Consider the following 144179-nt stretch of genomic DNA (forward strand, 5'->3'; position numbering starts at 1 on the left):
GGAACATGGTGGGTCGTGAAGCGAAAGAGGTACCAAGTGCATTTTGCACCTCTACTACGGATTTCAACTGGCGTCCTCTAAAGTGATTGTTCAAGGAATTTAACAGGTGATAATCGGATGGTGCAAGGTTTGGGGAGTAAGGCGAAAGCAATAGGTTTTCCATCCAAGGCGTAGAATGGTGTCTCGGGTCATCCTAGCCACGTGGGGCTTAGTGTTATCCTATAACAGGAGGATCCCTTTGCGATTCAGAAATACTGTCTCCAGAGTTTTTAGTTGTTCTTGAACACGGCTCAACTACTGACAGTACACAGTTGCATTGATGCTCTGACCAGCTGGTAGCAGTTCCCGATGCACGATGCCGCAAGCAGTCCACTAAACACACATGAGGACCTTATTCCTGTGCAGTGCTGGTTTCGGCTGTTTTGGAACCGGTTCATGGGATGCTAACCAATGATGACGGCGGCGTGAAGCTTCGTGCAGGACCCACTTCTCATCACATGTCAACACCCTCTCCAGAAATGGTTCCTTCCTCAGACGAGAGAGCATAGAACACAGGTGTCTGCTTGCGTTGCCTTGTGACCAGGAGTCAAATCATGGTGCAGAGTACAGACCCAAGTCGATGGAGGTGCTGCCGAATGGTATCTCCACTCACATTGAATTGTAGTCCCAGTTCCTCACATGACTGGCCACTGTTCGCCTCAATTGCTGCTTGAAGATATTCATTTTCTACATGTGTTGGTCTTCGAGTGTTTCGTAACTGTCCTTAAACTTGTTAAACCACCGCTGCACTGTCCGCGTAGTCATGATAACCTCACCAAAAACCTGGCATATCTTCCGTCCCGCTGCAGCGCCGTTTGTTCCCAGTTTTAACTCGTACAGCATACACGCCCTTATGACGCTCTGTAGAGGTCCCATATTCTCTGTCCTTACGCAAGTTCACAGTGTAACTGAACTGCCATAACCAGGTAGTATGTTGGATATAAACACACCAACGACTGACTTTCGCCCTATCTCCATTCGCATTCAACTCACGGTGTGAGGGCCAATGGAACATAGACCTCCACAAAAAGCGACAGAACTTTCTTGGTTACCTTTATATAAGCTAAGCGTCGACAATTTTAAGTCGATTTTTAAAACGCCCGAGCTTGAAAATTATCTCAAGCAGGTCAAGAAATGCTACAGGAACTAATACGTCATCCACCTCAATATCCATATTTCCAAATTCCCCGGTACTTGTGTAACACACTTTGGGCGACACTTTGAAGTACCAATTAGTCACTAACGGCAATGCTACTTCAAAGTGCCGCGTAGGGTATGTTACGCAATTACTACTAAAAGAGAATTTCCTCTATCTGTTGTTTTTAACAAACGAGTGACATGACTTTTTACTTCGCGGTAGCACCAAATTTGTTACTGACAACCACGTTTCTTCGGTGTTTTAATACTGTTGTGTGTGGTTGCATAAATTCTACTAGGAACAATATATTTTATAGGAAACTAAGACGTCATGCGACTCATTTGTTACAAACAACAGATAAAAGAGAGGATCTTCCAATATAATCTACTGACACGTTCCATTTGTGGCTAATTAGTTTTTAAATCGATAACTGGCCGCTTTATGTCCCTACTAGTTACATAAAGTATGTTACACGAGTACAGAACAAAAGAATATGTAGTTTCCTCTGGCGTATTTTAAAGTAATTTAACGTCATACAGGAAGTTCTGCAGAGTATGAAACAAACGATAGTCTGACTGCGAAATTCAGGCTATACGATAAATACATTAAAACCTCTTAGCCAAGTTCTCTCAATTTCTGATGGTTCGATAAAAATATATCCGGACAGGCTTTTCCAGCGTGGTATAAGACACACTTTCTGTTTCCATTTTTAACAGTTTCTTTTGAATTGCTACACGCCTTCGCGCCAATTATCGACAGTACAGACCCGAGTCTATTGGTCTGCTCGGCGGGAACAGCTCGTGATACACGATGTCCTTCCAATCCTACCAAACTTTGCTGGGCGTGAGTTCGGGCTTTACTTCTATCTTGCAACAAAGATTTTTGTTACATTGTTCTTGTAGTTACCTAGCTTTAATCACTCGTGATCAACCCCTTCAGGAACGGCTTCAGTTTGTTTCAATAGAGATTCGATTGAGTAAATGTTTTTGAGTCAGATCATATGGCACTCAAACTTCAAGTTTCTTGTTTCTAGCCAACTTTCTATAAACGATTTATCACTCACTAAAGTTTTGTAGAACCCTGTGTCTATATTTCTGCTCCCCTTAAACTCCGACATTGAGTAATCTCCACCATTCACTGTGCATCTACACTCACTAAGTGTTCTTCCCTATCACTGCTCCGAACACGTACGTCTTGCACTAAAAACTGCTCCAGCTCTGATCTATCACTAATTCCAAATGAGTGTTGAAAAGGGTTTTTATCATTTTGGTTGTGTCGAGACAGAGTAGTAGCCTCATGCGTGGTAGTCTTCTCTATCGTCTGAAGATAGCCACAGCAGTTCTTCCGGAGTGTCTTGAACTACACCCTCTATTCCAAAAGAAACCGAACGTTTTAAAAAAACAAAAAAGCAATGTACATTTTGGAACAAATCATTTTTATTAATCAATGTATTCCCCTTCTGCATCGATACACATATTTGCACGCTCCAACACCTTTCTCAGTCCCTAGACAACAACATGGAAAGAAAAATAAGAAAATGTATTATTCGAGAAAATGAAATGAAATCTTTAAGTTTTACGTCCCACGGTTATGCCGGTTAGGCTAAAGGAGACGGTGATGATGAGAGATGAGTGAAATGGTGGAATGAAGAAAGTGAGAGGAAACAGAACCCCGAGGAAAACCGAGCACGATGTTTGTCCACCACAAAGTCCACACGGCGCGAGCTGGGATCGAACCAGGGACCCCAAGCACCAGAGGTGAACGCTCTACTACTGAGCCACCGCGCCCCCTGTGTTATTAAAGAATACGACACTAGTTAGAGAGGGTCGTCCCCAGCAGTGGAGAGAAACAAAGCAGGGCCTCCTCGGTCGTTATCAAACGAAACCCCTGCATGATAGGAACCTGGAATGTGCGATCGCTGTTACAGTGTGGAAAACTGGAAAACCTGAAGAAAGAAATTGAACGCAAGAAGATTGATATCTAAAGAATCAGCGAAGTTAGGTGGCCTGATGGAGGGGACATGTGGAGCAGGGACTTCAGAATGATTAACTCAGGAGCTGTAAACGGTACAGCAAGAGTCGGTTTCGTCTTGAATAAGAAGATACGACAGAAAGTTATAGGCAGCTGGAGATATAATGAAAGGATAGTAATGTTGAAAATGGCAACAGAACAAAGGAATATGGCGATAATCCAAGTGTATATGTCTACATCAAACTACACAGATAAGGAAGTAGAAGAAACTTATGAGCAAATAGAAGAAGTACTGATGAAAGTTCAAGACCAAGACAATTTAATCATCGTGGGTGACTGGAACGCAGTAGTCGGCGAAAGCAAAGAAGAGAATGTAACTGGGAATTTCGGTCTAGGAGAAAGAAATGCAAGAGGCGCACGCCTAGTTGAATTCTGCAAAGGCCATAATTTGACTGTAACAAACACTCTCTTTGATCAACCACTAAGAAGATACACATGGGCAGGACCAGTAGACAAAGGAAGATACCAAATAGACTATATACTGGTCCGTCAAGCATTTAGAAATCAAGTGAAGAACAGTAAAAGTTACCCAGGTGCAGACATTGACTCAGATCATAACTTAGTTTTCATGAAGAGCGAACTCCGACTAAAGAAGAAAAGAGTGGTAGCACCAAACAAAAGATGGAACGCAATCAAGCTAAGAAGAGAGAAAAACACGAAAAGGGAATTTGTAACTGCAACAGACAAAGAGACGTCTAAGGCAGCTTTGGCGGGTGATGACATCAACTCAAAATGGGAAGCCATGAAAGCAGGGATAACAAAAGCAGCCGACAAGCACATAAGAAGAGAAACGAGAACCCAATATAAACCTAGATAACAGCAGAAATATTGGAAATGATGGAGAAAAGAAGACAGTTCAAAATAACAAAGAGGAATATAGAAGGTTCAAAAATCACATCAATAGAGAAGTAAAGAAGGCCAAAGAAAACTGGATAAACAGCTTTGTGCAAGGAAACTGAGGAAAATATAGTCAAAGGCAATACAGAAACGGCATATACAAAGGTTAAAAAAAAAAAAACAGTTCGATGAGAAAAAGAAACGCACAGACATTATCACAGACAAGGACGGGACAGCGATAATAGAAGAGGAGCAGATAACAAGAAGGTGGAATGAATACATTGAAGAGCTCTACAAAGGAGACAGACTAAATGAAGAAGAAATAGAGAAGGAAGAAGACGTCGATGAAAATGAATTAGGACCATCAATTTTACAGTGCGAATTTGACAATGCTTTAAAGAAAATGCAACATAATAAAGCTCCAGGAATAGACCAAATACCAACGAAAGTGATTAAGAATCTCGGAATAGCAACAAAGAAGAAGCCATTTAATCTTATTAATGAATGTATATCTCGGGAATAATACCAAAAGACTTCGAGAAAAGCACATTGGTCTCTATCCCGAAGAGAAAAGGCGCACGGAAATGCGAAGAACACAGAATGTTAAGTTTGCTTTCCCATCCATCAAAAATATTGTGCAAAATTATCGCACAACTAATAGAAGGGAAAATCGAAGAACGGCTATCGGAGGACCATTTTGGATTCACGATAAAAAGGGGAACAATAGTGAGTCTATGGTTGATCATGGAACAGCATATCAGAATAAACAAACCAACTGTGATAGCATTTGTAGATATAGAAAAAAACTTTTGACTACGTATATTGGTGTATCATTTTCAGAGCGTTGAAGAATCTGAAAGTGGATTACAGAGAGAATAATAATGTACCAACTTTATAGCAACCAGACAGTTGTTATTGGAAGAGATCAGAAGGAAGCAAGAATAAGTAAAGGAGTAAGGCAAGGATGTGGACTTTCACCTCCCCTGTTCAACGTCTATATAGAAGAGGCTATGAAAGAATTCTTTGATAAAAACAAGAAAGGCGTAAAAGTAAATGGCCAGGTTTTCACCACAATAAGGTTTGCTGATGACATAGCAGTGATAGCGGAGAACGAAAAGGACTTGCAGGAAGCACTTCCAAACTTGAACGACCAACTGGAAATAAAAAAAAAAAAATCCAAATGATGATAAATAAGAAGAAAACCAAAGTGATGAAGTCCACAAGAACAGGACAGGAAGTGGCAAACGTATGGCTAGGTAGACGAGAAAAAATCGAAGACGTTAAGACATCCCCTATTTAGGAAGTCTAATATCCTCGGACGGAAGAAGTGAAAAAGACGTAAGTTCCAGAATAGTGCAGGCTAAACAAGCATTCAACAGGAAAAAAGGATTACTAACACCAAGAAATGTGTCGCTGGATGTTCATAAACGATTTATTAAGACCCTAGTATGGAGCGTGGCTTTATGGAGCAGACACGTGGACATTGAGAAAAGCTTAAATATCCAAGCTGGAAGCATTTAAAATATGGTGTTGGCGCAGAATGCTACGCATATCATGAACCGAAAGGAAAAGGGATGAAGACATACTAAAGGAAGCTAATGAAGGGCAACAGATCATGAAGATAATAGGAAAAAAAGAAATAGCATGCTTGGCCATCTTATTCGGCACTCCGATTTAGTGTTGTAAATAGAAAAAAAAACCGTTCGTATTTTTTCAGAAATGTACGTTTTTTTTTTAAGAAAAAAAACATTGCCTCTCGTTTTTTTTCAAATAGTCATTTGTAATGCATCTTACGTCTATTTAAGTATTAAATATTTTTATGTAGGTATAATCACCGTAAAATGCAACATAAATTAAACGCTAGATACTAATACGCTACAAATATTTTACAATTTACATAAATACCATACCTATTAACATTCCGGGTTTCAGCAGTTTTCATCAATATCAACTAAGAAATAAAAGTAGAAATGAAATTTTGTTTTTTCGTGAAAGCAGGCCTTTAATAAGTGCGAAAATAATCTCACGAACAGTATAAAATTCAAATAGCTTGTCTAAAGCTAAAAACTAATACTAATTTGCCTAATAGTATTTTAGTAAATGTCATATATAAATAATTTGTCGACTAGATATATGTGATATGCAGAGCCGGCTCTACCATATATGCAACACGTGCATTTGCATGGAGCGTCAAGTTTGGATGGTCCGGCAAAATCTGTCATAAGTATATTATTTAAATTAAATATTTCTTGTTGGAAACAGACTTCATGATGATGGTAGTTACATTTACTAAGCTGACCTATTTGAATACTACATTCAGAAATTATGTTTAGGTTGCATTAGTTTAAGGCCACATGGACAATGCTAAAGCAAATGGTCGAATAAATCCGAGCACAAATTGCTTGATTGTTGCCAAATGCAAGAATTTGGTTCTCGAATAGTAGTGAATATCTGTTCCATTTAGTAAGTTATCACAGTTTTGATAGGACAACTAGTCTTGTTTTTGTCAGAAACAAATTCCTTATCATTGAAGATAGAAACAAGTTTTTTTTAAAAAAAAATGTTAAAAGATATAGAAGAGAAATCAAGAAATAAAGATAAAAGAGCTAGTTGCACTGGAATTGCAAACTGATACATTGAGATTGAAGCTCGATAGTGAATTCTATAAAAAGGATTACCATCTTTCCTCTGCAGATGTGTTTGCTTTATCTTTCACAAACATAATAGATTAATATATTTAAAAAAAAAAAAAAACAGACACAACGGGATTGCATTTTTAGTAAATATTTAAGCCTTTCTGAGTGCAACTGCACTTACCCTCACCTTTGTTGTTCATACTGGAGTAGCATACTTAAAATCATGACTTTTAAGATTTGTTCTGTCTGGAGATACGGGGAGGCGGTAAATTATGCCATTGCATGGGGCGACAAATCGACTAGGACCGGCCCTGATTATATGTATATAAAAGACATGAATATAAGTAATGCAGAGTGTTTCAAAATTAATATTAGGATTTTGAAACTTTGTAGTATCTATTACAATTAACTTACAATTATAAATATTATATCAAATGAAAGAGCAACTCAGTTTTGTACGTACGCATGTACATGCATTGTTTCTTCTGTCTGCCGTTAGAAAGAGCAAGCAGCAAAGATGGAGACTAGAGAGCAGAAAGTTTTTTGTGTTTTAATAAAGACTGAATCTGTACAGTGCAACGGTCTGTGTGAAGAATGTTAAGAAGACGCTTGCAACTACGTCCTTATCGTTTGCAGTTGCTACAGGTCTAAAGCCTACAGACTACGGTTTACGTGCCAATTTCGCAAGTGAAATATTGCTGCATAACAATGAAGATTTTCTGGATCGTGTCGTCTTCAGTGATAAATCGACAGTTCACCTAAGAGCTAATGTGAACACTCATAATGTTTGTATCTGGCCGTCAGCAAATCCTCAGGAGATGGTACACTTGAAACGAGACTCCCCTAAATTGAATGTGTTTTGTGCCATATGGCGGAAAGTTTATGGGCCTTTCTCGCCTATCGACTAGATGTGTGCCATGTGACGAATGAATCTCACTTGAACACTTGTAGCAAAGACTGTTTGAGGTGCTCTTTTACTTGATGCATTGCTTATAATTGTACGTAAAATCTAATAAGCCCCAAAATTCATTTTGAAACACCCATCAACAGTGTTGGAACTAAGATGTAAAAAGAAGAGAAAATTTTCCTTATAAAGTTATTGTTTACAACAACGATATTATTATTAATCGAGACTATAACAACAACAACAACAACACGAGTTAGTAGTCAAAAAAATGTAATCAAATGTATACTCGGTGGCCCAGATGGCCAAAGTGGCAAACACGGTTGTGTCATTTGTTTAATCCGCTTCTGTGTGGACACTAATTAAGATATCGGGATATTATTCTTGCAAAATATGGTTGGACTATAGTTTATCATAATATTTTTTTCTTTTGGTGTCGAATTTCCTTCTCAAATTTCACCCCAGTCAAAAATTCGAGAATTTTCGAATTTCGAAATTCCTTTACTTCTTTTTTCCCTGTAGCTTCCTTTGTTGTAGAAAGACCTCCTTAAGACTTGCCAGGTAGATATCTCGGATGGATACCTAACTGTTGACATCAATTGGACGGGCCTGCGCGCAGTGTTGCCAATTAGGGAAATTAAAATTTTCCTAAATTTGGGCAAAAAATTAGAAATTTTTGTTTATAAATCCGTACCTATACGTCCGAGTGGAAGTCAACTTACGCCAATCGAACATTTGTCCTTACTTAACAAACGCAAGTACAGATCGTTACAATGGGGTCATTAGGGAACGCAGGAAAAATTCGTATTTAGGTTCTAACCCTTGATTTTTCTAGTTTTTTCTTACTTTTCTGTTTACCGTAATATATTTTTAGTAATTAGAAGTTTTGTTCCTTAAATATCGTCATAATACTTGTAGGATATATTAGTGGTGTACCACTGTTTAATTTACGATAGTTTGCGTCTGTCTGGTAGCAGTGTTACCAGCTACAGAAAATTTTAATTCCAGATTTTAGAGGGAAATTTTGGAAAAATTATTTGTTTTGTCTCTATTATTTCCCTCTTGTTGGCTATATCGGACCAAACGTACCAGTATCTGGAAGTCCTGTCTTCGCTCTACGCAACACACTATAGAAAGTTTCAATAGGATAATTAGGGGAAGTACAGTTGAGGTTTACAGTAGACCTTGTTCTCTAATTGGGAAGATAACTGTGATTTTTTAAAAGGTATAATGAGATATTTTTTATTGACATGCTTACTTTATTAGATATCGTCACAATACTTGTAGGATATATTAGAGGGATACCAAAGCTTATTTTAAGATAGTTTGTGTGTGTCTGATAGTAATGTTACCAGCTACAGAAAATTTTAATTCCAGATTTTAGGGGCACATTTTGGAAAAATTTCCCTTTTTTATTTCTATTATTTTCTTCTTGTTAGCTACATTCAAACAAACGTACCAATGTCTAACAGCCTCATCCTTAGCCTACACAGCGCACCATAAAAAGTTTCACTAGAATAATTAGGGAAAGTACAGTTGAGGTTTATAATAAACCATGTTCTGTAAATGTTAAGAAAATTGTGAATTTCTGAGATATTTTTTTTAAATTTCATGCTTACTTTGTTATATATTGCCATGATATTTCTAGGATATATTCTTGGAGTACTGAGGTTTATTTTCAGATAGATTTCGTCTGTCTGATGGCAGTGTTTCCAGCCAAAACAATTAATTCCCGCTTTTAGGTGAAAAATTCGGAAAATTTCCCTTTTCCCCTCTATTATTACCCTCTTATTGGCTACATTGAAACAAACGTAGCACTACCTAAAAGCTTCGTCTTTGCCCTACAGAACGCACCATAAAAAGTTTCAATAGGATAATTAGAGAAGCTGTAGCCCCGGCATATTTGATTTTTGCTTGTGGGGCGTAAAAAGTGTCAAAATTTCATGTGTATGACAGAATTTTTTCTTTCCCTCTTTGGATAAAAGCAAGCGACTTCAGGATTTCACTGTATCTTGTCAACATACCAAAGATTCTTTTAGGTGACTTGAACCCATATAGCAGCAGTGGTACTAGATAAAAAAAAAAATGAAATTCGGTTAGGGAATTTTTTGTAAATTTTCACCCCTACATTTCCCTCAATAATTTTCCACCCGTTGGCAACACTGCAATGCAACTTACACCAAAAAATAGCCACATCCATTTTCTAAAAAACAAGGCCTTAACCATATCAATCGAATGAATGGTTTTTGAGCAATAAGTCACTAACTGGAAATGTAGGAAAACGCCAAAAATGACCTGGGGCCGAAAGGAATAATCACACAATTTTGCTACTGTATAGGTACAAAGAAACAAAAGATTTGTAAGTTACGAGGGCTTCGACTCAAGTTCTTTGATTATTTCAATAATCTGCAACGTAAATCAATAAATAATAGTTGCCAGAAAAAAAACAGACATTTGAAAAAAAACATGAAAAAGAACGATGTTTTTTATTGAAAAAAAAACTTCACAGAAAAAAAAAACCGTTTTTTTACAACACTACTCCGATTGGATCACTGTGCTGATAGAGGAAAGGTAGGAGGAAAACCAGGAAGAGGAAGAATATCTCGACGCAGTTACGAAGAAGAGACCTTATCGAAGTATAAAACAGCTCTCCCAAGGGAGAGAAAATTTTCAAAATTTTCATTTTACCCATCAACCTAAGTTGAGGTGAACAAGAAAAATATTCAACTCTTGAAGGCCTGCAGGTCCTACCATTCTGGTCCATAGCACCTTAAATTTTGCTCATTTTCATTTCTCATGATGCTCTATCAGATATGTTATGTGGTAATCAAATTTGAGCGACAACTTCTGGAACCTTCCCTTGTAAGAACTCCACGCACCAGAGGAATGTGCTGTAGCTCTGAACCACCGTGCCCCCTTGCTTCTTCATAACGTTTATCCACAATCGATATTCTTAACGACGATAACGTTCCTACATCTGGTTTCAGATACTCACTTACGTCACTTCTCAAACTTTTTGCTATGAAATTTTCCTATTACAATGTTACAAAAAAAAAAAAAAAAAAAAAATCATGATGAGTGTAAGAAGTGAACGATTTGATAACTTAGTTTAAAGATATACTATGAATATCATCGAAGGAAATATTTCAAATTATATACATTAATAAACAGAGCAGCGGAGTGATATGGTTAGTATATACATCTTAGGTGCAGAAAACCTGGGTTCGATTACCGCAGGAGCTCATGCTATTCTAATCCCATGTTACACTGTGCGTCCATGTCTCTTATAGCCTAGGTGCTGAAAATATATGTTAAACTCCGAATCAACAATAATTTTAACTAAGTGATCAATACTTGCATTCAACGCAACAACGGAATACTTGAAACAATTTTCGCATCTAATCAGTTAATAAAATATTACTACACATATTTTCAATTTTCAGATTACAGTCATCATTGGAAATATCATAATAATAAGAAGAACTATAATAATAATAATAAATAAAGTACTTTAATACAAAATTCATGTACATAGTCCTTATGATACTTCAAAAAATAGCTTTTTTTAAGTTTCTGACTTAGTTTTTTTGAACTATCACTGATAAATATTAATTTTCCTTGTTCTTGTACTTGTGCTAATGCCTCAACAATCTGAAAAGGATAGGAAATAAGTAATAAGTTAAACTGCATATAATATAGAACATTAAAATTCTACAATTAAAAAAAAAAAAAAAAAAAAAAAATTATATGTCACTGTGCGAATATGAAGAATGCCCCTCCCCCTTCCACTTTTTGAGTGACAAAAATAATTTAAGCTATTATTTATAAACTTTTGGAAGTTTAACTCATGATATACCTATCATAGTCTGGGTTCTGGCTTCCCCTCCCCCTCCCCCCAGTTTTTACCGTCTAGATCCATAAAAGCGCAACTTTGCTACGGAGAAGAAGTCGTCTATCAAGGACTGTTTCAAAAACTAAAACTTTAAGTTTTGATTCTTTTAACTTAGGCCTACTTTTCACATTTGTGTGATCAATGAACGGTACAATTGGCTTAAAACATTTCTTTACACAGGTTTAACAAAGTTTTATGTTGATGTTTTGTTTATTTTAAAACTGTATATCCATACTGAACAGTGTACATTTTATGTTTCCTGCAATTAAGTTAGACATAAAATTTAACATAAAATGTGTACAATATTTTTATTCTTGGACTCCCTTTTTCTGTACTTTTTTTAATTACACATTACAGTAAACATACATTTATAAAGTATTGACCTGTACTAAGATTTCATAAAACATGAACAATAGCAGATTTAGGTATAGAAAATGTGCTTTTAATTGTACAAGTGCGGCAGGAAGTGAGTAATCATAACATTCCAGCCTTTCCAGGCTGCCCATCTATTACTGCGCCGGATAGTCGGGAGGCTTCTACGAGGGCGGTGAAAGTTTGTAAGATACTCTCTGAAAAATCTATTTACATAAAACCTTTTACAATGTCTCTAAATAGTCCCCGCAACCATCAATACACTTGCATTCTTACGAACCACGAGTAAAATATTTTTAAAAATTCATTTTTTGGACTATCAGAAATTTCATTATTATACGTTGCGACAGCCTTTTCACTTGTTTTGACGGCGGCATCCTCGAAGCTATTTCTTGAGTTTTAGGAAGAAGACAAAGTCACACGGAAGATACTACATCTGGAGAATAAACTGGGTGCGGTAGAATACGGACTCCACTTTCCTGTAGAAACTCCAGTTTTTGCTGCTGTATGTGGCTGTGCATTGTCGTAATGAAGAAGAAAATGAGACCGTGAAGACTTCCGGTGGGCAAATCTCCAAGCTTCAAAGACACTTGGAAGGCAATAAGTAACGTACCACTATGCTGTCATTCTACTTTAATTATCTAATTGTATAATTGCTGCATGGCCAGTCTTAGAGAAAAAAAAGATTCCATTATATATTTACCCACGGTCCGTGCTCGTTTAACTTTCGAAGTCTCATTTTGAAAACATCATACTGTCGACTGTTGTTTTGTTTTGGGGTCTTAGTTGTAAATCCCTGTTTCATCACCTGTGACGATATTATAAACGTCTTTACTTTGCCTCTGCGAAAATCTTTTAAGCATATAGCGGCACTATTTCACGCGGCCATCTTTTTGCTCAGGCGTAAGCACATGTGGGACCCAGCGCTCGGAAAGACCGACATAATTTTTATTAAGGACTGGACTGCAGTTGATCCAATCTTCAAGATTGACTGAATTTCTTCGTGTGTGATATGACAATCCTCTTTCACAAGATTTCTTACTGCTGCGACATATTTATCCACAACTGCGGTGCTAGGGAGCTCAGAGCGGGGCTCATGTGTCAGATTTGTCGACCGTATTTAAATTCCGCAAACCAATTAAAAACGGTTGACAGTGAAAGGTCAAAGATCCCGAAACACTTTTCTAAATGATCAAAGCAGGGCTCTTGCATTAAGCCGTACTTAAGATTGTAAAAGATCATTGCACGAAATTCACGTCGCTCGAGCTCCATTGTTACCAACTGATAGGCCTAAGCTTCCAGCCCTCTAATATTCAAACAAACAAACCTGCAGCCTTGCAGTTATATCTTTCACCAACAGAGGGCACATGCTTTTAAACGTAATATGTTTCAGTAAGTCAACGCTAACTGAATTTTAGTATCTAAAATCTTTCAGCATACTCCTCGTATATTTTTAAGATTTTTACTAGGTACATAGTCATCACAGTGAGAAAAAAGGAAGATATGTTTTCTTCAACAAGGTAGTTGTTATAAACGTTTAAAGTATTTGAATTGCTGGATGATGCGAGTAACAAAATAGAAATACTTAATTTTTGTTTATTTAGTTGATGCTGTAAATTTTGCTCACAACTAGTTTTGTATTTACGATTAATGAATGCCCAGTATGTAATTAGAATATAAGAGTTATAAATATGTTCTAGTCGAACAATTAAGGATATTATCATAAGATGTATTTAAATATATAAAATATGTTATCCTTATGTCTATAATATGTTATGCGAAAAGTATCTAGGTATTAGTTATGTAAACACCGATGTTGCTTTGCAATTTAATTTGTTACTAAGTGTTTTGGCGACAACTCTTAATTAGAATTTTTCCACTTCTTAATTAAATTGTTTCAATGAAGAATCACAAGACACAGTGTCATATTTAGAAACTCAAGGACATTTTTGCGTTACGAATAACATCAAGGACACTTTATATGTGTAATCTTATTAACTTGCACCAAATTCTAGATTTGTCCGTGAATAAGATGGTATCCGATCTAACTTATGAGAAATCCGTAAGTTAACTCAACATCATCTTTGGCGTATCAATTATCGAGTTAAACTCACAAATTTTATTTCCTGAGACAGTACCCAGGACAAACGTTCAACAATATTTTGTCCATATTTAAGCGCAATGCTAATAAATAAATGTTACTTTGATACGAACTTAAATGAGGCGCATCTTAACAAATTATTTGTGCTTATCGTTCATGACAGTGCATGCTCTCCTCTGTTAACTGAACCCATTCTTGGCCCCAAAAGAGTTGTGAAAATTATTACCAAGAATAAAATGCCGAACAAGACCGTCAGAGAGAGAGAGAGAGAGAGATCATATTATGAAGATATATAAAATCACATTTACATTCGGTATCTATGTCCTTTTACGCCGTCATGTATACGGATGACATGCCTTGGCAATCACATTACCCGGGGAAGTGGCCTGGGATCTTCATGTGATGTACCATCCCGGTATTTGCCTGGTGTAACTGAGAAAAAACCCAGGAAAAACCTCCGACAAGATGGCTGGCCTAAAAAGGTCGGCCTTTCTGACCGAGAGTATCCTCCGGAACCGTTTGCACCATAGAAATTTCTCTACTTTCACGGCAAACTTGTCATTTTCCCTATAGAAACACAAAAATTAAAACTGTTACTCAAACATTCTTATCTACATAATTATCCTAAAAATTTTCTTCCAGTTCTTCCAGTTTAGAACTGCGGACTGTTTCTTCTTACGAGTCCGTAAGTAAGATAAAAACAAAGAAATGTATAAAGAAAAAAACGCAACATAAAACGGCCTGCAGCGAAATATTTATCGCTAGCAGCGACTATGTGTACCACTAATGTTCCGGTTTTGAAGCCAGCTTAGCTGGAATGTCCTTAAATACACGCACTTAAATATCCACAATACGTTTAGCCATCCCTCCATAATACTGTATATGTAGGCAATAAATAGGAATAAAAATGCATGTTTCACTCATATATTCCTTCGTTTTTATTCTGATGGTTTCCGTCCTTGGCCTTAACTATAGATCTAAAGTAGGGTCGCAGAACGTGGTCAAAATGCTAAACTATACAAGAAACTTTTACAGAATACAACAAGAATAAAACTGTTTTTTGATTTTGTACCCTCAGTGAACTGCAGGGTACGTGTGATATTATTATTATTATTTTATTTTTGTATTATAAGTGATAACTAGGGTTAATCGAATTTCGATAGTTAGTCAAAATTTTCTTCTTGTCAATTGTACTTTTGTTTCCCCTAAAACAGGGATGCAAATAAGCAACACCATTTTACTCGTCCAAGAAAAAAGCTATTAGCCCACATCCTACAATACAAATGATTTACTTACCTTCGGTATGATACGTATCAAATACTCGCCCGCACCGATGAACCACTCGCCCCGAGCGAGTGGGTGAGTGCTTATTTGCATCCCTGCCCTAAATCAAAATCATCTTTTTAACGCTTAGTTAGGTGCACAACTTACATTCAAAATTCAGTGAAATACTGCACCAGAAGTTTAGCATTGTACTTCATACGTAACTTCTTCTCTACTTACCAATCGTCTATCCCTTCCCTCACTTTCAGCATTCGTTCTCTTGCTTTTTTAAATGCTACAAGAACAGCATTCACGCTACTCAACAGCGTAGAGGCACTTAGTCTTTCAAGCATCTGAAACTGCTTTTCTTTCCTTTTTGTTGGGCCAACAAATGCTTGCGATTGTTGAATAGCATTCAGACGAACATTCACAACGCCACTAGATATTGTCTGAAAGCCGTATTTACTTAACATCTTTCCCTGAAACGTTAAAGAACAAAATCATACATTAATATTGGGTTATTACGATACACACAGGACAAGAACATAACACCATTAATCTCTAATAAATGTAACAGAGGTTACTAACAGGATGTAAATTATCATAAGGAGCTGCCTACACTTTATTATTGCTTCTACTCCTTTCTTCCCTCATCAATTTTCATCACACCAAGCTTTCCAACATCAGGTACGAGATGGAGGGTACACGGAGGTGTATAGAGTGTGCTTATCCCAAAAAAGTAAAAATATAACCATGTTACATTAATGACAGGCGCTGATACACGGTAAGTATACTGTGTGAACCAATTGGTTTGAAAGATACTAGAATAAGTTTTGCTGTATATTGTCATCTGTAGAAATGTTGAAGAAAATAACACATTTATTAACAAGTGTTTTTGTTACACAGACATTATCTTGTTGCTCAAAATATTAAATAAAAACTATTCGTATCTAATTCTGTTAAACAAAATCAAAAGTTTCTGGATCAATCAGGAAGAATTTTGTACAAGAGGAAACAGTGTGTACGTATTAATAGTTATAAGCTATTGGGTTCGACATCATATTCGAATCTAGAATCACGTGATACTGTTGCTAGTTTCAAAGTGGACAGAATTTAGTTAAGAAAGATACAAACTTACGCGTCTGTTTGATCAGTTACTGGAGGGAAAGGAACAATAGATCAAGATACAAACTATGTAAAATAATGGCAGAGGGACAGTAATTTAAAAAAAATGAAAAATATAAATTAGCAGAAAATATTTTTTAAAAATAAGTTATAAATAATAATAATAATAATAATAATAATAATAATAATAATAATAATAATAATAATAATAATAATAATAATAATAAAAGAAATATAAAGATAGATATTTTGAGCCGGAATGAGTATAGTAAGATGGAATATTTTACAAAGCGAGGGGAACGATTCGCGCACTAGATGGGGCAGGAATCTTATCATTTCTTTCTGCATAATGTGGACAAGTTTGAGCATCGAATGCTCAAAGTGTATAGTTGAATGTGCCGTTGTCATGAGTTGTGCATTCTGGGACAGACAAATGGCAAATTTACGCGCTGCAACGATAATTAGAGTTTCTCCGCCATAGACAGTTGGACAGTGGACGCATTTCGCAACGCAAGTAAGATTCCTCCAAACTCTTCCACGACCCTCAGAAAGGAATAGAAAGACATTTACATTATAATCCTATCCGGGAACCGCTTCCTGATCTTAACAGTCTGTAGCGAGAAAAAATAGTAAATATGGCTCATTATTTATTTATTTATTTATTTACAGGGTGAGTCAAAAGTTCTTGGACACCTGCATAAGTTTGAAAATCGACGGAAAAAGTAAAAAGTGATGATGGGAACAGAGCTTTGATGAAGGGCCGCAACTTTTGGAGTGTATGTCATTCATGGCTGCCATCTTGAAATCCGCCATTTTGGATTCAAGTCAATTGTTTTAAATAGGAAGGGGGTGTATGACACATCAATAACACTAGCTTGAGCTCAGGAATTTAGTGTTGTAATTTTTTTTTTCTATCTTGTACAGTTTAGAAATTATTAATGTTCAAAGGTGGGAAATTACCTTGATACTGAATGCTACAACACATGTTCTACGTGTTGTCTATCCTGTGCAATGCACAACTGTAGTCGCCGCAATCACTCTGACTGCACACGGAGGAGAATGTCTCCTGAAATTTGATCACAGGCTTGTTGGATGCGTTCCTCCAGGTGTCTCAAATCACGGATTGTCTCAGCATACACTATCTGCTTAAGATGTCCCCACAGATAAAAATCAAGGGGCGTTAAGTCAGGGGATCTGGGCGGCCACTCCACGGAACCACGGCGACCAATCCACTTCCCTGGCAGTTGTTCATCCAACCATTCACGGACACCAAGTCCATAGTGTGGAGGGCTCCATCGTGCTGAAAATAAGATGGGAAAATGCCGTCAGCGTTCAGTGTGGCAGGGAACACAAGGTCCTGCAGCAGCATCAGATACTGTGGTGCAGTTAAGGTGTTGTAAATGAAAAATGGCCCAATGATGCGGGTGTCCCATACGCCACACCACACCATCACCTTCGCTGGACTATGTTCTCGACTCGGGTCAACCCAGTTCGGATTTGCGTCACACCAGTATCGACAATTATGTCGATTAACCTCCCCGTTCAAAGTGAAATACGCCTCGTCGCTGAACAGTATGCCCTTGGCAAACGCAGGATCCAGTTCGTGTTGTTCAGTAGCCCACATGCAGAACTCCAACCGGCGATCAGGGTCATCCTCGTTCAGTTTATGTTGCATATGCAGCTTGTAAGGATGCCGCGGATTGGCGTGCAATATCCGGACAACGGAGGATTGGCTTATTGCACATGCTAGGGACACACGACGGGTACTTCGTTTGAGACTTTTCACAAACGACGCAACAACCGCTGTTGCAGTTTCCTCATTGGTGGCAGTCTTTGGTCGCCCACTACGTGTCCTAACTTGAACAGAGCCCATCTCCCGGAATTTGGTGATCACGTGAGCCACCGTGATGTGCGATACCGGTTCTCTGTCTGGGTGCCGTTTGTTGTAGTCAGCTGCTATTGATCGGTAGCTGAGTTCCCCTGATATAAGGATGATTTCGATCTTCTGTTCACGTGTCAGACCCACTTTAGATCACCTGGAACAAAGAGAGAACTGGGTCAGTTCAAGGTAATTTTCCACCTTTGAACAATTATAACTTCTAAACTGTACAAGATAGAAAAAACAAATTACACCACTAAATTCCTGAGCTCAATCTAGTGTTATTTGATGTGTCGTACCCCCTCCCCTTCCCATTTAAAAAAATGGCTTGAATCCAAAATGGCGGATTTCAAGATGGCGGCTATGAATGACATACACTCCAAAAGTTGCGGCCCCTCATCAAACCTCTGTTCCCATCATCACTTTTTACTTTTTCCGTCGATTTTCAAACTTATGCAGGTGTCCAAGGACTTTTGACTCACCCTGTATTATTATTATTATTATTATTATTATTATTATTATTATTATTATTATTATTATTAACTTCTCTTTTGAACCAAATTAACATTAAGATATTTGACTGCGATTTTTTTAAATATGAAAAATAACTGATCACTAAAGAGTATATAGAATGTGATACAAATGATACACAACGTTATAATTAAATCAAGGTAATAATAATAATAATTTAAAAATGCGTTTTGTGTAATCTACAGGTTCAGCTTTATATTTATTATCAGATTCGTACAAATTAATCCTATGAACCCGATTTTACTTGGAAGATTTTGTAAATCAAAGGAAATTAAATCATAATTTAAAATAAGTAAATAAATTCTCTGCATTTTGTTCAAGCAAATACTCACATAATACTACATTTCATTCAATTTCTATTAAACATTTTATATTATGTTCTCCGTATTTTAGAAGAAAAAAGAAAATTTCTTAGCAAGAAAACAGCTAATTAATTAGCACAGATTGTTGTTTCCAGTTTTCGCTACAAGTAACTACTGCTTAAATCGATTCATTTTTCAAATATTTTCCATTCATATAATTAATAATATTGATTTCTTCTAAAGTTGTAAAGCTATAAATAGAGGATATTTTAAGCCATTTCTATTATGCTACGTAACTTCTCTTTTCATTTCTTACTAGCATCGATTACCCCCTTCGCTGAGTTAAAATAAATAAATAAATAAATAAATAAATAAATAAATAAATAAAATTAAATGCACAATTCCTTATCTCATGTATCTGGTATCCGTGAAATATACTGTTTTTGTTTTCAGTGGCATGGATTTAAACGGCATCGGAAGTATCACTGTTCATCTCAGCAACCCCGAAAACTATGGATTCGACAATAATATCGGTTATTTTCAGTCACTTTATATATATATCCCTTTCCTCAAGATGTGTAGCTAAATTTTATTTTATAATATTTTAATGGTATCGGAAGTGTCGATGTTCATCTCAGCGACCCCGTAAGCTATGAATTCGACACTAATATCGGTCATTTTCAATCATTTATAAATGTTCCTCCTCCTCCTTCCTCCCCTAAGTTGCACCGTCAAAGTGATATGACAAAAAGCATCCCAGGTTGTACCTCATCTATGTTGAAAACTTGATCGAGATCGGACGAATGGTTCAAGAGTTATGAGGTTTTATTTATTTTTTATATCTCCCCTCCTTTCCATCCCCTAAGTTCTACCGTCAAAGTGAATAATAGATAAAATCATCCCAGGCCCGTACCTCATCTATGTTGAAAATTGATCTAAATCGGTCGGGTGGTTCACGGGATTAAGAGTCACAAACATAATCAGTTTTAATTTTATAATACAGATTTCTCCTTCCTTCTATACCCATACCAACTAACTTGTCTCATTAAATTTATCTTTCTAATTAAACTCTGTCCAATTTAAAGCTGGTAACATTATCATCTCACTCTTGTGTTCTGCTTCACAACGAATTTTTAATTCTTCAATTTTACTTTACTTCCTACTTGCTCTCATCCTAAATCTAATGAAGCATTTAGCGAAAGTGCTTAAGGTGTAATTTTTTTTTTTTTTTTCGTATTATATGATAATGTTTCTAGTATTTTCTGATAAGTAATATATAAATACTTATTAAAAACAAGAAGTTAGAACATTGCCTCTAACCAGAAGTTGAAATTTTATCATAATTATAAAGCGAAAAAAAATCACTTTAGCCCTAATTCGTTTATGTATCTTTAAATCACCAAGTTATAACATTAAACATATCTACTAATGATTACTGACCATAAACTTGTATATCCTGTCGATAATAATGTTTACCATGACAACATGTCAATAATAATGTTTTCTCTTTTAACTATATATATATATATGTTTGATTATTGCGCCTCTGATCATGTATTGACAAAATAGGTACAGATTGATTATAATAAGAATATATCGTTGTAATTACTGTCTGCATAGCTTGTACGGTGTAGAACCTAGAACTGACTACAGTACAGAGAATTTCAATAATTTTAGAAATGTACGGCATATTAAATAAATGTAAGTGGATAGTGTCTATATTTGAAGAAGTCATATGTGATACTGTGGCTGATACCGTCATCTTCAGTGCATAAGTTTCCGGTAGGACTCAGAATTCCTGGAGTTGTCAGATGCTATATCAATAAAACAATATCACATCTGCATTGGTTTGATTTGAGTTTAGCATCCCTTTTAGCAGAGAGACTACATGAGACGTGAATCTATAGCTTAACGTGGAATCCGAATCACATGAGCTCCCACTGGAAATCGAACCCAGATCTCCCGCGCAAAAAGCGCGTACGTTCATCATATAGCTACGAGAAAGCTCAATATCACATTTGAAAATCACGATACCTAAATATACTGACAACATAATGCCGATCCACAATTAATCATGGAGAAATTTGTTCTTGTTTACTAGGGAGACGGACTGAAATGGGACTCAATTTGGTTAATTAGTTAATAATTATCTAAATCTCCGAAATATAAAGTAATATCAATGTCGTAAATAGAGGAAACTCCTCCCCCCGCCTCCGGATTACTTCGTACTTCTAAGATTTCCCCCACTGGTTCATGGTGGTATTTTAAGATAGTAAATCTTGTTTACCTACCGGAAATCATACCTGTACTATAAGCATTAATGGCGAGCTCGTTAGTTATTCGAATAAATGGAAATGCGTGAAAAAAGTACAACAAAAGATCTAATTATTGGTCGTTTTGACCAATTATGCTCGATTGTCAGCCTTGCATTTAACCTAATTTGCAGCAATCATCTCATTCAACAACCGAATTATAGTATTAACGAAATAAAATAGGAAATATGTCCATTGTACTATACCATACAAACAGAAATACGACCATTGTACTATACCGTACAAACTAAGTCACCACAAGAAAAAGTAAAAATTAAAGAGAAAGATAGTCAGATGCGTGGATAATTAGTACCATTTTTTGCAAACTAATAAAAAAATCACATGTACTCTCAGAATCAAAAATAATCGCTTACCTTTATACTGTCATGTCCAAAATGAGTATCTCAAATCTATAATTGTCTTGTTGTGGGAATATAATTTGATAATGATTTTGCAAGGTACTCTTAATACTGTTAATCGGAAAATGTATATTTGTGGTACATTTCATAGGAAAAGAATTATAAATACGAAAATTAGAATGAGTTGTTTAGAAACCAAATAATGCTAAATGGACAAGAAAGGTTTTTCGTTATATTGTTCTTATTTACTGCTCTTTGGACATGAAATTTACCACATACACGCCTTTGCCGATTATACACATACTAAACAACATATTTATAGACATGCGACAATCATTTTGAACATGATTGTACTTATAGACGTTTTGTCCAATTACACAATTCAACATATTTCAACTCTGTCACTCTGAAATGTTTATTATAAGCTATTATCTATATGACATCTGTTGACTAGGCTCCCTTAATTAAACAAACTACGGTTAACCCCGTTACAAAATAGCAAAACCTTAAACTGTGAGCATGATGTTACAATGTAATTGTACATGATATCTAGTAAAAGTCAATTACACGTAACATTCATTTTATCACACTACCTCAAATGTAGACGGTAATCCTACAAATGTTGGGTCCTCCAACTCTGGAGATCCTCCAAGAAAAAATCGTCTCATATCTCCAACTGGCCACGGAGATATAGGTCTCCATGTATTAATACTTATCTGATGACTACCAGGGAAAGTTGGTAAGTACGTGTATCCATATCCTTCAGTCCTGTACCTTTGCCAGTTATCAACTGACAGAACCACTACAATAAACTGCGGCCAAGGGGGCACGGAATCTGTTAAATAACAAACAGAAAATGACATTAGGCAGATTTTAAACTAAATTTAAGAACCAAATGTTTACCTTAATATGTTGTTATCCCTATTTTATGCCAAGACGGTTTCGACGATCGTTACTAAAAATTCTCAAACGAAGAATTTTCCATAGTAGTTAGTGGTTTCATAAAAACGCTTTTCTTTTTTTTTTTCTTTCTTTCTTTTTTTCCAAAATCAACATTTTAACAATTGATCAGCATACTTTTTGACACATGAATCTGTGGTAGTGACAATACAAAACATGTAAGTACTATCGTGTGAAATTTAATAGTTTCCTTGTTTATTTTACAATGTTTAATATTTAAAATTTAGTAGAATAAGTATTCATGTTATCAACAAAAATTTACAATACAAAATAGATATTCAATACATAAATTAGAAAGATATGTATAGTTCATTAAATACATTGTGTTCAACATACAGTGATATAATTCTGCACAGTTAGCAGGGTAATAGTAGAAGAATCTTCAGTCGAAATGAAAAGAAAGAAAAAAATAATACAAGGATGTGAATAATATTTGTATCAAGATTCGGTGATTGGGGAGGTAAAGTGAATGCGGACTTTTGGGTTTATTTAGGGCAAATTACGTTTGGTTCGTTAATAGCTCAACCTATAAGTCTTCTTCATAAAGAAACAGCACACCCTTAACGTTCAGATAACAACATACAATATTTCATTCTAGTGCGTTAAGGATTGTGCTTTCAAGTAAATGTACAATTACGTTACCTTTAAAATGATATTACAGATTTTCAAAGAAAAGTCCTTTTTTTGGAGAAACATGTTGATCACGAAAGAAAGAAACAAAAAGTTACACCTGTAGAACATTCTAATAATTACACTGGTCTATAAATTTTTTCAAGTTTCTGCACATGTTGATTTTTCAGTGTCTTTTTAATGATTTGCACCTGCTGATCATGAATTTCACATTAGTTTTGCCATAGTGTCAACGATTCATATGATTTGAAGCATTTTCTTTTATATTGAAGCAGTAATAATTTATAAGCAGATCATAAAGGAATATTTAACTACAATGCAAGCAAATAGTTCACTCATCAAGTAATCCATACATAAAACAATACATGAATACGATTTAAAAACATATTGAATACATAAATATTTCACTTTCTTTGTTTAATACCTAATGCTAGAATAGATATGCAACGAGATTGAACGCAGTGTTTCTGTAGTGGACGAATTTCGTAATCAAAAATGAAGTTAACGGGTTGCTCTTCTTTTGTGAGTAACATTCACTTCGTCGCGGACTAATTCTCAAATATAATCTCCCATCATTACACAGTCCCATCTTCCCTGGTATCTACTTTCCATTATTTGAATGACTTTATGAAAACGTTTTCCGTGCCCCTCGCTAATGTGTCCTAAGTTCTGCCTAAAAGAAATCCAGGTGTGAATGAAACATGCGTAATTTTAGAGACATTGTACAGCCCAGTGCTCAATATCGACCTAAATTGTGAAAAGCGACCCAAGCATTTTTTTTTTTTTTTTCAACTCAATCATTATTTGTTTAAGTTCTATTCACTATTTAGCATCAAACGAATATGTGGCATTGTGAAAATACTACCCAGATCTTTCGCGTCTGACAAAATAAGAAACATTTCTTTTACATACTGAAGAGCAGCTGATTCACGACCCAAAGATTTTACAAATTGTTTTGTTAATCCCAAATTCATGTGTAGTGTCATAGAAGAAGAATCTTCTCTCTAGGCATTTATCACATTTTATGTTCCAGGAATTAGCTCTTTTCTTTCAGGCCATACGGTTTAATTATAATGCTGGCTATTTGCCCTACTGTCCCAAATACATAGAAAACAAGAGTGTTTTGCATATCCACTCTGCAATACAAGAATAAATCAATTATTTTGAAATTACCACATACGTTTCATTGGTGTTTTTCATATTGGATTTTCTCCAGCATGAGCACACTTGAATAAAGAGGGAATATGCGGCTGGTATTGAAGGATATTGGTTATTATAATGCAAAAGAACTGCCTTCAGACTACTTTTCGAACTGTCCATGAATAGATGTCACTCTTCAGTTCATATTTGAATCCGATTGTACTAAAAAGAGCACTTATATCAGAAGAGTAGAACAGTGAATCTTCCACAGTAAAATAGCCTGAAAATAGTTGGTGTCTGCTTCTGTACTTAGATATTTTACAGGAACGTAGTAGCAAGTTCCACTCCTTTAGTCGCAATACTAAAAGTTCACATCGAATTTTAAGGTAATTGTAGATCTCTAATAAGACGATCTAGTTCTTTTTGATTCAGTAAATGTGGTTGCTTAATATTTTCCTCAAACAAAGATTTGTTAGAACTGACGGAATCAGTTTTCTCTTAATCGAATTCCGTTTGAATTGGGGGTGATGGAATAGAGAATCCTCGCTGTGCCGAACAGGACAATATGCCAGGGTATTGAAGCTGTCATCTGTTCTTGTCCTTCTTGAAGTATGACAAATCGGCCATGCAAAAGCAACAAACATCGTGGTGATTGACAGATTTTCTACAAACTCGAGGAATGGCAAATGGCATACTTTTCTACTTCCACGCAACCAATGTTGCAGCGTTGACTGGCAGCTACCGCAAGATATATGTGTGGTACTTGGCGGCGTAAGTCTGCCTTAATTCTGGTACCTGAATTTGCTGTAATTGGATTACTACTCAGGCTACATTTAAGCTATTTACACATTTGATGTACATTTTCAGAAGCTGTGTTTTCTAAATATTGTAGTGCAAGAAAAATAAAACGTGCCGATATCACTGAAAATCTTGACATTAGGACAAAACCGATGCCGGATTCGTGTTCAGAGGTTTAAAATTATATTAATATTCGTCAAAAAATAATAATAAGCAAAATCTTGTATACCAGTGTTATTTGTAAGCCATTTTAAAAGGTGTCTTATCAAGAAACTCAAAAATACTTACAATCCTTGAATAAATCCGTAACAATATACAGAATTCAAAGTGAGTACCTTTTGAATTTATGAACATACTAATTACTTTAATTAATATCTCAACTCATATGAACTTCAACTTGTAGAAAACAGTCGTGACATATTCAAAGATTAATTTGAAAGGAAAAGAGTGATAGATTACCTACTGTATCTGTTGAAGCCAGTTTAATGTTGTTCACTTTGACTTATTTTCAAATTTGTTATTTCACTTTAAAACTATTTCTGACCAGTATGAAAAGTGGGTTGCTATTTTGCTAGATTATAAGCAGATTACGCTTCACTTGCACTTACATTTCTTCTTCTACTTTTATACATCGTGACCCAGGCTCCGAAGAGATTCAAAAGCTAGGTAATCTAAGAATTCTACACGAATCAAAAATAAATTCTAAGATGGATGTCTTACATTACGACCAAAACTTCCCAAGTTACGTTGTTTTAAGTAGAATTTCTTGTAGACTTCGTAAAGATTAAAAATTATCTTAATATCATAATTATATTCAGAGCATTTACTAATAATGTTTACATCTTTCTGAAAATCTGTGCATCTTTAAATTGTGATAATTTCTAAATCAGCAAATTATTAATTTTATTTTCAACTTCTCAGTTAATACAAACCTACCTGATTCTTCTTGAAAACGATTCAAATTGAAGGATAATTGAACACTAAACGGATGACAGAAATACGCTACATCTTTTTGGTCTCTAACAGATGTTAATGACCGCTGTGTTACTCCCGAAAGTTCATCGGAAGAACTTACACACCAACCTGAAAAAAAAAAAAAAAGAGTCTAAATAGAAATAGAACACGGGTAAATGTAGTGTTGTCACTTTTTTAAAGATTATTTTAATACATTATTCTCCACTTTCTTTGTTACTTAGTAAGTCATGGTATCCCTTCTTCTCCCCATACTGTCAACGTTACATTAAAGCTTACACAAATTATTGATACTCATAGACTTAATTGTACTATGTATTGTGTTTATTCAGTTCATTCAATATCAGAATAATTTAATAATCATTCAAAAATTATTAAGGGAGGATAAGGTGGCTCAGTGGTAGAGCGCTTATCTCTGGTACATGAGGTTTCTGGTTCGATACCCGGCCAAGTAAATTTGTGGTGAATAACATCGTGTCCGTGAGTTTTCTCGGGTACTTCCGTTTCCTCTTACTTTCTCATTATATTAATTCTTTCATCATCATTCACTTGCTTTAATCATAGTCTCCCTTAGCCTAAAAAGGCATAACCGTGGGACGTTAAACTGAAAACCGTGGGACGTTAAACTGAAAACCGTGGGACGTTAAACTGAAAACCGTGGGACGTTAAACTGAAAGATTTCAGATTACAAAATTATTTAAGACGATTTCAAAGAGATAACACATACAAAAAATGATTACAAATAATGCACAAATTATTAAAAACATGAACTTAGCATAGTCTTCTTTCTACGGACGCTTTCAAACTAACAACATTCAAAAATTCAACAACATTCTTTATCATTATTATTCTTTATCTTAATTACTTTGGTTGGACTGGATTTTTAGCATTTTTTTCAGCACCAAAGCTATGTGAAACGTAGACCTACAACTTAACGAGAGATCCAAACCGCATCCGTCGAGAATCGAACTCGAGCTTCCCATGCCGAAGACGTGTATGCTAACAATGTAGCCACGAAGGAGCTCTCATATCATGAAATTCTTTGCACGATATATTGTTGGTGGTTGAATGAGAAATTCACTTTTAATAATTAAATTTTAACGTCTGTTTTTCAATTATTTTTTATTAAAAATAAAAACGAATGTTCCTTCTAATCTGGCTTTAGTGTTAATTCGTGGAACTCTTATCATGAAACCTTACCTCAAATGTAATATGAATGGTAGCACTATGTAAATGATTTTACGATAAATTTTTACTATTGTACTCTTTTCAACTTGTCAATTGTTAGATCAAAATACAGAATTCCAACTTATTCACGATACTTGTAGATATATTACTTTCATTATAAAAAGAAGAAATGTGTTTATCGATTGTCGTTCTTCAAAATTTTAGTTACAGAATTAATTCGTACAGCTTACTCCTCTTGAATAACTCTTCCCAGTTCACATAAAATCTGACTTAACTTTTCTCGGTCTTCACCTTCCGTTATAGGTAGTATGTGCTTCACTGTCAGGATTATGTCGGCATTACGTCAGGATCAGCACAACACCAGAGTATGCAGTGAACTGAGCAAATAATGGTACTGTAAAGAGGGCTATCTCTTTAATTTTCAAAGAGGGTAAATTGTTGCTGCTCGGTTATGTGATACGAGCGTAACGAAAGAGGCAAGTGTGTTAGGTGTGTCGGCCTACATCACGGCACTCACAGCAAAACCACAATGGCAAAAAGGAATAGTGGTCAGAAGAAAACCCTCAGTGATACGTTCGGCCGACCATTAAAGCAGATTGTCACTCACAACTGATGCAAATGGCGGAAGAACTCAAGCAGCACTTCTCACAGCGTGTGTCGACTATCACAGTCTGCCGGCATGGTATGGACAACAGAGTTGGATTGCATAGGAGAAACAACTGCTAAGAAATCGGCACGACCCCGATGGTGCCGATAGTCGGATGAGTCATCGTTTACCTTATTTAATACTACGGACCGTGTTTCTGTGTGACGGACACAATGAAGCGTATTATCCGCAATGTCTCCGCTCAACTGTGACACATAGCCGCGTCTCTATAATGCGGTGGAACGCAATATTCTGGTTTTCAGTGGGTACTGCACTGACACTTACCGACTGCGTCACTGTTCGTGATTATGTCATAATTTTACGGGACAATGTGAATCATATGGCCCAGATATTGTTTCTGGACAATGACGCCATATTTCGGGATGAGAATGCGGAATGCAGAATGCGTCACAGCTAAATCTATTGTGACGTAATTTGAGAAACATCGGAATGAAGTTGAACACTTCCTCTGGTCCGCCCAATCCCCAGACCTCAACATAATTGATCATCTGTAGTCCGTTTTGGAGACATGATTCCGGCGTAGATTTCGGCTTCCAGTCTCTCTCACGGAACTAAGTGATGCACTGAATACGGAATGATGTAAGTAGACTGATCAATAAAGACTGTTCAACAGTGTTTATGAGGTGAATACAACAACAAGCCACAGAAAATGGAACACGTCTTTGTAGTAGAAGAAGTGATGAATAGATCGAACAAATGTGAAGGCCATGACGCAAGGAATGTGACCTTGGCAGCTGTTCAGGCATACGTAGTTTCAGTTTCCCATAAGGCAACATCGAAGTAACACGTGAACAGTACACAAATTCTGTTGACTATCTTGCGAAGATCAACGTTCCGTGTGTACCCCATCCTCCATATAGCCCTGATTTAGCCCCTTTTGATTTCTTTCTTTTCCAAGTTTGAATCAACACCTCCGGGAACGGAGTTTCGCATCTTTAGGGGCAGTGGTGAAAGCTGCGGAGGCGATTTTGAAGGATCTGTCCAAAAATGGCATCCAACATGTCTTTGATGACTGCCAAAAACGCTGGGACAAGTGCATTGCATGTAATGGAGACTATTTTTTAAAAACACTATCAACATTTAGAGGATTAGTACAGGTATTTATGTTTTATTCATTTATGATCATTCTTTATTGGTCAGCCCTTGTAATAATCCACTCGCTACCATTCACGATCTCTATGACTCCATTCCACGTCGTGAATCAGAGCTATTCTAAGGTCGAAAGTTGGTCTAACCACATATTAATCTGGTAAGTTGCGTTTTTATTTATTTATTTATTTATTTATTTTTTTGGGGGGGGGTATAAGCATCTAATACTTATTTGTACTTCAGTATTAGTTTCACCTTAATAAATGGTGGCGTTATCGTTCAAAGACAACTTTTAAAATTGAAAAAAAAAATCGCGATTTTCTTCAAAAGTACACATAAGGATTAACCCGTTTCAATTTAATTATTTCAAAATAGGACAACGGCCGTAACCATACTCAGAAGTGAGCATTAAGGTTATTCATTACGTCCAAATAGTTTGTGTCTAAAACGGTAGATGGCGCCACCGTCACCAATGTTAACATATGCAACTAATAAAATTAAAACAATCAAAAATAAAATGATTAATTCAAAAATTAAGCAAAAACGGATATAATCTGGTTAATGGACGTTACAAAATCTAGGGATTGGCACGTGTCGATTTCACTTATTGTTATTAGTTTCATTGTTAGAGGCCACCATTGTTAAGTAAACAATCAACTTTATCTGCCGTACTTTCTACCAGAAACTGACCAAACTTTACACACTTATTTAAGATTGAAATATCAAGGGAATGGTACGTGTCGATTTCACATATTGTTGTTAGTTTCATTGTTGAGGACCACCATTGTTAAATAAACAATCAACTTTATGTGCCACACTTTCTAAAACAAACTGACCAAACTTGGCACACCCATCCGATTAGCACAGAGACATCTAGTGAATGGTACCTGTCGATTTCACATATTGTAGTTAGTTTCATTGTTCGAGGAAACCATTGTTAAACAAACAATTGCTGGATTTTTCCATTGTTAAATAAACAATTAATTTTATCTGCCATACTTTATACTACAAACTAACCAAACTTGGCATACTTATTTACAATTGAGACATCTATGGAACCGTACGTGTCTATTTCACTTATTGTTGTTAGTTTCATTGTTAGAGGACATCATTGTTAAATAAAGAATCAACTTTATCTGCCATACTTTCTACCAGAAACTGACAAAACCTTGCGCACTCATTTAAGATTGAAATATCTAGGGAAAGATATGTGTCGATTTCTCATATTGTTGTTAGTTTCATTGTTCAAGACCATCATTGTTAAATACACAAGCGTTGGATTTCTACATTGTTAAATAAACGATCATCTTCATCTGCCATACTTTCTAACACAAACTGACCAAACTTGTCGCACCCATCTGATTACCACAGGGATATATACTGAATGGTACCAATCAATTTCTCAGATTGTTGTTAGCTTCATTCTTCGAGGCCACCATTGTTAAACAATCGTTGGATTTCTCCATTATTAAATAAACAATCAACTTTATCTGCCATACTTTCTATCACAAACTGACCAAACTTGCACAATCATTTACGATTGAGATGTCGATGGAACGGTACGTGCCGGTTTCACTTATTGTTGTTAGTTTCATTCTTAGAGGCCACCATTGTTAAAAAAACAATCAACTTTATCTGCCACACTTTCTACCAGAAACTGACCAAACTTTGCACACGCATTTAAGATTGAAATATCTAGGGAATGGTACGTGTCGATTTCACATATTGTTGTTCTTTCATTGTTAGATGCCACCGTTGTTAAATAAACGATCAAGTTTTTCTGCCACACTTTCTACCACAAACTAACCAAAATTTGCAGAATCATTTAAGATTAAGATATCTATGGAATGGTATGGGTCGATTTCACATATTGTTGTTTGTTTCATTGTTAGAGGCCACCATTGTTAAACAAACAATCAACATTAATGGCCATACGTTCTACCAGAAACTGACCAAACTTTGCACACCCATTTAAAGTTGAAATATCTATGGAATGCTATGTGAGATGTCGATGGAACGATACGTGCCTATTTCACTTATTGTTGTTACTTTCATTCTTAGAGGCCAGCATTTAAAAAAAAAAAAACAATCAACTTTGTCTGCCACACGTTCTACCAGAAACTGACCAAACTATGCACACGCATTTAAGATTGAAATATTTAGGGATCAACTGATCAAACTTGGCACACCCATCGGATTACCACAGAGATATCTACTGAATGGTACCAATCGATTTCATATGTTGTTAGATTCACTGTTCGAGGCCACCATTTTAAAACAATCGTTGGATTTCTCCATTATTAAATAAACAATCAACTTTATCTGCCATACTTTATACTACAAACTAACCAAACGTGGCATACTTATTTACGATTAAGATATCTATGGAATGGTACGTGTCGATTTCATTTATTATTGTTAGTTTTATTGTTAGAGACCACCATTTTTAAATAAACAATCAACTATATCTGCCATACTTTCTACCAGAAACTGACCAAATTTTGCATACCCCTTGAAAGTTGAAATATCTACGGAATGCTATGTGTCGATTTCACATGTTGTTGTTAGTTTCATTATTGATGGCCACCATTGTTAAATACAGAATCGTTGGATTTCTCCAGTGTTAAGTACACAGTCAACTTTTGTCTGCCATATTTTCTACCACAAACTAACCAAACGTGGCGCACTCATTTACGATTGAGATATCAATGGAATAGTTCGTGCCGATTTCACATATTGTTGTTAGTTTCATTGTTAGAGGCCACAGTTGTTAAGTAAACAATCAACTTTATCTTTCGTACTTTCTAGCAGAAACTGACCAAACCTTACACACCCATTTAAGATTGCAGTATCTAGGGAATGGTACGTGTGGATTCCACATATTGTAGTTAGTTTCATTGTTGAAGGCCACTATTCTTAAATAAACAATCAACTTTATCTGCCATACTTTCTAAAACAAACTGACCAAATTTGGCACACCCATCGGATTTGCACAGAGATATCTACTTAATGGTACAAGTCGATTTCACATATTGTTTTTAGTTTAATTGTTCGAGGCCACCAATATTAAATAAACAATCGTTGGATTTCTCCATGGTTAAATAAACAATCACCTTTATCTGCCATACTTTCAACCACAAACTAACCAAACTTTGCACACTCATGAACGATTGAGATATCTATGGAATGGTATGTGTCGATTTCACATATTGTTGTTCTTTCATTGTTGAAGGCCACCATTGTTAAATAAACAATCGTTGAATTTCTAAATTGTTACTTAACAATCAACTTTATCTTACACTCTTTCTACCACAACTAACCAAATTTGGCGCACTCATTTACAATTGAGACATCTATGGAACGGTACGTGTCGATTTCACTTATTGTTGTTAATTTCATTGTTAGAGGCCATTATTATTAAATAAAGAATCAACTTTATCTGCCATACTTTCTAGCAGAAACTGACCAAACCTTACACACTCATTTAAGATTGAAATATCTAGGGAAAGATATGTGTCGATTTCTCATATTGTTGTTAGTTTCATTGTTGAAGACCACCATTGTTAAATACACAAGCGTTGGATTTCTACATTGTGAAATAAACGATCAACTTTATCTGCCATACTTTCTACCACAGACTAACCAAACTTTGCACACCCATTTAAGATTGAAATATGTAGGAAATAGTACGTGTTGATTTCACATATTGTTCTTAGTTTCATTGTTGGAGGCCACCATTGTTAAATAAAGAATCAACTTTATTTGCTATATTTTGTACCAGAAACTGACCAAACTTGGCACACCAATCGGATTACCACTGAGATATCTAGGGAATGGTACTTGTCGATTTCACATATTATTGTTAGTTTTATCGTTTTAAGCCACCATTGTTCAATAAATAATTGTTGAATTTCTCCATTGTTAAATAAACAATCAACTTTATCTGCCATACTTTTTACCACAGATTAACCCAACTTAGCACACTCCTTTACGATTTAGATATCTATGAAATTGTACTTGTCGATTTCACTTGTTGTTGTTAGTTTCATTGTTAGAGGCCACCATTGTTAAATAAACAATAAACTTTATCTGTCATACTTTCTACCAGAAACTGACCAAACATTGCGTACCTGTGATTGAAATATCTATCCTATGGTTCATGTCGATTTCACATATTGTTTTAGTTACGTTGTTGGAGACTAACATTGTTAAATAAACGATTCACTTTATTTTCCATACTTTTTACCAGAAGCTGACCAAACTTGACATATTTACGATTCAGAAATCTAGAGAATGGTACATGTCGATTTCTCATATTGTTGTTAGTTTCATTGTTGGAGGCCTCCATTTTTAAATAAACAGTAAACTATTTTCCATACTTGCTACTAGAAACTAAGCAAACTTTGCTTACCTATTTACGATTGAAATATCTATGGAATGATACATGTCGATTATCAAGGGCTAACAAGCCCTAGCCAAATTGTGTGTAATACATCAGTATGCGTTGGGATCAAACGATAATTATTCGTGATCATACGAGCTGGACAAATTCCGATTGAATTTGTTTTCATGGTGGCTGTGGTGGAGGGGCTAACAGGTCATCGGTAAATGTTATTGTTCGGAAAATGGAATAGTAAAAAAATAAATAAATAAATAAAATAAACATATTTCAGTCAGAACTTTGTTGCGCCTGTTTTGTAACCAGTGTGAACTAGTTGTGTGCCTCCAGATTTTTTTTTTTTTTTTTTTTTTTTTTTTTTTTTTTTTTTTTTGTCTCAGGTGGAGCGAGATGGCCCCCTACAGCGTTCCTAGAATTACACTCTAAAAGCCCACAGTGTTCCTAGAATTGCACTCTAAAAGCCCCTCCCATACAGCTGACCTGTGCTTCCCAGCGGACACCTCACATTTGAACTCTGTTGAGATTCTATGTAAGTATTCTATGTATTCTATGTAATAAACATGTATTAGGGAATGAGAAGTTCTCGAAATAAATTTGCAAGCTGAATATTTTTTCGCGACATAAGTGAAGAGTGATTATATACCCTTGAAGAGTACCCTGGAGAGTAAGAAAGCTCTAAGCAAAATAATCATTGAATAAATAGCAATGTAATCACAGTAATGTGTATACATGGCATGTTGTATTTCTACCAGATTGTCAGAGCACTAATTCTCTCATTTTTTGATGTGAGCGATCTCGCTATCGAATTTCCAGAAGAACATTTAAAAAAAAGTTGTATTTAGGTCTATTCCATTTTAAACAAACGAAAAACGTTGCGTAAAAGAACTTTCCATGTTAAAATATTTGATGGGTAGAGTAGTTTGTGTGGGATTTGATTGTTATTGCATGTATCTATTGCATGCTGAATTGTTCAACTGGGAAAGCAGCCAGGATATTCATTCTGACGGTTACAAGCCCGTGAAAATACAGAGCAACAGTTACTCCAAGGGAGTAGATAATAGATAAAAATCCTTAAAACTACCGTGGGAGAGAGAGCTGAAAGAAGGTATAGTGTGAAAGTTTGGGCCGGAACTAGGGAAGTTCCGCCAGGAACGCAGAATCACCTGTATACAGCTCTCATTGTTGAGACACTAAAATTTTTCAATTACTCGTATACGGAAGATAAACATTACGAAACTATTTTTATTTATTTATTTATTTACTTATTCCTCGGGGGGTAGTCTATCTCAAAAGATTACGATTAGCATAATTCTATGTTTCAGGAGTGCGCTTCGAACCCACCCCCCAGAGGCGGTTTTTTGGGCGGGCGAACTATACCTTGTCCGCAGGTCCACACATTAATTAAAGTATATGTAACACACATGTACGTGTGTGTGTGTGTGTGTATGTATATATATATGTGTGTGTGTGTATATGTATGCTAAATGTAAAATATTTTTGAGCCAATGTTTCCAATCTAAATAATAGAGCCCCACGGCTCCAACTCGCCAAGGGCTCCATAAGAACAAATTCCGCCTGTGTCACCTTCTACACATCAGTGGCTATGCCCATAGTATATTCTATTATAACAATTGACTGAATGTGCTGTTCAAGTTTCACTTTCTTGGAAAGAGAATGCGTAAGACTCTCTTAGTGTTCCAACGAGACGGGACTCGACTCTTTGAAGCGAGACACGATACCATACGAAACGTTTTGTGAAATGTCTCGTTTCGTGTCTCGAAAAATACAAACACAGTTTCTGAATTTGCTTAAAAATTTATTAACTCGGAATAAATTATTTGCCTTCGAAATGTATACCATCTTTTATTATTTCAAATGATCGAAATAATTCAATGTTTCAAATCCTACAAAGAACAGGGAATACCTAAAGAATTTTTTAAAAATGATTCTTACAAACAGTTTTCACTTCCATTTTTTAATCGATTCAAGTTTAATTATTTTGTGATAGTGCTCCAGATTCAAACACAAATGTAAAGCGTTCATTGAGATCAGTGTTTCAGAAGATTTTATTCCGGGGGCTGGTGAAGATATCTACGTATAAAAATCCTGTTATAGAAGTACAAGTAGAAGTGGTAATTTTATCAGTAACTATTGTTTCATGGTTTTTCTCGTTCCGAACCAAGACTAGGGATGCGCACGAGACAAGATTTGTGGCTGTCTCGTCTCGAAAATGTGCTGTAAAATTGATGTCTCGACTCGAAAAATGTATATTTTACTATTGGAAGAGCTGTGTCTCGACTCGAATTTTGTCAGGAAAATTCTGTCTCGACTCGTCTCGTGCGCCTCCCTAACCAAGACAGAAACGTGTCAGCCTTTCTCGATACTGAGTTTTGAAAAGATGCTGATTTGACAACAAAATTTATCTTTTTTATTGTTTTATGATGTTATTCGAAGCTAAACCATTTTTAAATGGGAAAGTTACATAGGCCTCCTTATTTGTTGAAGTGGCGCCAGGGGTTCTGAAAAAACTATATCAGAATAAATGGGGAAATCTTGCCTTTCGACTGTACTGACGGTATTGACAAATGTTCCTATCGAAGTAATTACTGGTTCAGTCGAATCTAAGCAGTCGTTGCTGAAAGATTGCAGTCGTGTTGTGTGTTGTGCTACCAAACAAAACTTGGTTAAAAGTTGTAATTTTAACCACTTGGTATAACAGCTCTTTTGTGGACCTCAGCCTTTCTGGTGTTGCCACGAGACGAGACAGAACCATTCGATACGAGACGAGACGGGCAGATCTTTTCTAGACGAGACGACACAGCCAGAATTCTCGTCTTGTCTCGTGGCAACACTAGACTCTCTAGATATATCAGTAAAAGGAATGACAACGTTCCTCACGGAGCACGTGTTAGCTCTCAGCCTCTTTCTTTCACTGATGTTTGTTTACATAGTAGATGAATATATAGAGAGTAACAAAAGGATGAGATATGCAGATTCTCCTGAAACCACATTAAAATTGTATCAGTATTTGGAGCTTGTTATAAATGGATTTAATGGGTAGCTAAAATAATTCTTGGAATTGATCATACAGTATTGATATAAAAAAAAAAAAAAAAAAAAAAAAAAAAAAAAAACATGGAAACAAGTAAAGACAAAGAACTGAAATCGTGAATTTGTTTTCAAAATACAGAAATCTCGAAGGAATATCTGTTTAGCCGACTTTAATTGTAAACGAATTTTGAATAAATTTGCATTCCTTGAATTCTTATACATAAAAAATAGAAATCTTTCTTTTAGCGTACGAATGAGAGGCTTTAGGAAATTAGGCCAAGATAATTAAAATGATACTGTCCTTTACAAAATTTAAGGGGAAGACCACGATCGAAAAAGTATCAGTCAAACTATAAAGGTCAATGGTAGCTTTTGTCATTTCTTACGACCACTATATGCACCTTATTGCGAAAAATTTATTCCTATTATAAAACCGCTATCGTTCAATAAATGTCAAATTTAATAGATCTTGAGAGATGAAATTGTCATTACATCTGTCGCATAATATATTCTAGCTTTGGGACCCATGTCATTATATGACTTTCACGATAAGTGACAAGAAGAATATAAATCCCAAGTTCAAAACGTAAGGAAAGAAACCGGTTGTTCGCCCTTCAAATTATGAAAAATGTACCAAAATGGTTGAAATTATGATTTTGTATTTCTTTACGAGAAAGAAGAATAAAAATAAAAATTGGAGCAATTATGTATGTATAAGGCCACTATCTTCTTCAAGTTACTAAACTAACTTCAAGTGTTTCAACCATTTTTGACACATATCTCGAAAGCTTTTAGTGAAATTAGAGGCAAGAATACGTGGTTGATAATGAGCTTTTTAATTATGTCACAATACTTTTGAACTTTACCTTATGAGAAATGGCATATTCCGAAAATAATTCAGTACCACCCTAACCTGAATTTTACCAAAAGATTAGCGAAAGTGATACGGTGTGCGTCGTCCAGGGTTTAATTCCCGGTGTGGCACTCAAACATTGCTGTGTTGACCAAACATCGAGAGAAAAGTTGGGAAACTAAAAGATAGCGGACTTCAATCTAGACAGCCGGCTACGTTAGGTGTAGTCGTGCTGACCACTAACATAAGCCCGCTGCAGACTCAGATCACAAGGGACTGTTGCGCCAGGAGTTTATATATATATTGGTGTTATTATTTTACCTTACCTCTCAGTAGCGTAAGTAAGGACGAATGGGCCTCCCCGCAAAAATGTTAAACGGACCCCCTCTATCCACATCCATGAGTCACGTAAAATTTACAGAGAACAGTTTTGACTTTCTATGTTCTATCTAGTGAGTCACAACTTGCTCATATGCAAAAAAATGCACATTATATTATTATTATTATTATTATTATTATTATTATTATTATTATTATTATTATTATTATTATTGTGCTATAGTTTTCGTCTATTCTGCTGTACCAACCTCGAGAGTCTACGACATCCGACATTTTTAATGAGGTGTAGTCGCCCCACTTTTTGTTGTTTGGTTCGATGCTGGTTTCACTGTCCTTTTCCCACCTTTGAAATACATAAGCACGGCAGATCGCGAAAACTCGACAAGTCGCGCTGTTTCCGAAATGAAGCTCCCAGCCATTTACTCACCCTGATATACCGTCGTCCTTCCCCATTCAAGGCACAAGCATCACACTGACTAATCGAGTGAGATTCTTGTCACGTTTGGCGCGCGGTTGTGTTATGCCTTGTAGCTCTTATGTCTGCACAATGATTTCGTTCAAAAAGTAGCGAGTGGTCATAATGTTTTCGCTGGTCAGTATAAGTTTTGTTGGCATTTAATTTACTAAATAATCGCTCAGGTGTTACCGTCTTCACAGGTAAAAATGAGATATAGTTGTAACATCACATAATTTTTAACATCCTAACATTATAAAGTTTAACTTCGAAACTGAAATGGGCTTCTCAATGTTGCGGGCTCTGCAGGCCCTTTAGTTGCGCCACAGCATTCTCTCTACTCAGAAGAACACCGTGTGCGTGGGTTTTCTCGGGGTTCTCCCGTTTCCTCCCACTTTCTTCATTCCACCATTTCATTCATCACTCATCATCACCGTCTCCTTTAGCCTAACCGGCATAACCGTGGGACGTAAAACTTAAAGATTTCATTTTCATTTTCTCTACTCAGAAGGATAGGGACAAATAGAAAAATCAAAATTCATTCTGTCCATTTTTCAAGCATCATACACTTCAGGAAAAAAAATCATATAATACTGATATGTAAGAAAATATTGGTATTGTTTGTTTTCTGTATACAAAGAACCATTTAGTTTTTTTATCTCATATTATGGTAATAATCGAAAAAAAAAAAAAAAGAAAGAAAAGAACTTCATGTGATAAACGGACGAAAACAAATTTGTCAACGCGATGCGAATGACGTTCTCTGCAACCTAATTCACGTTTTTCGTACAAAAACTCTATTCCTACCTGCGAAAAGAAAAGATTTCTGTTACCCGTCAATGGTTGAGATTTTGCCCTGCGGCTGAACAACACGGCTTGTAAAAATAGACTCTGACTGACTGCAGGTGCACGAAGGAAAAAAAAAAACTGTTGGATTCCTCTCCCCGCCCACTTCAAGTGTGGATATCATGGACACATTCAAACTGAGCGGTACGATCTTTCAGTTCTTTCCAGTAGAGGAGCCAGCAGTGATTGCTAAAAGAAAAAGTGAGCATCTGGTGGCGAAAAGGCGAAGTGCTCGGACAAGGGGGTGGGCACAGTAACCTTAATATTTGTGTATTTGTACAGTAATATATTGTTACGATTTAACTGCAACTTAAACTGTATTATTTCAATTTAATTACTTCAAAATGGGTAGTGATGCTGTTGAACAGGAATGCGCTTTAATGTTTATTATTACATTTGAACATTAATATTTGTGTAAACGCATTTTGATTGGTAGGCAAACTCAATAAATAAATAAATAAATAAATATGTATAAATAAATTTGTTAAATGTAACAATTAAAGCTTTTAATTAAACGTGATTTTAAGTGATAATGTTTAGCGGGCCGAAGGCTCGGGCGCAGCAACTAGTATAATTAATCAATAAAGGTCATCACATCCCATTAACCTCAAAAACTCGACCAATATAGACTAGAGTAATATATTTGTCTTGTACGAAAACTACATACCCTCTTCCCGGTATGTATGAAGTTAATTATTAGGAAAAAAATGTCAATCTTTTTATGTTTTATTTCTTTTCACTTCCAAACTTCTTTCGAAGAAAACACTACGTTTTTTAAAATATATACTTACTTTTTATAGTACTCTTACCTTTAGGCAAGTCAAAGAAGTAATGGACGAAAAGATTGTTGTATCCAAATTGCTCTACAGAAATAATTTCTCCCATAATGTGTAAATCCAACATACCATGAGGTGGTAGAGAGAACTCTGTTCCTATTTGAAACTGCAGTAGCTGTGTATGGTGACTAGAAATCTGAAAAAAAAATCGATTTTATCCCTCATAATTAGGGCTCGGATTTCTAAGAACTAGAAACTTTGAAAATGTGCATGCATATATATTTTTGGACAAGTTATTTTCAATGAGCAAGTTTTCTCCTTCTTCCTTGGGTTTACGGAGCTCCCAAAAGAGACAACAGTAAAAAATGTCGTTAGATCACGTAAGTGTCAACATTCAAAGGTGAATTTAACATTAATTGTATAAAGATAGTGTTACTTCAAGCGGCAGAGTTCAAAGCAAGACAAATGAACAACGAACAGAGGAATAAGTAATACAAATGTAATGGAAAAATGCAAGTTCCACGAAAGTGTGGTCAAGTTACACAGGTGGCCAACTTAGAAAGGTAGTCAAATGAACAAGTTCGATTGTAATAGTTTCAGCTGACAAATACACGAAACGTAATTATGTCACATGTCCAAAATCCTACCACTCTGTTTCTATATCCTAGGCATGTGATTCCTAATCTAGGGTACACATACATCTGGGGGCTGTTCATGAGTACAAATTCTTGCGATATATAATTATTTAGGCTTGATGATGTAATGGCGAATAAGAAAGTTGGATACAATCATAATTGAAACACAATTTCATACGCCGAAAGTTGTAAACTTTTATTCAGAGCTTTTTTTGAGAGGTACACGTAAGGATCATTGTTAAGTATCGAAATAACGGATACCATCTTTGAAACAGGTTTAACAACGGGTACATGAAATAGAAAGGGTTAGAAACCAATACTCTAAGACACTGCATTCTCCAGATAATAATAATATATTATCTTTTGTTTTACAGTTATTTTGAAAGAAAAGGAAAATGGCGATAATTTTAAAGACTGAAAAAGCAGAATGGCGATAATTAGGATGACCTGAAAATACAGCAAGCATCACTGCAGCGCATTCTACGTAGCTAAAACAGGAAATCTACATACATCTCCCGACACAAACAGGAAATATAGTATACCCTTAAATGATTTACCTTTTAGGTATTGAATACTTCATAAATGTCGTTTATTTTAGACGCACTGCAGTCATTCTTTATCAAAAGCATATAGATCAGATATTTTAAGCATTCTGAATCTCACATACTGAGACAAGCCAGGATGTTCTCCATTTATTTAAGTATACGTTTTTATCGCGATGAAAAATCACGCAAACTTGTATATATTCAATCATAGATTTCAATGAATTTGTTCTAAGAAACCGTTAGAATAACTTTCTGTTTTGAATACAACAGCAACACTAATCACATTATGTTACTAATCCTTTTACTGTCAAATATATTAGGGTCAATCCATGCCAAATGATCGAGAAAAAAGAAAAATTGTCGCTCGATCTTTTCAAAAAAATCTAATTTTCTCATGAATGTTTATACTATATCAGGGCACTTCAAAATCACAATTAATTATATTTTTTTAAAACATCTCGTAGCAACGCAGCTTCTGCCGCCATTTTGCGTTTTCTCGATTTCAGGCGTTTACGTTGTTTTCAATATCTCTCAGCATGTGTCTGCCCTAGCAAACTGAAAATTGGTGGACGTGTCTAACTTGTGTAGAGCTAAAACTCTGTCCTCTTAACAGTTTTGCCTAAAACCACTTGAAAGGGGTCAAATCAGGGCCTACAGTAGCAACAGTTTTGGACATTGAAGACATATTTGGGAAGAGGAAGCAACTAATATAAGAGGTCTGAATTTTTGTGTGCATGTAGTCCGGGTTCATACGTTTATATTCAAAAATTTGCAGACCTGTAGCTGCTCCCAAAGGCCTGAAAAAATATCGTAAAATTGGGAAATTATGTCAATTTGGCATATTTCATTGTCCAATATCTCCAATACTTTGACCCCCTTCTGCTCAAAAACACAAAACGCGGTTTGTTGTGTATTATGGGATGCTAAAGGACTAACTATTCTTAAAATTTCAGATTTTTTATCCAGGCCCATTGGATATATTGGACAGTGAAATATGCCAAATTGGTGTAATTCCCCAAATTTACGATATTTTTTCAGGCCTTTGGGAGCAGCTACAGGTCTGCAAATTTTTAAATATAAACATATGAACCCGGACTACATGCACACAAAAATTCAGACTACGTCAGTTGCTTCCTCTTCCCAAATATGTCTTCAATGTCCAAAAATGTTACTACTGTTGGCCCTGATTTCACCCCTTTCAAGTGGTGGTTTTAGGAAACAAATGTTAAGAGGACAAAGTTTTAGCTCTGCACAAGTTGTACACGCCCACCAATTTTCAATTTGCTAGGGCAAGCACATGCTGAGAAATATTCAAAATAACGTAAACGCCTGAAATCGAGAAAACGCAAAATGGCGGCAGAAGCTGTGTCGCTACGAGATGTTTTAAAAAATAATTAATTGTGGTTTTGAAGTACCCTGATATAGTGTAAACCAGGGATGCAAATAACCACTCGCCCGGGGCGAGTGGTTCATCGGTGCGGGCGAGTATTTAATATCATACCGAAGGTAAGTAAATGATTTCTATTATGGAATGTGGGCTAGTAGCTTTTTTCTTGGGCTAGTAAAATTTTGTTGCTTATTTGCATTCCTGGTATAAACATTCACGAAAAATTTATATTTTTTGGAGATGGTCGAGCGGCACATGCTTGATCACTAAGAATGGATTGACTCATTAATAATGACAAAAGTTTTATATATGCACAAAGAACACTAATGATATTCATACTAATATAGGTACATAGGACGGAATTGCAAGAAAGGATCATTAAAGGAAATTTAGATAAAGAATGGGACACTACTATAAACAGTTTCATTAACAGTAATAAAAATCGTCACAATTTTCAATTTCGATGACAGCCACATACAAATTTTACATGTGTACAATTTTGTTGGATATAGGACTTGCTAACCCACTACTTTCTGAAGTTTGTGTTTATGATAATCGAAGTGTTTAGTGGTCTGTAAGTTATTACGCAAACATTTCTGCAAAATAAACAAGGAATTATAAGGTAAGCAGCCTGAAGAACAATCTTACAAACAAATTCAAAAGTGAGTACCTTAAAATAATATGAGAACAAATTAACATACCTTAATTTTATTAAGAAACCAATAATTTCGATATCTTGAAAATCATTGACACCCCTGTCACGCCCAACAGCAATTTTGAAGTTGACATTAAATTACCAAATTTTACATACTCCACCTGTGAATTTCACCGGAACTCACAGTGCACTGTAAAATATGATAACAGAAGTATTGATGAAAATACACAAACTCATGAATTAATTTCTATAAATGTATTTTGCAGTGCATTGTGAAATCTCTTAGTTTCGGCAGTTTTCATGTGGAGCAAGTTCATTATTTTCTATTATGAAATTCACAGACGGAATATACATAAATTTGGTAATTCAGTTTACAACTTGAAAGGTGTCGAAAAAGATATCAATGATTGATTTTCAAGACATCGAAATTACTGGTCTTTTAATAAAATACTATTACTTTTAGGATATTACTTTATTCTCTTACTATTTTACATACCAGTGTATTACACAAAAAATGAAAACTTCAACTTGTTAAGTGAGTACCTTTTGAGTTTATTAAACCAAGAAATATTGAATTTAGTTTACATAGAATTGTATCCATGGTAATTCTAGTGTTGTAAGCAAACAGAATATATTTTTATATATATATAATTAGTTGTTAAACACACTATAATAATAACTTTATATCACGAAGCATATCCTTGGTAATTTTTGTTGAAGCAAATTTTACTTGGAACGACACGTCTCCAGAAAACTGTAGAGGAATCATTTCAAATTACTGAGAAAGTAAACCTCAAAATTTTGAACACGAAAAATATTAGTCAACAATTCACTATTCTTTAAATATATTACTATTTTTTAGAATATATACCATTCTTTAGATATGTTACTCAGCTTCAAGGAAGCTGTATCAGGAGACAAAATAGTGATGTGATTCTGATAATCTACTTTGTTACGGTGGCTAGATTTACAAAATTAAGCACATTATAAAGACAGCGTAATCCAAAACTGTACTCATTTATTTATAACTAAAGAGAACCGTGTCTTGTTTACTGCTTGTTGTCTTGTCTGGAGAAGGCTGTAATGATAACATAAATCCTAAAAGTAAAGTATCAAATTGAAGACGTATTACTCTAAGTTCTAGCTAGTATATGGTTCAATTTTATTGTAAAATATTATATAGGAGAGATTTTTCCTGAGAATTTATACAATACTTAACACAGAGATGGGAAGATAATGGGGTGTTAAACAGCGAAGGATATAGAATGTTTTACTCAGGTAATGAAAAGGGCGGTCATAATGGTGTAGGAATAATTCTTAGTAAGCGCTTAAAAGAGAAGGTAAGCGAAAGTAGAATTTGTTGATGATAGAGTTACGATGTTAAGACTTGTTAAGACTTGGACTTAAGGAAAAATGAAGGATTTAGTAGTGATACAGACATAAGCATCGACGACTTCATATATAACTGAAGAAATAGAGGAAAATTACGAGAAAATAGAAGAAATTATAGACGGGAAGAAGAGAAGTGCATGTATAATTGTAATGGGAGATTTCAATTCAGTTGTGGGAGAAAAACAGGAAGGTAGTATCGTAGACAAATATGGTTTAGGCAAAAGAAATGAAAGGGGAGAGGGACTGATCAATTTCAGTAGACAGAATTCACTAGTAATTGGAAACACGTGGTTCAATCAGCATAAGAGAAGACATACATAGAAATCCTCAATAGAAGGTAGAAGATATCAGATAGACTGTTATGATTCAGGACAGGTATCGGAATAGCTTGAAAAACGCGAAGACCCTTCACGAGACTGATATTTTCTCTGATCATAATCCTGTGCTGGCCGAAATTGATATTCAACTGAAAAAATGTAGGCAGAAGACAATTAACTAACTAACTCTATGGCCTATGGAACCCGGAGGTTCAATGCCGCGTTCACAAAAGCTCTCCACTGACTTCTATCCTTAGCTAATTGGATCCAGTTTCTACTTTGTATTCCTATCTCTGCGAGATCCATCTTAATATTATCCTCCCATCTGCGCCTAGGTCTTCCTAATGGTCGTTTTCCTATGGGTCTACCAGTCAAGACTTTGAAAGCGTTTCTACTTTCTTCCATTCTAGCTACATGACCTGCCCACCTAAGCCTCCTAGACTTGACGACCCTAACAATGTTGGGTAAACCGTATAAACTATGTAGTTCCTCGTTATGAAGCTTCCGCCATTCCCCATTCTCGTTCCTCTTGGGTCCGAATATTCTTCTCAGGATCCTGTTCTCAAATACTTTCAGTCTATGTTCTTCCCTCAGAGTAAGCGACCATGTTTCGCAACCATACAAAACCACAGGCATGATTATCGTTTTATATATTTTAAGCTTCAAATTCCTCGACAGAATTCGCGACGACAAGAGATTTTGAACCGAATAGTAACACGAATTCCCTGCTTTTAGTCGACATTTAATTTCTTCGTGAATATGATTTTCGTCTGTTAATATTGATCCTAAATATTTGAAAGTATCCACTTTATCAAAAGTATTATTTAATATTTTAACGCCTCCACAATTTGCCGTATTACGGTCCCGACGCACTTCCATGTATTTAGTTTTCTCTGCATTTACTTCTAAACCCATGTCCCTGCAAGCGTTTAATAATATCTCTGCATTTATTTCTACTGTTCTCCTATCATCCCCTATTAAATTTACATCATCAGCATATGCCATAACCTGGTGAATGCCGTTCAACTCTAGGCCCTGGTTGCTATCTTTGATTTTCCTTATGGCGTATTCCAGCACAAAGTTAAATAATAATGGCGACAACGCATCTCCTTGTTTCAGGCCATTTTCGACGTGGAAGCTCGTGGACAAAAATTTTCCTACCCGCACTTTACTTTGGGATTCACTTAAACATATCTTAATTAATCTAATTAGCTTTCTCGGTATTCCAAGCTCTGTAAGAACGTTGTATAATGTTTCTCTCCTAACCGAGTCGTAAGCCTTTCTAAAATCAATAAATAGTTGATGTACCGGGGTATTGTATTCCCACTTCTTTTCGAGTATTTGGCGAATGGTAAATATTTGGCAGAAGACAATTAGACAACATAATTTTGAATTATGTGAAGTTAAAAAAACCGATGAACTACGAAATCTTTTCGTTGAAAAATTCGAAGAAAAATACGAAAACGACAAAAGTGTAAGTTCGGGTAGTAACAGACGGTGAGAACATATTAAACTTTACATACAGCAAGGAGCAGAAGAAGTAGTAGGTTACCGCGAACACAAAACGACTAAAAAGCCACGGGTTACTGAACAGATGTTGCAGAAAATGAAGGAGAGGAAGACGTGGAAACGGACTGATACAGAAGAGGGCACAAATATGTACAGGAAGTTAAACAACGAGTTACGAAGGAAAATAGACAAAGCAAGCAGACGAAGAATTTTACAAAAGAAAATGCAAGGACACAGAAGAATTGGAAAGAGTTGGGAAATATGAGGAAATGTACAAGGAGGTGAATCTATGGAACATCGAAGGAAACAAGATGGTATTACGATGGCAGCAGAAAATAAGAATGGGAAGATAGTCATTGAGAGAAGTGAAGCCTTACAAAGATGGAAAGAATATGTTGAGGATTTATACGAGAGTAGGGATAGATCGTATAGCCTAGATGCTGAAGTAGAAAATGAAGTACACGAGGATGATAACAGGTTTAGTATTCTTCAGAATGAGTTTGAAAAAAACTATATCCAAGATTAGGAATAGAAAGGCAACGGGGTAGATAATATAAAAATCGAATTCATTACGAATATGGGAAAAAAGGGAAAGAATTGTTCTAACTCTGCAATGGAATATATGAAACAGAAGAGTGGCTAAAAGATTTCCTGAAGACGATCGTGATACCAATGGCTAAGAAATGGAACCCAGAGAGAGGGAGAAGAATATGGGACGAAAATAAATGTTAACAAGAAGAAAGCCAAGGTGAATGGAACGAACGAAGGGGTCGGTGTCAAATATAGATGTAGAAGGAGACAAAATAGAACAGGTGACTAGTGTTCGATATCTGGGTAGTATTATTAGTGAAGATATGAAGTGCGAATGTGAAATAAAAGCAAGAATAGAAATGGCGAAATAAATTTTTAGGAGGAAGAAAAGACTATTTTATGGGACCTTGAATAACAAGTTGAGCAAAAGATTCATAAAATGCTTTGTGTGGAGTATTGTACTAAATGGGGCAGAAATATGGACATTACGCAAAAATGATGAAAAACGGTTGGAAGCTTTCGAAATGTGAGTGTGGAGAAGAATGAAAAGAATCAGCTGGGGCAAACGGAAAACGAATGAGAAGGTTTTAGAAATAGTGGGGGAGAAAAGAACAATTTTAGATATTATTAAAAAGAGGAAAAGAAACTGTTTGAGACATTGACAAAGAAGGAACTGTATCATGAGGGAATAACTAGAGGATATGGTCTCAGAAAAGAGAGGGAGAGGGCGAAGAAGACTGCAATTAATGGATGATATCAAAACAGAAATAGTACGTAGAGGTTAGCGTTAGACCATGAAGCATGGAAGCTTCTCAGTTGTGGCAAGTGACCTGCCAATATTGGCTGAATACATATGATGATATTGATGATGACAGTAACACACACGGGCGTCATTTGGGGAGGGAAGCCCAAACTGCTCACATAGTCTTGGTGCAGAAAAACAATTTTAAACTGCAAATAAGAAACTAATATAGACATTTCCATACCTCATGAAAAACATTTCTTTCCTTTTCTTTCTCTTCTTCTGTTATATTTAACGACGCATGCTCTATCCAATATTCATAGATATTCCTTGCATCACTATCAACTTCAATGCGGTACGGTTTGTTGTCCTTTGTGAAATCTGGTGTAATATAAATCACCCCAGAAGAGTTAAATCTAATCATGCACAGAACATATTCGTCCTTTCCATACCACGTCTCACTACAAGAAAACAGTGTAACAAAAAGAAAAAATAAGTAAGTAAAACAGTATTAAATATAATTCACCTTAATGCAGATCAAGCTTTTTAATTATCTGAACGTCTTCAATTGTGGCTTCCATTATCCTCAGCAACGTTTCTCAAAACATCAACTGCTTCTCTTAATCACATCTCTTGGCGTCATCCTAAGGATTTCACCAGTATAGTTCAGGTAACTTTTTTAATGGAATAAAAAGTACAAATGCGTCAATGGGATAACCCGTGAACATTCAGATTTCAAATGATCTGAATGTTTAAAATAATACAAAACTGGTAACTATGAGAAATCGTATTAGAAATAATTCATGTCGCTAAGGGATATGATTAAGAGGTAGTTGATGTATTGAAAAATGCCACTAAGGATGCTGGATGTTACAATCGAAAATGTTCAGAAATTAAATATACACCCTGTATCAAAAAGAATATACGTATTTCGAATGCATATATTTATTCAACTTTAAGACATACGAATATGAAATTTTACACTCATATTTACGAACCTCTCAAGTTCAAATTACAGTTCAAAGTTCAAATTACAGATGTTCAATATGTCCTCCATCAGCGACACGAACAATATCACATCGATACTCAAATTCCTCCCGGGGCCGCGGTGGCTCAGTGGTAGAGCGTTCACCTCTGGTGCTAGGGGTCTCGGGTTCAAACCCTGCTCCCGCCAAGTGAACTTTGTGGTGGACAAACACCGTGTGCGTGGGTTTTCTCGGGGTTCTCCCGTTTCCTCCCACTTTCTTCATTCCACCATTTCATTCATTACTCATTATCACCGTCTCCATTAGCCTAACCGGCATAACCGTGGGACGTAAAACTCTAAATTTCATTTCATTTCATTCAAATTCCTCCCATACTCGGGCAAGCATGCCCTGCGTCACTGATGTTATGGCAGTATGGATCCGGTTCTTCAATTCTTCCAGGTTCTGTGGGAGTGGTGGTACATAAACGTTGTCTTTAACGAAACTGCATAGGAAGAAGTCACAGGGTGTTCAAATCTGGTGACCGTGGAGGTCAGCTGAGACGTGCTAAGTCACCAGCTCCTTGACGACCAATCACGCACTTGGCAACTCCAGTGAGGGGGTGCTCCGTTATGTTGAAAAATGAAGTTGTCTTCGTGCAGCCTCGGAAACAACCAGTTTTGTAACATAGCGAGATACTGTTGACTGTTAACAGTGTTGCACTGTAATCACGGAATTGCACTTCGCAAACTCGAGAACACAAAATGATTTCTGCTGCGGAGTAGCCATTTTAAACATATGACGGTTACCAAGCAAAACAGAAGACAACTGAGATCTAGCGGCTATTAATATATACTACACTATGTATTCGTTTCTCCAATAGCTGCGCCGAGGAGCAACGATCGATAGTTTGGACAAAATAATTCTTCGTAATACGTATACTTTTTGAAACAGGGTGTACTGATGTATACTAATGTGAGTCATAGGTCATAGTTAATAATTTTAAACACGCGTTAGTTTATTTCCATACGTAATTAAGTAAAATGGTTAATATAGAACACAAAATTGCTATCATTAATATGAGTTTAATTTACAAACTTACGTGTTACTATGAGAGACTTAATAGCGTATCACTAAACATAAATAAAGAGCCACTAACGAAGATAGAACTTCCCATGGAAAATTTCACCATTTACTATATGAAATACAACAGACGCAGAGACGGATTTAGAGTAAAGTGGCTGCTATCTTTGTGCTGAGCCAAACCTGCTGCCCTTTTACAAGCCCAGGGCCTACCCGCGTAGACCACGTAGCCCAGGACGTAGGCTACAATGTCCACGTTCTATTTGCCCACTTGCAACAACAGCTCCCTATGGAATAAGACTTTCCTCTTTATTAGGTCTAACATTTCAGTTAAGATTTTCAAATTGTTGATTCTACGTCTTTAATAGAAATAAGTTTGTTTGGTAGTTTTAAAACTACCTGCTATACAGTTTTCTGCACTTCTATAAAATATAAGCATATATATTTTTCACAGAGGCATGACATTGCAACAAAAGTAAGAATTGTTTGTTTAGTATTGTATTAGTATAGGAGTCGCGCGCCTACTCCACTCATTTAAAATTATTGTAGAATGCAGAGTTTTATGGTGACAATGTGTGACAATAATCCATTTTCGTCTCGTGTTATAAAACACAAAAGAGGACAACAGGAACAGAGGCAATCTCGTTTATATAAGGATTTAAGAAAATACATATTTCCAACATAACAGTAGTCAGTGTCAGTACGTTAATTATTAACCAGCCAACTCTATCCTTACACTTTGGAAATTATGCGACGACAGTAAGTAAGCAGACGATCTTGCTGTTCACGTCTCTCGCTGCCGAAGCACGTGTGAGGCGCGGAGTAATACATTCGCTTTGTTTACGTCTACTTTGTTCTAAGGCTGGAACAAGAATAGCAGTATTTTAGCAAATTTTATAAGACCTAAGTTTGCATGTAAATTAGTGTTTTTTTAAAGTTTATTTAAAAACCCTAAAAATTAAAGGAAAATTACCGTGAAGTTCTAACTTAACAAAGTAACCCAAACACTGAAATAGAAATAAAAAATCAGAAGCCCACATTGCAGAATACTAGGCCTAATATTTTCAAGCTAGTTGTATGATCAATGTACAGGGTGTCCAGAGACGAAACGCCCTAATTTGAAATGTTTATAATACAACATGTATTTGATACATAAAGAAGATTCATTCAGCATTGGATACACACATTTAGAAAGTTTGTTTGTGCAATTACATTACTACATGAGCGCGATGAGTGACACGGAGGATGTCTATTCAATACTGGATTTCTTTCCAGGTACCCTTTAGCATCTGTGGCGTAACTGTCTCAATCCCATGGCCACCCCAGCCATCTTATATTACTCTCCTGGATTCTTCCTGTGAGGGTATGTTAAGGACAGGTTGTACTCTAACAAAGTGAGAACTCTGGAACAACTTCGTAGAGCTGAATTTGAACAGTTACACCACAGATGCTAAAGAGTACCTGGAAAGAAATCGAGTATCGATTAGACATCCTCCGTGCCACTCATGGGGCTCACGTAGAAGTAGTGTCATTGCACAAACAAAACTTCAAAACTTTGTGTATCCCTTGTTGTATGAATCTTCTTTATGTGTCGAATATATGTTGTATTAGTCATTTCAAATTAGGGCGTTTGTCTCTAACACCCTATATTACAATTTTGTGGCAGATACATATTTGGTCATGTTGATGTTCATTTTTTGAGAGAATGGTGCGCCACCGCATTATCATCGCGATGTCTAACGGATTGGCCGTGCAGCTGTGGGAGATCAAAAACAGTTGGCCACCACGATTCCCCCTGATATCATCCTTTTTATTACTTTATCAAGGATCCTGTATTTATAGTACAACTTATGCGACATTAGCTGACTTGTACACACGCGTCACTATAGTTGCAGAACCTAATTTGACATGATAGGCAGAGCTTGGCAAGAACCAGAGTGTAGACTTGATGCGTACCGTGCTACCTATAGATCATACATTTGTAGTATGTAAGAAAACTTGTTTAGTGTTCCTTTTTGCACGTGTAAATTATGTTTACTAATGTTTGATTAGTCTTGAATAATGTATCAATGAAATCGGGTACAATCTGTGCATATCTTATAATACAATTAACGTACTCCTACGTTTTGTTTCAAGTTGTTTTGAGATTATTCCACATTATATTTGTGGAAAAGTATCATGGAAAAAAATCAGTCTATATATAGGATCCTTTCGGTACTACAAGAAGTTCGTACAATTTGTTACAATGAAATAACCCATTAAGACCTTAATATTTCGCATCGGACCAATTGTTTTAAAATACAATCGTTCTGTTTGTTTCAGTTTAGGACTTCAAGGTTTCGACTTTGTACTAATGTGTTGTTTTATATACTTTATGACATGTTTTCTACTGGGGCCGCGGTGGCTCAATGGTAGAGCGTTCATCTCTGGTGCATGGGGTTCCGGGTTCGAACCTTGCTCCTGCCAAGTGAACTTTGTGTAGGACAAACACCGTGTGCGTGGGTTTCCTCGGGGTTCTCCCGTTTCCTCCCACTTTCTTCATTCCACCATTTCATTCATTTTTCATTATCACCATCTCCTTTAGCCTAACCGGCATAACGTAGGACGTAAAGCTCAAAAATTTAATTTTCATGTTTTCTACTGCTTAGTTTCTGAACGCAAAGCTGGTGCTACTGTTAAGATTCAAGTTCTGTCAATTGTGCCCTAGCGCTCCTTGTCTATTATTTTTAGATCCCCGACATTTTAGCTTGCACATTGTTTGTAGGTAGCCACGATAATAATCTGATTAAAGTCTGGTGAAAATCTGAGAGTGTCACTTACGGTTCCCTTTCTTATAAGAATATAATGAATTTTATATCAGTATGACAAAATGGACCACTACAACTGGGATCAATGAATACATTATAAACGAGGGGGTAGAAAACAAAATAATAGATCTTTCTAAACATTTGAGGATAACAAAGTGTAGTCTTGCACAAATAAGTGTTCTATTAGAAATCTAAAATGTTTTGTCGAATTTCTGCATTGTAATATATATATATATATAGTGTGAGATCTGTCTCATTAGAAGCAAAAGTGTACGGGTTGGAACAGGAGTTACAGATAAATTGGGACATCATCGGATTAATTGAAGATAGGACACTATTTTATTACATATGACTGATATGTGGTAAAACCAGCAGTGCTGGATTTATTACCAACGAAAAATTGAAGAGCACTCTTTGGAGACAGATAATATCTCGAGCACAATAATAAGGCTCATTATCAAACTTTCTCAGAGATACAATTGATTCAAGCTTATACTTTCATTCAGAAGAGGAAGTGGAGAAATTATATGAAGTAGTTAGAAAGGTTAATAATAGAGTAAACAAACACATAAAGATTGTCGTAGAAGACTTGAACGCAGAATTTGATTATAAGAATCAAATGAAAACTTGATACTGAATTTCGAAATAAAACGAAATTTCTAGTTTTACGTCTCACGATTATGCTCCGAGGCTAAGGGGGACAGCGATGATAATGAATGAAACAGTGAAATGAAGAAAATGGGAAGAACATCAAGGAAACCCACGCACACGTTACTTGTCCACCACAAAGTCAACTTGGCGCGAACTGGGATCGAACCAGGGACCCTACGCACTAGAGTTGAGCATTCTACGACTAAGCCACCTCGGCATAGCAAACGAGATGAGTATAGAGACTTTTAAATAAAGTTTTGCAGCCGAGAATATATACGCTATGGTTTCTTGTTTTTCTTCAAAGAAAAAAAGAAAAGAAAATCGACAAGGTGACACCCAAATGAAAGAAAAATGCAATTACTTACACGTCAAACAGAAGATATGTCATTAAAGACTGCAGTGTTTTAAATAGGCTCAACAAAGGAAGTGATCATCGAATGGCATGATATTAACTGCATCTGAAGATCAAACGGGAAAGAAGAAAGCTTTCAGAAAGACAGGAACGTGCAGGAAGAAGGATTCTTCAAGAGCAGTACAATGAACTGAACTGAAGAACCGAAGGAACTGAAGAATCGTTTTTATCGTACTCGAGGACGTTATGGACATTTCAAAAGCTAACAAGCAGATCACAGAAATTTTCATGAGTACAGCTTTGAAGACAGGGAGTATTATGACGAAGAAAAGAAGGCAAATTAGTATCTGGTGTAGTAAAAAGTAATCCATTATTTTGGCATGACATTGAAAGCTTGACTTACCATAGTTAGAATGATCCGATTTAGGTCACATATGCGCCGTTTTGTTCGATAACGTGTTGCCATTTGGAAGGTAATATCATGCCTCTCTCATAGAAGCCCTTGTCCTTAGTGGCAAAAAATTGAGACAGTCGATTTTCACAAGTCTCTCTTGAAGCGACTTTTTCACCAGCAAACGTGTTCGCCATGGACAGTAACAGATGGTAATCACTCGGTGTCAGGTCCGGACTATAAGGTCGATGCATAAGAACCTCCCAACCAAGCTCCTGGAGCTTCTGGCGAGTCACTATCGATGTGTGTGGCCTGGCGTTCTCCTGGTGGAACACAATGCCTCTTCTATTGGCCAAAGCTGACCGCTTCTGGGCGACTGCTGCTTTCAGACGGTCCAATTGTTGACAGTACAGTTCCGAGTTAAGGGTTTGGCCGTAGGGGAGCAGCTCATAGTAGATAATTCCCTGCCAATCCCACCAAACACATAGCAAAACTTTCCTGGCCGTCAATCCTGGCTTGGGTACCGTTTGCGCCGGCTCACCGCGCTTTGACCGCGACCGTTTTCGCGTGACGTTGTCGTAAGTGATCCACTTTTCATCGCCAGTCACCAACCGCTTCAGAAATGGGTCGATTTTGTTGCGATTCAGCAGCGATTCGCAGATGGAAATTCGGTCCATGAGGTTTTTTGTGTTAACTCGTGTGGCACCCATACATCAAGCTTCTTTTTGTATCTAGCCTTATGCAAATGGTTCCACACGGTTTTTTGTGCAATGTTTAGCTCTTGGGCAATCGACACAGTGCTTACATGACGGTCGGACGCGACAATGTCCATGATTTTATCGACATTTTCGACACTTGGCCTTCCAGTGCGTGGTGCATCTTTGACGTCAAAATTACCGGAACGGAATCTACGAAACCAAAATTGCGCGTGATTGGCTGTTACAGTATCAGGACCATAAACACAATTCACATTTGCAGCCGCCTGGCTTGGTTTTCGCCTTTATCGAAGAAAAATTGTAAAATATAGCGTATTTTCTCTTTGCTAGTGTCCATTTTGACTCGCGTTCACACAACACTCAGTCAACTCATCACAACTATCTGAACAGTGTTTGTAGTACGCAATCTCATCGTTTGAATGCCATCTCGTTGAACCCGATCGGACTTATATAACGCGAGATACAGATCATTGAAGCCATCTATTGACAAAATAATGGATTACTTTTTACTACATCAGATACTAAGAGTGACATGCGATGTCAAAAATAGAATATGTGGAACTTTCCAAGACAATACAGAAATACACTGTCGAAGATATCAGAAAATTCAAGAGCAAACTTAGAAGAAGACAATATAGGTCTTAAGAAAACAAAGCAGAACCTACACCAGTAGCAAATCCATAAAGGGGCACGCACCCCTTCTCAAGGAAAATATAACTCTTTTTGTTCTATTTTCCTAAATATAGAAAGCTTTTAAATATATATTTTTAGAATGGTTCTTACTTAATACAAACAATAATAAAAATGTTATTGAAACTATATATCTGGAAACTTGCCCTCTATTATCGTCTTATAATTTTTAAGTTATGAAGTTTGTGCTAGTGTGCTCATTAAGGAGGGTCGAAAATGGCATTTTCAAACTTTTTTCCCTTTTTTCTTTCTTTTTCTTTGAAACTGAAAACAGCCTAGTACAGAAAAAAAAAAAAGTTGTGTACATATACAAGTACGTCCAAAATTTTGTTCAAATCGAACATTATCTTGAAGTGCCAGTGGTGCTATTTTTCGGCCTTGTGGAAAACAAGTCATTTTTTACACTTTTCAATGGTTTTTCTTTCATATTGTCATTAAAACGAGATTTGTAACTATAAACAGTACAGTAAAATTTTCGTTTTCTAGCTTGAAACATTCCACTGTCACATTTTTCAAAATATTGGCATCTTAACGCTTACTTCTTATCAGAAGTGATTTCTTAAACCAAAAATCCTTTTAAACAGCTTTTATTTTACAACTAATTCCACATAAAACCCCACTTCTCGTGCATATATATGTTTTTTACTTTTACAATAATTTTAACACTCACGAAAAACAAAAACATTACGAACCCTTGCGTTATTGCGTTGCAACACAGTGCATTCAATTTAAAACCAGCTGCGAGATACAGCCTTTCACCGCTTTGCCCTCTTCACGCTCTCCTTCTCCTCTTTCCGTTTCTCTTCTACGCACTATCTCAAATCCATCTGCTAGAAGTACATTTTCAAGACTGGCACAACAATGAAATAAATGAATAACGGCTGAAAAATGTTTTGAATTGAAGGTTTCTTGCGGTTGGTTTTAAATTGAACACACTGTATTATGTGATTCTTTAATGCAACATTTAATGTCTTCGTTATTTGAAAAGATTTTAGTAGGACTAAATACCAAAATTGCTCAATTTTATCGATATATGAAGACACGATACATTTCTTTGAGTTTCTCACGTATAGTGTTCCCAGGTGCGAAAAAGTCAAGTGTTACAGAAATTGCGGGTAAAGATCTGTTAAAGTGCATTTATGAAATTACAGAGTGGCCCGTAATTATGTATATGATGTTTGACTGACTGTAGTATTCGTAATCCTGGACGAAAAGTTTTGATATGGCAATACTGCGTAGTCTGAGAATAGAGATAACGGTCACTGGACTTAGAACCGTTACTGCCATACCAGTGTGAGAGTGGCTGAACGAAACATTCTCGAACCGCTGGATCGGTCGACGTGGGTATGTGGAATGGCAGGCTCGATCTCCCGATTTGTCACCATCTGACTTTTTCTTATGGGGTGTTTTAAAGGACAAAGTGTATCAACATCAGATACGCAATTTGGCCGAAGTATGGAAAGCTGCCACAGAAGAGTTCCAGACGATACCAGCACGAGTCTGTTGACTGCTTGGGACAACGTTGCTCTTCGTCTTCAGGTATGTATCGATTTAGATGGTGCATTGGACTATGTCATGGAGAACTGAGATTAAAATTCTCGTAAGGAAAGATATGAGAATAATGTGTTTATGTTCAATCTTATGTTTAAGTATGTTGCTAGTTTCTTTACCGCAGTCTTTGAAATATCATATATATAATTCTGGGCCACCTGTAGTAGGAAAGTCCCAGTAATTGAGCGTGATTTTCTTATGAATCAGACAAAAGGGTTATTTTAGAGAAGTGTACTACAAAAAATATAAACGAAGCAAATGCAAAGGAGGAAAACGAAAAGGGAAATTTAATACCACTGAGCCGGAAACTTGGCCAGGTAAAATGTCTACTTATTCTTTACCTTCATCTTCTCGATCTGAAATGAAATTGGAATACGTTGAATTTGTGCCTGCTATTATGAAAATTTTTGAAGAAACATGCAATGTTTTGTACATGGAACTGCCTGTAAAAGCCTGTCAGATTTTTACAGGCATTATACAGGCGCCTCTTTCGGCGAAAACACATGTGAAGAAAATATTACAGGCACATTGTCTTCAGGTGATATGCATGTCGAAAAAGTATTAAACTTCTGTTGGAAATTTTCAAACGATACGGTAGGTCAGAAGCTTCATAAGTTTGGCAGCCACTGAAATAGATCTAAGATAAATACGAGAATGAAACTTTATTACACGAAAATAAAGAGAAACATATACCAGCCTATGCTTTCTGTACGTAGCAGACGTATTGTTTGGAACCTAAAATGTGAGTTTTAGATTCTTTCACTTAGGTTTAGCGTAGAAGTGATAAAGTCACTTAGCTCATCCCTTCACCATAATTTTATTCCATTACTGCCTCAAATTTAAGTTTACAAATAATTCTTAAATAATTTCTTTGCCTTGACATAAGAATTATGCTTTTAATACTATCCATTAGTTTGGTCTTTCTTCCTTGTTTTCCTTCTACGATACCTTCTACATGTCATTCAGAATATTTTTTTTCCACAATGTCTTAATATCTTTCTCATTACTTCCACTTATATTCTTGTAATCCATTATTCCCAATGAACCTCGCTGGTTCATTGTTTCAAGTTTTGTAACACTAATTCTGTCGTGAACTATGTTACATATGCCCTGATTCTAATTGTTTAGGCAATACACGAGATTACCTGGAATAATTCAACACATTAATGCACTTCATATATATATATTATTCTTCAACGTATATCTTGTTCGATACCTTAAAATATTGTACATTCAGATTACACAAGATGGTTCCTCGTTACATCTATATCTTTCTAGTTACTATAGCAACGACATTAAAACAAGTAAACAAATCGTCATAGCAACGATAACAAAATCTCAATATAATACAAAATATTTGAATTATTTCTTTATATGATTTCTTCTTCTTCTTCTTGATAGCTTGTGTCTTTTTAAATAGCTCATTTTGCCCGTAAATAAAAATGATACTTAAAAGTACATAAGATATACATTATCGTTGTATAATGGCTCCCGAATTACTGGGACTTCTTTACATTGTTCACAATTAAAGAAAGAATCCTGGACCGTTAGACATTTCGTATACAATAGTTACCTTAGTTTTTGAATAACCCTCGTATATATCTATATAAATTACAAATTATTCATAAAATAACATATCATTTTCATTTTATCTCAATATCATGTTTATCTTTATTCCATAATCAATTTTATTTTAAGTCTATAAAATTACCGACGATAAGGAGATATTCAAAATGTGGTACGTTTGTTGGTTATTTTTAGGTTCTAAGTAAATTCTTTAAACAATAAAGTTGATGTACGTTAAAATACAACTTAACTTATTTCATTTATTCGGGCATAGTTAGCATAAATGTGATAGACAATATTTGTATCGATGCATAGATGTAATTCATAGAATATGAGCGAAGTAGATTTATGATGAAATCAAAACAATGTTCAACGTAAAACAAAACAAAAACTAATTAATATCACAAAAAGAATAATACTTTCAAATATATATTATTATTAGTTACTATCATTTAAAGGATTTAAAACATTGCCATTTAAGTTTAAATTACTGTTTTTATATTCTTGCGAATCCATTGCTAACGTAGCTTTAATCCAATCCGCTTCAATCACATTTAGGTTAAGTGACATTACTGAAAGATTTGATTAGGTTACATTGAATAGCATAATCTTGATTACAGTCCTGTGTGTTGTTTACTTCACTAATTCTTTGGTTTCTATTTCGAAAATATCTGCCACCTAGGTAATTATTACAAAATCTGGGATTTCGTGAGAAATTAGCTCGATTATTTACATTATTTCTAGAAACGGTACTATTATTATTTCTGTTTCTTCTGAAGTTAGGTTCTGTTGTACTGTCGTTACGAGTAAATCTAACATTATTTCTTGTACTAGGATTACAATTCTCACTAACATGTATATTTTGAACAGGAATATAATTAGTTTGATTTCTATTACTATTACTTTGCAATCTAACCTGACTTTCATAATTTTGAACAATCATAATTAAATGATTGAAATTTATACGTTATGACGAGATTAATACTTGCTGAAGTTTAAACGGTAGTAATATTCGTACTAAGGCGATAATACGCGACTCCTATTGGTAGGGATTGATTTATTTTAAATCATTATACACGGCGATCACAAAATCGGTAAGGCTTTTATCGACTTTTGGATCAAAACGTCGGTTCCTTAAAACGTTTCTCCATTATAATATTCAAAGTAGCTGACGCCTGATGGTGACACATGGCAACCGTTTCCCTGCTTTTCAGTTTTAACTGATGGGAGTTTATGTTGTTCGGATCCGAGTTCAGCTGTAGGTCTATGTCTCACATATTCTCGGCGATCAAGCTTGAAAAATAAGTATTTTTATTCAGTGCATTCTCTGGGTTTGTATTCCATACAACTATGTATTACCTTTCATTTAGCCTTGGTGACATGAAAAGTTTGTTTCTTTTCTTGCTTTGAGTGCAGGAGACACTTCGATTTTCACATGCCAACCTTGGCATTCCTTTCTAACCAACTACAGTATATACATTTTCTTGACACTGATATAAGCATCTATACTTACTTCTCTTTGACACTGAGATCTGCTACAATATACATAGTTTGTTCAGAAGCCTCTAGCAAATGTCTCTGGATTTTGCTTTCTTCGGTAGGAGCATAATCAATAACATTTCTCTTTGGAACAAAGGTTTTAGTTCTGAAAATATAGGAAGAACATTATAAAAGTGACTTTTTTTTTTTGGGGGGGGGGGGAGATTTTAAAGTAGTTAAGTGTCCATTATAATGTTAGCCACTTAAAGATCAATATTATCAATAAACTTAAAAAGTACTTACCTTGCTATTCTGCAGTAGCGTATCCAAGGGAGTTTCGGGGCTCCAACTCACCATCCCCCTTGGGCAAGATATTATACAAAAATAAGCATTTACTATATTAAAATATGTATACAAACACCTAAAGTTATATGAACTTGGAAGCTTGAAATGCCCCCTTTAACAAACTTCTGCATACACCACTACACTTTTGTATTCTGTAGTTACGTTTAAGCAAACATGTTTAATGTCGAATTTTTGCTACCAGATGCCAGCATTGTCAAGACAAAAGCAAAGGAAGGTCTGAAGGTTTCACTGGAAATAAGATGAAGGTTTTACTGGTATGAGAATTAATCTATATTAATATACAAAAGATTAGAAATTACTACCTCAGAAACGCACAGAGCATAGAAAAGTCCATTTGACATAAAAGCAAGGGATAAGAAAGTATTTTTGGAAATACGTATCCTAAGGGAAAGTAAAGCAATTATTATTATTATTATTATTATTATTATTATTATTATTATTATTATTATTATTATTATTATTATTATTATTATTTCAAAATTCCTAAAATAAAATAAAAACGAAACTTGGCATTTAAACTTTCCACTAAAAATAACCGAAAGAGTTTCTGAAAACTCCACACCTAAAGAAGATAAATAATGGCAATTTCTACAATATTCAAATTTTCCACTATTTATTCAGGAAATGCCCAATGTAAGGATTCGTATTGGCTGAAAGAGTGAAATTTGGTAATAAACTCTTGATCAAAAATATGCGAGCTCGGAATTACTCTTTTTCTAAAACGGGAAACGAGGCGATTTCTACAATATTGAAATTTCCCGTTTCATGTAAACTTCCGTAAACTTTATTCCTCCCGTGTGAAGAAGGGCACTTATGTTAGTTAAAAAAATGAAAATATTCACGCTGGTGAACAAAAACTTCCTGCTCAAACAAAAACAGCTTGCTTGCTGTATAGCAGCAAGAAATTTTTGTTCTCCAGTGCAAATATTTTTATTTTTTATTATTTCTATATGCAATTAGTTCTCATACATCTTATCTCCAATAAAACGACTTACTTGTCTCAACAATGCTGAAAGCTAACAGCGAAAATTCCACGTTAAAAATGTTTGCTTGAACTTCGAATACAGAAGAGCAAGGTGAGTTAGTACCTTTACATTTAAAATGCTATTATACAGGCAATCTCCGAAATTACTTCAGGAGTTCATACTTACGAATAGGCGTACGAATGCGCACCTAAATGAGTGTTACTACTTTTATTACAATACTACACTACTCTTAGTACAGTCCGCAACAAAAAACCTGCAACATGAGCATGTAAGTTTACTGTGAAACGACGAAGTCTTTTGCTCCAAAATAAGTGTGCAGGGGAGGACACCGAGGTTTCTCCTGCGTGATTCGTGCTACTTAGATGTTATGTTGATTTCCTGAGGCGTAGTTTCACAATAAACTTACGTGCTCATGTTGCAGGTTTTTTGCTGCAGATTCTACAGTCTAGTGGTTTAATTACCTCACTATTATTAATATTATTATTATTATTATTTATGTATTCATAAAGAATTTGAGTTTATCAAGAGCAAGTAATGCAAGGAAGAAAGCATAAGTGGAAGTACAGCAAATGGTAATGCGATATTAATAACAGTGTTAGTTTTTTTCCTGTATTTTTTTACTTTTAAATCCTAGTATTTCCTCTTGACAAACTCAATTCCTTGACGAATATTATAATAATAATAATAATAATAATAATAATAATAATAATAATAATAATAATAATAATAATAATAATAATAATAATAATAATAATAAAAGAAGAAGAAGATATGTTAATCAAATGTTTGTTGTTTCAACTGGATGCAGGTATCATTTAATTGAATGGACCCTCACCACATTTTCAGTGAGATGGGATTATGCTTAAACAGAAAACTAGCACATCGTTCAATTGGATGCGAATGTGATTACGATAAACTCCTGTCATTTCCACCTTGTTCCACAGATCTTTTCTCTTACGATTTTTTCTCTCGGGCTACGTTACAGATGTAGTTTACTATCCTCCATTAACTAACTAACTAACTCTATGGCCTATGGAACCCGAGGGTTCAATGCCACATTTACAAAAGCTCTCCACTGACTTCAAATCCTTAGCTAACTGGACCCAGTTTCTATTCTGCATTCCTATTTTTGCGAGATCCATCTTAATATTGTCCTCCCATCTGCACCTAGATCTTCCTAATAGTCGTTCTCCGGTTGATCTTCCAGTTAAAGACTTTGAAAGTGTTCCTACTTTCTTCCATCCTGGTTACATGACCTGCCCAACTGAGCCTCCTAGACTTGATGACCCTATCAATGTTTGGTAAACCGTATAAATTATGTAGTTCCTCGTTATGAAGTTTCCGCCATTTCCCATTCCCGTTTCTCCGAATATTCGTCTCAGGATCTTGTTCTAAAATACTTTCAGTCTATCTCAAATACTTCCGAGTAAGCGACCCTGTTTCGTAAGCATACAGAACAACAGGCATGCTTATCATTTTATATATTTTAAGCTTCAAATTCCTCGACAGAGTTCGCGACGACAAGAGATTTTGAACTGAATAATAACACGAATTCCTTGCTTTTAGTCGACATTTAATTTCTTCGTGATATGATTCTCGTCTGTTATTGGTCCTAGATACTTGAAAGTATCCACTTTATCAAAAGTATTATTTGATAATTTAACGCATCCATAATTTCGCTGTATTATGATACCGACGCACTTCCATCTATTTAGTTTTCTCTGCATTTACTTCTAAACCCATGTTCTCCCTGCAAGCGTTTAATATGACCTCTGCATTTCTTTCTATTGTTCTCCTATCATCCCTATTAAATTTACATCATCAGCATATGCCATAACCTGATGAACCCCATTCAACTCTAGACCCTGGTTGCCATCTTTGATTTTCCTTATAGCGTATTCCAGAACAAAGTTGAATAATAATGGCGACAACGCATCTCCTTGTTTCAGGCCATTTCGATGTGAAAGCTCGTGGACAACTATTTTCCTACTCAGACTTTACTTTGGGATTCATTTCAACATATTTTAATTAATATAATTGGCCTTTCCGGTATTCCAAATTCTGTAAGAATGTTGTACAATGCTTCTCTCCTAACCGAGTCGTATGCCTTTCAAAAATCAATAAATAGTTGATGTACCGGGGTGTTGTATTCCCACTTCTTTGCGAGTATTTGTCGAATGGTAAATATTTGGTCGATAGTTGATCGATTTCGTCTAAATCTGCACTGATAATTTCCAATAATTTCATCTGCGTATGGGGTCAATCTTGCTAATAGAATGTTTGAGAGGATTTTATAGGATATTGACAGAAGAGAAATGCTTCGATAATTATTACAGTGTATGATTAGCGTCATACTAAAGCCCTGACTAGCAGGAAACATATGTTAGTCGAACTCTTTAGTATCGCACTAATCATGCGTCAAAACGACTCTGCATAAGGCTCTATATGTTTACTATAATAATTTCGCATCTTATTTAACATATTCGCTGTTACAATACTGTTACGCCGTTATGATATTTTGACTACTAGTATCGGATCCAATCGTTCATTCGGAATCGCAAGAAACCTTGTACAGAAATATTTTGCGCACACCACATACAACTTATAAAGCATTACAAATAAACTGAACTGGCTATCTCTCATCAGATCCTATTTCATACTAAAGTATCAGACAAAAGTTTCTAATAAACACTCGCTAAGCTACTGCTGGAAATCTCCGTCAGTACATCTTTCCCTTTAGTCGGCGTGTGAAATGCTATTTAAGGCACTTCTCACCCAAACCACACGAAACTCAGATAAACAACTGTTATTTACACTGTGCTATCCATGCTTTTAAGTATTTCATAAAATTGGAGCACATGTAGCACTAAGTGTAATAACAGAATAACGGCTTGAAGTAAGCCATTTTGTAGCTATGGCTTGGTAAACCTATTTATTGCGGAAAACCTAACTTTCTTCTACTTTGAAAAGCATGATTATACCTTAATATCTTAATTTTTTTAGGATTTTTTTGAAAATACTACTCTTAAAGAACTATACGAACGTTTTCGGTTTTTTTTAAATCTTTTTTTTAATTTTTATGAAAGAAAATTTCAGAGTATACAAATTTTATTAATCTAATTAAGAAATAAAGAAGCAAGCAAACAAATTCAATCCATTTATTCCTTCAATGCAGCTGATACACTGAAATGTGCATCTTTCAGATAAAATCTGACCAAAGCGAACATTTATTATTATTAATCTATATTTCAGTTTGGGCATATTATCAGATATATTATAAATATACAATCTAAGGCTACAACTTATCTATATACATATGTAAAAACGAAAGTCACTATGTTTATGGCTTAATACCTCTTGAACCACCCGACCGATTTCGATCAAATTTTCAACATAGATGAGGTTCGGGCCTGGAATAGTTTTTTATCTATTCACTTTGACGGTGCAACTTAGTGGAGGGGAAGAGAAAGGGGTGTATATATATATATATATATATATATATATATATATATATATATATATATATATATATATATATATATATATATATATATATATATGATCGAAAAAGACGGGTCGCTGACATAACCAATGACACTTCCGATGCCGTTTGCATCCACTCATTGCCATCACCTTATAATAGTAATATTTAACTTTTATTTATATAGATTACTTATTTTACTTTTTCTTTGTTTCTATCGATTTGAAAGCGCTTCAGTAATAGTGACTAACAGAACATATTAGTAATTTTTCTTATTTTAACCCAGCGAAGCGACTAATTGACGCGTTTATTATTATTATTATTATTATTATTAAGGAAATGAGAGGATGTCACTTTTAACAACCAATAAGACTCTTCCTTTCATTTTACATAAATTTTTAATCAGATTCAAACTTTTATTTTTTTGAATGAACTGACGAACAGAGATTAATAAATTGGACTAACAGACAACGTATTCATAATTTGTGGAACAAAGTATTAATCCTTTTAGACAAAATAGATCAGAAAGAGACAAATAATAATAATAATAATAATAATAATAATAATAATAATAATAATAATAATAATAATAATAATAATAATAATAATAATAATAATAATAATAAAATAATATAGAATGTAGTGTGGGATGTATGGATAAGATAACGGAGGTAGGAATCTAACTAAAAGTTAATATTTTAAGAGAGTGTGAGTTTAAACCTATCTAAAAGTTGAGGTCTGTACTCAACTAAAAAGTGTAAAAATGAAAAGAAGAATCTTTTAGGCTGTCTCAGTGTGAAATAAATAAGTTGTATTCTTAGAATGTACTTTCACAATATTATATTGCCAAAACAGTAACACAATTTAGTAATAATTGCTCAGATTCTATTTTTATTTTAAGTTATCAGAAGTTTCAAAGCCGAAATGAACAGCACGCGGAATGAAATGTGCTGCACTCAAAAATTTTGATTTACGACAGGAAAAGAACACTATAACGAATTAGAACAGGATTCAGAAGAAATTAAGATTTTTTCAAGCTTATCCTCAAAATAGCCGACCTGTCACTATTCATTACATTACTATATCTTTTTTTTTTTACACTAACGTCATATGTTCGGTATTTTATTTAAATACTTAAATTCTGCGTATAACTGCCCAAATAGACTTTGATTATCTGAAATAGCCTGAGCCCAAATCGACTTCATAACTTTACATAGAAGTAAAAAATACAGAATTTTCAGAAATGTACTTAATCTGTAACTCAAGGACTGTCTGAATTTATTTTGAGACATATTTTAGATTTTATTTAAAGTTACAATTTTATACTCAATGTTCAATGCTTCTTTGCGTGACAAAATAACGTCTACGAACCACATACGTGTTAATAAGCTCACTGATCAATTTAAATTGCTTTTCCTACTTTTTTTTCCACAATGCATAAAAAAACTCAATCTATTACATCAAATTCCAGAACTCCTTAGCTTCAAAATTTATACGTTTGGGAACAGCTAACTGTGGCCAGAAGCCTTTTCTTATCTAGGTTTTGACAATGCTGCCAGTTGTCATTAAAAAAAAAATCGACAATTAACATGTTTGAACTTAATTATAATAGGATATAGTTAAGTTTCGAATTTGATGGCGAAATGAATAACTAATAATTAAGTATTAATTTCACTAGCTTAGAATGTAGGAGAATTTGTAAGACATGTTTCGCCTTCCACAACAAAACATACTCATACATACAGCGGAACATGTAACCATAGTTTCCTTCTGAAGTGAATATCCTTTGTGCAGGTTTAATCACATAGTCATTTTTCTCTAGTTTAAGAAATAAAGAAAGTAAAAATTTTCGCCTGTATATAGTGTATCACGGACTCATTCATTCTACCTGTATATATTTTTTCATCACTTCTTAATTGCTGGCAACTACGCAACGTGACGGATTACGCTGCTTTAGTTTTATAAAAACACTGACAAAGTCTATAGTAGCTCAACGAATCTCTGTCTGTCGTTTTCTACAAAGTTATAGGATGCTTATAGATAGGTTTTAGCTACTCACACTTTTCAAAATTCAAATTCCACTGCACATATAGAATTACTATCTATAATAAGATTATTATATTTGGTCTAGGAATTAATTCGTGCGGTTGGTACGCACACATTGAAGCTGTAGTACAAACACAAAATACATAAATACCTTAACAAAAATATTGTCCATCGCTAGCCACCACTTTCGCCCATCTGTCAGGCAATGTACGGATTCCGTGGCGAAAGAAGTCCTCATCCTTGGAAGCGATCCAGTCAGAGACCCATGTTTCGATATCTTCTGAAGAAGTAAACCGCTGTCCAATCAAATCGTTGTTCATGCAATCGAACAAGTAGTAGTCCGAAGGAGCAACGTCTGGTGAATACGGCGGGTGGGGTAAAACTTCCCATCCGACATTTTCTAAATAGGTTTTGACCGGTTTTGCGACATGTGGGCGAGCGTTATCATGTTGAACAATAAGTTTATCATGTCTGTTCTCCCATTCTGGTCGTGTTCTGGCCAGAGCTAGCTTCAAACGCATTAATTGTCGTCGATAACGTTCTCCATTCATAGTTTCACCCGGTTGCAGCAGCTCATAGTACACCACACCTTTCATATCCCACCATATGCACAGCATAACCTTTGCACAGTGAATATCTCGTTTTGGTTGTGATGGACCTGGTTCACCTGGTTTCACCCAGGCCTTTTTTCGTTTAGGGTTCTCGTAATGGATCCACTTCTCATCACCCGTAATAATTCGATGCAGAAACCCCTTTCTGCTCTGTCGTTGAAGCAGCAATTCGCAAATGGTTTTTCGTCTTTCAACGTCTCTGTCTTTCAATTCATGTGGAACCCAATGTGACATCTTTTGAATCATTCCCATGGCTTTCAAGCGTTTGGAGACTGTTGTTTGATCAACGCCTAATGCTGCTGCAAGTTGTTCCTGCGTTTGACACGAATCCTGCTCGAGCAATGCTGTCAATTCTTCGTCTTGAAATTTTTTTGGCTGTCCAGCTCGCTCTTGGTCTGCCAAGCCGAAATCACCACTTCTAAACCGTGCAAACCACTTCTGACACTTTCGCTCAGCTAGAGCATGGTCACCATACACTTCCACCAAAATACGATGACTTTCAGTCGCACTTTTCTGCATGTTAAAGTAATGCAGCAGGACACCCCGCAAAAACACTTTATCAGGCACAAATTGCGCCATGTTCACTTAACTACAAACTGGTGTTGTTGACGCTTTAATCCACTGCCCTATACTACGAACGATACGCGATGACAGGGGTTTGCAACACATGTGTGGATACACGGAACTGTGGGACGCTCCGTTCGTTGCGCCATCTCTTGTCAACCCGCACGAATTAATTCCTAGACCAAATATATTGGGGTCTGTTTTCCGTTGTAAATAAGTAAATAAAATTTATTTATAGATAATTATGTAAATGTCATTTATTTTGCTTTCCGTATGTTCACACTAGGATTAATTTATTTTAACTCCATATATTTATGTATTAAACATTTAAAACATAATAAATGAAAAATAATAAATAAACAGTTAAAAGTAGACAATTTACATGATCAGTGTTAATATACACATAATGGCAAATATTAATATAAGTTTTTAATATGGAAGATAGAAACACAAAACAGATATTAAAAATACTATATACTGTCACTTGAAATAGAAGAAAGAACGAAAGAAAAAAAAAGAAATAAAACGAAAATTCTTAAGCACTTACTTAGAGACAGTCTTAGAACCAAAGCTCTGCCTTTGACGTACAGCTAAAATTTTCTCCGTTAGATATGTCCTACATCCTGACGGTGTTGTCACATTTAGATTGGCCTAAAAAAAAAAAATAAACATCTTTTTAAAATAAATACATGGAATGTGGTTCAAAACTTACAGAACTGGTTATGGACAGAAAACTTACTGTGCTTGTGTTAAATACCTGAATTGAAACTAACTGTATTTACTAGGTACACACAATTAGGACGACCATACGTCCAGTTTTGACTGGGACAGTCCCTACCGGCCCGTCAGTAGATGGAAAAAAGTAGTATTTGTTCCGTTTTATGCAAGTGAAAGAAGTAAATAACAAACCCAGTACCTTTACTCCTTGTAAAGGTATTAAATTAATAATAACAAAGAAGCAAGAATTGAATGAAATTCCTTACATTAAACATGATCTGTAGTTTACAATACTGCTCGAAAGGCAGCAGAGATTTTAGCAGTTACTTGTTTGTTGAACAAACTTCAACATGTCTTTCCTTTTTCATAAGTATCGAATTACTTGACCCCGCCTGTAACAAAGAGAGTGAGAGGAGGGGGAGCTCTGATATCAGGACGCTGATAAGAACAAAGGTAGGCCTAAAAGTCCAGGGTTGCTAATTCTGCACCAGTAGCAAATTTAGCCACATTCTTTTCACTTCTAGCCATTTTATACTCAATTTTCATATTCATTCTTACGTCTTCAAAAATATAGTCATTAATTGCATGCAGGGAGAGAAAACTTAAACGCGAAATCTTATGTTAGTGGTACGGGTAAACTTCTCAGAAAACTGCAGTGAATTTTATGAAAGACTAGTGAAGAATAAAGCTATTCTCAAGAAGATAGGTTCCTATGAGAAATACTTCTTACATTCTTCAGTTCAAGAGTCAACTTCTCATCCAATGTAATATCAAGGATTCGAGCTAGGGTAAAAGAGCAAATGCACGCAGCATCATGTCCTACTATATTATAAGTTAAATACTGTTTATATTTTATAGCTTACATATCGTAGTCTGAGATTCACTACCGCGTAAGTAACATTTCAACAATTTTACAGGAGAGACAAAAAACTGTTTAGGAACTAGCTTCAGTCTCATTACACGTGGTATTACTTCGAGGGAATAACAGAGCCGTTTGTCGTGATATAGGTGTACTACTTCACCAAACTGAGCGACATCCTATACTAATTCTACTGGTATCAAAAACTCAAATTTGCCAAAATTGGAGATACGCGGTGATGAATCTCAGACGACGATATATAATGTTATATTACAATATAAATGTATTAGATATTGATGCGGTAAACAGGAACTAATTTACGCACTGACCTATTTCTCATGATTTTTAAAAAGCCGGAACCAGTCCCGCTTTCAGCTGAAAATTTTATAGTCACTCTTGATCATCTTTCACTGCCTTTTGACTGCTCTCACTAACACTTTCAAAATAATTAGATTTTGAGAATATTGACAGAAGGTCAAAGGAAATTCTAAACTTTCCTTCAAAAACACTGTTAAGTGTAATTCCCATTCAAGATTCTACATAATTCAAAAATAAAATAAAATAAAATAAAATAAAATAAAAAGGTAAGTTATCGGATCAGTTTTCATAAAAACAAGAAACCGAAAATTAAACTATGACGAAAGAAATTTACGTTAATGGAGTCTCGGTGCTGAATTCCAACTAGGCAATCAATCAAGTAATATAAACAACAGTATTGATATCTACACAAATTCTTGTTTATCTTAGGTATTTGATGATTCTAAGAGATTATCTATCTATTAAAATGCTACAATAGCAATAAAAAGCGACTAAGCTCCAACCTATAACTTTGGCTTTCAAATCTTTCATTTACGTTTATGTATGATTTCATGTTTAACAGAAACAAATATAACCTTTTTAGTATGTGTACTTTAAATAAATTAGTTAAATACATCATTTTAATAAAGTTTATGTTTTAAAATTATTGTTCAAAGCCTTTGTATTTTAATAAGCCTTCTCTAAAATTAATGCACGTGAATTGTGCTGCCATCTCCTGTGTTCTTTTAAACTATATGCTATGGACGTTTCTATGTTTGTTGTCAATCCTTTCGACAATGAGATCTCGGAAACTACAAGCTCTAGAAAGATAACGTTTTCACTGATCGATTGGAAATTTCATGTAGATTGTCCAGTTCTAATTGAATATTTAAAAAAACATGGCCACTATTTCTTTATTACATTTTTACGGGTACATTGGAAGTGTTGAAATAATAATAATAAAAAAAAACTAAAGCATCACATCCTACGCATTATACATTCCAACACCATAGTGTTGTATATAGGAGTTGTATATGTCTCAGGCGTTTGTTTCATGGCCAAATAATAATGAAAAAGGAAGGATAACCATTTCTCCAGTCTAAGTAAGATGAACCTTTATTTTTGGAGTGTTTTGTCCAAACCATATATAATTGACATTATAATTAATTGTGTATGTAATATATTTGCTTATTACATACTGCATGCAAGAAGAAAGAAAACACTGGTCATACATGAATTAGAAACTCCAACCGGAAGTAGGCTAGAATCTTGCAAACGGTACGAGATATTGAGAAAAATAGTCGAAAAAAGTCTCCCTTTTATGATACCCCTTGGCTTTTTAAATCAATACGTCTTTCACTTGTGTCTGTAAAGGGACATGTACAGATGTTGTGAGGAATGAGGAGGAGATTTATGCTCATATGCGAATGATGCACTGTGTAGAGAGCGCAGGTTCAGCTAGCACACGTATTAAAATGTGTCGAACACACGAAACTTTATGTTTTAGTTTTGTGTGAATTCTTATTCAGACAAACAAAACTGAACATAGTACGCTGGGAAAGATCTTTTGTGATTACAGCAATGACTATCACTCACATAAATTATAGACCCAAGCAAATTTCTTGTACATATGAAGTCATTGTTATTAAACTTGAAAATTTCACAAACTAGTAAACTTTGATCACACACACACATTAATAAAAGTTTATTGAAAGGAGCGCAATGATCACTGACGCATTGGAATTGCTTTCTGGTTCCCATAAGCCTTTCCGTGATGGAGGAAAAATACTTAACAACACTACGTATGATTCTCAGCTTGAAGGTGGGAGTCCTACTTTCAGAAAGATTCCTGTTTGTTTATTTATTTTTGTGTATGTGTGTGCTTCAGATCCGGCGATGTTTCAACATTCGACGGGCAATTAACGAAAAATTAGCGGAATCAATTTGTTCCTTACCAATGACAATAGTCACACGAAGGTCTGCAACTGGAAGTGCCCTTTTGGAGCAGTATTCCGAATATGCTCGGCACTGCACGGTGTATATCGGCAAGCAAATGTTAAGACATTCTTTCAATAAAAGCATAACTTCAGAAGAAAGAAAAAAAAAACTGTTACTTTTGAAAACAGTTTTTTTCTACCTTATAACGGTGCTGACGGTGTTGAAACTGTCTTGTTTTAAACCGGAAAATTCTTTTTTAGTCGTTGGCCAAGCTGTCTTCGGTTCTAAAACAGGGCAACGTCAAATACCAGCTTAATTTTAATACATTAAGGTCTTATATCAGATTGCCACTTCATTATGCGATTCATGTCACATTAGTTTCTCTGTTGTCTCGTTTTGCCAATAAAAATAAAAGTGTTAACACTTTTCATTTTTACTAAGAATAAGATATCCGACTGTGCCCAGTATTATGTGAAAACAGAAAGAGCTTAATGATAATACAAATGAACTATCATTATCCACTTTTCAAGACAGTGTATATCACATATACCCCTATATATATATATATATATATATATATATATATATATAAATCGTAATAATACTGTGTATTGAAATATGTAATAGATTCTCTCATTTTAAACAACACACTTTAAAACCTGCTATAATTTTGTTTAAACAAGTTATCTTTTCATAGGAGAATGGTTAACACATACTTCCAATACACGTGATCCATGGTGGAGCACACAGTCTTGAAAAAAAGTTAGCAACACCTTAGGTCCCATTGTGATATTAGGGCATAGTTGTGTCATGATTTCAAGGGGTAGCACAGGAAGGAAATTCTATTCCTCTTCAAAAGCTACGAAATTTTCCTCGGTGCGTATCTCCGACCGTGCTCAACGTATATTATCAGTATTCCCCCAGTACTATTTCCACTCTATTCCCCATTTAAGGTGATTATGTAATCTCTGAGTTCGTACTACTATTGACAAGGGTATATGTATAGTCGCGCAGGCGTATTGCGCCCGTCACGTGTTCGATGAGCTGCATAGCAGTTTCTCAAAAAATAAAATCTTTTGAGTTTTACGTCCCACGTTTATGCCGGCTAGGCTAAATGAGACGGTGATGATGAGAAATGAATGAAAATGGTGGAATGACGAAAGTGGGAGGAAACAGGAGAACCCGAGAAAACCCACGCACACGGTGTTTGTTCACCACAAAGTTCATTGGCGCAAACTGGCATCGAACCAGGGACCGCATGCGCCAGAGGTCAACGCTCTACCACTGAGCCATTGCGGTCTCTAGTTTCTCAAGAGATCTTCACTACTGTATTACAGTTGAAGAGACTTGTTAAGAGTTTCCACATCATAAGCACACCTTCATCAGGTATATTACAAAAGCATCCTTCCCCATCACTTTAATACATTTAATGTTAAATACTAAACAAATAGTAAGCGTTACAATTTCACCCACACGATCACAAGTAAAGTACACTTACTTCTTGATTGGAAATATATTCATCGGCATCGATGTATGAAAAAAGCCTTCGATCAGGAATGTTTCCTTTAAACTTGTTCATAATGTCCCTGTGGTACTTTTCTTCTAATGGTGTGTGGCAGTTTTCCGGACGGCTATAATAAGATACCTCAACAGGACTAGAAAAGAAGAAATAGTTAAGAAGATTAATTATATTGTTGAGATGCATCACAGTCTCGATTATTCACAACAGTGATTTTTAACTTTCATGACAGATATACCGTTAAACTATTTGAAATGAAAAGACCTAATAAACGTCATTACCTGAGGTGATAAACATTTGATTCATTATACATTTTAGTAGGACAATAATTGTAAATTTACGATATGAAAATAAATTATAAATTACATATGCCTACGTGTTTCATGGTTTTTATGTTTACATATATACATGTATACTATTGACGAAAATGACACCCGTTTTACTCCTTCGCCCATAGTATCTGCTCTACAACTGCCACACCATTAATACGTAGTGCGTGCAAAACCTTGCCTTGTCTGCAAAGTACTTTTTTTTTTCATTTCCGCTTGATACAGTCAGGGCCGAATTTATGCATGGGCCACATGGGCCCGGAACCAGGCCGGCAAATTTTAACGGGAGGCAATTTTTTTAAACAACTATTTAAAAAACGATAAAATTATTGAAAATACATATTTCACCAACGACTCAATAAAATAAGCGAAAGCCATTTATTTTAATGGCCGTGACTACGATAATATTGTAGCAGATTAGTCTTAGCAAATATTGTTGTAAGTCAGTTAGTTATTATGGTGGTTTGAGAGAAAAAAAAAAAACTAAAGACTGTACAGACTGTTCTTGAAATTGATGGTGAATGTATAGGGAATAGGCCTAAAAGATTTAGAAAAAGGAAGAAATTCTTTGATGAATCAGAAGAGGAAAAGGAGATCGAAAATCCAGATCATCGTATTTAAGAAGCCTTTGTTGTTGTCATTGACAAGCTTCTTTCCCAATTGAACAAGAGAATCGCGGTCTACAACGAATTTCTTAGCAGATTTTCCTTCTTAACAAATCTATGCAACTTGAGCAGTGTTTCTTCCAGACATTTTTTTTTGGGGGGAGGGGGTGCCCCCCTTCCGGAGCTATGAGAGTGCTCCCCATAAGAGACCAGAATGTCTGTAATACAATAACAAATAGAATAATACCAGAAATGCCCTTCGACTACTCAGTGTGCCCCCCCCCCCCACCGAAACATTTTTTCTAAAAGAAATACTGTATTTGAGTGCCAAAGAAATCAACACAGCAGCGACTTCTCTACAGGAAGTGTATGCAGCTGAAATCGAGAAATCTTCGTTTGTTGTTGATTGCCTTCATTTAAAGGGCTTTTAGCTCAAGAGAAGTTGGGAAACGCTGAAGAAATGTCACTACAACTTAATCGATTTCTCGAATCGAAAAATCTTCAGGACTTATATTCTAACATAAGTATTTGCCTTAAAGAGTTTTTATGTACACTAGCAACTAACTGTGTGGCGGAAAGATCATTTTCCACACTGTCAAGAATCAAAAACTATTTGAGATCTACTCTTTCTCAGAAGAGACTGGTTCATCTAGCTATTTTAGCCATTGAATATGAGTTGATTGGTAAACTTGATTTTGATGACGTTGTTAATGATTTTGCCAATGTCAAAGCAAGAAGTAAACAGTTTTGATACACAAAAGTTTCAAAAACGTCATTTTCTAGATGCTTATGTACAATAATTCTAGATGCTTATGTACATTTTATATAATTTAAGATTATTTTATATTTTACCATCTTTCACACCATGTAATGTTGAACAGGTTAAGCAGAAGCCAGGTAAATTTTAATGAATCTACTCCAAATGCTGGCCAGATATAGGAATTTAAATATATTACATAGAATGAGAAATAAGAATAGTAATAACTAGTAATAGTAATAATTTTAATTTAGTAGCAAATGAAAAAGTATTTTTTAAGAAGTAGATCCGGGAGAATGGAAATTTGGAGAATGATGCGATTGGTGTGATTAGGGACGACAATTTTACTAGGGCCCATGAGCGCAAAACATGGAAATCCGGCCCTGGATACAGTTCTGTGTTTTGGTCATGTAAGCATGTCGTTGTTATAGCAGCAGTGTTTCTTTGATACTGCTTCAGAAATTTCCAAAGGAGAAACGACGTTATTGGCAGGGATCACGAGCTAAATAAATGGCACATAGAGGTAGCATTAACAATTCAGACTCATTCTGCCACATATGTGGTTCTTTTGTCGTTAAGAAGAGGCATCGTAAAATAACAGATCTATGCATCGTGCTTATAAAACACAATTCACCCAAAAAATGTTGATCCCAGAGGAAGAATATCGCTCCACATGTTGTATGTCATACGTGTGTCGAACAGTAAAAAAGATCAGGGTCAGTACGTGACTAGGAACATACACAAGAAGAAGAAGAAGAAGAAGAAGAAGAAGAAGAAGAAGAAGAAGAAGAAGAAGAAGTAGAAGTAGTAGTAGTAGTAGTAGTAGTAGTAGTAGTAGTAGTAGTAGTAGTAGTAGTAGTAGCAGCAGCAGCAGCAGCAGCAGCAGCAGCAGCAGCCGCCACCGCCGCCAAGAAAAGACGAAATACAATATATTTTAGAAAGAAACCTATCGGATATGACGATATTAAACCCGATCTAGATTCGTCAAGATGTGTTTTCATTATCATCAGTGGTTTAATTTTAGAGATAATCCTTAGGATTATAGATGCACGCAGACTTTACAAGCATATGTGCGTACAAACAGGCAAGAATATTGGAGAAAATTAATAATTTTTATATGCGAAATAGATTCTTTTCAGCTGTATTGATCCCCCCTCCCCCACCACACACAATTTTTATGTATCGCACACAAAATCTCTATGAGTAAATTTTTAAAGAGTTCTTTTCCTTTTCTTTATTAATGTGGTTCCTGAAAAGCTTATCATTCCAGCACAGGAAGCTACCGAATATGACTAATGGAGTATTAATTTTAAGTGGACTGTATTTTTTCTAACGCTCCTTTACTATTCTTTTTTGCAATCCCGTTTGTACTCTGCAACCGGTTATGAATGCAGAGCACAGGAAATTTCCAACAGAACACGCCTTTATCTTTCTTCTACTTTCCAATTTAAATATATTCTGTTACTAAAGACCATTCTAACAGTGTCAAATATTTTAAAACAGTATGCCAAAGAACCTACATATGCCAATAACTTGTAATATTTTAATTATATTTCTTTACCATTTCCATTAATCTTATTTGTAACTTTTAGTATCCTTCACTCTACATCTATACTATTTGAATGTCACATATACTGTATATGTTACGTAATTTAAGAATTTTTACTTTCACAGTGGGAATGTTTTCATGTCTCTTGTATGCAGGGCTGGCAAAAATCATGTTTTTTTTTTTATTGAAAAAACAAAAAAAAAAAAAAAAAAAAAACGATTTCTTGGTTTAAACAAGGTTTTTATTTTTGGTTTAAATAATGTCCTCTATATGTATTCATATCATATATGGACAGAAATAAGTTTGTTTCGCCTTGGTGTCATTATGGAACAACCGGGTTATGCTGGAAGGGGTCGCATAAGCTTAAAGCGGAATCCAAACCGCTTCTCGACTTACATCCGAGAGAAATTGTTCTCCATTTGAACTCGGAACCAGGATTAATTGGCCACAAATGCGATACGTCTGCCAACTCACTCACGAAGGACTCCTGATAAACATACGTTGTACTGATCTTTACGTAGGTCTACTTGTTAATATAATTGTTAGGGATGCGCACGATACAAGATTTATGGCTGTCTCGACTCGAAAATCTGCTGTAAAAGTGATGTCTCGACTCGAAAAATATATATTTTTCTATTGGAAGAGCGGTGTTTCGACTCGAATTTTGTCAGGAAAATCTTGTCTCGACTCGTCTCGTGCGCATTTCAATAATTGTCAAGAGTCACTGCAGAAGGACAAAAAGAAAAACAGTTGCAGAAGTGAAACCATTATACAGAATTACATATGGACAATTTCAAAGTACTACAGAGTACAGAAGAACTAATCTAGTCCAAGTTAGTTAACAACGACTTTTATGAATCCAAGTTAAAGAAATACAACGACTTAATTTGCATATCAGTAAGAAAAGTGAATAAAGATACGAATTATTTGAGTCCACTTTGGCTCTGACCCATTTATACATAAATAGATACCAAAGATACTTCTCATTTCACTAAATGCCTCTCGTGGGGTTTGTATGACCCCCGCCCCACACACACACAAAAAAAAGTACGGCATTTCAATGTATTTTATCAATAGTAAACATTATTGAAACGAAACAATATTTAGAATTTTTCTTTGATTGCAGTTACATAACAATAATAACAAACTATTAAAAGAAACACAAAACAAACATTCATAAACTTATAAGAAAACAAAAGCTGCTTTTGTAGTATAATCTTTCTGAGTAAAGAATGGGGGATTTAGGTCTGAATATAACACGAATAATATACGGGAGTGAAACGTGATAACCCACAAAAGTGTGTTCATCAAGATTTTACAAACACTTACACTTTTAAGAACATTTTTCGTTTTTTGGTTTAAACCAGTTTTTTTTTTTTTTTTTTTCGAAAAAAAAAAAAAACAGCTGGTTTAAACTAGCCAACCCTGCTTGTATGCATTATAAAATATGAAAGTATTTTGAAACTTCAGACAATATAAAACCACACTCAAGAATTCTATAATTCTACTTACAGATTTTTGTAATTCCTGAATATTATTTGTACATCCGAGCTTTCGACTCTCCCCTGGAGTCTTGGTCACGGAGAACAAAAACAAGAAGAAGAAAAATAAAATTAAAAAAATCAAAGAATAAAATGGAACGGACTTACCAAGTAAAGAGCTATATTGGAAACACGTTGTCAAGTGACAGAGTCGCAACTTTCTATATGGCAAAATTCGGAATTACTTCCGACATTAAACATGATTTAAGGAAAATAATATCACTTGACAACTCTTCCTCTGATAAGTCCGTTTCATTTTATTCCTTGACGTTTTTATTTTTCTTATTCCTGTTTTTATCCTCCGTGACCAAGACTCCACGGAAAGTCGAAATCTCGGGAAGTACAAAGAATATTCAGGAATTACAGAAATCTGTAAATAGAATGATATTTTGAAATGTTATAATATGTATATTGAGTTAAGAAAACTTTCATTTATATGTGTAGTGATTTATATTATGTTTATAGTGATTTCTAAGTTTTAGGTTTTGACACACACATTTTAAAAATATTCTGATTTCGTGTGTAATAATGTAGATTTTTTTTTTAAGTAGTTGAAATATTTACAACATATTACGACAGAAAAGATTGTCATACGTTTGGTGATGTTTAGTGAATTAAAAAACGGAAAGAAAGAAAAGCAAAATTAACAATCATAATAAAATTTATTTTCAGGACGTGGAAAAAGGAACTAAAGGTATTTAAACTTTTCACTAATTATTTTAATTACTAATCATTAATTATAATTTATTACAAGTAACAATACAAAACTTCGGAACGATCCCTTTCGAATAGCACAAACCATTGTAAATCAGTTATTCCTACAGAAAAATTGTCGGTTAAGGTCATAATAGTTTAATTTCAGTCAATAATAAAAATCCAACAGTCGATGAGACATTTGTCAGCCATTACGAGATTAATCGCCTGTTTCAGAGAATGCGGACTGTTACAGACAAGGAGAGAACCGGGCATTGACTGATGCTAAATTGGCTGAGGTTAAAAATGTGATGCTGCGTTCGCCCTCAAAAAGCTTGACGAGGCTATCAGCGCACTCTGAGATTTCGTATGGAAGTCATTAGAGAGAGATGAAGAAGTTACACTTTTGTGTATATCATTTTCACACTGTTTAGGAATTGAAAGAGCCGGATAAAGGTAAATGCATAGTGTATTGCACATGGTTTTGCTCATTTGTTGACAACCATGGAATTGCAAAAGTATGACCGTGTTTACTTCAATAATGAGACTGATGAGGCGTGGGTTCACCTTAGTAGCTACATGAACAGTCAAAACTCTCGAATTTGGTCAACTGAAAATCCACACGAAACACTGTATTACACGAAACCCTCTTACATTCTCAGAAAATTGTAGTTTGGTGTGGTACATTACGTTGTCGTATAGTGGGCCTCATTTTCTTTGAAAGTACAGTGAATAGTGTTGTGTACCAAGTTATCATTACACAGTTCATTTCGCATCTTGATGAAGATGAACGCGATTGTTGGTTCCGGCAGATAGTACCATATGTCATATATCTAATGACATTTTTTTTTTTTTTTAAGCGAACGTATCATCTCTATAGGTTTATGGCCCTTACGTTTCCCCGATTTGACGTCCCCTGATTTCTTCCTGTGGGGTTACCTCGAAGGTAAGGTATATGTAACAATAGGCCACACACACTGAAGGAAGTAACGATGAACATAACAAATGAGATTAACATCAGTGTACACGTGCTCCACAAAGTGGCCTCAAACATGATAAAAAGAGTTCGTACTTGCATTATGAACGGGACAGCCATTTAGAGCATATGCTGTGATAATACACCTCAACAAGAGTTCACATGTTATTAAAATTTAGTCTTTTTTTTTTTTTTTTTTTTTTTTTATGTGCGCGATTTTTGGATCACCCGTTAACACTAGAACCAACACTCAGGTAATAATTTAAAATCACTACCTTCCAGCACACGTAAATCAACCTTCTGTAAGATTCACTCAAATAACAACAAATAAAACTTTTGTGTCATATAAAAGCTATGATTGAAATGTTAATACCTAAAAACTTTCTCTTGCCATGAGAAAATATATTCCTCAACTTCTTTCCCATCTTCTGTTTCTTTCGCAGAATGAACTTCCTCATCATTTACACTCGTTTCACTTCTAGGTAACAGGATGAAGGATGACTTCACTTGTCGCAATTTAATTCTACAAAATAGAAAAGAAATAACAAAAAATGAAGAACAAATGCATATTTACAAACCAAGTTCTTAGGTTCGTTGGAGATACAAAGTATACTTATGTAAATACGACTTAAATACTGATTGGCACTAACTGAACTTAATAACTAACTATTGAATATGACAAATATTCCACTACCTTAACACTAATGATTGTAGTATCAAGAAAGGTAGCAAATGTAATTGATCGTAGCTGAAGAAGAAAGAAAAAAAAAAAGAACATGGGGGGGGGGGGTTAATAGTTCGTAATGATGTTCAGTTGGCATCGTGCGCTACAAATCTACTCCTAACGATTGAGCTCTCAGAATGTTCCTAATAAGTCTTAAAATATTGTATTGTTTGAGTGTTATGCTCGGAAGTAGTTTCCAGTGTACCTTCATAGCTAGACAAGGCCATTGGCAGAGAGGGATAGGGTACCCAGTTCCTTCCCTTTACGTTTCATAAAAGTATATGTACAACTGGAAATTAGGAGTTTGGAAGGATGAGCAGGTTGAGAATCAGGATTAGATTTAATACGTAAACAGGAATTGTGTAGCCAAGGTTTCAGTATATGTCAATTAATGTTCCTTTGAAATAAGGCATTCTGATTTCCTGTAGTCTCAAGAAGCCAGATTCTTCATTGAGGAAAATTACTAAAGGGAATTTCTTATTTTAGACGTTTACATCGCATACGTAAACGTACCGATTCTTACTATAAATTTTCACCTCAAACCAGTCATATTATATATATATATATATATATATATATATATATATATATATATATATATATATATATATATAAATAAATCAAACAATCACTAAACCATACAAAAACCTGGTAACGAGAAATGCGACTAACTAGCTAATTGAACAGTCGGCAAGTGATATTCAAATTTCCCCAGCAGATCAAGAAATCATAACAATACTGCTGTACGTTTCGTAGCACCATAGGGTTTATTTGTTTTTATATTGTCTATCAGTTGGAATCTCCTTCTCCCATGTACTTTCCTACCGCAAACTGTTTCTTTCAGAGCATCTTCCAGTAGGCAATTTCTTAAGCAATAACCCAAACATTTCTTCTTCTCTTCTTTATCATATTTAGTATTGTTCTTTTTTCACCCTCTTTACAGCACAATTATATTTTTAACTCTTTCCATCTATTTTGTCTTTTCTATCCTTCGATAAATCCACATTTCAAAAGGCAAGTAGGTTTTCATCACTTTTACGTGAAGTTCATGTTTTCCGCTCCATACAAGGTCATGGTCTAAACAAAACACTTTATCAATCTCTTCTGAACTCCTTATTCAAAGATCCACAGAAAACACGTTTCTTTCTCTTAAAAGCTTGTTTGGCCATTGTTATTCTCATTTTGACTTCCTTACCGTATCTCATGTTACCGGGTAACCTAAGTATCTGAAATCATTCACTCGCTCTACATGCTCACCTCGAATTCTTATATTAAACTTCAGTGACTTTCTCCCAATCATCATTACCTTTGTCTCCCTTGAGTTGATCTTTATGCCAAACTGCTCACAGCCTCTAGCATAGTGTCCAGTCTTCATCTGCTGCTAACAAATCCATTTCATCTGCAAATCTTATACATTTAATTCTTCTTCCTTCGATATCTACATCTCCCTTACGCTGGAAACAGTTTCTCGAAAGCTTTTTAAAATAAATATTGAACACTGTGGAGACATACAGCATCCTTGTCCAAGACCTCTTCTGGCTTCCCATCCTTCTGTTATTTCTTCTTTAACTCGTTGACTCAGGTACAGATTACTTATAAGTTTCCTCTCTTTGCAATCGACACTGATATTTTTTTTAAAGATCTCTGTAAGTTTCGTCCAATTTACTCTAACGAAAGCCTTCTCCAAATCCACAAATGTCACGAACCTTTCCCTTTCTTTCTCCAGATATCTCTCCCCAATCTTCCGCACCAATCCAATCACATCTCTTGTACTTCCTCTCTTTCTGAAATCAAATTGTCTCTCTTCGAACTCACAATCAATTTTTGCACCTAAACTTTTGTTCAGAATTCGTAGAAGAATTTTTGTTGCGTGCCATATCTGCCTAATTGTCCCATATTCTATACATTTCTTGGCATTACTTTTCTATTGTAGAGATACCAACATAAGTTTTCGGGCCAATAAATTTCGTTGCACAAGTATAAAAGGTTCTTCTTTCCTTTGTCCAAATATCTAACCAATTCAACAGCTATTCTACCAACTTCTGTTCCCTTCTCATTCTTCATTTCCTTTAACGCTTTTCGAACTACGCCTCCATGATAGGAAATTCTTTCTCGTCATCAGGTACATCACCATCATTCTTAGTAGGAAAATATTCTGAGAATTACTTCATTCACACAATTTCTCTATGTACTTCTCCACACCGCTCAAAATTACTTGCTTGTCTGTGATTTCACCTCCAGTCTCATCTTCTATTCTCCACATTCTTCTCCATTTCTTGTTTCCGAAAGGTACATTAAATCTTATTTTCCTTTTTTCACCAATTCTTTTATTTCCTCACACTTGTGTTTCATCCACTGTTGCTTCGCTTTATCAGTTTCTCTTCTCAGTTACTTATTCAGCTTTCTGGCATTTTCTTCCTCCTTCTGTGTTAACATTCTTCCAGTTTTTTCTTTCCTCCATCTCTTGCAGCATACTTTCTGTTACCCACAGTTTCTTAGGCCCATTTCTTGCTCTGTATCCCATTGCTTCTTCTGTTACATTCTGCAGACAAGTTTTCATATAATTCCGAATGTTATTACTTCCATTTCAAGATGCAAGGGTGTGGAAGAAAAAAAACTGCTTGTTTGCCTGCGATATTCTAGGCTTTTTCGAATTTTTCGAAGTTAATGAACAAATAACAATACGTTCTAAATTTCTCTGTCAAAAAAAAAAAAAAAAAAAAAAAAACGCACACTCACTCTCTGTCTCTCACATACACACACATACAAACAATCAATCAAACAAAAAACATTTAATTACTGAAGAAGAAAATACGTAAAATTCACGAATCAAATAAATCGGTCACTCATTAAAAATAAAAAAAAAAGAAGGTAAATCACTGGACTAGTTTCAACGAATTGCTTGTAGAAAAATTAGAGTAACTTTAAACGACAAAATTGTATTAGTAAATATTTTAAGAATGTTAGCAATAATTGTTCTAAAACTGTAGCAGTTACATCACGTGGGACAACATTATTGTTTACACTTTCAACATAAACTAAAACTTTACTAAGTTATGTTTTAGGAGCAAAGCCACATTTTATGTAAGAAAATAAAATAAATGAAATGAAATCTTGAAACTTTACGTCCCACAGTTATGCCGGATATGCTAAAGGAGACGGTGACGATAAGAAATGAATGAAATAGTGGAATGAAGAAAGTAGGAGGAAACGGGGGAACTTCTAGAAAATCCACGCAAACGGTATTTGTCCACCACAAAGCTCACCTGGCGCGAGCTGGCATCGAACCAGGGACCCCACGCACCAGAGGTAAACGCTCTACCACTGAGCCACCGCGGCCCCCATTTTATGTAAGAAATTACGTAAAACAAGCATATCTTATCTATCTATATACATAGCATTTATTGAGGTCATTTCATTTGATTTCACGTATCTTTCAGCAGCAAAGCTATATGAAATGGGGACCTATAGTTTAACGTCGAATAGGCTACGAATCACATGAACTACCCGTCTGGAACTGAACTCAATCTTATGTGCCAAAGGCACGTACGCTATCCACATAGCCACGAGGAGCTCAATCGAGGTAATTAAAATTCGAGGGGGAGATAGTTAAAAAAAAAAGTAATAATCAAGAGATTCCTATTTCAAACATACTGACACGATAAAACGGTAAGAAAAGAAGAAATGTTCTGAATAATAAAGTTTTACTTTCGTTAAACTCACATCATACTCAACACTCCCGTTAATAGCTTTAGTTTTATAAAATGAACTTATTTTAGCTTCTAATGGAATACCCGAAGCTCACAACTGTTTCCCACCAGAGAACGAAACTGTTTTCCGCCAGCGCTTTTTTAAAACCTGCTTCTATGTTTATGATACACTTCTCTTGTCTGCCACACTGACTTTAGGAAACCTCTAAAACACACATGAAAAGATGTATTTAACTTTCAGGCACCTGAGAAAGTTGTTAGGCAACCAAAGTGTCACTAGTGATGTGCTGGGTTGCATAACTTGCAGTTGCTAAGAACCAAAGAAGTAAACCAGTCAAAATAGCCAACTCCGGACTGAAAATAAGACTGACAAGAAGTGAGTGTTGTGAAGGTCTTTTTGTAGTGGCAGAATCTAGTACAGGAAAACAAACGTGGTACTTAAATGAGAAAGGCATATACAAAGAAAGCAAATATTTCTTTTTTTCTTCAAAAAGTCAGCTTTTAATCGGTAAAATAAACCTCCATCCCAAAAAGAGACGGTTCTACTTCCATTGCTATTTTCAGACGCATTATCTAGGTTTTGATTTAAAGGTTTGAAAGTTCTTAAAAAAAAATACATATTGGTATGTAGCCAATGCTGAATAGGAATTTCAAGTGAGTAGTTAAGCTTAGAAAAGCTTGTAATAAGATATTATGTTAATAATCTACAACAGCAGCTTTATAAGTGTTAATAATGAAATAATAAATTGGAATTTCACTTAAGAAACAGTTTTGTTAATCTAATTGTACACATTACGACGATGTCTTGTTGTCAACATCCGTACATGATTGTTAACGAATTTTTATATTGATTCATGAACTGTAACATATACATATTTAGTTGCCTGAAATTCCTTCAGATTTCATAGTGTGAATACATGCTGACAGGAAAGAACACGCCGATACTCGATTCGTTTTGAAAAATCACCCTTGATCCCTCGTTCCTTAACGGAAAAGGGAAAAATAAAAGTGGTTTATGGAAGTTATAATTCACAGTTGTGTTTTTCTGATGTTAACGAAGTGTAATACTGTTTTTTTTTTCTAAGACTGAAAAAAAAAACTTTATGTAAGTTCACGAACCAATTCTTTCTTTCTTTATTTATTTATTTACGAACACAATTCCAGATACAGCTAAACGCCAGTTTACACTGGAATATTTAAAATAAATAAATAAATAAATAAATAAATAAATAATAATAATAATAATAATGACAGCAATAATAGGAACAACAAAAAGGTTGACAATAGCTGACTAAAGTTTATCCACCAAAATGACGTCGTAGTGCAGAGTTATATGCAGCTGCAGAATTAAATAAATCTATGGATGCATGTGACATTTCGTTGTATAGTTTAGGAAGCCTGTAGAACAGATAACATTGAACTATTCGAAGTCTAGGTCGTACTGTATGAAAAACATACGTGTTGCGTGTTTATCTGAAGGGGATTGGGAAATACAATTCTGAGTGCAGCGTTTCGGACCTGAGTTGACCATGTGTGAGTTTATACAGATATTTGAGGTCATTTATTTTCTGACGAGTGTCAGGTAGTTGAATATTTAGTGTTTGTAACAGGTCAGGTTTTGGCATCATACGTGCGCAAGGTACTCTAAGGCGTACTATTGCAAGGTAGAAGTTTAGAGCTAAGTTTAGCCGGGAGAGGTTTGTAGGAGCTGCCATTGTCCAGATAGGTGAACAATATTCCAATTTAGTAGAAATTATTGTCTTGTAGAAAGTTAAGGAAGAGATGTTCCGTATTTCTGTTAATCTGTACAGAAGTCCTAGAAGACGATCGAATTCTTTAAAAGTCATTCGGTCTTTCACCGGTGACGATGAAAAGGAGACATCGAAATGCATATGATGAAATTAATAAATGGATTTTTAAACAATATCTGTATTTATTTTGTAATAACTTACATAAGTTATTACAAAATAAATAAGTTTCTACAAAATAAGCACAAATATCATTTAAAAAGTAGTTATCAAGGAACAAAGACAGGACGATAAGTTATCAATTACCGTTCAGTTAATTTTCCTAGTCGCTGCCTTAACCTCAATTTTTGGGTAATTCAAATTCTGGTCACAATGTAATTTCTATGGATGGCAACGCTGAAAATTCTTCCGATTCGTATTTTCGGGTGTAGAATAACATTATCTATTATTGTGGTAAGTTACATTTCATTATCTCTTTTCACTTACAAAAAACGAGCAAAAGAAAAATTGTTAGCTTTTGAAAAATATTTAGTAGTCTGCCCCCTTAAGTTATTTGCACAAAAATTATTCTTGTCCTGAAAGGATATAAGAAATTGAAAGCTTGAAACCCCTACCAGATGATATTCTGCGATCGGCACTTACGTGTAATAATTGTTTTCCCGTTTTAGACTTCCAAACTATGCTGTGCATAAGTGTCGGGAGTCTTACAGAACGGCTATGTCCGCCTGTCAGCCTATCTGTCTGTCGACAAGTATCAGAACAAAAACGGTAAGGGATCCAGAAGCGGTTTTTTGCAAGATTCACCAAGAATAGGTTCTATCTCCTCTGTTACCCACTTTTCAAACCAGAAGTGGTTAAAATTAGCGATTTTCGGTTTCAATGTTTCTCCCCGTAGAACGAAAACGGTAACAGATGGAGAGAGAAGCTATTTATGCAAACGACTCAAGGTAACATTCCAAGTGTCTCAAGGCAACATTCCATGACTACCCGCAACACTCTACCGAAACATCAATTAGTTCAATTTGACTATTATTTTCATAGAGCTGCTAAAACGCTAGAAGGTATATGCTGTTTTTTGTATCCCAAAAGTAGGCTCCATTTCCTCCGTTAACCCTGTATTCAAATCAGAAGCATTACAAACCAAGCATTTCCGATTTTAACATTTATCACGGTAGAACAAAAGCTGTGATGGTTTTTTCACTATCGATTTAGTGTTTAAACAGAAGTGGCTGAAATTTATTAATATGTCCGGTTTAAATACTAATCTCCGTACAAGAAAAATGGAGAAAAAGATATCGAGAAGCCGCTTCTTGCAATAGAATCAGCGTCCCAAGAATAGAATCCACTTCCTCTCTTAATTCTATATTCAAACCAAAAGTGGAAGAAATCAACTGTTTCCAGTTTCGACGTTGATCGCCAAATAGAAACAGTAATAAATAGAAAGAAGCGTTGTTTTAACGACTCAGTCTTACGAAACCATACCACAATCAGCAGCAAAATCTACAAAAACCGGAAGTAGTTGAAATTTACTACTACTTCCGGTTTCAATAGTTATTTTCATAAAGCTCGTCACGTATGAGAAATCACGTCCCTCGGCGAGCACATTGTCCGAGGAAAGGAAAGGAAGGACGCGGCCTGGGACCTATAAGTTAGGTACTACCCCGGCATTTGCCTGGTTTGAATGAGGAAAACAAAGGAAAACCTCATTCAGCATGGCTGGTATGAAAAACCTTTTTTACTTTAAACAGTAAGAGAGATTGCGTGAGTAATAACTTTTAGATATGGATTTAGAATACAAGAAACAGGTTATAACTTTGATCATATTCCTTATTGCAACTAGTGGTTATAGATGCACTACTTCAAGTTTGAATACGTATTTAATTCCCATAGTTTATAAGTCTACCGCAGTCACAATGTAAAACGACTAACTTTTTTTTTCTTTTTTTAAGTCGATAAGTAATGTGACATATTTGGAGTACACTTACCTTATTTTAAAATGCTTTATAGAATCCTTGCATCTGTATACTCCAGAACAAAAATCATTTTCTTCAAAAGAACTCATTTCGGACGCTTGCGCATTATCAACGCACCAGCAAGCCCTCAATTTTTACCGGATTACGAAATGCGACATAATAAGAGAGAAACACCTATAAACCTCTAACTTTCCATTTTATTTTTGACAACTTTCCAACATGACACTATGTTCGAGAATTATAGCTACTTCTCAATGTGTATACATTGCATGTATATTCTCATTGTTTTCACCTTGCACTAATCTTAATTCTTACGTGCACTTCAATTCACCAGTCCGCAATTTCCACTACTTTTGCGGTTCTCTTTTCTAAAATTGTTCTCGTTAGCGTAGAATTATTTTTTATTGTTCTTCTATTTTCATTTTAAAGGTATTATTTTATGTATCCATTCACACTTGTCTGTAATATTCACTCATAAATTATTTTTAAATACAAATATAAACAAATATTCCATCTCTTCTTCTTCTTCGCTGCTTTATTGCTATTCCATTCTCTCTCTCTCTTAACTTTTTCTTCCTCTTTTTCTTATACATTTTTATTAGTGATAGGGAAGTGCTTCAGACGGAACATCGTGATAGGCTACGAGTGTAGTGTTATTCAAATGTGTTGTACGAACGTAATGCTTCTCAAAGAGTGAGTAAAAATTGATTGTTGCAATCCCAATGTTGGTGGAGGAAAATTTCGGGCCACAGGTAGTTGTTTTCGTCACGAAAGAATTTCGTAGAGTGGGTTAGAACGTTCGGTGGTCTGAAAGCAAAAATTGGTATCTGAGGAGAGAATTCCTCCGTCAAGTTCTTCTCAAAGGAGAAGTCGACTAATAGAGTTTTGTTTAGTTGTTATTATTATTATTATTATTATTATTATTATTATTATTATTATTATTATTATTATTATTATTATTATTATTATAGAAGAATTCTGTTGAGGAGTAGAAAGTTGATAAGAATTGTGGTAGCGAACCAATTGTATGTGTCCAAGATGTACTAATAGGAAAAAGGACCCATGCCAAGATAAAAAGTTAATCGCTGTAGAAAGGAATGTCGATGTTGTTGAATAAAATCACATGCAAACAAGAGGTCGTTAACGGTGCCTATATCTTTATCGTACCAACAGTGGTAAGTGTCTTTCTTGCGAATCTGAAAAAGTTTTGCGAGAGTGAGGGCAGTTCCAAAAATGGAATCGACAGTAAGTGGTGATTTCAGCGTGAGATCAAGTAGTGATGAAACCCCTGGGATTGAGGCGGTGAGTTCCAAAAATTGTCCAATAAGATTGGCCAGAACCACGTCGTCTATTCTTCCGTTGCCATTGTCTCAAAGCGAGAGTGTATTGTCTCTCTAAGAGGTAGAAGTTTAATAAAACAATACATGCACTTTTTGCAGCTAGATCTACAGTATCTGTATCTTCTAAGCTCACATGTGAACGCGTCTCTATCTAGCTAGCCATCAATGTTTTGATGCTCAGGGAGAAGCCCAATGAGCAATCCAAACGGTAAAATGGGACCGTTTAAAGAAGTAACGTACAGAATGAAACCAGGAACGAAGTTTAACGTTAAATGCATAATAGAACTAATCAATTCAAGCGGAACACTATAACAGAGACAATGCATACCGCATCCAACTGTGGATAAAGACATCACTCGACTGTTGAACATTTTGATTACATTATAAATCGTAATTATTAACTATCTAATATTGTAACACATGATAAAGAACGAGGTGATAATTGTTAAGACATAAGAAGGCTACTGTAATAAACAGAGTGATTGAGTGTGTTGAATAGTGTCACGTCCGAAGGGCCAGGACAAAGGGCGAGAACTGAAAGACCCGAGTGAAAAGGGTTTTGTGAAAGAGAGGTCCGAGAAAAAGAGCCCAGCGACAAAAGTTCCCTGCGTCAAAAGGGTTCCGAGACAAAAGGGCCCGAGTTAAAAGAGCCCCGTGATAAAAAGAGCCCGACATCTAAAGGACCCTGCGACCAAAGGGCTCTCTTCCACTCAGAAGTATAAAAACGATTATTAGATTAAAAATATGATGTGAACAGTACCTGATTCATTTGTAGTCAAAGAACATACATCTGGAAAAAATACAGGATTAGTAAAAATATTACGATAGACCAGCAAAAACGATACGCGTGTACGGAGGAAAAGTAAATGTTGCAGATGGGTATTCATGTAAAAACTGCATTGAATGGAATATGAACCTCAAGGCTGATACTTTGGATTCCGCGATATTTAATATTAAACAATATTTTTGAATGGAAAGGGATAGGTTTGACATTAATTTAAGCTAGAATCTTCCCACAAATGAGAATAAGAGCTCATTTATTAAAATCTATTTTCATTCGTTTGGGAGATAGAGTGCTACGTTTGACATTTTGTATCTAATAGACCAAAGTATCTGGACAAGCAATGAGACACGTAGACGGAGGAAAGTAAAAGGTTGTAGATGTATGTTGATGCGAAACTTGCATTGAGTGAGAGTGTGTACATAATGGCTGCCATCTTGACTCTGCCATATTCTATATCACACAATATTTTTAAATGAACAAGAGTATGTTTAGCACATAAATTTTGGCTTGAATTTTCCCACAAACCAAAATCTGAATTTATTTTCTTTACCTATCCCCATTCTTTTACGATGCAGGCATGTAATGTTTAACATTTGTATGTAGTAGACAGAAGTGTCAGGACAATCAAGTGGTAATGTGGCGGAGGAAAAGCAAATGTTACAAGTGTGTGTGTTGTTGCAAAAAAATGTATTGAATGGGGATGTGGACATTGTCCACTACATATACATATATTCAGCTATCATGAACCAACTACTATAAAATGTCCTCAAAACATATTATTCCTCCAAGTTAATACAGTTAGCATTTAAGAGCAAACATACAACGATTTATAACTTCCTTTAAGCATTTCGGCATGGTTGTTACAATTTTCCTGGTATAATATGGGGAAATATTGTTCCACACTGTACGTAATGCTTTTCTCAAACCTTGTTTCATCGTAACTCGTACATATTGACCTTACGTTGCAATTCGTTCCAAAGATTCTCAATGGGGCTAAAGTCGGTACTGTGGGGTAGGGTTTCGCGCACTTTTGGGCAGTTTTAAAACAATCATTTCCTTACGACATATATTTTGTTTGGGATCAATATCTTGATAAAATTAGAAGTCCTGCTCATTCTCAATTTTTCGTACTTGGGTGAAGATGTGTCCTAAGAACGTTAAGATATATTTGTTTTATCAGAATCTGATCAATACACACTAACTCTTCAACGTCTGTGATGAACATATATAACCCAAACCATTACACTTCCTCCGTCGTATTTTACAGTAGGCTGGAAGTTCTTGACATTTATCTCTGTATTTACTTGTCTAAAAACTATTATTCAACTATCATATCCATGCAGGTTTAATTTACATTTGTCATATATATACAACACATATTCCCACCAATTTTTGTCTTATCTTCGAAAGCTCTAGAAAATTTTAGTATCTTATATTTCTTAATTCTTCTCTTGAATAATACATGGTTTCTTTCTAGCTATTTTACCATTATATCCTTCCTGTATTAAATTCACACGGTACGATACACTGACCAGACAAAACATTGTTACCACAAGCTACTATTTGAACGAAATCTTTGAGCTGTACTGAATATTCGAAACTCCACATTAAGAACATCACGTACTCCACAATAATTTACAAACGCAAGCAAACGAACAGGAACGTTAAGAACACAATGAACATTCTCTTTATTACTTGTCTGTACCAATACTTTCCTCTGCTAGAAACAAATGTCAAACGTAGCACACGCTTTCTCGTAAACGAATGGCGGTCGGTCAAAAATCAATTCAGATTATCGTTTCTAGGAGGATCTAGCCTAAATTTGTGTGGCATAAATACCTATTTCTATTTAAAAATATTATATGGTATATATTAAGCGGAATTCAAGATGGTTGCTATGATGTACATGCAATCATTTAACGCAGTTTCAACACCAATACCAACCTGAAACGTTTGATTTCCTTTGTCCACTTGTCTCTTTTCTACTGTCCTGTCAAGATACTTTTTTCTATTAGATACATACAGTATGTCAAATATAGCACACTGTGTATCATAAATAGGTAGTGACGTGTCGAAAATGAGTTCACATTCTCATTTGTGGGAATATTCAAGCCTAAATTGAAGTGTAAAATCATAGCCTTTTCCGTTCAAAGAAAAACAAAAGTACGATTTGCAATATAATGGAATTCAAGATGACTTTCACGTTGAAAACACTCCAAATCAATGCAATTTTGGTAATAATAGCAATTGCAACATTTGATTTTATTCCGTATACCTGTGTCGTTATTATTGTTCTGTCCCAATACAATGACTAACCCTGTATACAAATCCACATGTATATTCTTAGAGTAAAATTAAACAAATGTTTTCAACAGAATATTTTTCATAGTAGTGTGTGCTTTTATACTTTAATCCAGGGGCAGAAATGGAATTTTAGAACTAAGGGAACAGTCATTAATAGATAAAGTCTGATTGTGACATGTCTCGAAAATACAAGCTCAAAGAGACGCAGGTGAAAGCAAATTTTCATTGAGAGCCGACTTAAACGGTAGCGATTGTTGCAGAACAAACAGCAACCCAAACAAAATTAAAATTACCATTCTGTTGCACAAAAACTTAAACTTACTAAGGGAATACTAGGCCCTCTCTCCTCATACATCCCTGATTTCCACTGCAGCTTTGATATTAGTCTTTCTGGCCGTATGAGCATTTCTACCTGGGCACTTTTGACCCGGTGCCCTTTTTCTTGGCCCCTTTTGATCAAGGCCTTTTTGACCCGGGCCGTTTTGACTGGGGTCTTTTTCTCCTCGCCCTTTTGTCCGGGCCCTTCTGACATGGAATCCTTTTGAATATCGGACATTAAATAAGAATTAAAGTACACTGTTGTATCAGATGTCGATAGAACCTTATTCTTCCCCATAATAACACAAATGCTGTTCAAATTGCTGGATGGTACTCTGTGCGTTATGGAGATGCAAGCAAGATTATAAACAAACGTTTCTTATTCAATTGTGAGGACCCTCCCATTTTTGCGTAGTTGGAAGAGGTTCTATGTTCCACTCATAAATACTAGGTACAGGATCTAGAACTTTGTAATTTTAGACTAGCCTTTGGCTAGATGGGGGCTCCGCCCCCAGATCCCCGGGTTTGATCGGCCTACGGCCACGCATTTCTAATCTATGGGCCTTTGCATCAACATTGAATTTCGTGAACTTGCTCCTCATATTTCCTGAATTTGCCTATCCGGGGGGCTTCGCCCATACACACTGTCTTTGCTCGGCCTATAGCCTTCCACCTCTGGAACACACAATTCTATCGTTTCTATTTCTATTTTCAACTATCTAAAAGATAAGATTTTGTATTCCAAGAAAACACCCATTTAAATAATATGGCAATTTTTTCATCCCCCTTTAGACCCCTAGAAAATTAAAAATATTGACATTTGGGAATTTTCCTGTGGGTTAGTCCCGGAAGGATACAATCATGCCAAATTTCATCATTCTAATCCTGCCAGAAATACCTAAACATTTTGGGGTGTAGAAGACGTCCATGGGAAATATAAATAACATGGGAAAGATTTTTCAGTTCCCCATAAAACCACTCTACAATTGGAAATTTTTATTTCTGATAATTCAGTTAGGTAACGCTAACAAAAACGTACAAGCATACCAAATTTCAATTTTTTATAACAATTCTAAGTACCTAAAATATGAGATTATAAGTTCAAGAAAAGGCCCATTTATATAACTTGGGGAAATTCTTCATCCCCTCTTTAGACGGTGTCTTCCCACTTGCGACAGTCCTATTAGCGACAGGAACTGTTAACTGTCCTATGAGCGACCGATTCGATCTGTTAACTGCCCTGTGAGTCACCGATTCGTTCATACTAAGAGAATGGAAGAAGATAAGGTTCTCTCTTCTTTAACTTGGTGATATAGAACCTAACAAAATGTACTATGAAAAATTTCGCTCTAGCTGAATTTAATACGTGAAAATGCTCTCATTACAATAACAATCTTTTATGCGTTTTTCCTAATATTATATTTTGAATTAATTTCTTTGAATACATCAAGGGGAAAACTAACTAAATATTTAGAGTAGTTCCCCCTTTGTCTATGGTTCTAATATAATTTTAAAAAATCATGTTAAAATGATACGGAGCATAAGTTTAGATTGAATATGTTTATGGCATAAGAAAGAAATCAGAAAGAGGTAGGGGCGCCCGAAGAAAATTTTCTAGGAAGGGGTATTTCCATGGTTGATGTATCACGTCTGGTATATCTGGTATTTAATATACGTGGTTTGCTATATTATGTATACATTTTTGTGAGCTAGGGGGGCGACCCCTGCCATCCCACCGGGTGCCCATGGAAAATAGTTGTTTACCATTTGAGGATATCAAAGAAATCTAAAAAACACGGTGTATTCGAAGAAATTATTACACAAGTTATAAATCTCTCGCAGGACTTAACAGTTCGTCTAGTTATAAGGGATTATTTCAGATTGCTATACGACAAGCTTTTATGTATAAGTCAAAACAAGGGAGGAAAGCAAATTAAGCAATTAGTTTACGTTTTAGTAGCTTACAATAGGGGAAGGTAGTTTAATGAGTTTGTTTATCTTTTGGATTGTTTAGAGTGAACTGCATTGTGATTGGTGGGATTGGCTGAGAATAGCCAATCCAATGTAAGGGATTTCAAAAGCTGTCTTTTATCATTGACTTTTTTTCATTTTATTCATAGAGTCTTAGGAAGTCTAAAAAGTAGATAGTTGGCGAAACTGTTACACGTTTAAGTTTTTCAAAATAAAATATATTACTGTGCTTAGTGTGTGATTAGATTTGAATCAAATTAAATACAGAAAACAGAGCTTTTGAAGAAAGGGTATATTACAACTGGATTTTTAATAATTATATAGGTATTGTATCGAAAAATAACTTTTTCGGTGTTAGGGGCTATAATACGTGTAAATTCGTTGAAATCTCAAATTTGATTTTTTTTCGAACACCATACTTTCTTCTTTCATTTGTCACTTCAAAGTAAAAGGAACTCAGAACTACGGATAAGAGACACCTACTTTTACACACACAGACATTTATTGATTTAAAACTGTTTTAGTTTGTGTCATTTCACTTCCAATTGAAAGGTCTTACAATGACTAACGGCATACCAATGACGAGACGGAAGTTTTCAGGAAGTAAATGCATTCAGAAGTCTAGACTGCATTACACCTATCAGCCTGTTTTTACTTCTGCAATTGTTGACAGCTGTAATTTAGTCCAAACCTACATGAAATATTCCTGGTTGACGTCATTGTGTTACTATTTTAGTATTGTTCTCTTCAGACTTGGTTGAAGTTTTGTCTTAACGGTTATACATTTTTTCTTTCTTATTTCATCGTTACACATAAGAATAAAATGTTGTGGTGAGTGGATAGATTCGAACCTACGAACATTGAGTTTTCATTCTTCCAACACTTTACCAATGGACCAAGCTTTGTCTTCACGTTAACGCACGGCTACAGGATTTATTACGATTTAAATAAAATGGCTAGCTGTTAGAGTTTCCTGCTCACATATTTCGATAAAAAAAAATTTCATTGTTTCGTAGATACGTAGAGCAATGTTTAGATACACATTTTAGGAGAGTGCATTTTGGTGTATATAATAATTTCATGCCAGAGAAAAGCTAGATAAGTTTTGATAAAATGTTTCATATGTAGTTCTCAATAATAGACTTGCTGTTCGGGGTGAAGTTCCAAGGTTCAGCATTGCCTAGCAGTTTTTGCTATTAATATCCCTTCTAACAATATTGGCAGTGGACAAAAGTTAGCCCGTGTTGAAGCTTTTTGCCCCTAATTTAATTATTTTACTTTATTATTTAACGAATATATTGAAAATTGTCAGCAGGCACGTATGCAGTAATTTATTTCGGGAGGGGTCCGACTTCAATATTAGGATAAATTATAATAAAATTTTAAAAAATAATCCTCAAAATTAGGCTAAATTTACAGAAAAGTTGGGATTTCAGAGGGGGTCCGGACCCCCTGGACCCACCCCTAAATGCGTCCTTGTTTGATAGTAACATTTCCTCATTTTGAAACCCTCAAAAACTTTGGATATATAAAGGAAAACAGTTATTTTCGATAAAATATCACTTCAAGGAGACGCGACAGTTTTATTGCACATTGTGGTGTCCAACGTTCACAAGGGCAAGAATTCCTTCTCTTTGGTCTGCCATTGTGTTCTATCGAAAGGTTACGTTTGTAAAATATTACTCCAACGAACAAGCTTGATTGGCAGATAGGAATACTGAACAGAACTCCACAGAAATGCATGCTGAACTTACGTTTATAGCTACCCTTTGATGATTTGCCCTCAAGATCAATCGAGTGGTAATTCAGTTCCGTCTCTGTTCTTAAGCCATGTTCGTATTACTTCGAACAGTTTTGAGAATGAAAAGCATGCTTCGTAATATAAAAACTTCTTTCGCGTAAGAAATCGAAACTCAGTTGGTCAGAGCAACTAATCTGTACGAATTAGGTTGGTAGTTAGAGCCCAGTACGAGTAAGGGTTTTTATTACTATTGTTTTTATCTTTTTATGTGAGGAAATATCAAATTGTGACATCGCGATATCAAATATATTCGGTTAGGTAACTTTGTCTTAGCTAAACTTTAAACATCAGTAACCGTCGAAATTATTTCACTAACCGATCAGTCACTGAACATTTCGAACACGTCAAACCAGTGGCATAACATGAAGGTTAACCTCTCCTCCGCAGTCCTTAGTTATGCGTCCGTACATTCATGGGCGTACCAAGGGTCGGGCGACTTCCCGGGACGCCAGAGAAAGAGGGGCGCTAAAACGAGCCTCAAAAAGTAAATTTTATAGCATGTTTTCTACTGACATTTTTGGTTTATATTCTTGTAAAGTAGTGGCAATTACATAACCATGGAAGAAGAGAGTTTCATAGTACTAAGGGGGCTGTATCGAAAAATGGAGATGGCATTTAGAATAAAGAGTGGCAGGGGAGTAAGCATTGTTTGTTTGTTTGCTTGAGTTCAGCGTTCCATGGTTATGCCTTAATGGCTAAAGGAGAAAAAATGAAATATTTGAGTTTTACGTCCCACGATTATGCTGGTTAGGCTAAAGGAGACAATGATGATGAGTAATGAATGAAATGGTGGAATGAAGAAAGTGGGAGAACCCCGAGAAAACCCACGCACACGGTGTTAGGCCAAATGAGATGTGGATACTAATTACAGTGGAATCCGAACCACTTTTATCGTTCAACAGTAATCCACCGGGAATTGGACCCGGTACCACAGAAGGCAGGCGTGCTAGCCACAAGACCAAACGGGGGGGGGCGGAGTTCGTATTGTTTATAGCGGGCCATATCCTTTGTGAAGTTTTCCTAGGTAATGAATGTCTTTTTGAAAAATGGGTTTAAAATATTAAAAACACTATGGTAAAATGTAAAATATAGTCTAGTACCAGGGAGAGGGCGCCAAAAAACCACTTTGCCCTGGTGAAAATTTGGCCTGGTCCGCCCCTGCGTACTTTCTGTATATTTTTTGGCCTTGCAGCTTGTGCGGTCCCCACGCCACAGGGTTGCGGGGGCGGTATTTACGCCAATGCTTCGAACATAATGCAATAACTGCTTAAGAAATTCTACCATCAGCGTGGAAACGGGAATATATATTTTTCTAATAGTCCCATAGAACTTTCACTCAGAACGCTAGAAGAAATCAAGTAGAAGGAGGATCTGATGTTTCCTAAGTAAGTTCCTTTCAGAAAGTTTGCTATTTCTTTAACGGCGATGTAAATAAACATACCGGATACTCATCGTTATTAGCCCGACACCAAACCATCCCTGACAAATCCCTCTAGAACAAGGATCGGCAAAAGTTTATTCTGCCTAATTTTATAAGCGACCCAAGGCTGAAACACTTGTTAACGAAAGCAATGCTGTGTATACACTTCCTTGTTTCTGACAAAATATAAAGTGCTTTGTAATCTTTAGGCACTTTTCCTATTCTTTTTTTCACCCTTGGTTGTGTAGGGCTGCCTCGAACAAATAAAGAAGAAATAATATTACAGTCAATAGGCGCAATAAATATATTAGGTATTTCTTTTGTTACCTAACCATAACGGCCTAGAGTCGTCTTCGGTAGAATAAAAAATGCTACGTGATATTCCATTCACGAAGGAGAAAAGGATACTCTAAATATATTTCTTATTCATTTTGTCTGCCTTGCTTGTCAGAAATTATATACTTTCTGTTGGGACGGTGCTGAAAAGAGAGGGGGGAAATAAAACGTCGTGTCTCCTCATACATCTTAAATTTTGTTACGTGGTTGCTCAATACTAAAGAAAGCACTTTAAACTAAGATGTCTAAAGTTACTACATTATGTAAGGGTGGCATATTCAGGAATAATAATAATAATAATAATAATAATAATAATAATAATAATAATAATAATAATAATAATAATAAATATGAATGTCTTTGGAGAGCCGAAATTATGTGACATGAATCATTGCATGTAGAGCTTTAAGATGAGTGGTCATAGGAGAGGAGAAAACAGGATTTTTCTCTGTATGACTCTCTAACGTAAAGATTATGTGCTGAAGGTAAGAAGCATAATCATTCTACAACAGGTTGCTTTTACGTGGAATATCAGTTACTTCAGTTCTCCTCCTTCGGGCTACTTACCTCATGTAGTAAATTCAAAACAATTTCAATTTAAGACAAATACATTGTAAAACTTTTCCGTAATTAAATATATATAGGGAAATCTGTTATCAAAGTGTCCAAAGAAGTAGATAGAAGACTATCAAGTGAGAAACATTGTGAAACTTGATAACATTCTCCAAATTAGAATTAACATTTACTGGAAAACATTCGTTATGCGCCAGTGAGCATGTAGTGAGCAGTGAGCACAGGGGAAATAATTACGAAACTGTTTGCAAACAAAAATTAGAAACACTAATGCAAGTGCCACAACATTTTCTCTCTTTTTTTGGTTGAGTCATGAGGTTTACACATATGTTACAATTTGAATCTTTCCCACATAAAAAATAAATAAAATAACCATACAAATAAAAATGACAAGGGCACTTCCATGGGGTTCGAACCCACTACCTTCGGCATACAGACTAGTTGCTTTAACTGCCTGAGCTAATTGTTTTCAAACGTGAAGTGAATCTGTTCTACGGTAAAGAGAAATTTTCATTACGATTGTGCTAAGAATTCGTCTTTTTCCAAGGTAATTTCAACTATTTGCTCTATCTATACGTTAATACTTAGCATAGATTCATATATTTGGAGTTCGTTGATAATGCATGTAGTAAGACATATTAAAAATGTGTCGTTAAAAGTTTCGTTTGTAGAGCTAATCCACGTTTCTCTCAATGACATAGATGTCGCTGCTTCGTTTTGAACTGCACAATTCCCTCGCGTTCTTCAAAATTTCCCACTTTAGCAGAGTTGGTAATTCTCGAGATTTCTGTCGATTTAATGTTTTTTGCTTCTAATTTATTTATTTTAAGCTAATATCTAATACAAATATTAAAAACGGGTTTGTTATTAACCTGTCCTGTTGAGTAAACCTTCCGAAATTCAGAACATATAAAGAAAACGGAGATATTTTCAAGAAACTTCAAAATAAAGAGACGCGTCATTTATTTTGCTCATAGTAGTACATGCGTGCGTACAAAACTGTTTGAGTTGCTCTTTCATTTGATATAATATTTATAATTGTAAGTTAATTGTAATAGATACTACAAAGTTTCAAAACCCTAATATTAATTTTGAAACACCCTACATTACTTCAAATTCAGTCATCCTATGTTCATGTCTTGTATATACATATACAAGAAGTGACATTATTATCAACTACTAACTTTCATCATCATACACACGGCCGGCCCTAGGCAATTTGTGCCCCGTGCAATGGCATAATTTGCCGCCTCCCCCTTTCTCCAGAAAAAACAAATCTTAAAAGTCATGATTTTAAGTATGCTACTCCAGCATAAACAACGAAGGAGAGGGTAAGTGTAGTCGCACTCAGAAAGGCTTAAATACTTACTAAAAATGCAATCCCGGTGTGTCTGTTTTTTTTTCTTTAAATATTAATCTATTATGTTAGTGAAAGATAAAGCAAACACACCTGCAGAAGAAAGATGGTAATCCTTTCTATAGAATTCAATATCGAGCTTCAATCTCAATGTATCGGTTTGAAATTCCAGTGCAACTAGTTCTTTTATCTTTATTTCTTGATTTTTCTCCTACATCTGTTAACATTTTTTTAAAAAACTTGTTTCTATCTTCAATGATAAGGAACTTGTTTCTGACAAAAACAAGACTAGTTGTCATACCAAAACTGTGATAACTAACTAAATGGAAAAGATATTCGCTACTACTCGAGAATTGAATTCTTGCATTTGAAAACAATCAAGCAATTTGTGCTCTGATTGATTCGACCATTTGCTTTAGCATTGTCCATGTAACTTTAAACTACTGCAACCTAAACATAATTTATGAATGTAGGATTCAAATAGGTCAGCTTAGCCATCATCATTAATGTAACTACCATCATCATGAAGTCTGTTTCCAACAAGAAATATTTAATTTAAATAATATACTTATAAGTTATAACAGATTTTGCCGGACCCTCCAAATTTGCCGCTCCATGCAAATGCACGTGTTACAGATATGGTAGAGCCGGCTCTACATACAATATATATCTAGTCGACAAATTATTTATATATGATATTTAGAAAAGTACTAGTAGGCAAATTATTATATTACCATAACTTCATATATTACCATAACATATTACCATAGATTCAAGGTGAAAGAAGGGGAAATAGACTTTAGAGAGCTGATTTACTCAGTGGAAGAGGCCTTAACGGACGTTAAAGAAGAAGAACAGAGAGAGAAGATAAGGAGAAGAGCAGTAGCGTTAGTGAAGAACAGCATGAAGAAAAGGAGTAAAGAGAATTTGAAGAAGAAATTAAAAAGGGGTCTTATGATGTTGAGAAGTAGGAAGGACATAGTAATAGAACAGGCGGACAAAGGTGGAGCAGTGGTAGTTATGGAGAAAGAATGGTACAAGAAGAAACTGGAAGATTTATGTGACAATACATATGAGGTTATAGGGGATAAGGACATGAAGGAAGAGGATCTATTGAAGAAAGTAATGAAAGAAGGAAGAGGTTTCAAGAAATGGATAAGAGGTGAGAAAGTGGTAAAAATAAGAAAAGGAATCAGTATAGGTTCGAGGCTGAGCCCAGTACTGGCAGAAATAATTATGAACAAATGGGAGGAAAAGGTGAAAGAAGAAGGGTGTAAGAACTTGATCATATTTTGTAGGTATGTGGATGACTGTCTAGGCTTGTGGAAAGGGACTAGGAGACAATTAGAGAACTTCAAAGATAGTGTGGAAGATAAAGAAAAAGGCATAAGCTTGGAAATGGAGTTGGAAGAAAATGGAAGAATAAACTTTTTAGACATGACCATAATAAAACAAGGAGAAGGCCTGGTTACGAGGTGGTACCAGAAAGAGTGCTCAGCGGGAGTGTACTGCCATAAGAGGAGCGACGTGGATAGGAGTACAAAGAGAAATTTCATAACAAATATGATAAGAAGAATAGAAATGTTGGAGGACGAAGAGGAAGGAAGGAAGGAGAGCATACAGAAATTCTACAGACAGTTAGAGAAGAACGGTTACAGCAAGAAAGAGTTAGAGAAGGAAGAAGAACGCAGGAAGAGGAAGAGAGGGAGAAAGAAGAATGAAGAGGATGAGAGTGGAAAATGGCATGGCATAGAAAGTATGGGAGAAGAAACGGAGAAACTGAAGAATTTATTGAAGAAAGGAGGGGTCAGAACTTATAGAAAGAGTGGAGAAACTTTATTAAGATCAATAAAGAAGATGAATAGAAAAGGAACTAAAAAGATTAATGAAGAGGAAGAAGGGGTCATTTACAGGGTATGGTGTGAGGACTGCGATATGTCATATATAGGAGAGACAGGAAAGAGAATGAAAGAAAGGATAAAACAACATGAAGATGATGTTGGGAAGAAAAAAGATACCAATGCCATATACAAACATGTTAAGGAGACGAATCACGCAATTAATTGGGATAAGACGGAAGTATTGGAGATGGAGAAAAGAATGATAATAAGGAAGTGGAAAGAAGCGGATTGGATAAAGAAGGTAGGAAGAGATAAACTGATGAACTGGACAGGGGGCTTACCAATTAATGAATCATGGCAAGGAAGTTTGAATAACATAGAGAAGAAAAATAAATAAATAAATAAATAAATAAAAATAAAGGGCCCTTATAAGAACCAAAAATAAAGAAAGTGATTAATTGGAAAGAGAATAAGAAGACTTACAGGATGGGCTGAAGGCCTCGGTAAATAAGAAAAATAAATAAATAAATAAAAATAAAAAAGTACAACAATGACTCTATATATGACTGTTAAAAGAATTTAAAATTTTTTATAACAATGAATATATATATGACGGTTAAAGAATTTAAACTCTGTTATAACAACATTTATATATATATATGTCTGTATTTTCATTAATTTCAATCGTGTCTGAAGAAGGATATGCTAGATATCCGAAACAGTTACAAATTATAATTTAAAATAAAGTACAGTTTTAAGCTTTGGTCAGTGTCTCTTTTGTTAAAACAATTAATCCAAAGCCATGAATAGTCTTACTATAGGCAAATTAGTATTAGGTTTTACCTTTGGACAAGTTATTTGAATTTTATACTGTTCGTGACATTATTTTCGTACATATTAGAGGCCTGCTTTCACGAAAAAACAAAATTTCATTTCTACTTTTATTTCTTAGTTGATATTGATGAAAACTGCTGAAACCCGAATTGTTAATAGGTATGGTATTCATGTACATTGTAAAATATTTGTAGCGTATTAGTATCTAGCGTTTAATTTATGTTGCATTTTACGGTGATTACACCTACATAAAAATATTTCATACTTAAATAGACGTAAGATGCATTACAAATGACTATTTGTAAAAAACGAAATTTAGAAAAAAAACGATAGGCAATGTTTTTTTCTAAAAAACGTACATTTCTGAAAAAATACGAACGTTTTTTTTTATTTGCAACACTATTCCTTTAGAATGCATGATCCATCTAGTTCAATTACCTCCAACGTCAAGGTTCTTTCTTAACAAAACTATTGGAGACACGTTTCAACTTGGTAGTCGTGGATCAGAAGTCAAGTGTGCGACAATAAGCAGGAAAACATAAAGTCACATTAGAGGCAGAATCCATCTCCAGGCTAACATCCCGGACCTTCAAGCGCTGAAGATTCATCGTAGCAGAAACTGTTCATGAGGCAGCACAGGCCATCATCTAGCGATTATCATCGAGCTACTTCAACGATCCATTCATCGCCCCAAGCAGATATGACTGGATAAAAATCTAGTCGTCAAGTCCATTTGCTTTCTTCAATTGCCAGCCAGGAAGTGAAACAGTACTTCGAATTCAGTACTTCGAATCCAGTACTTCGAATCTAAATTCATAATTATGAAATTGAATTTCTTGTCGAATTTAGGGATCAAAGACTATAGTCTGTTGATCCTTACTCTAGGAATCATCGTGTGACGCTATAAGTTCTGTTCATGAACAATAAGCAGTGTCAAATATTCAAAAGAATATAAGTTGTTCGACGTTGTTCTCCATAACAAGGTAAAAACACAACACTATTCCTACATTTCGTCCGTCAATGATAAATAAGCATTTCATTTGGTCACTGTGAAATTTCATTATGTTAGTACAATAATACAATAAGGTTCTTAAATGAAAATCAATAATATGTACGAATAAAAAATCTTATCTTCCAGAATACTGTAAATGTGTTATATTAAGAGAAATATTTGCACTAATGTAAATGTATTAGACATTCGACTTATCCTGTTAATCGTATTTATTAATTCCGTGCACTCGAAAATATGAGAGATTTGAACTCTTAGAATTTGTGCATATTAAAACAAAAATAAATGTATTGCTAACTTTAATAACATACCATAAGTAATGATGAGTAAAGCGTTTGGTGTTGATGGATATATCATCATAAATCTGCTGTTACTACCATGAGGCGGGACGATACACAGCTAAGCTATCGCAAGTATTCGCAAATAATTTGCGTGCATGTAGCAAATCAAAGAAATGGATGGAACAGATCAAAGAAAGAGTGTATTGTATTGACACTGACAAACCGAACCGGTGTCACCCATAGGCATGCGTAACGTGGGTGCCATGGGTACCTTGGCACCCCATTAGACAAACTTTTCTTATGTAAAATTATTACAAACTGAGAAGATATTATGTATAAATTATTTCCCGTCTGCATGCGTGCCGTGCGTCGCCGACGCAGCGTCGGGTGCAATGACGCTATCTTTTCTTAGGGGAAAGGAGGGAGGACGACATTCCATATGGTGGTACTTTAGATCTGGCACCCACATTCCCAATGTCCTGTGCACGCTAGTGGTGTCACCGACAGTATATTGACAAACACCAAAAAACCTGAAACAACCATCAAAAGATGCATTAACTCCTGGTATACGTAGCGATGTTTTTAGACGGATGTTTTTATAATCATATTTTTTATTCAGTGCGTGCATCTACAAAGACAATAATTATCCTGTAAAACATTATTCAGTTCAGACGTAGTAACATGTTTTTTTTTTTTTAACTAATCAAAAATAAATAAAGTTCTCCACTGAAAATAAAAGGACTCTGATTTCAAACCATGATCCATATCCGGTTTGCTATCCAAATCAATAAACTTAATACTGTACAAGGAAAACTTTTTTCGAAATTAATGTAAGTTCTAGTAAAATTAGTGATGCGTTCCTATATCTTTTCACACTTCCTATAAGGCAAAGTACACACTAAATACAAAGTTCAATTAGTAAAACCCACGGTTCAGTTGACAATTCATTATGTAGCCATTATTTTGAATACAAGTTGTATTATTTAGTCAAAAAATTATTAAATTCAAATCTTGTACCTTAAATATATATGGATTAATGCTATAAATAAAATGTAACGCGTCTTGTATACTAAGTAAAATAAACAATAATTACCTAAGAAAACAAAATGCTTATCTTTGAAAAATTTACTCTCCAAAATATCTAAAATAATACAATTCCCGTTTCAAAATACATTCATCCTATATATGTCTATTCTTTACGTTCATGACATGGTGTGGGGATTAGGTTCGTGAACAAGTCTTCTGCGCATTTTCCACCTGTTTGTTCGTTGCTGGAGATTATACGTATTAATAACTGTTAGGATACGAACGGTAAAATCCAAATAATAAACCCTTAAAGTAAACTAAAATCACATGGTCTCCGCAATTATGCAAAAGATATTATTAACTGCATTATAGATATTAATTAATTACAACGGTGATCTTTCCCATTTTAAATAATAGAACATGCAGTAAATGTGTTCATATCTACATGGTAGTCAATGGCGTATACTGGTTTGAAGTCATGGGCTACCACTGACCTTGTATATTATTATTATTATTATTATTATTATTATTATTATTATTATTATTATTATTATTATTATTATTATTATTATTATTATTATTATTATTGTATACAAAATATGCATAATAATGAACAAAAAGTGGTTGGTGTGTTTTGTTTGAACTTTAGCTTTGACACCACTGATGTTTTCCACCGTAAATGAAATTCCACCATACATTTGCACAGTTAACTTCTCGTGGATTGCATTCGTAAAATGTTAATTTTTACCAATATCACTTCCCTTAAGACTCGCCTCTGTTACTGACGTTGGTTGTCATTCCACACCAGTCTTCGCAAAAATTCTAAGTATAGGCGGATTTTCATGCCCGCGTTAGAACGGAAGCATCACATGTAGCGTATTCATCGTAAATTATTTTCGTTTTCATACATCCGTGCGTGTTTTGCGCCAAATTACTACTCGCTAGCTAATGCGCATGCGTAAAATAGAAAGTTTGCGACTTTAGTTTGTGATAATGGATTCCCGAAGGAGAGCTATCGTTTTAGCTGGAATATATTATATTTCAAAACGCCGCCGTCAGAAGTATGTTAGGAAAATGTGGTGGGTTCACCCCGTTTTCCAGCTTCAACGAGAATACGGAATATACAGGAACCTTTTCTTTGAATTAAAATCCGATCCGGATAAATTTTATAAAACAAATAAAAATATTTATAAATCATACTAAAGCATGTTTCAAATTACATTGCTTTTATTTTATATAGGGATTGATAATTTGTACATACCAGTTATTGTATGAACTATCTATTGTTCCCGGTAATACAACTAATTAATTACACAAATATAAAAGTACTAACCATCGATACCAATATTTTCAGCAATTTGATGGCATATTTTAATACTGAATCCTTGTATTTCGGATACTTAAGGTTGTCCAAATTTTGTTTTCTCTTACTTGTTCTACGAGCAGTTCTTCAAACGTTGTTCTTACCTCCGCCATGTTAGTCAGTGAATACAATAGTGTACGCGCGCTACTTCCGTCAGAATTGAACAAATTTCTACTCTGACGCGAGTGTAGCGCGCCATCTCCGATGCGTGATTTCATTGGCTGTTTAGCACAATCGCTCGCAACTCACGGAGGTAAAGGACACATGAAAATCCGTCTTATAGCAACACAACTCAAAAATGCAGACTGTCATTATAATTGTTATGTCCATTATCGCTACCTAAATCGCAAATTTTGCGTTGTGTTAACGTAAACTGTTACGGAATGTGCCCGGTTATTCCATTCAATACTGTACTTGCATCACGAAATATGTATAGTGATTTTGCCATTTGGCAGTGATGACTTTAACGAGTAGGCCGGGTAGGAATAGGCCTACCCAAAAATTTTGAAAAATATATAAACCCTAAAAGATACAATAAAGAGTAAATATATTTATTTTTCACTATTTATATTAATGGTGGGTAATTATTTAACGAATAGCATCAATCACTACTGTAAAGGTAATTTCCTAGTGTCATTAATCAATCATAGGTTCAAATCCTGTTTAGGTCAAATAAAACTTATTTTCATAATTCGGACAATGATAATAATAATAATAATAATAATAATAATAATAATAATAATAATAATAATAATAATAATAATAATAATAATAATAATAATAATAATAATAATAAATAGGAATAAGTGGAAATTCCGATTCAAACTGTATTGTCAATGAGAACTAATGTGCAGAAAACACTAGGCCTAATCAAAACACACAACTAAAGCATACTTCTATTGACACTTACCCTGCGTTCAAATGCATTGTCCACAATCAAAGTGAGGTAAGCTAAGTTTCCGGTAAAAAAAAAAAAAAAAAAAAAAAAAAAAAGAGAGAGAGAAAATGAGAATACTGAAAATGAGAAATGGCGTGTACAAAGAGTGTATACAAGTAGCAAGCATCCAAAGTTCAAAGCTCCGCATTCAGCATCATACAAGCTAAGTTTGTGAAAATACGCAATTCCGGGTTACCACAGGGGCGGATCCAGGATGGACTTCTAAGCGGCGGTGGGTTGTAATACTGCTACTTAGAGCTACTTTTAAGAGCTCCAATCTCTAGGGTGGGTTTTATTTATATATAAAATAAGAAAGTTTCCTCTTCTTGGGGGGAGGCGATCGGTAGCTCACAAAATACGTCTCTGCTCATTAACGAACCGGTGCCCGGACCTACTGTAATAATAATAATAATAATAATAATAATAATAATAATAATAATAATAATAATAATAATAATAATAATAAAAGCTGTAATAAAACTCATAAACTATAGCGTTTTCACTTCACAGTCTGGAAGCTCCGGCTTCAGAGTCCCGTGACCAACTGTCCTGACTGAAAGATTACAGGATTTACCTCAGTTTTGGCACGTGACTGTTGGAATTGTGACTTAAAACAGGCCCTACCCGACTTCCTCCCAAACATTCCTTTCCATGTATGGCTGACTGTGTACAGTTTAAAACGGGTTTACAGTTGAACCTGGAAGTTTGTTAATAAATAAATAGAAACTTCCAACTTATATAGTGAAACCTTCTAAGTTCCATTAATTTAGTTACACTTACTCACTTTCACACTCAATTGACCGAATGGTAGTTAACTTAAAGTTTATTTTTGTGCATACTTGTAGTTGTATATCCATATTGTTTCACAGATAGAATAAAATTTAACAAGTGGTTAGAACAGTCGGTGAGCCGATCTCAGAAGCTCCATGCATAGAAAGCAATAGTCGGGCCTAACCAAACAAAATCTATCACTGAAGCGATCTTTATTCTTTACATGATGGGCTACTTTGTCATCAAATTTGGTTCAGATGTAGCAAGTATTTACCGAGCAATAAAGTACCACATACAAGTCCAGCCGAGGCTGTCCTTGGCTGATCTCGGCCACAAAATATAGCGATTTATATTCCTTAGATGATGGGCTACTTGTCCACCAAATTTGGTTCAGATGTAGCGAGTATTTACCAAGAAATAAAGTACTAGATACAGGTCAAGCCGAGCTGAGCTATTCTTTGACCGAGTCCCGCCATCAAATAAAGTGATCTTTATTCCTTGTACAGTCAGCGACAGTAGAAACTGGAGGTTGGATACATAAGAAATGATAGCTTTTTCCAGTAGCAGAATAGTTTCACTCGATGTCTGATAGTTGGACAACCAACATGACAGCAAACACGTGCCCGAAAACATAACATGCCAGGATATTCCTCCATTTGGAAAAAAAAGTATTACTATCTGAGAGCATCACTTAGAGAAACAACCACGAGATAAATCTGCAGAAAATCCATTCACTTTAAGATCAAAGAGATAGGAATTAATGCAAAGGAAACGAAAAGAATAATACGCATCATGCAGAGACCGAAAAAGTATGGAAAGTTAAACAAAATGAGAAAAGAAGGAAAGAGGGAAAGGAAAGAGCAAAATACATGGGGATAAATTAAATTTTAACATTTAAGGATAAACAGTGTCCGTCTTTCCTCCTGCCCCCTGTATCCGTCCTGGTTTTTCTCCCTTCATAGGATAAATCTCATTCAGCAACAAATGCGAACATCATTTATAGTGTTTAATTCTTTGAAAAAAAGTAACTCCATCCAGGCCGAGACTCGAACCCCGGACCCTTAGCATAACAGTCAGACGCTGTAACCACTTACCTACACACGCTATAGCAAATGTGTTTATAAACCAGCCATTACCCTCGCTATCAAACGTCTTAAACCAGCCATTGTCGGGAGTTACCCCACTTACACTTGAAGTTTGAATTTTATTTACGGCCTTTAGCTATCTACGGCTTGGGAACCAGACAAATAGAGCGAGAGTTACCAAATTTTAGTCACAAATACCTTGGTTCACGCTCCAGATCAGAGTTAAACGTTTTTCTCAAAATTCGAACCATGGGGTCTCAGGGGGGCGTTTATCGGGACATGTAAAAGTAGTAGAAAATTTCCGATATTAGTGTCGAATTAATAGTTCTCGCGGTCGCTGAAATCAATGGTGAAACTCTGATCACATTAACTTCCAAATTCACCTTATTCGAGCCGAGAGTCAGCGGGGAGGGGGGGATACCGAAAAATTTAAAAGTAATCTAAAATGACCGATATTAGTGTCCTATCCATAGTTTTCGCGGTCATTGAGATCAATGGTGACACTTCCATTAGCGAAGATTTGCAAATTCAGCTACAATTGTATGCAAGCCGGGAGTCAGCGGGGAATACTGAGAAATGTAAAAATAATCCAAAATGACCGATTTTAGCGTCAGGTTCATAATTTTCCCAGTCGGTGAGATCAATGCTGACACTTTCATTAGCAATGATTTGCAAATTCAACTACCATTGTATGCGGGCCGGGAGTCAGCGGGGAGGGAGGGGACACGAAATGCCGAGACATGTAAAAATAATCCAAAATGACCGATATTAGAGTCAAATCCATAGTTTTCGCGGCCGCTGAGATCAATGGTGACACTTCCATTAGCGATGATTTGCAAATTCAGCTACATATGTATGCGGGCCGGAAGTCAGAGGGGGAATACTCAAGCATGTAAAAATAATCCAGAATGACCGATATTAGCGTCAATTCCATAATTTTCGCAGTCGGTGAGATCAATTGTGAGACTTTCATTAGCGATGACTTGCAAATTCAGCTACAATTGTATGCGGCCGGGAGTCAGCGGGGAGGGGGGATACCGAGACATTTTAAAGTAATCCAAAATGATCGATATTAGTGTCACATCCAAAGTTTTCGCGGTCGCCGAAATGAATAGTAATACTTCCACAAGCGTTGACTTCCAAGTACTGGCCCCATGCGAAGAACGGGTATATTCAGCTGGTATATATATATATATACTTCTTTAGTTCTTTAATACCAATTATATATGTACTTTGCCAGTACATGTCCCATAGCGTTAGTTTTTGTTGGAATATTTTATTCCCCCCACTCAGACTATGTTAACAAAATCGTAGTCGTAATTATTCGTACTAACAAGAAGTAACTATAAAGTTATGTAGCTTCCTGTGTATTTATATAAAGTTATAAAGTTATCCTTTATATATAACCTTATATATAAATAGAAACCTTATATATAAAGTTTCCTCTTCTGGGGGGGGGAGAACGCTCCGATCCCTCCTGGATCCGCCCCTGATTCTACCTAGGTATTTGTTAAGGAAACCTTTCAAACAGTGATGATTTCAGGGCATTACCTGTTCGAGAATTTGAGACCTTGTCGACATAAATTTCCCCCTTCGTGGCCATATTTTCGATCATGCTCAAAGTGAACTAATAATGTTTTATCAGTTTTCTCTCATTCATATCTTGACCATTACCCGGGGAGAATCTTCTGAAATTATCAATGCTTATAATTAGTTTTTTATTACAAATCAAAGGATAATAATGAAATATTGAACATACTTAATATTTTGTTTTCAGCTTTGGATTTTAGATCTGCAATTCATATAATGTTCCTTTCTAATCGAATTTGAGAGAAAAGTAGTTGCCAAAGATTTATTCAAAGAAATGTTCTCAGTCCTCTGATGAAAATATGAACACACTTTTAAGAAAGAAAAAAAAAACAAATTGAATAATACCTACAGGGTTTGAACACATACACTTATGATTGATAGACTATTCACCCAAACCGCTCCAACAGTTCGTACGTTTTCACTGAGCTTCTTTAGACTTTTGTGTAAAGTAGTTTCCTGCTCCACATTTTTTTTTTGTTTATTTCGATACGACTATAAGTTTGTGGTGAATATTTGGGCGTTACAGGTGTTGCAATGCATAAAAATGTTTTTCGTATAAACTACATTCAATTTTACGTCCTAATAACTTATATACAACAGGTTGAATCTGTGAAATGATTGGGGTTGGAGTGATCATAAATGTTTTCATAGTTAGGAGCCTGGATATGAAAACCCGCTTAACGTGGGGATTTACTTTTGTGAATTTTTGTACATTTATTTATACACATCTATGAAAAATTTGATTTCTATAGTTATTTCAGGATTCTAGTTATTTATATGTTTGTTTATGAATGTATTTCGTACTTGGACTTTTAAGACTATAGATTACGTTTTGACGTTTAGACTTGGGACTTCTTGTTTGTATTTAGGTAGTTTATTTTGGGAATTTTTAGTTTTGGGGATTTTTATTTTGTAGTTAGAATATTATTATTACTTGGGTATAGATAATTAAATTATTAATTTTTGTTTTGACAGATGACTATTGTACTTTTACATTCATAATTAGGAAAAAATATACGTTGCATTTGTTTGTAAATATACTGCTGGATGTGTGTAACGATTTCATTGAAGTTAAAAAGGTGAGGAAATCGGCAGTCAATTTAAAGTATAAATAGCACTACTCATGTGATAGTGGATAGAATTGGAACTCGTGCGCTAGGCTGTGATTTGTCCGTAGCCGTCCGTATGTTCATAATTACGACTACGATAGAGAAGTGGACAGTCAAATTCTCAAGGTTCAGTATCTGACCCTGGGTCTTCATTTTAGTTTTCTACAAGTTATACATAGTCAGAAGTGAAAACATGGAAATGTATACAAATTCATGAGTATTATTTATCAAATATCGACGAAATGTTTTCTGTAACAATTTCATTCCGAAACTGGAAGAGAAACGTGAAAGGCAAGAATCTGTATGTTATTACGGGAAGTTAAGTTTTGTATGAAATTTTGTGATAACAACGCTCAAGTTATTGCTATATGGATAGTAGAGTTATATAGCAATTTCTTCCAATATCTCAAGATTTATTCTATATTCTGTGATTGATCCAAAAATATGTTGAAGTTTATTAGTGGCAAATGCTATTCTGCTTTTCATGAATTTTGTGAATACGGCTATAGTGTATGTATTAGTCAAATTCTTGTGAGTATTGAGTATAAATGAATTGTGTTTAAAGTTGTTTCAAAGGTTCCTTATTAGCTTATTTTGGAACAAAACCATATATTTATTGTATAAAGTGTAATATTCGCTATGAAAGATGTTGTAGTGATATGCGAAAAATATTGGTAAATGTTAACTTTCCTAATTGAATACTCTTTATATCTCAAAGTTATCCTATTAAGTTGATTGAAGATTATTGAAGTTTATCAAATAAAATAACTTTAATAGAATATTGAATATATTTGTGCTCATAATCAATGAATACACAATTATTAATTTTTTATATTTGTTGTAGGATCTATTTTGGAGTGATCAAATTGTTTATAAAATTATTTAAGTCAAATTTTATGTCCTGTTTCCTTAATGAAATTTACATATTATATCCGACGAACTTTATGTATTATTTCATTGCATAATTCAAATAGCCTATTGAGCGATTTACTCAGTTGATAGTATTAATGCTTCTGTTTCAGCTTATTTATTACACACACACACACACACACACACACATATATATATATATATATATATATATATATATATATATATATATATATATATATATTTCTTTAGTTATTTAAAACCAATTGTTTATGCACTTTACCAGTACTTGTCCCATAGCGTTAGTTTTTGTGGAAATATTTTATCTTCCACTCAAGCTACGTTACAAATCACAAATTCAGTTTTCCACAAAAACAGTATTGTTCTATTTTAATAATTACGAAAGATGGAAAGATTGGTCATTCATTCTAGGTGCACAATTGTGTGGGTCAGGGCTGAATGGGCTATGACTTTTCCTATAGGTGCCGTGAGAATGCTTTCTTCAGGGAAGGTTTTTAAACTAGCTATTTTATAAACTGACAATAGAAATTGAAATAATACATAATCATCTTGTCCATCACAAATAGGGATTTGTTTATATAAATTGCTAAAGCTGTCTGAAGCAATGTCTACACTTACTTTATCTAAATTAGTATTAAAAGACATAAATGAATTCCCTACACGTGAATCACCAGACACCAGTCCCGATAAACGCCCCCCTGAGACCCCCTGGTTCGAATTTTGAGAAAAACGTTTAACTCTGATCTGGAGCGTGAACCAAGGTATTTGTGACTAAAATTTGGTAACTCTCGGTCTATTTGTCTGGTTCCCAAGCCGGTTCCGGTAAAAGCCCCCTGAGACCCCCTGGTTCGAAATTTAAAAAAACGACTTCGTCTTGATCTGGGGCCTGGGCTAGGTACCCCTGACCAAAATTTGGTAACTCTCGATCCACTCGTCTGGTTCCCAGGCCGCACACGGACAGACAGACAGACAAACACACAAACAAACTCTTTATTTTATTTATATTAGATAAAGAATTAATATACTGAATATCAGCTCTCCAACTTGAACGGCTTGTGAGATACTAAATTTTTCGCAAAAATTCGGACCCTCTTAGAATATGTAATATAATGAAATCGATACCGAATTTATGATAACTTCCTAGTTGAGATTGAGGCCTAAGTATATACCAAAAATCATTTCAGTTGACTTTGCAATTTGGATATGATGATCATGCACACATAGTTACATTCAATTTTTTATATAATAATTCATATATTACACATGATTGAAACATTTTTCCCAGTAGTTAGCTCCTCTAAGAAATCACAGGCTGCGTCTCAAATAAGTCCTATATCTATTATTACAGTTGCAAATATCAATATCTAAAATTGCCTGAAGTTCTTTTGTCAATAGAAACAAATGAAAACAAAAAGGATGCCTTGAAAGAAGACAAATTCACCAGTGTTCAGAAGCTGTCTACAATGCACTGAGCAGAATGAGTCTGTGGGTCGTAATACGTTGTTAAGTCAGAGTGGGGGGTTGCAGTGGGTCACGTTCTGTTGACTCGCGGCCCCCCGACCCGCTCCATCTCTGGACTGTACATACGGATAAAACAATCATATATATGTATTTTAACCTTCTTGATTTTACTGAACCTTCACTAATTTAAGATAATTTACAAAAAATGCAGGAAAGCAATTATTAATAACATATATAAAAAATATAGAAATGTATTTTGAAGGAAAAAGTATTGGTGTACTCAAGACTCGAACTCGAGTTGCCTACTCAATAAGCAGACACCTTACCGACTTATCCACGGCACAACATGCGATTTGTCGTTTCGAAGCTTTATTTCTAATGGGTGTGTTACGTAACACCGCTACCAGATGTCAGTAGTGATGGCATCACCCATTTCGCAGTTACGAAATCACTCTTTAACCCCATTAATCCGATTTTTATATACCTACAATTCTCTCCTCTCTCTCTCTTTCTCTCTCTCTCTCTCTCTCTCTCTCTCTCTCTCTATATATATATTATATATATATATATATATATATATATATATATATATAGATAGATAGATAGATAGATAGATAGATAGATAGTAGATAGATATTGACAACAGTAAGTAAGAGTATAAGATTAATTTATTCTTGATTTTAATCAACAGAACAAATGCTTTTATGAAAACATGGGGCCTGTTGCCGTAGATAGCTACAGGCCGTAAATAAAATTCAAACTTCAAGTGTAAGTGGGGTAACTCCCGACAATGGCTGATTTAAGACGTTTGATAGCGCGGGTAACGGCTGGTTTATAAACACACTTGGTTAGGGATAGGCACGAGCGAGTTCGAGAGAGGTTTTTTTTGAAACTTGATTCGACTCGAAACAGACATCTTTTAGCTCGACTCGAAAACTCGACTCGAAAAATTTCTTCCAACTCGACTCGAATTTGTATCGAGTTTCGAGTCGAGTTGAGCCAAGTCGAGCCAAATCTTGTGTGTAGTTTCAAGTTCGTTTTTCACTTATTCTGCATAAACAATATAATTATTATCAATGTTGCTACTTCCACTACAACTTATTATTATTATTATTATTATTATTATTATTATTATTATTATTATTATTATTATTATTATTATTATTATTATTATTATTAAATTCTGTAATTAAGCTTGAAAGATAGGCGGTTTGCGTCTGAATACTAAAAACTAGTTGACTGCCGATTTCGGTAGTCGTGAAATCTAGGAAACAAGGACATCATTCACGAGGTTCTGGGTTTGAGTTCCAGAGGAGCAAGTATTCGTGCTTGGGCCAAAATTTGTTAAAAGTTATAGCGTGCCAGGCAAATATGTTTAAAACTGTTCTGCCTGGGTCTACGGTTGTCAACGACTTGTGCGGCTTGGCTCACAGCTTATTCAATATCGAACCGAACCGAGAAGTAGGGATGCGCACGAGTCGAGACATAATTTGTAAAATTCGAGTCGAATCGAGACTGCTCGTAAAAATCTTGATTCGACTCGAATGTCTCAAAACTCTTCACATATTTTTAAAAATAGTTTTGAAGAAACTAATTACTCAGAAACAGTTATATATATATATATATATATATATATATATATATATATATATATATATATATATATATATATATATATATATATATATATATATTATTATTATACAGGTGCGGATCCAAGGGGAGCTACAGCCCTCTTGACACTCAGGTATACACTGGATAAAATAAGCTTCAATCCTGCTTTACACTGAATAAAGCGGCAAACTGTGATTTAGTCGCTCCCTTGATCATATCCTAGATCCGGGGCTTTAAGGGTTCATAGCTGTAAAACTATGGGATCTATCGTTAGGGATGCGCACGAGACGAGTCGAGACAGAATTTTCCTGACAAATTTCGAGTCGAGACACAGCTCTTGCAATAAAAAAGAATACATTTTTCGAGTCGAGACAGCACATTTTCGAGACGAGAAAGCCTCAAATCTTCTCTCGTGCGCATCCCTACCTATCGTAGTCGGGTTAAGACTTCACTTAGAAACTAATATGTGCGCTATACAAATATACAATGTTTCAGAATCTAAAGTACACATGCGACAATTTTTAGAGAGGAACTTTGGCTATGTGCATATAATTTGAAGTACTCACCAAATACCTGTATAAAAATTGTTGCAGAAGTATGGCAGAATTCTGAAATATGGATATTTGGATAGCTCACGTACTAGTTCCTAAATAAGGTCTTGACCCTACTACGGTAGGACGCCTAGTTTTGGAGCTATGGACCTCTAAAGTTCATTTCTTCATATTTTTGGCAGCCTATAACTCCGAAATTAAGCATTTGTGCGCCCAGGTTTGTTATTACCTTTTGTCTTATCTTGGTGTCAGGAACAGTATTTCTTCCAGATATGTTTTTGGGTCACTGCCCCCCTCCCGGAGGTCTGAGAGTGCCCCCCGGAGGAGACCAAAATATTACGTCTATAATACAATAATAAATAGAATAGTACCAGCAGTGCCCCTTCCCCCACCCTGAACATTTTTTTCTGAAAGAACAACTGGTCAGGAATCTCCTTGCATTTTTTAAATGGAGTATCACATCGCAGTTTGCAGTGCAAATGGGAATGCAATGCAGTGCAAACATGGAAATGCAACATTGCATTTACATGTTTGCACTGCAAATTGAAAAATGTATTGCAAATTGCGATATATCTTTGTGTCTTAAATTACTACGTAAGCTAAAATAAGGAGCAAGTTAAACATATATTACTATTATTTCAAGAAACTTCCCCCGACTTGAAGGGTCGGTTATTGCAAGAAAAAATGCCTCGACTTTGGATTACAATAGTTTTCCACTTTTGTCTTTCCTTCTCTTTGTCAGTTTATTGTTACTGGGTCATTCTTCAGATCTTCTCAGGTTTTGGGTGATTATCCTTGTTTCTGAGCGTGTAATAATAAAAAAAAATGTTCCTTGAAGAAAAGGCGCATTGGCATCAGATTGGACCTAGCCGATATATGGTATATATAGCATGATTGTGGCTTGGTTAGTAAAACGCAGAAGTGCGTACAGTAGATCAGTAAAACAGTAACGGTATTCTTCAATGCCAAAAAGATAGTATAGGAAATTACACTCATCTTTGTCTCTCTTTTCTTTTTGCTTTTCATTTGAAGTACTGATATACCTGATACCCATTTACGTTCCTTGTTAAAAACAACATATGTTTTAGCAAGATTTCTTCTTGGGAGACGCCGCGAACCTCAAAAAACATCCCGAACAAATGGACTCTGTCTTTCTGTGTGTGTTTGAACCAATGAGTTGTTTTTCCTAAACCTAATTGTTGAATTTGCCGCTGTGGTAAAACTATTTCGCTCAATTTGACAAATAATATAATAAAATATAATACTTATCCAGCAATGAGCGTGGATTGCAAGGAAAAGCAGTGAACCCTAAAGTACCCATGTAGCAGGGGCGGATCCAGAACGGACTTCTGGGGGTGGGGGTGGATTGTAATACTACTACTTAGCTAGTTTTAAGAGCTCCAAATTTTGGGGTGGGTTTTATTTACATATAAAATAAGAAAGCTTCCTCTTCCGTGGGAGGGGGGCGATTGCCCCGATCGCTCCCTGGATCCGTGTCTGCCCTACAGCCTCTCCCCGAAATTAAATACATTGATCTATTCTATCCAATTCGAAGTCATTTTCGCTTCCATGTTATTGGTGACGGAGCTCTTGTTCTTTGTATCTCTGTACTCAAGAAAATAATAATAATAATAATAATAATAATAATAATAATAATAATAATAATAATAATAATAAAGCATCTGACTAATAAAGATATTTTTCACCCTTCTTTAAACTTTCTGTGTATTTCTCTGAATCTGGATATGTTGTTTTATAGTGTATAATGCAAAAAGGCTTCAAACAGCAATCTGGCAAAAAGTATTTGTGTAAAAGACACAAACGTCTTATCAAGTTGTTCTACAAACAACTAAACAGCTGACCTTGTTTCTGTTTGCCTTTAAACACAATGTTACGATTTACAAGGCACAGACAAAAGTAGAGAGCAACATGATATTCGCCTAAGGGCAACTTCGTCACTAAACTGAAGACTAGCACTCTGTCAATATATTGCATAGCTATCAATAAGTCAGACTCACAGGTTCTTTCCAAACGTTTTGTATAACAGGTTAATCAAACTACGTTGTTGTAGGTAAGGGATGAGACTCTGAAAGGCCGATGTGTTGGAGGTCAGAGCCGTAGCTAGAAATTTCGTTGCCCGGGGCAAAGTAGAATTCGGCGTCCCCCGACACTCACCTTACCAAGATTTGACTTTACTTTATGTGCTTTTATTTTTAACATATAAGAGAAACACCTTTTTGTTGTTATGCTACGCTGTTTTTTTTTTTTTTTTTTTTTACCAAGCCGCTTAGACAGCCAAAAGCGATCGTTATGTGTTCTTTAACAAATAAGAGTCACTCTCAAGAGGCTTATTTTAGACCTGCTGCTAAACTTGCCAAACTACCTTGTATACAAATCCATTTGGAGAATAATTATGAAAAAAGCATGGAGTCGATTCTCCTACGTCAGGACGACCATGTTAGACATGGAGTTGCTGGACGCGAGTGGTAGCGTTGGAAAGGTCCGGGTCCCCTGAGTCGAGTCGAGTTCTCGAGTCGAGCTAAAAGATGTCTGTTTCGAGTCGAATCAAGTTTAAAAAAAACTCGCTCGAACTCGCTCGTGCCCATCCCTAACCACTGCCCCTGAGTGCAGTAGTAATGTCAAAAGTCTGGCCCAGGCCACGAAGCTCAAGGAATGGGGTCCTGACGTCATGGATTCGGGTCCCTTCTATTCATCTATTAAGGGGATCTTCTACCTCTTCGCTTATGTTTCTAAGTTCCCAATTGAAAACATGTAAATTTTAATATGGTAATTTCTAACAAAGTATTGCAGGTAATGACTTGAAATGTTTAATACGAATACACTAGACCCATATAAATCCAACCACGGTTTCCAATTTACGTTACATGCGTTAGATTAATTGCAATATATTCTTCAGTAAGTTTGGCAACAGAGAATAAAAAGTATGCTGCAGAGGGGAGAGGGCTGACCATCTGTTCTAGCTGCTTTTAATGTGATTCTCACTTCTCAGTGGTTAGAATGGTCTGGACTGGAAGAGCCCAAAACCACTTCTCTCTTCCTTTCACGGTTTGTTTGTTTCTTCCACCCCCTGCAGTCACAAGAAGACAACTTGTTTCGGAAAGCATTTTGAATTAGTAGCAAAAAGCAAAACTGAATGACACCACGGACGGATTAAAGGGAGGGGCGGTCACTCCCTCCGAGAACATTTGAATACTTTGAGTAATCGGAGCAAGAAACTAGAAATTGCGTAATCTAATAAGAAAAGTTTCTTGAAGTATACAGATCAAGACGCATTTCAAGTGTCACAGCATTGTACTCTCCTCCCCTCCCCTCCCAATTCCCTTCTGAAGAAGTTCTCTTTTGTTCCTCTGTTCCATATTAGCCTTTACACTTACACTTTCACTATCCAGTATTGATTTTGACCATACCATCTGCACAGCAAGGCGAGTAAGGTTTACAAGTCCTTCCTGCCCCCTTTTTCTGCCCCTTTTTTTTAAAAATTGTTAATTATAATAAAATTTATCGAAAACAATTCATCCCAACGATAAAGACTTATACACATTCATTATTGCAATCTTAAAATAAACTCGCCGCCTGTCGCGTATGCTAGCGATCTAATATATACGAATAGATGAAAAGTTAGTTTGAAGCCTTATGTATTGTTTTTCTGTAAGTAAGTCCGAATTCATACTTGTTTCTATTGTTGCATCGACAAAAGTGAGAGCCAAATCGATTTAGGCTCGTTGGTCTTTGCGAGGTCCCTAAAGATGCAAGGCCGTGGGCAGTCGCCCACCACTTGAAACGCCTCTGCACTAGAGGACTGCACGTGCTCGGGCCTACAAAGCATGTATCACTTCGGGCCCGGGAGGGGTTCGGGCAGTAGCGTCATTTCAGATTTGGCTTGGGGGGCAAGACCCCTTGATATATGTAAAATTTCGCGTTTTTCACTGACTTACTACTATTCTATTGATAAAATCTATATAAATCTCAAACTCAGGGGGGCAAATGCCCCTCCCTGCCCCCCTAAATGACGCCCCTGGGTTCGGGCTGTGAATTTTTAAATATACACCCATATTTCTTGGACTTTTTCGGGCCTAACTTTGTAAATATAGTGTAAAACACAAATTGCACCGTTCTTTCTGAAGGACTTTTAAAACACAACTGCAAAATCAAACCTCGAATTGCTGTAAATAAAAATACAATCTTGCATTAATAATTAAGTTTCTGTGATTCGGGCTCATTTGATTGTCACGGAGCTCAGTCCGGGCTCGGGCCTAAATGCCTTATATCTATCAATACTGAGACAAGCAGGTCGATATTGGCTGCAAAAGGGCAACCTAGTAAAAGTGGAAAGAATATTTAAACACAGAATTCTCACGAGGGAGGAAATGGACAATTATATAAGGAGGAAATGGCAGGAAACTTGGACAAATAGCACCAAAGCCCGAAGATTATTTAATATTTTTCCTAACATTGACCAAAGACTAGAAATGGGAGATCTTCATTTTAATAAACACATGACACAATTTTTAACCGGACATGGACCATTCAAAACTACATTTTATAAATTAGGACTTTTAGATAATGACGTATGTGATTGTGGAAATATCTAAACAGCCGATCACATAACCTTTTACTGTGAGAACATTACTTTGTTCGAAGATGACCACAATATAAGAGCATATCTAAGAAACGATTTTGAACTAAATGGAATACAGGAAATAATAAGAGACAAAGAAAAAAGACTAAAGCTTAGCAGTCTGTGTAGCAAAATATTAGAAATAAACAGAGTGCAAATAAGCCTTGACTTGGCAAGAAGAAGAAGAAGATAAAATTTCTGCATGTCTAGGGAAGATCATAAATATAGCCAAAACAATCTTAGTCTAATAACCAAGTCCTTGGTGTTTTGTGTGTGTGTGTGTGTGTTTTGTGTGTTATCAGTGTAGTGTAGTAAGGGAAATGTAATGGTATAGTTGTAGTATTTAAGTGTTTCATGGTGATCTAAAGTAGAAATATGAAGTGTGGAGGACCGTGTAAAAAAGTAAAAAAGTAAATAAAAACTGAATGCGGAGGACCGCCAAAATTAGGAAGTCTATAGGTACAGTAATACATGTGAAAACCAAGTGTTATTAATAACTATAATAGAATAAGGTTTAAGGTGAAAAACCTAATAGTCATACAGGTAATGAACTAGAAAAAAAAAAGAATAAATGAAATGAAATGAAAATAGAAAAGTTAAATTCAATTTATAGAAAATTCATACAGGTGAGATCACCTATGTTATTCATGTTGTAATTGTAGTATTATGAGTACTGTGTGTTTGTAAATTGTGTTGTATCTATGATATCATATATGTATTAAAAATGTTTCTCTTTTATTTCCAGAATAAAGGATACACACATAAGAAGAAGAAAACTAAGACCTGAGATAAGCATTTCAGGACTCAGGTCATAAAAGCCCCACTCCCTAGCACTTGGGTACACAAAACGAAAAGAGAGATGAGATAAACAAAAAAAAGGAGAGAGATTATCACAGAGTTCGGGGCAGACGCGTCTGCTGGTAAGTCCGTAAGAAAACGGCAAGAGCAGGGGTAGTGGAGGAATTAAAAAAAATGCTAAGACATATTTCGGACTCGGGTCGGGCCTCACATTGTAAATTCACGAGCCGGGCCCAGGCTGAAAATTCCGACCCGTGCAGATCTCTGCTCTGTACCCGCACACATTCCTTCCTAGTTCAGAAAATCTCCTCCCCTCCGCATCGTCAATAATGGTAAATTTGTTCCTCGTATATTTGCTTATTATTGTAAGAGAAGTGCAAACGAGAACTCTAAACTTTGTTCTTTCTCTGGGGTAATGTGAGTAATGCAAATGAAGAAAGGTATGCGTAATATACAAATGTCAGAAAAACTTGATATCAATTTGAATAGACCTTTTACGTAATGTTTATTTTAAAAATAATAAACTTATGCAAATATATCGAGGCATCTGAAATTTAATGTTAAATAGTGGCGAGTGAGCCAGAAGGGGCGTGCACTATTCAGTTAGTCAAAGAACTCATATATGTAGCTTGAAAACTACTACTATTTAAACCAATATTGAATTAGACAAATTTGTAAAGAGTAGGATAACTATAGTTGGAAATAGTGTGTGTATTTTTTTAGGAGGAAACCCAGAAGTACATTCTCGATAAAATAATAATAATAATAATAATAATAATAATCTTCCTTACTTTAATCATAGGTTGAAGCGCAAGAAGGAAATTTTAAAACTTTTCTCTCCCCTGGGAAAGCTGTTTTATAATTTGATAAGATCTTCTTCGTAACTGCATCTATCCTTGGTCGGGCCGCGGTGGCTCAGTGGTAGAGCGTTCACCTCTAGTGCATGGCGTCCTTAGTTCGATCTCAGCTCGCACCAAGTGAACTTAGTGGTGGACAAACACCGTGTGCGTGGATTTTCTCGGGGTTCTCCCGTTTCCTCCCACTTTCTTCATTCCACCATTTCATTCATTTCTCATAATCACCGTCTCCTTTAGCCTAACCGGCATAACCGTGGGACGTAAAACTCAAAGATTTCATTTCAATTTTTCATTTACCTTCCATGGTTTTCATACTGCGGGCACTGGAGTTTCCGAACTATATCATGGCGGCCATTTTGAAACTGGTGCTCCATATGAAACATCTTTTAGTACAGCGTTACTTAGTTTTCCAAGACCTTTCGAACGAGGTATTACTCGACCCATGTTCCCATTTGACATTTCAGAGTTACCCTCCGTTACCCCCATTTACGGGAGGCGGAGAGGGGTACTTTTGACGGAATTGGTTTTCCCCCTTAGCAATATATAACGTGTACTTCAAACATTTCTTCTATGTTTTATCATTTTTCAGATATTTCCGTGGATTGATTAAAATGGCCCACCCTGTATATATATATATATATATATATATATATATATATATATATATAGATAGATAGATAGATAGATAGATAGATAGATAGATAGATAGATAGATAGATAGATAGATAGATAGATAGATATGTTGGTGCACCAGTAAGCTCACAAGAGTACAGATTAATTCATTCTTGATTTTAATCTACAGAACAAATGCTTTTTATGAAAGCAAGGGGACTGCTACACATAGATGGCTAAGTGAGGTAAATAAAATTTAAACTTCAAATGGAACTTGGGTGGCTCACCGACAATGGCTCATTTAACACGTTTGATAACAGCGCGGGTAATAGCAGATTTATAAACGTAGTAGATAGAGCCTGTGTAGGTAAATGGGTACCGCGTGAGACTGTCATTCTAAGGGTCTGGGGTTCGAGTCTCGGCCTAAACTAAGTTAATTTTTTTTCAAGGAATTCAACACTAAATGATGTTCGCGTTTGATACTGAAAGAGATTTATCCTATGAAGGAAGAAAACCCAAAATGGGGGCAGGGGGAAAGACGGAAACTGTTTATCTTTAAGTGTTAAAATTTAATTTATTCCCATATCTTTTGCTCTTTCCTTTCCCTCTTTCCTTCTTTTCTCATTTTGTTTAGCTATCCGTACTTTTTCGGTTTCTGCATGAAGCGTATTATTGTTTTCGTTTTCTTTGCATTAATTCCTATCTCTTTGAACTTAATGTGAATGGAATTTCTGCAGATTTATCTCGTGGTTGTTTCTCTAAATGATGCTCTCAGATAGTAATACTTTTTCCTCCGAGTGGAGGAATATCCTGGCATGTTATGTTTTCGGGCACGTATTTGCTGTCATGTTGGTTGTCCAACTATCAGACATCGAGTGAAACTATTCTGCTACTGGAAAAAGCTATCATTTCTTATGTATCCAACCTCCATTTTCTACTGTCGCTGACTGTACCAGTGGTTCCCAATCGGTGTATCGCGACACGTCAGTGGTTCACGCAATCTCATAGAGCGTGTCACGAAATTTTACAGTTTAAAAACCATGAAGCATTTAATAAAATCAGTTAAAATCAAATTTTGAGAGAGACTTTACCAGTCAACGCCTCCAGCGCAACAACGATGCTCAGTACTACATAAAATACAAAATAAAAACTTACAATGTTATACTATTACAGTCTATATCATTATTAATAAAAAAATCAAATAAGTGTGTCGTGTTGTACTGGATGTTCATTAAAGTGTGTCGTCAATCAAAAAAGGTTGCGAACCACTGCCTCAGACCAGTGCTATTCAACCCTTTTTTTCTCATGTAAGCTTACCCCTAGACACAGTTCGCCATCCAATTGTGTACCCCTGAAGCTGCTTAAGAGAAATTAAATCGAAATAAACTTATTAAACTTAATACACATGTTATGTTGATAAATAAAAAGGAGACAAATAGAGACTCAAGAAAAAGATAATCAGTGTCCTTAATAAAAGACTATATACTTGGGAATAAATTGCACATCCGAAATAAATAACATAGGAAATTACAAAACATATTTTGTATGGAAGACATCCAGTTCTACTGAGGGGGATTTTTCCCTCACCCTCTCTGATAGTTCGCACACTAAGGACAATGTTAATAATTCAAAAAACTAAAGCAACTTTAGAACTAATCTGTTAATGAGATGACTGAGCTTGTTCCCGGGACGCCAACTCTTCGATTCTTGATCGAATCTTCGAGAGTATGAGAATCAGAGCTGATTCTGGATTCAAGCAATCTCTGTGCTTCATTTTTATTGATGTTAAAGCAGAGAAACCATTGGAAAGAAAAAAAAATTCTCCAACTATGATAATTCAATAAATATTGAAAATATACTTGTTTTATTATTATATATCCCAATGGCGTATTTAAGGTAGGCTTCCGGCTTAAGCTCTCCCCCCCCCCCCGAAATTCAATAAATTGTTTTAAAGTAAATGGAATATTGTGCAGAATTTTCACATTTCCAGGAGTAAAGATAGCAAAGCCCACCCGAAACAAAATCGTAAATACGCCACTGATATATAACCAGAAACATCTTAGCGTACCCACGGTTAAATAGCACTGCCTTAGACAATACCACCAAATTTTGTTTTGATCCGGCTATCCAGTTTCCGAGAAATAGAGTACTACACCTACAAACACCTGGAATGAAACTATGAGCTCCCGTATGCTAACGCTGGGAGCTAATAAAAAGGTGGTCATTGTGGCTACAGGGAATCGTCTGCTGTTTCTGTACCAGCTCAGCTCTGTTTACGCTGTCTACCAATTCAAGAAGTTATATTTTTTTACAATAGATGTCACTTGTGTCAAGAAATCAGAGATTGGGAGGCAACACGTGATCGTTAAAGGGTTTTTGGAGAAGCTGCAGTTCTTAGTCAAGCCAATGTTGCCAGTTGGTGGATAAATCCCACGGCGTAGGGATTTTTTGACAGCGTGGAATTGAGGGAATATTTTAGCCGAACGTCTGAAGTGAAGGGATTTTTTTTTTTTTTTTTTTTACTTATCATTTACTTGAAGTGTGTAATTGGATTGAAAGCCTCTGGGAATCGAGAATTTCTTGATTCTAGCTAGTGTCGCTGGTCGTCTCCCTTCTTTGATGATTCACAATTAATCACTATCAAGAGGCAGCATGATTTTTAGGTCTCTGGTTCGTTCGAGCTATGTAAGTTTGTGGGGAACTAGGCCTACATCGTGTCCGTAGGTTTTCTCGAGCTTTTCCTATTTCTTTCTACATTCTCATTCCTCTAAATCTTCCATAATAATTTACTGTATTTAAACATCCGTCTCCTTTAGCTATCATCATACGCAGTGTTTCTTTCAGAAAAAAAAATGTTCCGGGGGCACACTTAGTATTCGGAGTAGGCACATATTATTTTCACACGGTACTATTTTATTTATTATTATATTATAGATGTATTATTTCTGTCTACTCCGGGGGGAGGGGCACTCTCAGAGCTCGGGGGTCAGTGCCCTAAAAAAAATATGTCTGGAAGAAACACTGATCGTACGCTGGGGTAATTTCAAGAGTGACGGAGGGAGATACGAAGTTCCCCCGGCATTTCTTCGAATCATACCCATCCTCGATTACCAATATGTTCCTAGTACTACTTTCATGCTCTATTTATTCTAAGCAGTGTTCCTTTCAGGAACAACGTTTTCGGAGGACACATTTAATATTCCGGAGGGGGCACTGCTGATACTATTCTATTTATTATTATACACCGTGTATTATAGACGTATTATTTGGTCTCCTCTGGAGGGGCATTTTCAGAGCTCCGGAGGAGCAGTGCCGCCAAATCTATGTCTGGAAGAAACACTGATTCTAAGTCCTCCCGGAAGAAATCTGATATCATCACTGGTGGTACGTAAAGCGTGAAATTTTATTTCGATAGGATTTGCTTTGCTATCTTTGTCGACTATTGTTACAATGATTCAGAATGAGAAATGAATAGCAGTATTTGACATAAACCCAAATGAAATAATAATAATAATAATAATAATAATAATAATAATAATAATAATAATAATAATAATAATAATAATAATAATAATAATAATAATAATCATCATCATCACCACCATCATCATCATCATCATCATCATCATCATCATAATCATAATATATCGTTTTTTGAAACTATATACATAACTTGTGATGTGTCCGGTAATATGATGCATTATCCAGTAAAATGTTGGTTATGAGAAATTTCCCTAATCTAGGGAAATTTCGTAGGTAAATGTAGCAAAACGGGAAAAGGGAATTTTTTGATAAGAACGTGAAAATTCAGGGAAATTCTTGCGCTGACTGATTGACCAGTACTTCAGAAATAAATTAATAAAACAGCAACATTTTGTGTGTGTTTGTGTGTTCTAAGTACCATAATTTGCAACCATTGTTCATCGGATCGGAAAAAAAGGAGGGAAAGTAAAAGTAAATAGAAATGAAATCTTTGAAAAATGAAATGAAATATTTGAGTTCTACGTCCCACGATTATGCCGGTTAGGCTAAAGGAGACGGTGATGATGAGAAATGAGTGAAATGAAGAAAGTGGGAAGAAGCGGGAGAACCCCGAGAAAACCCACGAGCACTATGTTTACCCACCACAAAGTCCACACGGCGCGAGCTAGGATCGAACCAAGGACCCCAAGCACCGGAGATAAACGCTCTACCACATATCACACCGCGCCCCCAATGAAATCTTTGAGTTTAACGTCCCACACTTATGCCTGTTAGGCTAAGGGAGACGGATGAGTAAAGCAAGTGAATAATGGCCGAAGAATTGGTGGAATTAAATTGTGGGAGGAACCGAGAGTACCACGGACATGATGTTGGACACCACAAACTTACTTGGTAGGGATCGAACCAGAGACCCCATGCACCAGAGGTAATCGCTCTATCAACCAGCCACCGTCTACCTATAAAAGATTGAAGCAAAAAGGAAATGAATAAAACTAAATTTATTATTTAACTTTAATATTGCAAAATTAACCTTATCACATTACTTCTGTCATAGGAATTGGATATTCAAGAAACTAGGTGAAAATTTGATAAGAAAAGGGAAATTTTTGAGTCAGTTTGGGAAAATTTTCTTCAGGAAACCTATTAACACTGGGTCTGTAGCAGGACTTTTGTTCAGAGCAGGCAAGGGCGCCGATTTTTCTGTAAATTTGTGGGGAGCCTATTCAGATACAGAAGGTATATATATGAGGAAGGTATATATTTGAGAAGGCATATATATATTCAAATTACGCCAAATATTGTATATTCATAAATAAAATAGGGGGCCCACATGAGCTTTTTGAGGGGGCAGGCTCCCCCAGGATCGGCGCCCTTGAGAGCAGGGTTATTATTTTGCGATCCATTTCGTCGTAATTCTTTTATATCGTTTCTTCATCTTATAGGCAGAACCGCAGTGTAAATAACTATCGATTTCCTTAATACTTTCCCCCTCTTTATGTTTGTATTGACAAATAACATTTGTTTTCCCTTTTTTGCACTCTATAGGGATATTTTTCTAGCGTGAGGGATATTAGGTGATAGATCGTGGCAACACTGTAAGATATCCCAGTACTGATCACTGATCAGAATGGGAATTGGTTTCAGTTTCAGATTTCAGAAGAAGACTGTATGAAGTAGTAGAACGTAATGGATGCAGTTGAGTTGAAACCAATAAACTTATTATCATCATGCAAATTGAAAAGAGCCCAGCATACATATTATAACTACAAATAGGCGTATAATATTGTGTGCCATTCATTAGCTGATTTCTATTTTGTTTCGTGTGCTTCAACGAGATGGGTTTTATAATTGGAATCATAGACAGAGCCACAGAGTAAGAATAATTTTCGTACTTTATGCTGCAAGGTTGCCATGCTCGAAGTTGGGGATTATACCACACACGGATGTAAATTATTCTGGATTTTCATGAGTTTTCTGCGCTACGTACATCAGCGCTTTGTATTGATACGAATATACCACACCCGCAAATAACTGCTAGTACAAAGCACTCAGTTTCAAAGGAAGTTGATCACGAATGTTTAAATTTTCTCTGAATATCTATAACTAAAAAAGTTCGTTCTCTCTGTATTGGAAGATAACTGTGTATAGCTAAACTACTTCAACCCATCTAAAGCGCAGGGCCGTAACTTATGGGGGAAAGGGGGCAACTGCCCCTTGCAAAGCTCCCTGCTATTCGAGGGGGCGAACTTTAAGACAAAATGTTCTTACTCCATATACAATACGAACATGAAATTATAAATAAAGCATCAAAGAGGTTCACTATATTACATAAACAAAACAGCACACAAAAGGTAAATAAAACAAAAATGAGTCATGGGCCCATTTCAGTATAAAATGTCTACTATTAGGGGCCTTAGAAATAATATTTATTCATATGGCATTGAGATTTGTCAATATTGTCCTCTTAATTAACTTGTCATGTATGGAAAAATGAAATCTTTAAGTTTTACGTCCCACAGTTATGCCGGTTAGGCTAAAGGAGACGGTGATGATGAGAGATGAGTGAAATGGTGGAATGAAGAGAGTGGGAGGAAACGAGAGAACCCCGAGAAAACCCACGAGCACGGTTTTTGTCCACCACAAAGTCCACACGGCGAGAGCTGGGATCGAACCAGGGACCCCAAGCACTGGAGGTGAACACTACCACTGAGCCACCGCGCCCCCCTTGTCATGTATGGAACGGACCCAGGAGCGTGCGGGAGAGTCACAGGCTCCGGGGAGCCCACAAAGAGTAAGAGAAAGATGAAAAGTAGGGGGCTATTTTCTAAATTTTTGGGGGCCCAAATATTAATGTTCCCCCCTCCGCCCAGAAAAATCTAGTGTAAGTTGTAAAGTGAGAAGAGACAGAAACATTCAAGGACAGAGGGACTTTCAAGAAACGGGGAATGGGAACTTATACTACTGCGAGAGCACTGGTAACTCAGGTTGATCATGATCTGAGGAATACCCTGGGAAGAATTACCCCCATCGGGCCACACCTTTGAAATTATTCGACCTGCTGTTAAAATTCGAATAATTCATTATTCGAAAGTTTGACTAATGGATTGTGCGAATATTCGAACAGTTATTCGAGTAATTAAGAATTATTCGAACATTTATTTGAATAATTAATAATTATTCCATAAAATGAAATGAATTTCTTCAGTTTAACGTCCCACTTTTATACCTGTTAGATTAAGGGAGACGATGATTAAAGCCCCTAAATGATTATGAACGAATTGGTGGAATGAGGAAGTGGAAGGAAACGGGAGTTCCACGACAAAACCCATGAAAACTATATTAGCAACCACAAACTCACTTAACCGGGGATCGAACCAGGGACCCCATGCATAGGAGATAAGCGCTCTACCACTGATCCACTTCGTGCTTTGACCCCATTTGGTCGGGGGTGCCCACAGGCAGGTTTTCAAGGCCCATGAGAGTTATAAGGGGGCCATAATTTTTCATTGAAACTAGCACAATCGAACTTTAATTACACCATAATGATACTTTTAAGAATCCTAAAATGCTTAATGCTTTACAACCAACTTGAGTCTCTTTTTATTACTACCTTTTTTTGTGGGAGAGGCAAGAGCGCCGATTTCTCTGTAAATTTAGGGGGCCCATTCAGATGCAGAAGGCATATATATGAAGATTTTAAGACAAATTGCACTCAAATTATGACAAATATGGTATAGGCTATTCATAAATACAATAGGGGGGCCTACATGAGCTTTGAGATGGCCCGGGCCCCCCGGGATCGGCGCCCTTCGGGAGAGGTAAATTTCAGTGGATTGCAACCAAGTACATAAGGGGATGGTGGAAACCCCTAAAAATGGTCACCCTGCTAAATTCACGCGCTAAGAGTTAGATTATCACAAAGTATATGAATTCATATGTGGTCAGTTGGCCAATGAGGAAAGGTAAGCCACACTTAGCGGTAGTTACTAGCTTTGAAATTTATTATTATTTAAAATTGAGTTAGGGAAAACGATAGGAATGAATTGTTCTTGGTCTTTCTCATCGCCATCTGGAGTTATATCCTATCAAATATTGTACCATAGAGTAATGAGTTGCCATAGGCCTATTCGATTACCAGAATGGGGGCACGGTGCCTCAGTGGTAGAGCGCTTACCCCTGGTGCGTGAGGTCCCTGCTTTGATAGCCGACCAAGCAAGTTTGTGATGGACCATGGGATGAAACATGGTGCTCGTGGGGTTTTCTCGAGGTATTCCCGTTTCCTTCTACTTTCTCATTCCACTAATTCTTTTATTATCATTCATTGCTTTAATAATCGTCTCGCTTAGCCTAACAGGCATAACCATGGGACGTTAAATTCAAAGATTTAATTTCATTTTTCGCTTACTAGGATTGTCTTACCTAGAAAACAAAGGTGAATACGTGAAACGCAAAACCTAACATACCCTGACAGTCAAATTCGTCAGAAACAAATAAATAAGAACATTATCCCTCTTCTCCCCTAGTTCAAACTTTTCAAAATTGATTCTAGCGTTCTTCAATGCGATCACTACAGGGGCGGATCCAGGACCGACTTCTGGGGGGTGCGGTGGGTTGTCATAATGCTACTTTTAAGGGCTCCAAACTCTGGGATGGATTTTATTTATATATATAAAGTAAGAAAGTTTCTTCTTCTGGGGGGGGCGATCGCTCCCCGCTGGATCCGCCCCTGGATCACTAACATGATAAAACCTAACATTTTTATCTATGGCCTTTATTTCTAATCACATAGGCTAGTCGTTGATGAGCCCCTTCAATTAATCAATAAGTTCATGTAGTATGCTTTAAAAAAATCTCAAATCATACTGAATGTGGCAATCGTGCTTCGACAGAAAAAGACGAATGACGCTTTCTTCCAATTGCTGTACCCTTCCTTAGGCCTAATGACGAAGATACAGAGGAACGATATGCCTTCAAAATAAATGTAACAAAAACGTAATTACTGTTATGTATAATTATTTCATTGCTAAACTTTCGTAGGAAACGTTCACAGAATTTCTGTGCTACGAAGCGCTGCTCTGAGAACGTAATGGCCTACTCGACTCGTTCCTCGACACGAGGCTCTAGCCACCAGCCGTGGAACTGAATGCGGTTCATAATACAAAGAAATGTTTCAAATACTTTAGTTTTCATCGCACAACTAATAATAAAAGATGCATTCATTCTAATACTAATACGATGTGGGTATGTAAAGATGAACAACACTACATTTTATATAGGTTATTTCTCGTTCCATTCTCATTATTTCAACTTTCACCTGCCTTGCCTACAACAGTAGCCCTCATGCTCTGCAGCAGCAGAGGAACGAACGATCGAGTCCTCCATCATACTCCATTGTATGGAACCGTCCTCCCCTTCATCAAATTACATGAACTCGTCCAAACCTGTTTGCAAGCCTACCCAAGTGTACTGTAGTTTCTAGGCCTAGTTCATTGACTTTGCATTGAAGGGCAGGAGGAATGGTAAACGAAGCAACTGAAGTCAAACGAAGGGACGCTTGCAGCGGTGTGGACGTCAATGATTTTTTTTTAGTTTTTAATAACTTTGGTGTGATTCCTGATCGGAGAACGGCAACGTAGCGAGAGAGAGCGAGCGAACGAGTGGAGCTAGCTTCGGGTCGAAGTTAGTGCTAGTGGTGTGCTTCTCGAAAAGAGGAGCAGGCGAGTGAGGAGCAGCGGGCTTGTCGTTGTTTATAGTCCTTATACAACTTCTATATTTTTTTTTCTTTCTTTGCGCCACATTTTTTTTATCTTAACTCTTTTGCGCCATAGATAAGATACGAAGGGGCTTTTTCTTCATAATCTGGTCATTATAGTTTTGAGAAATAATATTTATGAAGTGCTGATTTTTTGGTGAATGGTGTTTTTATCATATGAATAATGTTTCTTATTATTCATTCGGTGAATAGAGACATTAACTCAGTACTCTGATAACAAAGCATCCTAAATGGATCCTAAACACATGGAGGATTTTGGACCAGGAAACACTAACTTGGTTGGAATACAGCCATTTGTGTTGTGTGTTTATGCAAGTTTTTATTAGTGAAAAAGAAACGTATGCAGAACATTATTATATAAATAAGAGCCCCAATTGATGTAAAAAAAGAAAAAAAGGTTTCTTTTCCCCCACTATTTTTGTTGGCAATTTTTCTCATAAGATTTCTATTATATTCCATCAGCCATGAAGGCCACATTCGTTATTGAGAAGTACGAAGCTTCAGTAAGCTGAGCAACAAGAGTGCGATTCAACATACTATCATGTGGATCCCAGTGTTGTTAGATTTAACCCTACAAAATATCTCGTGACATTGTATATTCATCATATAAAGGGTAAAAGTAAAAAAAAAATAGTGCAGGGGAAAGGAAGAATTCATTATTCTTTTTTTATTTGTTACTTGTGTTTTAAAAGTGTGGGAGAGTGAATGTGCAGTGGTAATGTTGAAAAAAGTGTGAATAGTGATTTTTATATAAATCTAATATATATAATATATTTTTTAAAAAAATAAAAAGTCAAGATGGTGATCTAGTGAGGATACAGAAAACAAAGGAAAAGTGGCGGCCAAACACAGGCAGCCAGTATTAATGGAGACAGTTCAGCCTGTTGTTCATCTCGAACATGGTGGAATGGCATCACAGTCCCAGATGTCTTATCCACCTCGATCATCATCATTGCAAAGGTAAGTTAGGATAGAAATTCCATTAGAGTGATTCCTAAGTGTAAAAAAAAAAAAAAAAAAAAAAAAAAAAATATATTACAGCCTCAAAGCAGGCTGACCCAGAATACAGAAAAGGATTTGAAGTTGTTGTGAAAACCTATATTCCTCCGGCTTAGCGCGCTATGTTAATATATATATATGTATTTTTTTTAACAGAAGGAAACTAGGAAATATGCATTAAAGTGTTTCGCAGTGTGGAGACTGAACTTTTATTCTTGGGTGGGACAATATTTTAAATTTCCAAGTAATTAAGAATACTGATTTCCAGTTTTTTTTTTTTTTAATATAATTTTTTGACGACAAGTGTATGAGTTTTTTTTTTTTTACTAGCTGCCCTTTTTCTCCGTCTTGTTCCCTCCCTTTTCCCCCTCTCCTCTTCGTTATGTTCCTCCATATTAAACCGGTCTTTGTTCCGTTGACGTGGAAACCTAAAGTATGCCGCTTGGCAACGTTGAGAGATACCGTGGGAATCTTAGATGCGGCAACAGAGGGTACACTGATGCCACATCTAAAGTATAGAATGTGGCAACGATGTGTGCCTCCCTCTTCTTTTTTTTTCATCTCTCTCTCTCTCCTAGGTTTTAGAGAAGTCACGAAACTGCGTTATTGGCTGGTCACCTGCTCTCTGAGCTGGAAAAGGCCTTGTGTGTGTCTCTCTGATGAGAGCATGGCAGCCAGCATAATCGATTGCGCTTGGTTGTTACATATCTGCAATATAGACCAGGTTCGCATAAGGGAATGTGATGCCCCTAAGTTCACAACAAGCAGGAAAAAAACAGTCCTAAGTTTTGACAAAGAGTTTATTACTCAGAATAATGGGTTAATAAAAATGGTAGTCTAAAAGATGTGCCACACAAAAGTCTGCAGTCTCCGTTGTGGTATTGATGAATACTGTTAGGTAGAGAAGAGATTTCTTCGATAGGAAGTATTGTTTTTGTATGCCACTGCGTATAGAGGATTACGTACTTCGTGTTGAGAGAATTTCCTCAGCGACTGTGGCGGATTTCTCCGATAATGTCGCAAGTCCTTCGGCCCGATCTAACAGTAAATTTCAATACGTTTTCATATTGAGCATAAAAAATTAAAAATTGTATATGAATAAACGTAATTATCCCCCAAGCATTTCTTACAAGATGCCATAGACTTATCATGTAAAAAGTAGTAACGAATACCTTTAAATTTTCGTACGTTAGAAGAAAAAAAAGTCACTACTTAAACTTTAAAAATAGCAAAGCCGCTCCCAAGTGGCGTCTTGATATCGATATGCTAAAGGTTGCCAAAATCGGATCAGATTTTAATTTTATTTTATTATGTACTTAAGAGACTTTTATGTCCATAAGAGGAATGTGGCGTTATAAAAACCCCCTTTCGTGTAGCGAACGGATGTCTATTTTTAGCGTAGTGATAACGTAAGAGGCCAGTAACGACGTCCACTGCAGCAAAACTTCGGTAGATTTATCCACTCGTAACTTACGTTGTCTTGGCTGGCGCTTCAATGTGAGAATAAATCGCAACGAACTTAGGATCACAAATAAATTATAATCCGTGTTTTAATTCATAAATAGGCATTCTGTCCGACAGAAGTACAGCTTAGAATTTTAAATGGCTCTGTGATACATATATTCACTTATCCGTGGATTTTTCATAATGTATTGGATAGCAGGTTTCACAATATGTTATTCCACATTTCTTAATTTATGAGTTCTTTCATCATTTCATATTTCTTTTTGTCTCCATTATCCTGTGAGACCTACTCAGACACGTTCAGACTGATCCAGGGGGGAGGGACTATTTTAAAGAAAAAAAACTCTTAATCTTCAAGGAACTATTATTTCCCCCCATACGGAATAACTATTACGGATTATCTACAGTTCTTAAGTCACCAATGCTGACGAGCTGAGTCAACTAATTATTATTATTATTACGTATTTTGATTAATGTCTGCTGGGTATATTATTCGAGAGTCTATAATTCGTAGAAATTGTTTTTGCTATATCCCACAAGATCTGAAATGTTGATACTGTTGGTTAATTCATGTATGGATTATTATTATTCCGATGTCTCTTTTCCTTAAAACTCGCCAGTGTTCACGTTATATTTGTCTTAAAGTTTGTATATTGACTTACTATGAAGCATCCCCGCTTAACTCAGAAACTAGTCCGGTGTAGATTTTTTTTAGTTTATTAATTTAATACCCTTCGTGTTATTTTCTCGCTTGTGTAACTGTCTCGAAAACAAAAACTTTTTCATCAGATGCATGCTTTTCAAATAGAAATGGAGACAGGTTACCCCTCTTTCCGTTTGCCTTTATACGTACAATAGATATCTTATCTCCAAATAGTCACAAGGGGCTATTGTGTTAGTTGCTTTAGATTTTGCTTTAAATGCTGGCTACTGAGTGACCTTTTTGACGTCTGTTAAATTAGTTTGAGACACAATAATGTAGTTATGAAATTTTTGTTTCGTACGTTAAATTTCCTTTTGATAGCCTATGTCTTGTGTGATTCCTTTTGATCCAACCTAGGCATACTGTATTCTGAATTGATAAATATTTCGTCTTCCCAATGTTGAATAGGCCTACTATCTTTTTTTTTCTTTTACCTCATTGATTTATATGGGGAGTTTTTCTTTGGGATAAATTGGAATTTTATGGGCCGCGTAGCGTATTTGCTAACACTCTCGCCTTAGGTGACAGTGGTCCCGCCTTCAATTCCCGGTGAGGACACTCGGTCAAAAACAAGTGTGAAAACTTTTTTTTCCCAGGCTAGCCATCCTGAATAAGCCTTTTCTGAGTTTTTCTCATTTGCAAATGCTGGGATGATACCTAACATAATAGTCCCAGACCACTTCCTTCCCCATTCCTTACCGAGGAATGTCGTCTCTCATACGTGAACGTCTAATATAATATGGTCATAAATGCTAAAGGCCCAGAAACCTGATTTGTAATCATAATGCTAAAATGGAATTTTTGATTTCTTTTTAAAATTCTAGTAAAATGTCCCTTTTGTATTTTATATAATTACTTTTAATATTACCAAATTTGATTGTTATCTACTGTAAAATTTAATTTTCATGAAGCAAGGGATATTTAAGTGAGATTTAAGGATGAAATCAGTAAAAATCAAACCATCAAAATTCGAGCCTGTTTCAAAGAAATACAGAAAAATAATTTCTCCCATAAATCAATGGGCTACGAAACAAGGATGGTAGGGGTGTTCAACACGTTAAACGGAAAAGAAAACCAGTTGCATTAAAAGTAGTAGTTTTAGTTCTCTTTATTATTATTCTTTATATCTTTTTCTTTTTTTTTTTTTTTTTTTTTTGTAATAAGTAAATGTTCATTAGATAAAATTTATCTTTAAAAAATATAAAATTTTAACATATTTCAATTTCACATATGGGACCAAATTAGTAATATCCGTTAGTTTCAGGTGGGGTAATTAGAATTATTCCAATTATTTTCCTTTTTAAAAAAATATTCGAGTAATTAAAAAAAAAAGAGATTGGAATTATTAATTCTACTTGAATATTCGATCCAAATGATAGTTCATTCTCAAACCCTTACAGATTGTTCGAATAATGAAATTTACTCGAATTTTCAACGGAACCATTATTTGAATTTTTACAACTCTAGTTCCTAACAATTTGAATTTATGCTATATTGGAATTATAAATTGTAAATTGTAATTATAAATTGGAACTGTACTATTTGAATTAAGTTGATACATTCTTCATGTCTGATCTAATGGCTGATGATAAATATTCCCATTACCGATAAACTACATTAATAAAAGTGCTTATTATTCAAAATTACAGGTCGCAAAATCCAGTCATGTTTAAAGTACAAGCTAGACGCGCAACCAGAAATTTTTGTGTGTGGGGGGGGGGGGGGAACGGGAGTTCAGTACTAAAAGCCAACACGTCTATGTAGTATGGGACTGATATTATTCTGCACCCGAAAAGATAAGTAATTTTAAAATGCTTCCACCTATATTTCCAGAAAACGAGATTTTGTTTATAAGACAAAGAGTACAGATGAAGTGTAAGATCAAATTTTCATGCTACATCATCGATCATTTCCCTGTTAAACAAGTATAGTTTTATTAAGAAATTGTACAAACGTATGTTAGGAAGTTTTTTGAATCCGGACCCAGTGGACTAGCCGTGGATGCACCCCTGATACAAGCTAATCATTCATCTTCCTTTGTAGCTGTACACTATTTTTTTCCCCATTGACTTCAGTATATGAGGAAAATTGTTTTTACTTATTTCGTGTCTTTTCGCCTAATAAAAAGAATTTAGTTCATTTCAAAAATGAACCGTCTTCGCTTGCTACTGAGATTGAGAAAAAAAAATAACTGTGTTTGCTTCATGTCCTGAGATGACGACGGCGTCTGTGAATTTTTATGGTATATAAAATAAAGTTATTTCACTTGACAGCTAGAAGACTCCAGCCCCTCCTGATCATATGATCAATAGATTTAAAAGCTTAACTGATGTCAGTAGTATACAGTTTTTAGTCGTAATTGTTAAGTAGAATAATTTGTATATTTTGACTTTCTACAGGAAATTTCGATTTTGATATTGTTTCATCTCCTAGAGATGAAAGCGTTTTGTATAGAATTTATATAGTGAGAATTTCTATATAACTGAGTATAGTGCATGTATTCTTTCGACAAAACATCAAAACAAACATTTGCATTTCGTTATTTATTTTATCCATTTAAATGTACGGATTTACTTGTCCGTGGTTCGTGCCATAAAAGTGTATTCATATTCCGTCCGCCATCTTGAGAGCGACCAAGTAAACTCGTTAAGCTACGAGTATTCGCAGAGGCAGAATTGTGTACTCTTCAAGAGAAAACCTAGGTAGCTTATATCATAATAGCACCACTGAAAAAATTAGTAAAAATAACACATTTTTTTGTTTTGAGCATATTATCTTTAGAAATATTTTTCAGTTACTTGTGATAGAATTGGGTCAGTTTCAATGGAGTTCTTTGGAACTTAAAGAGAATGTGATTTAATTCAAGACACTGAACAGGTATTACGATAAGTACACTATAGTTGTTATTTATTGATTATTTCATTATCGGGAGTAGGGGAAAGTTTTTCTCTCTTTTTTTGTTATAATGCTTCTTGTAAGGGTTCGTGCTTCTAATGATACTTTTCCTCCAGAACTAGTTTATTTTTATTTATTTATTTTTAATACTTTGCGAATTGAAAAAAGTACACAATGTACTTTAAAGGCTCTAAGTTCTTGATTTACAGCCTATGATGGGCTATGGTTGCCATACAACTTTTAATTGACTGACATGTATGGTCAGCACACTCGTATTTGTCTTTCGTTTCCTACATCGTAATTTACCACCTCTTAATTTAAGTAGCAACCGAATTATGCCTCACAATGTTCAGTCGCCATATTGAATATTTTATTTTTTATGTAAGGAAGTGTAACTTTGTGAAGTTGTTTATATGACGGAAATTGTAGCTAATATTTTAGTTTTATTGATTTATTCCACTGCAAAATTTATAAAGTTATTTCAATAAAATTAGTATAAACAGAATTAAATTTCTAATGAAATTAGAACCTAGTTATAAAGCAAGAAACAATGCAATCTCTATTGGACAAATTAATATTGGGTATCTTAAAAAAAAAAAAAAAAAAAAAAAAACTCTTCTACCAAAGAAATTTTCTTCCCGTATAAGTAAGATTGACTTTTTTTTTTTGTTATGTTTTGTTTTCAAATATAATCTGGTCGTTAGTTTTCTTGGTGCCATTTCGTGTATGTACTTTCGTTATAATACATGTACAGTTGTTCTCAAAAAAAATATTTTCCATTATAATTATTGTTCCTATCAAATAATTTCAAAAGTAACTGATCTGTGACCATTTTCAGTTTGATTCAAGTGAGTTTCTACCATTCAATTCCATATACATTTGTGTCTATATATCTGCTTAGTGATGACTTTCGTAAAATTTGTCCAATATTTATGAAACTTGGCATATGTGCATTATCTGAGGTTGTAATTTTAAAATAGTGTACATCGGACAGTTTTTATTATTTTTTTTATTGGGTTATTACTAGTAACAGGGAATAGTTTTATACAATATAATAAACGTTTGGCATTTGCCACATTTTTTTTTTTTTTTTTATCCTTACAGACAAAAAATTTGTAAATGCAAGATTGTAACATCATACTTACTTTTATGAAAATGTTTCCACTGCAATATGTGTTTTGAAAAACCACCATTAATTCCAGTTTCCCTACTCATTTTTTGTCGTCATTAAAATACGTTCATTTTTCAATGTGTACCACTGCTTGTTGTTCGTTTTAATTAATTTCCGACTACTTTTAAAGATTGCGGTGAGTTGTGTACATAGATACACAATTTCAGAAGAGGAAGTGCCACCGAAACAATGAATGCACTGTTTTTATATTTGAATGGTGTACATGGTGTTGACCTGCACTACTGCACGGTACAAAGAAGGTCTTTTACTTTGCTGTTTACTCATTGTTGATTACTGTTATATTTAAAGTTTTGTATGACAGTTGCAGTGAACTTCTTGGCCTTTCTTTCGGATGACTTTAGCAAATCCATTTTGAAAAGGACATATAGCCTATAATGCAAATTCATTTTGAAAAGGCAATATATAACGCAAATTCATTTTGAAAAGTCAAGGCATATTTAGACTTAAAGAAAAATAAGTAAAAATCACATAATTAAAATTCTAATTTATATCAAAGAAAGCAGCAAATAACTCCCTCATCTAAATCAATGAGCTAAAAATCAAAGAATGGCATAGACACTCAACACCGTTAAAATTCTGTTCTACTTCTAAAACCATTCCTGTATTTACTTAATCTTTGTAATAAATTAATCTATACTGTAAATAACTTATACAGTTGAGCACAAGTTATTTACAGTATAGATTAATTTATTACAAAGATTAAGTAAATACAGGAATGGTTTTAGAAGTAGAACAGAATTTTAACGGTGTTGAGTGTCTATGCCATTCTTTGATTTTTAGCTCATTGATTTAGATGAGGGAGTTATTTGCTGCTTTCTTTGATATGAATTAGAATTTTAATTATGTAATTAATTATGTGATTTTTACTTATTTTGCTTCAAGTCTAAATATCCCTTGCATTTTCGACATAAAATTGCATTATATTGTGGCCTTTTCAAATTAAGTTGCATTATACATTACGGTACTTAAATAAAATTTCAAAATTAAGTTGCATTATATATTACTTAAATAAAATGTATTACATTCATTTTTTTTAAAAGTAATTTTCATGAAGTAAGGATCATTTCGATAGGTTTGAAGAAAAAAAAAACAGTTAAGTCACATTAAAATGTCAGTATATTCAGTATATAAGAAAAAAGGAAAATAATTCCCCATTTAAACCAATGGTTAAAAACAAAGATGGCGCTGGTATTCAGCACCCTTAACAATATAATTATCCTAGAAGAAACGCGACCTTTGTGGCTAATTAGCAATTTTGCATTTAAAAGATTCTTACTTTTTTTAAAGCCCTTCACAGGAAACTCGTTGCTTTGGCCAAATAACTGTGAAATAACGAATGAAGAAGGCGTTGTATCTAAAAATAAAAAAAAAATAAAAAAATCCTAGATTGCAACAAATCCTCCTTTGCTAACCTAGGTTCCTGTTACACAAGGTTGTGTGAGTTCGAAGTTGGATAACGTTGTGGTGTCCCTACAATTTCTTGGGGCAGTTTGTTTCCTTTGAATTAATTCTTTCATCATTCGTCTACATTGATCATGAATCTCAGAAATTTTATATCCATAACGTTGGTTGTGAGAAAACATTTATAACTTATTACGTAAATTATCTGTTCTGTGACTTTACAGTTTGTTGTTGCTCCCCTTCACAGTAAACTACACGATGAGGGGAAGGAACTGGCAAGAAATCTTTCATTGATAGAAAACAGTGGTGACAAGGAAGCAACAACATTGATAACGTAATCTATGATTTTACAGAAATAGTGGATCCATTACCACTTTACAGTGCCAACACTTCATGTCTCCTGTTCCATTCTTATACCTCGTTCCCTACTTTACATAGCTCAACATGTTTCTTTATGCTACTTCTCGGATTGTAAAAATACGTTCGTACGTTATACATCGACCAGTTGGAAATGACTGATAATCTCAATTTACATATATAAATATATACTTAGTCACGAGAAGCCTCATACATCAAATTATTAGATTCGTGGTCCCCTTAGCAGCAAAATCTTAATCAGCACATAGAATATTAATAAAGGATGTAAAGTTAGGCAAAGGATGACATTTAGTATCTCCCCCAAATCCATCGACGGATCCGGAGCCGGTACTGTGACTAATAGTGAGCCGTTGTACACGACCTCTTTTTTTATACTCACAGTCGCTGACGCGCCTGCTTCGTACGGACGCACCCCTCACTACCACTCGGACTCCCCTCCTGCGCTTCTGTCCCGACTTGGTTAGATAGCATTCGTGCTTTTTAGTGGTCACTTGGCACCAGTTGGTTCGTGTTTTATTCCATACGTCCACGCTGTATTTATACACATTACAGTTAAAATAACGAACCATAATAACTACCAAGTGAGCCAGAAAATCTGAAATGAAATCTCTGAGTTTAACGTCTCACGTTATGCTTTTTAGGCTAAAGGAGACTATGGTTAAAGCAAGTGAATGATGGAAGAATTGGTAGAATGAGAAAGTGGGAAGAAACAATCTATCAACGGTACCTATTCTGTCGATCAATACAAAACTTGGTACCCACATTTCTTATGTCGTATAGTATTTGTCGAGATTCACTTGGATTGTGTGCTTTTACCCGGAGCCACTCCAGAGGGGTCCAAAGTTGATGGTAGGGATTTCTGGAGGGAATTTTCCCGACATTTTCCCAGTTTTCCCTGTTTAGGTACGTTATGTGCCCCAATATATAGCACCTCTGGAAAGCTTGTTTCATGCAGAAGAGAAAGAACTATAAACCATGACTTTCCAATGAACAGTGTTGATGCAATAGTTATTTCACAGCGGGTTTACGATTTTCTTTATATTAACAGGGTTAATGGGCCCCAGGACTTACTTCGTTGTTCATGGCACCTAATTTTTGTCCAGGAACATATCTTCGTGATGTTCATCGAATAGACTAGGTTTGATTCGGATGTCCGGATGACAAGTTCATATCCGTTCTTTGTCAGTTAACTCCTAATAGTTAACACTTGCCGCTCCGCTTCATGCACTGTCTGTCTGGCGTCAATGAGGGTGCTAGGAAGCAGTCGATTTGCAGATTTAACCCTACAACCACACCGTGCTTTTATTAGGACATGTATCACACCGTGGGGTCATATACGACCCCAGTATCGAGAGTCGTTTATTAGACTAGATACGGTTATATTATGTTAGATTAGAACATATTAGGTTAGGTTAACTTAGGGTAGATAATGTGTGGTTCGTTAGATTATATATGTTTATGTAGGTTATGTATATATGTATATATATGTTAGATTATATCTATATGTATTAGATTAGGTTAAGTAAGGTTAAATGGGTTAGGTTAGGTTTATTAGATTATATAATCTTATACATTTCACGTATCACATTTTATATATGTTGACATAATTCGTTTCTTTACCGATTAATCCAATTAGTCTAAAATACACGAGTTCTACATTATAACAATAGTAAGAATGGAATTGTAAGCTGTGAGTCTCTTCTTTCTTTTCCAACATATGGTTTTGCTGCACACATATACGATGTTTTGGCGTCATATATCATAATAACTTTTATCCCATATTTATCGGGCTTGCTGGGAATGTACATTTTCAAAAGGCATCTACCCCTGAACCTCAATAATTGTTCATCTATCGTGACATATTCTGAAGGAGTATAATGTTCAAAGCAGTGACGCACAAAGATATCCAACACTTTACGGATGGCAGCGAATTTGTCTACAGATTTCCTTTGGTCCCTTGTAGCTTTATCGTCAAAGCGCAAGCAGTTTATGAGAAATTCAAATCTATTTCTTGACATAGTGCTCCTAAATGCAGGTGGACCAAACGCTTCAGACCACATATCACTTACTGTCAGGTGAGAATTTTTTAGAACACCGGCTAGATAAAGCAAACCAAACAAGACACACAATTCAATTTTGTCAGTGGGGGATAGATAACTCTGATCTGATTTGAAGACTCATTTTTGTGTTTCTATTTCTTCATTGGTAAAAATCACAATTGTGCTCAAAATGTCATCTGGAAAAAACAGTAGACAAATGTCCTTGCATCGGTTCTTTGTTTCGCTTCCTTCTTGGGCCCTGGGAGATGAATAACAATGTTTTTTTTTTTTTTTTTTTAACGTTCTACTGGATTTTTGGTGGAAGGGTTTAGTGTACCACTTACTGCCATTCTTCCCATAAATGACTTTACGTCGTAACAAGTGGACAACATCATCGTTATCAACATTAGCTTCAAATTCATCCTCCGATTGATCATCCTGCTCCTCATTATCCTCATTTTCACTTAACAGTTAATCAGCATCGGATAGATCATCATCTGATTCTTCTAAAATCCGTACAATATCTTCCCGGTTAGAAAACTT

General features: G+C 35.5%; 3 protein-coding genes across 3 annotated transcripts in view; 2 read left to right on the forward strand and 1 right to left on the reverse strand.

Moving 5' to 3' along the window:
* The first annotated feature begins 3218 nt into the window (after positions 1 to 3218).
* Positions 3219 to 4924, forward strand: LOC145692154 (protein CFDP2-like). Its single transcript, XM_081767452.1, has 2 exons — positions 3219 to 3602; positions 4886 to 4924. Exons 1-2 carry the CDS (start codon positions 3219 to 3221, stop codon positions 4922 to 4924), a joined length of 423 nt encoding a protein of 140 aa, XP_081623578.1.
* A 6150-nt stretch (positions 4925 to 11074) lies between these two features.
* Positions 11075 to 88445, reverse strand: LOC145692980 (tectonic-like complex member MKS1). The gene is made up of 11 exons (XM_081768605.1): positions 87849 to 88445; positions 80055 to 80204; positions 73211 to 73367; positions 68449 to 68552; positions 59882 to 60013; positions 47841 to 48057; positions 39917 to 40079; positions 26186 to 26332; positions 22315 to 22556; positions 15454 to 15692; positions 11075 to 11236 (listed from the first exon to the last, which is right to left on the reverse strand). Coding segments are annotated over exons 1-11 (1629 nt in total). The 5' UTR covers positions 87926 to 88445; the 3' UTR covers positions 11075 to 11235.
* Positions 88446 to 132234: 43789 nt separating this feature from the next.
* Positions 132235 to 144179, forward strand: part of Smr (nuclear receptor corepressor smrter) — a 389247-nt gene continuing 377302 nt past the window's right edge. Inside the window, exon 1 of the mRNA XM_081768606.1 lies at positions 132235 to 133525. Within this exon, the coding sequence (XP_081624732.1) occupies positions 133431 to 133525 (95 nt within the window). The 5' untranslated portion in view covers positions 132235 to 133430. The remainder of the gene's footprint in view (positions 133526 to 144179) is intronic.

Source organism: Thermobia domestica, chromosome 8, assembly GCF_964235325.1.
Source record: "Thermobia domestica chromosome 8, izTheDome1.hap1.1, whole genome shotgun sequence".
Classification (NCBI taxonomy): domain Eukaryota; kingdom Metazoa; phylum Arthropoda; class Insecta; order Zygentoma; family Lepismatidae; genus Thermobia; species Thermobia domestica.

Coding starts and splice junctions, on each gene's coding strand:
- LOC145692980 (XM_081768605.1), bottom strand. CDS start 87,925: ATGAGTTCTTTTGAAGAAAATGATTTTTGTTCTGGAGTATACAGATGC. Junction 80,205..87,848: donor ATAAAGCATTTTAAAATAAG/GTAAGTGTACTC, acceptor TCTATTTTGTAG/AATTAAATTGCGACAAGTGA. Junction 40,080..47,840: donor AAAGAAATGTTTTTCATGAG/GTATGGAAATGT, acceptor TTTTTTTTTCAG/ATTTCTAGTCACCATACACA.
- LOC145692154 (XM_081767452.1), top strand. CDS start 3,219: ATGATTAACTCAGGAGCTGTAAACGGTACAGCAAGAGTCGGTTTCGTC. Junction 3,603..4,885: donor GCAAAGGCCATAATTTGACT/GTAACAAACACT, acceptor TATCATTTTCAG/AGCGTTGAAGAATCTGAAAG.